Source organism: Lissotriton vulgaris, chromosome 2_1 (assembly GCF_964263255.1).
Source record: "Lissotriton vulgaris chromosome 2_1, aLisVul1.2, whole genome shotgun sequence".
NCBI lineage: Eukaryota > Metazoa > Chordata > Amphibia > Caudata > Salamandridae > Lissotriton > Lissotriton vulgaris.
In genome coordinates, this window is record NC_141687.1 from 158907661 (window position 1) to 159051839 (window position 144179).

The 144179-nt window shown below is 46.7% G+C and overlaps 1 protein-coding gene across 1 annotated transcript; it reads left to right on the forward strand.

Moving 5' to 3' along the window:
- The first annotated feature begins 15912 nt into the window (after nt 1–15912).
- On the forward strand, nt 15913–109391 carry TMEM248 (transmembrane protein 248). The gene is made up of 7 exons (XM_086954630.1): nt 15913–16255; nt 30701–30867; nt 38740–39022; nt 56034–56184; nt 56783–56966; nt 99058–99201; nt 108713–109391. Exons 2-7 carry the CDS (start codon nt 30718–30720, stop codon nt 108731–108733), a joined length of 933 nt encoding a protein of 310 aa, XP_086810756.1. The 5' UTR covers nt 15913–16255; nt 30701–30717; the 3' UTR covers nt 108734–109391.
- The last annotated feature ends 34788 nt before the right edge of the window (nt 109392–144179 follow it).

Consider the following 144179-nt stretch of genomic DNA (forward strand, 5'->3'; position numbering starts at 1 on the left):
CAAACGTACATAGCCTACCCTGAACGTGCCCCTTGACCATCAGCCACCGCCCTTCCCTATCGTTGCGGACCCCCATAGGTTGAAAATGCAACGCCGCCTTAAACATTAAAGCCACTCCCCGATGTTTCGTGATAGCTGAGGACCTGTACACAATGGGGTACGCCCTGTGGCGGAGCCGCAGTTCATCCTTCCGTGCCAAATGAGTTTCCTGCAGCCCCACAACATCAAGGTGATGGTCTACAACATATTTCAGGACCTTCTGCCTTTTCTGAGGGGAGTTCAAGCTCTTGACGTTCCATGTGCCTATACTAATTGGCATGATAAACACAAAACATGGATCCCGCTGTCAGTAATACAATTGGCGCCCATATCGCATTCCACCCCTCCCCCCGTCAACGTGCTCCCAAACGCTTCCAGAATAGTCGTTGGATCAACCCCACTACAGCATGGCACGCATTCCACCACTCACACTCCGCATTCATCCCCAAAGGCCACCTGTCACGGGTCCCCCCCCCCCCCCAGCCCCATGCTCCCTCAACCAAACCCCCCCCTAAACAATACAGAACATTGTACAGAATCAGAAAAAAAAGTGCAATAACTATGCTCATCGAGATCAGTAGGCCGAAGTCCGTAGAAAGCCCCCAATCAAGCAACAGGCCAGAGGAATGAAACCACTATTCCCCTTGGCCTCAATCGAGGTCGTCTCCCACCAGAGTACTTACAGAACCCTCGATCAGAAGGCCCGAGCCTCTCCGGCGCCGATCCGCCATTCCTCGGGGATTAGGCCGCCCCAGAGCTATGCTGTGAGTCGGCCAACGTGGCCGAGGCCACCGAGGCGACCGCTTCTCCTCGTTCCTGCAGGCTGGCAGAAAGGTCCGGATGCTGTCTAGCAGGGGAACTGACGGGGGAGCGCCCCACCCTGTGCCATGAGCTCGAACGGCGGCGCCGTCGAGACGAGGAGGCCTCCGCGGCCTGCGAGGACAGCACATCCTCCAGTCCCAAAAGCTCTTTTGCCGCCTGAAGCGTACGGATTTGGGCCAGGCGGTTCTGCCATCTGAAGATGATCCTGAAAGGGTGCCCCCAGGAATAGGCGATGCCCCTCTCTCTCAGAAATGATGTGACAGGACGGAATTCCCTCCGCTTTTGCAAGGTGGATGCAGCCAAGTCCTGGTACAGTTGTGGCCAATGACCCCGGAATTGCAGCGACTCGATGGTCCGGGCTTTCCGAAGAATCCTCTCCTTAAGCTGAAAATCGTGGACACACACCAAGATGTCAGGGGGGGGTCCCCCCCCGCGCCGTGGCAATCCCACCCGGTGCACTCTGTCCATCTGTATCTCCTTCGTGTCTGCGTCATCAAGGACCTGGAGAAACAGCTCCTGGACGTACCCCCGGAGGTCCCCCGCCTCACCGTCCCATGGCACCGCCCGTATTCGGATGTTGTTTCTACGGGAGCGGTTCTCAAGGTCCTCCGTATGTAGTTGTAGGTCCAGATTCTGCTCGATGAGGCGGATTATGTCTTGCTGGAGCATATGAACATCGGTGGCCACACTCAGATCCCTGTCTTCCAGGGTCGCCACCCTCTCTCCTATGCCGTCCACGTCCCTCCGCACCTCCCGCAGGTCGGAGGCGAGTTGCGCTCTGAGTTCGGATATGTCCTCCTTGATTGAGGCAAACAACTCTGACATGAAGGCCTTCGTCGCCGGGGCGTCTTCGTCCGAGTGCTTCGATGATCCACTCGCCCCAGGGGAGGCCGGTTGTTGGGAGGCCTTCGAGGCGTTGTCCTTCCCCTGGTTCCGTTTGCGCTGCACAGTAGACATGGCGGCTCCCCGCGCCCTGCGCCGGCTCCACGTGGCTATGGAGAGTAGTGGGGCCTGCAGGCAGACCAAGTGTTCGGCGCCCACCGTCGCCACCAAGGGGCCCTAGTCCCCCGCTCACACGCACTCAATCCGTGGGAACCTCCTGTACCCAAGGCGGGAACCCCCAAGAGCCGGTGTCCTTCTGCCTCTGCCCTCCGGGCCTCCGCCCAGCACGTGCCGCACCACCAACTAGCGGGGGAGCCGCTCCCTCGCCCCGGTGCAGTCACGGCTTTGCACAGCACCCAGGCCCCGGGCCTCGAAAGTTCGAACAGGCCGCTGGCGCCAGCCGCGAGGGGAGGGCTGGATGGCGTAGATAGTAGAGTGCTGCTGGCCGTCCGAGCGCCACTGCAGTGCCAGGGGGCCGGCGCTCCACCTCCCCCTGGTGTGGTGCGATCCGGGTCCGGTCGTCAGGACCTCCTTCGCCCAAGCGCAGTCCCGAACGGCCGTCCGTCTACTTCAGTGTCTGCATGCGGGTCTGGGGCCCCGCCCTTCGCCCACACCGGGCCTCGATGTCCGGAAAGCCCGGGGTCTCACAGGCCGCGGGTTACGTTCGATCTCTTAGGCGCTCCCGAGGTCACACCGCCTCGGCGACCCCACCAAAGTCTGCCGCTCCGCTAGGCGGTCGCCACCGCCGCTGTAGGGGCTCGTGGGCACCCCCAAGATCTAGCTTTTAGATGCTTTGTTGGATCAGCGCCGGAGCGGCACGGAAAGGCGTCCTACTCCGCCGCCATCTTGGCCACGCCTCGACTGACACTTTTTTAGCCATCTTAGACTAACAGTGAGTTTTTAAAGTCCTTTGTATATGTTTACTTTTCAATTGCACGTTTCAATTCCACGATTCTGGCAAAATAATATTCTGGTGCAATATCTTTAGGTGTATAGTGTACATTCTTAATTCATGACTACCTCTGGAGGAATTAAACCTGGGTTCCTTTATCCTGGCAGGCAACAGGAAGTGACGTACAAAGAATAACCACACAGTAACCACCGGCCCGGGTTGTATGAGGCTATACACATGAAGATTTCAGCGATATTTAACCAATGAAGGGTATCTTGAATAATGCAAAATAGGATACACCTTCAAACGTCATGTGTAATAAGTAGCCATTTTCCACCCCAGGAAACTAGACTCCTCCTATCTGATTGCTTCATAGATATCTGTTTCATTGTTGACTTTTAATTGTTTTTAAATGTCCTCTGTACAGGGCTGGCTGAAGATTTGATAGGGTCCATTTCAAAAAGGGAAGTGCCCGATTACTCACCCCCTCCTTTATAAAATCCAGGGTGAAGAATTACCCTTCCATATGTTTCCACTAACCTCAAACTCTAGTGCTCTTCATCAGGTTCAAAGCCGAAGGGTAAAGTTAGATTGGTGGGCTTCAAGCAATCTCAACATAATAATACTCAGTACCACATAATTACACGTCACATAATTACACTGTATTCAATGCAAAATAAATACTCTCCACATAATACCACTCCGCCGCATACCACCAATCAACATAAATGCACTCCACACCATTTCGCAATATCAGCAAGCATAAATTCACTCAACACCACAGTTCCAGGCTACACAATTCAATTCCACACATTTCCAATACACACCACATAATTACACACCAAACTGCATATTTCAAATCCACAATTTACCGCCATTCCACACCATATAGTGGCACCACCTGAGCACCAAACATCACTCACCACTACTATTTTGCATCAGCACACCACCTAAGCATCACCTAAGCATCACGTCAGTCTGCCCTTAGAATCTGGCATCTGTTGATTCTCCCCTAGTGTCCGTTCGCTGCTCGTGTTCTAAATAAATTACTGTTTTCCAACCTTCACTCACCCGTTATTTATGTCCGGCTCCCCCATAACAAAAAAAAATATAACAAACATGAGAACAGGCAGGAAGAAGTTGACAGCAGTGCAAGTACAAAACAACTAGAAGACGTTTCCATGGCTGGCTATGTGCCTCTCATAAAATTGTTGACCCTGCCCAGATTCGTGTATTTGTTCAACAGTATTCCCATATTCGTAAAAAAGAATCCTATTTGCTCAGTTGCGGTTGCTCCGGTCTAGATTAGCAAGGGATGGGAAGAAACCCAGATTGAAGTGGGACATTCTCACAGAGTCCTTTGAACATGGGTGTTTGCGGTCCTGGACTTGGAGCACTAATGTCATGTAGCTTAGGCCCACTATGCAACATACTGGTTTGACTCTCAGAGTAAAATGATGGCCACGCATCATCGCAGGTTCTACATGCGTTCAGCTGTGGTGGTGTCGGGGGAGAGGGGACGTTGATTCGTGAATCACAGCCTGTTAGATAAAAAGCAAGATAAGATTGTGTATCATGCGTCCATCAAAGGAGAGAGAAAGAGAAAGAGAGAGAGAGAAAGAAAGAGCGAGAGGAAGACAGAGAGAAAAGGAAAGAAAGAGTGAGAGGAAGACAGAGAGAAAGAGAGATACAGTGGGAGTGAGAGGAAGAGAAAGAATGAGAGACGAAGAGAGAGAGAAACAGTGAGAGAGAGAAAGAGAGAGAGAAAGAGTGAGAGAGGAAGAGTGAGAGAGAGGAAGAGAGAGAAAGTGAGGAAGAGAGAGAGAATGCGTGAGAGAGAGAAAGAGAGAAAGAGTGAGATACAAGGAAGAGAGAAACAGAAACAGTGTAATAGAGGAAGAGAGAGGAAACAGCGTGAGAGAGAGGAAGAGAGAGAGAGAGAAAGAGTGAGAGAAAGAAAAAATGAGAGATAGAGGAAGAGACAGAGAAAGAGAGAAAGTGTGAGAGAAAGGAAGAGATGGAGAGGGAAAGGAAGTGTTGACAATGTAGAAAATCTTCACAGCCCACCTTTCTGCCACCGATGTGTCTCCAACCACGTACCGGAACATTATGGACCCTCAAGTTTAGTAATTTAAAAGAAAGTATAGAATTAGTAATTGCAGAGTACAAACAACTGCAGATGCGTAATTCTCTGTTTTGCCGCTGCACACTCAGGCTGTGGCACCCCATCCACTCCCACTGGTCGGAGGTGTCTGTGTGCTCGTATGCGCCCAGGCTGCTGCACACTATCCACTCCCACCACCCAGAGGTGACTGCCCGCTGCTGCGGAAAGAAGCCTCTCTGCTCACCTTCCGCCACCGGCGTGTGTGTAAGAGGGTCCACCACATGCCAAAGCAACCTTGTCAGGAGTTGCGTACTCGCGGTAAAGCAGAGCGCACAATTCAAAGTGGGTGCTGATTGTCAGGATGGCCACACATCATCGCAGGTTCCACACGAGTTCAGCTCTGGTGGCACTGAGTGGCCAGAGTTCAGTGTTAGGGGCCGGGGGTCTCAATTTGTGAATCACAGCCTTTTAGCTAAAATGCTAAATAAGATTGTGCGTCATGCGTCCATCAAAGGAGAGAGAAAGAGAGAGAGAGAGAAAGAAAGAGGGTGAGGAAGACAGAGAGAAAGAAAGAGTGAGAGGAAGATAGAGAGAAAGAGAAAGAAAGAAAGAGTGAAAGAGAGACAGAGAGAAAGAGTGAGCAAGACGAAGAGAGAGAGAAACAGTGAGAAAGAGGAAGAGAGACAACGAGTGTGAGAGAGAGGAAGAGAGAGAGAAAGAGTGTGAGAAAGAGGAAGAGAGAGAGAGGAAGAGAGAAACAGTGTGAGAGGACGAGAGATAGAAAGAGTGTGAAGGAGAGAAAGGAAGAGATGAAGAGGGACAGCGAGTGCCCATACTGTGGAGTAAACCCTCACAGCTCACCTTTATGCCACCGCTGTGTCTCCAACCACGTGCTGGGACCTAGTGGAGCCCTCAAGCTCCCACATCTGAAACTTCCACCTCAGGAACCATACTCACGGACCCCCTCCTGATACAGGAAGAATTCCTGTCCTTTTTAAAATGATATACACTACTAAGCTGGGCCCCGACCGTACTGACCAGGAGGAATATCTTTCAGAAATTGCGTTAGTTTATTTAGAGAAATTTATGCAAGATTTCCCAGCGGAACCCATAACAGCTGACAGTATAAACGAGGCCAATGCCGCCCTAAACACACCACAGCCCCGGGATTGGAAGGATTCACAAGCAAATTTTATAAAGCTTACAGAGACCTTTTAACCCCGCACTTGTTGAACGTCTATGCTGAGGCCCTGGAGAGAAGCTGTTATTATATAGCTCCCGAAACCTGGCAAAGATCCCCTCCAATGTAGCTCGTATGGCCCACTATCACTGTTAAATTTAGACTATACAATTCTCGCGAAGGCCTTGGCATGTTGCCTCTCATTGCTTATGGAATCTATAATCTCCCCTGCCCAGTCAGGCTTCATTCCACACCGGTCCACTGCCTTCAATCTCCGTACCTTGTTTAATACCTTGTTTAATACCCTCCAAAGGCTAGGCCCCGAGGTACCAGCGGCAGCGATTCTGCTGGATGCCGAAAAAGCTTTCGACTCCCTAGAATGGCCCTTCTTTGTTTCTATAATGCAGCGTATGGGCATGACAAGGCTTCATCGCAACTACGGCCCTACTATACACACGACCCACAGCTAGACTCAGGCTAAACGGTACCCTCTCTTCTCCTTTTGCCTTAACACACGGCACGCGGCAGGGATGCCCCCTTTTACACTTATTGTTTATTTTGGCAATGGACTCCTTAGTTAGAAACCTCCAGGAAAAGCACCTCCACAGAGGTCTGGTGTTTAGAATGGGCCCATTATTGGTTTCCCTATATGCAGATGACACAATCCTATACGTGCATGACCTCAAACAAATCTTGACCCGTTACTCAGGGAGATCCTCCGTTTTGGTACCTTCTCCAGCCTGGGAATCAACGGGCGCAAGTCAGTTATTTTCCCTTTTACGGCGTGAACCAGACTGGTGCGTTGAATCAGTAAAATATTTGGGGATTCATATCCATCAAATCACGAGCAGATTGTACGCCGCAACTATGGGGTGGGAATCTCCCAATTAGAGTCACAAATTGACTCCTGGCTAAAACTCCTTCTTTCCATGGCGAGACACGTAGCCTTGATAAAAATGATAGTTCTCCCTAAATTTCTCCATTTGTTCCATAACAACCCAGTCCCCCTCACCAACAAGTTTTTCAATACTCTATGATAACTCTTAATCAAACTAGTCTGGGGTAACAAGACACCAAGGGTGAAATGGCAAGTAATGACCCTTCCTTATGACCGGGGTGGGTATAGGGTCCCTGATCTACAACTATACTATTTAGCTGCACAGTGCAGCTTTGCACACACTTGGTACCACCCCGATGCAAGGATCACCTACCTCCGTCCTGAATCCGATTTTGTCCTACTCGCCACACTTGCCTCAGTTCTACCCACCGGTATCCCTCAAGACCCTAAAGATATACAACCAGTTTCCACCACCAGCTGGGCATAGCTCAAACTGAGCAATTCCTCCTCTCTTCCCCTACTCAATGCTAACTTATTATCTATCACCGGTGAAAGGTTGGTGCAAAGAACTTGCGTCAAATTCAATATCCTCACGCTAGGAGATCTTTTTCCCGCGGCCATGTCTTTGACTTGGAGGATGTATCCATGTTTTCGGACGCTACGTTCATGGACAGGTTCATTCTGGCCAGGCTGCGCTATGAGACAGATTTCCAGTCTACCCGCTAGAACCCTGTTCATTTCCCCCCCTTACACTAGTGATAGACAGCAGCAAGGGGCCCATCTTATATCCCAGTTGTATAGGGCTAGTGCTGACCTGGTGCCGGGAGACGACGCAAGGGTACGCTCTGCATAGGAGTCGGACTTGGGCAACCCAGTCACGGACGAACAATGGCTAGCTTGCTGCAAGGTTACTAGAACAGTGTCATTGAACAGTAAACATAAACTGATACACTTTAAGTTCCTGCATAGAATTTATGTTACTCCTGCTCAAACACACAAGATAGACCCCTCCAGACCTCACTCCTGCCAACGATGCCAGGCCCCCCAAGCAGACTTTTCACATCTTGCCTGGAATTGCCTGCAAATTCATGATTTCTGGGTGGATGTCCACAAACTGCTAAGTAAAATGATTCAAATCCCGATGGAGCCTTTGCCTGAGATAGCGCTACTGGGGTACGTGGTGCAGATCCCTTTGAAAGTTCGCAGATTTGCTGCCATTTCATTACTCTTGGCAAAAAGAGAAGTCACCATTTTTGGGGGTAGCAGAAGAGCGCCACAGACGGCTGGGTGGATCCAAAGTTTAACGACCTGTTCAATGAGTAGTGATTTGTATGCCCGTACTGTTCCAACATCTTCTAGACCCAAAGACATTTGGGGGGCGCTCCGAGCCTTCCTTACATCGCAGCAGCAAGCCCCTCCTTCACAACAGGGGCAAGGTTTGGATCCGACAGGGGTGGGCTGAAGAAAGGACAATGTATTCATAAGATGATTGTGTATGTTCTATGTATTGGGATAAATGGAACTGAAGACACAATAGGGGCTAAGTGGACTAAGGGAGGGTCAGAGAGAGCTGCCCTTAACGGTGAGAAGGCCATGTCCATCGCTAGGGCTTTCAGAATACAACAGCTGTGCTGTGACTGTTATTGCGCTGTCCTACTGTGCCTTGATGATTATATTGGAATGGCTATGTTGAAATTCACTTTATATGTAAAAAAAGAAGAAAAAAGAAGCTCCCACATCTGAAACAAAGTACAGAATTAGCAATGGCAGAGTATATACGACTGCGTACACCTAAATCACTGTGCCGCCATTGTGCATCCATGCTGCTGCACCCCATCCACTCCCGCCACCCAGACGTATTTGCCCACCGCTGCACACCCAGGCCTCACTGCTCAACTTTCGCTGACAGGGCACCCTCCACATCATGCAGCCGCACTCCTCAAGCCAACAAGTCTTACATTTGGTGCGGAGTCTTGCTTTTTCCATGGGCGTGGCTCCATCGTGAGCTGTATGATGAATCAACTGATGTGGTGTTCTTGTTGTAGTGCTGGCGTCGCCCGGGTCGCAAGCGTCAATGTGTCACTCTGTGAGCCAAGTCCCACAACATGGCTAACATGGAAGGTACAGGGAATCACTGACCCTACATTCATCCATAGATCCACACAAGAAAGATGGTGGACATGACACATTTGTGTGAATGTTTATTACACATTCAGTGAAGTATTGCAGCTGTAGCAATACAGGGCCATGCAAAGCCCAAATTTCAGTTTTTGGCACATGGAGGGCAGCCACTTAGAAACAAGCTCATTGTCAGAGTCAGGCTGTGCTAACATATGTACTTATACAATCACTCTGCCAATCCCCACACACTTATAAATTCACTATACACTCTCCTTGCAGTACTCTAATCACCCAGTCTCTACGTACGTACTTGTACAATGACCGAGACAAAGTTACATAACCAGAGTTTTCTCCCACTATCAAAGGTAAGTTGGTTGCATACGCTGTCTAGAGCACAATGTAATGTGGTAGGGCCCAGGGGCAGCATGTTGCATACATAATGAACACACAGACACAGATAGATAGTGGAACTGGGTACGGGCACGTGCGCTCGACTACTTTTTATTACCAGGGTCACATGTCCGGTGACGTCTGAGCTGGATGCATGTGGGGTGAGTGTAAGCCAGCCCTCTGGGAATGGTTGGTGCTGGCAACAAGTACAACAGTAATCACTGGATCAGATAGAGATTGAATCATAAAGGGTCAATGATTTGTGCTGCACTAAGGTAAGGGCACCAGATGTGAAATAATACACAAAAGATTCTATCCTAAAGGGTCCAAGACTTGTGGTACACTGAGGTAGGGGCACCAGATATGAAATTATATACAAAATATTGTATTATATTATATATGTATAATGTGTTGTGCTGCACTGAGATAGGGGCATTAGAAGCATTCAGCGTGTGCGCAGTCAGCGATGATGCGTGGTCCGGGTGGGCAGCACTGGGAGCAATGTCTCTCGCCTACTGGACTGCGTCATCTGCAATTGCGACTCAATGTGAATTGTGAACCCTGCTATCTGAAGTATAGATCGAAGGCAGTAGTCGCATTAGACATCAAGGAATGCTTTTTGTGACTTCCTCTTGAGAAAATCCAACGACATAGAGTACTGTACACTCTGCAATAAATAAATCAGAACTGAATGCAAATTGTAAGCTCTTCTGTCCGCAGTGTAGACTGCCATTCAGTGTTCATTTGGAATTGCAAGATGAATTTGGTCAATGTAGTAAAGCTATAACTGATATAAAAAAAAGTTCTTGAAGCAAGGACACTGAAAGGATATTGTGTAGGTTTGAGGGACGTTATACTTAGTTGCCTACTGCACTCTGCAATTAATGAATGAAGACTCAATTTTCACTTCCATTAGGTAGAGGACAGCAAATCTGATATCCTTCGGGATCAGGTTTGCGCTATATAAAACTTTATAAATATATATATAATTTTTTGGGGGTTCTTTCTTTTTTTGGTTGCTGGGTTGTAGATCGGAAGTGTTGAGTGATGGCTATGTTTGGTGTGGTTTGGGTTGCTGGTGTCATCGCCATTGATTTCTATACCAATACTTTCTCTTATTCGACTAGGCTAGTTAATCTCTTCCTCAGTCAAGGACCCCTCCCAGCTGTCCTCAAAACAGGACAGGTTACCCCCCCCTTCTAAAAAAAACCTCCGCGGATGCGAACAACCTCAATGACTTACGCCCCATCACCAACCTCCCTTTTCTTTCAAAAATCACAGAAAAATGTGTTACAAAACAACTTTCCCCACACATTATGGACAATAATCTCCTTGATGTGTTCCAGTCTGCCTTTATTCAAAATTGCATCACTGAAACAGCCCTGCTACAAGTGATCGATGATGCGCTGCATATACTCAATTTGGGCGAATCGTGCCTTCTGATTCTTCTTGATCTCTTTGCAGCATTTGACACTGTTAATCACAACACCCTCCTTAACACTCTTCAACAGGGAATGGGCATGGAAGGCACAGTGCTTAAATGATTTGCCTCATTCTTCTCGGACAGATCCCAAATGATCAAGATTGTGAACAGTCTCTTGTCTCCACTGGTGGTTGGTCAAGGTGTCCCTCAAGGTTCTATCCTTGCACCCACTCGGTTTAATCTCTATCTGGAACCATTAGCGAACCTCCTAAGCAAATCTGGAATCCATTACCATCTCTATGCGGATGACATCTACCTCAAGGTGTCTTCCTCACAAGATCTCTCACTGCTCAACTCTACTCTCAGCTCTATTCACAACTGGATGTTAGTTCACCAACTCATTCTCAATAACTCCAAAACTGAATTCCTCCTCCTATCTACCTCTTTCTCCCCGGCTCCTGTTCAATCCTGGTTGGATCAGATGAATTTACTCAACAGTAAACCCATCATTGTCGACTACGCTAAATCCCTAGGTATCATACTTGACAAAAGACTCAACCTAATCTCACACATCAACTCCATTGCCAAGATCGCAGTTATCAGCTGCGCCTTCTGTGGGTGATTCCTCTGTACTTCCCGGAGAAAGACCTAAAACCCTTGGTCCAATCGCTAGTTCTCTCTAGACTGGATTATTGTAATTCTCAGGCCTGTCAAGTATCACTCAACAGGTGTGACTCGAACGCATTTCAGTGTGGTGTTCCGCAGCACCGCACTGAAATACAAAGTCACCATTATAGCTTTCCCTGAGCCTGACTTGTCAAGGCAAGCACTGCTTAGGCACCAAATACTGAAATCTGAGTGGCAGAGTGCGCGCCACACTCTGCCACTCAGATTTCAGTATTTCGCGCTGCTCCCAGCAGGCTTGGGGCTTGGCTCAGGCTGCTAGCATGCTCATGTAACTATGTAACAAGCTTTTTTCACCCTTGACGTACTGCGACTGACGTCAGGAGTCAGGTGTCCAAGGGTTAGGAGGAATCTTTGTCAGTAAGGGGGTGAGGTCAGAACTGTTTTATCAGACACACTCTTGTCTCTTTAATAAGCGGCATGACATCCTGCCACCGGCGTACATCACGTGCCGAGCTAGCGGCAGTTCAAGACCCTTAGTTGCTGGCAATATAGAGGCACAGGCAGCTTGCCGCTATTATTCAAAATATTTCATCCCGCCGGTACCAACCTGTTACTCCGCACCGGAGGCGGCCAGCTGAGAGAGTGATAAACCTACTGCGGCGCCGCCAGTCGGTGTGGTTCAAGGCTCAAAAGCCCACCACCAGCAGCACACCACAGTCCATGCTGTGCAGACCTGAGCCGCCCTTTGTAAATAACCCCGCCGGCGTTCTGCGGCCCGCTGTCAATCCGGATCCTTAAAGCAAAGAGTAAGTGGAGTGAGGTATTCTCTGCTTTTATTTTGTGAAAATGTGCTTTATAATAGCGCGCGCTGCATATTCCACTGAAGCCATTATTCATTCATCAGTCACACTCCTAACAAGTTCGGTAACCAAATGCCATTATATACATAACTGAAAACGTAGAGGCCTATTCCAACATTTCTCCCTCTAGGGGGATATATTCAGTAGTTTTTTGTCCTTTCTTTCAGATAGATTCATAGTATTGAACACCAATGACTCTCTATATTATAGACAAAGTTTTTGGTAACTGATAATGATATCGTACTGTGAGGAGTCTACTATGGGGTACTCGTAAACGTTCCGAGGAATTCATGGCCACCGTGGTCTGGGCGGTGGCTGACTCTGGTGCCCGCGACGCAGCCCGAGCAAGCCGGTCAGAGACCCCTGACTGCAGCTCAGCTCACAGTGAGCAGGCCTGAGCAAGCTCAGCCAGCCGGTCACCAGACAAGCGGAGGCCGCGTTAGGCCGACGGAAATACAGCAGCACTCTTGGGTGCATGAAGTAAGTATGTTTGCAAGGCAAGCCCTGGATGCTTACAATAATTCATTGATGTAGCACGTTGATTTAAAGTTCCTTTTGTTGTGCTTGCTGGAATTTGGAGCCTCTGCCTGCCAACAGTGTCCATTTTGGTGAGTATCAAACAAAACCAGCTTATTTACTGTGTTGGCAGCGCTACGTTACATGTCTGCACAAAGTGCAGCATTTTTAAACTCAAAATCATAACGCACAATGACAACACACCTCTCTTTTAATTTAATCTGTTTCAAACTAACTATACGTGTACAATGCCTCAGCCTCCCTCTCCCGAGGCTTGCCCAATGACAGTCTGTGGTGGCTCTGGCGACTCGAGTCAGCTGAGTGTTGTTGATTATTTATTGGGCAGCTGACGAGATGGGGTCTCTCACATCCTGGGAGACTCGGCCGGGGTGCACGTGAGACAGAGAAGCCATGGAGTAGACGGAGGCTACTTGATTAGTTGCTAGGGAGGAGCAAGGAGGCCCGACATATACACTATGTGCCTTATTTCTTACCTTTGATAGCCAGACACGCACCTCGACCTTCACTTCACTATTCATGCCCTGTGCTGAGTTAAGACACACACACAGCCTCATACACAGCACACTTTGTAGCATTCCGGAGTACAGGCATGAGGCAGACAAACAAACTAAACACAAGGCTATTTTCATGTTGTGCACAGTACAAACTAACGCAACAGGAGAGATTAATGTATGGAAATGTGCTCTCACCGGGATTGTATGCAGTTAACACTTGGTTATTTGTAGTATTTATTCAGTCTAGGTAAACTTGTCTTCATTGCTTGATTTTGTTCGCGAGTGTCACTCATAGTCGTTGAAATGTCACTCATAATTCCACTGAATTTATGAAAATGTCACACATAGCAATCTGAAACCTTGGCAGCTATGAATTCTCTTCTGACAGGCCTACCCAAATCTCATCTCTCCCCCCTCAAATTAGTCCTCCATTCAGCAGCTCGCTTCATTTCAGGGTCCAAACGAAGTGACCACGTAAGTCCTATCCTGTCTTATCTCCGATGGCTTCCCATTGAGGCAAGATCTATTGAAAAACACTGCCTACATCACCTACAAAGCCTTGCACACTTCCTCCCCTTGCTAGCTGGCGAATAAACTGAAATTGTCTGGAGGCTTGAGACCTTCTCGGAATGCGGAAAAGTTTCCCGTTAAGCCCCCTCTACTCCAAAAGGGAAAAATCAATGACTCAATCGTTCTCAGGTAATGCAGTGAGAATCTGGAACTCGCTTCCTTCATTGCTCCGTGACACCACCTCCATCCGGATCTTCAAAGCTGACCTCAAATCTCTACTATTCCAAAGACACTTTCAGAACTAATTCCTTCATTCTCAGACCCCGCCAGGATGTTCGATAGTCATTGTAAATTCGTAATATTTATTTATTTCTTTTTTTGAACATTCCTTGCTTGCTGTGTTCGATATTGTGTTCTTGCCTTCTATGTTTTTGCCTACTTCCTCTTGCATGCTGTGTTAGATACTGTGTCCTGCTATTTTAGTACGTTCTATTTTGTAACATTTCTTTCATGTAATGTAACTGGTTCTATTGTACAGCTCTCTGACACCTTCGGGCAAATTCGGCAATTTATAAAAATCCATTAAATAAATAAAAATAAATAAAATAAAATAAATAAAATCGAAGGGCACTCACCTTACTCTAACGAATTGGAAAAATTGAAATCATTAAGTCCTATCTTTACTGCGCATATTACCTTTGTATAAAACTGAATTCCTCCTCTTCTCCTCCTCACTCTCTCCTCCCCCGGTTCAATCATGGATGGATCAGATGAATCTACTAAACAATAAACCCATCATTGTCGACAGCGCCAAATCCCTTGGTGTCATACTAGACAAAAAACTCAATCTAATTCCCCACATCAATTCCATTGCAAAATCTGCTCGATACCAACTGCGCCTTCTTTGGGGCATCCGTCGCTTCTTCCCGGAGCGGGACCTTATAACCCTGGTGCAATCACTGGTCCTCTCCAGACTCGACTACTGCAATTCTCTTCTTACTGGCCTCCCCAAATCCCACTTGTCCCCACTTAAGTCTGTTTTCCACTCAGCAGCTCGTTTCATTTATGGGGCCAAAAGAAGCGATCACATCACACCGATGTTATCCACCCTCCGCTGGCTTCCCTTTGAGGCTAGAGCTATCTACAAGACCGCTTGTATCACCCACAAAGCCCTGCACTCCTCTTCTCCTCGCTACCTGGCGAATAAACTGAAACTCTCTGGAGGCTCTAGACCTTCACGCAATGCGGAGAATCTACTGCTTGAACCTCCCACTTTCAAGAAGGAACGATGGCCCAATCCTTTTCAGGCAACACAGTGAGAATCTGGAACTCATTCCCGCCTCAGCTCCGGACCACCGCCTCCTCCCAGGCCTTTAAAAGGGACCTCAAAGTTCTCCTCCTCCAGAGACACCTCCAAAAGTAATTCACGTCCTCTCTTTTATATGAAGGAAGACCTCCCACTACTGAAAATTTCTACTTTTCATGTCCATGGAAGTGCCTTCCCAGTGTGTTCTTGTGGTTAGAGTGTTTGCCTTTTATTGCAGTATTATCCATGTACTCGTTTTTGGTACCCTCTTGCAACTTGCACTCACCACTTTGCCCCTGTAACACACGGTTTGCTTCCTCTCACATGTTTTTTACCTTTGATACTTGCACAAGTGCCACCTACACCTACGTAACGTTTGTTCTTGTGCTTGAGTGTCTAGCATATATTGCAGTATTATGCCTCAAATTATACTCTATTTTCTCTTGTAGTCTGCACACTTGTCACTTTTTCCTCCTGTGCACTTTTTACTACCTCATGTATTTTTGGTAGCTCACATTTTTACTACCTCATGTATTTTGTTTGCTCAGAAGTGTCACTATTACCTTGTCTACCTCATGTATTTTTGGTTGCTCACAATTTTTACTACCTCGTGTATTTTTGTTTGCTCACAATGATCACTTTACCGTATGTAACGTAACGTATGCTTTTGCAATCTGCTGTTCGTGTAATGTTCTCAGTTTGTATCATTTCTGTTCCTATTGTAAAGCGCTCTGACGCCTTCGGGTAAAGTCCGCGCTATATAAAACTGCATAAATAAATAAATAAATAAATAACAAAATGGCACCTTCATTTAAGCTGTAAAACAATAGTATCCCAATCCAAGAAGGCCGCTAAATGTTTCTCTAGTTAGTCTTTCTTCTCTTTCTAGAACGGCACGTCACCCGGAAGTCGAAGTGCAGCAGTGTTTTGCAGAGTGTATGTGGTGTAGTTGCTTCTGAAGACCGTTGTCTTAAGATTCGCGCTCCGTGGCATTACAGGTCCTTGAAGCCACAAGGATGTTCTGATTGTGCCGCCAATGAGTCCCTCCGGGGCCCGGCAGTCGGAGGGACTCTGTGTAGACCTGCAGCCGGGCCTGTGGCCCTGGGGCTCGCGCTGAGGCCTGCAGCGTGAGCCTGGGAAACCTTTCATGACAGCAGCGTTATCCAGAGACCCGGAGTGTAGAGGCAGCAGCGCCAACATCGTGTACAGCACAGGCGTAGCCTGACGCAGGTATGGACAGAGAGCGCTGTCAGTCACCAATACGAACTGTGAGGGCAGAAACAGTCTGGCACATTACGCAGACGTTAGTATCTCGATGCGGCCGAAACAGACATGAACTGTTAATGCCTAACTAGAGCTTTTCAGAGAAATCAACCGAAAGGCAAGCCTTCAATATGAACAGGGTCCTATTCTGCCACGGGTATGAACACAGCACCTAGACTGACTTTAATGCACCTTGTTAGCAGAGATTTTGCTTCATATGTAGATCTGACCGGAAAAAAACGCAGCGATCGCTTGGTCATAGTGTGAATCGTGAACACTTGGAGTCTGACGTGTTTATAGAAAGACAGATTCAGGCGCGGACTAAAAGAAGAGTCCGAAAAAGATCCGCTAATGGATCCACACTAGAGGCAAAACTCGTTACAAATATAGCTACTAAAACAGAAACTACATTAGGGGTACATATAAACATGTAACAGTCAAAGCATAGACACAGAATTGCACCGGTACGACAACGGAGAAGGCAAGCTGAGACTGCCACAGGTAAACGACGAGAATATAGAACCCGGTATAGGTATAGACTCTGAAGGTGACGCCCAGGGTTTGCACCTTGACAACACATAATAGAGTTTGGCATACTTGTTAGGGGGAACCGAATCAGGTGATCTTGTCTAGTTATAAATGCAGACCATAGATCGTTCCGTCCTCTGAAAGCACAGGCTTTCAGAGGACGTGGCTTTCAGAGGAGTTTATGTTTTTTTTGTTTTTTTTAAACGAGAATATGGAAATGGCTGGATGCATGCGTGAACACAGTAAGATCGCGATGCAAATGTCAACATAGAGCTCAGACCGAGTTTGGCACAGGTGTGAACCCAGACAGTGTTTGTCCCCAGTAGTGCTGTGCCACATATATATTTATTCCAATACATAGAGACTGTCAGTTCGCTGGCCACAGAAACTGCGACAGAGGGCAGATTAGCCCATCGAGTTGAGTTGTACGTCTGCCTTTAATACTTCAAAGATTGCTCAGACGATGTTTTTTTCTTTCGAGTAAGTGAAGAAAGATTCAATATTTTTTTGTTACTCTAACAGAAATCATGTTTTCTATTTGAGCTGATGCTGCTTCTCATGCACGAGCTTTGATTGTGGTGTTCATACAGGGTTGACATTTAAATTCTCTAAATGCAAAATGTCATGGTAGAATTAAACAAGACACCTTTGCCACCTGTAAATAATCACCAACTCTGTCTTCCCTGGGTTAAGTTTAAGATGGTTCTGATCCATCCACAACTGGATGTGCAGCATGATGGCCTGAAATTCAGTAGCAGGGTCCGGGGAGTCCAATGTGAATATTAATTGCAAGTCGTCGGCGTAATTAAAGGTTGTGACTTTTCTGTTTTTTAGAGTGTAAAAGGGGTTTAAGATATAAGTTAAACGGCAGCGGAGACAGTGAAGAGCCTTGCGGGACACCGCAGGTAGTGACCAGCTTGGGCGCAGTAAAGTTCCCAAGCCTTGACCGCCTGAGTGCGGTCAGTCAGGAAGGAGTTCACCCAGCTGAGAGCGTAGCCCTGCAGGCCGGCCTGTTCGACACGGTGCAATAAGATGGTGTGATCAACCGTGTCGAACGCCGGTGACAAGTCCAGGAGCACTAGGGCCTGATGGACACCCCTATCAGCATTGAATCGCATAGTGTCCAGGACCGCAAGAATCACAGACTCAGTTGAATGCGCCGGGCGAAAGCCGGCTTGGTTTGGCTCCAAATAGTCTGAAGATTCAATGAAATTATAGAGACATCTGGCCACATGGGTTTCCAGAATTTCTGCTCCAAAAGGAAGGAGAGATATGGGCCGATAGAGAGATTGGCAAGATCTGCCCCTGGTACCAGTGTCACATTTTTAAAAGCACCAGGGACCCTACCCTGCGCAAGTGACTCGTTAAGGAGGGGAAGTACAGAGGAAGCGCCGAAAAAATGTCCTTTAGGACGTTAGGGGGGCAGCAGTCATTGGGTGAGCCTGATTTAACCCGGGTCATCAGTTCGACTAACATCGAGTGGTCGATGAGAAGGATAGTGTCCAGTTCTGCGGGTATCCTAGGCATATCCTCTGTGAGAACCATACTGAGACTTTTTGGTATGCTCTCTTTGATGGTGACTATTTTATCCATGAAGAAGTCATTTAGCGAGTTGCAGAGTTTTTGAGTCGGTACTTGGACGGAGGAAGTTCTATCGTCATTACAAAGGTCATTCACAACCTTAAAAATTTCCTTTGATTTATTTTGAGCATGTAAGATTCTCTCAGAGAAGAATGTTGCCTTGGTAATTAATGTAGCTTTCTTATATTTCCTGCGAGCAGCCATATATGACTCCCTATCTTCATCGGAGTAGCCGTGTCTCCGTTTCCTCTCATATTGGCGCAGTTCTAGTTTTTGTTTCCTTAAATCAGCCGAAAACCATCTATGAGCATCAGAGCGACGAGCGCAAGAGAATTTGGTGAGAGGTACATGTGCGTTGCATGCTGCCAGAAGCCAGTCAGAGAGATTTGTTTCCATAAGATTAAGATTGTGGCTAGGAGCAGGTATTGATTTCGTCAGGGAACTGAGAAAATCCTGGTTGTTCAAAGATCTCCATTTCCTGGCTACACCTCCCACAGGGATGGATACTTTTTTAAATGGCCATGCAAAGTGAGTGAGAACTGGATTAGATAATGATTTGACCAGATACATGGAGTTGCCACGGGAATGGACAGGGGTACATTATAGGTCCAGATTTGGTCCAAAATGTGTCCTTTATCATGGGTGGGAGTACGAACATGTTGAGTAAAATTCAAATGAGAAAGAAGCTCAAAGTTCATTGGCCTGAGGCCCTCCCGCAATATCACCAAACCAATAGTTTAGGTCCCCGACTAGCAGGACCTTAGCAAAGTTAACGACTAGGACTGCCAGTTGATCACTCAAAGATACCAGGAAGGTGGGCATTGCGTGAGGGGACGGTAAATAAGTACCAGCGCCATGGTCCTTATATCAGTATCGATTTTTAACAACGAGATTCTCTATATTCGGCAGTACCAAGGGGGGCAGAATAGTAAATTTATGATCCTTAGGGATAATGGCTGCAACACCACCCCCCAGCTTCCCAGGAGACCGGTTAGCTGACAGTATGTAATAGTCAGAGGGGAGGGCTGCGAGAACATCCGGCAGCGAGTCGTGGGTGAGCCACGTCTCGGTGATAAGTAAAATATCAGGCTTGTCAGTATCAAGGAGCAGGAAAATGTCCAGTTGGTGTTTTACAAAGGACCGCGTGTTCAAATAGAGACAGCGGAGGGTAGAATCCTTGATCGCTGAGACTTTTTGGGGGGAAGAATAACAGGGTTCGGGTGTGGGTGGAGGAGTAAAGCCCGCCCGGGGGAGGGAAATATTGTTAGTCCCTAAACAACTTAGTGTGACTAGGTCGAGGCATGGAAGACAAGCATACTTTAATGAGCGAAGCTCCATGGAAGAGTAACTGAGGATTTTACCATGATGCGTGGTCCCTGGGCCTGTGCTGGCGCGGATTATCATTGCCCCATAAATACTCCTCGGACCTGTCTCCGGACAGCTAGACCGCCGACCAAGATGGCGGCTAGCAGACGAGCCGGAAGTGAGTACTTCCCTCAGTGTTCGGGGCGCCCTCCACAACAATCAGCCAGATTGGCTGCGGTGGACCGGGGCAACTCGAACGGACACAAAGCAAGGTGGAAGTCATTCCCCAACCAGTAGTGTACCAGGAGGCATGTTTGCAGAGTTGTGGAGAAAGGGGTGTGGCCTTTGACGACCTCTCAGCAACTCCCTGTGTTTGACTTACTGGAGGTAACAGGGGGGCTTGTTGGCCCCCAAGGACCCTCTGGAACCTAGGGGACCTCATCCCCCATACAGCAGGGGCACAGGAAGCATGCTTGTAGAGTAGCGTGGCCTCCGCGGAGTTGCTGGGTTTAAAGTATATTCTTAATTTGGAAAGGGGAGATGTGTCCATTCCCCGGGGCCAGTTTTATATGAAATGTTGATGGGGGACGCTTGGGCCACCCCACCCGGGCAGATTACGGCCCAGGGACCCCATCCCAGGAGGCCCAGCTTTTCTTATATATATTTTTTTTAATAAAAGGAAGGGGGTCTGCCTGACCCCCCTCCCAGGCCAATTTTGTCCGTGGGGACTCCATCCTCCAGGGCCTGGTCTTTTTGAAAATTACAGCATTACTCTCCCTAGTCTGTGCTGTAAAAGGCACATGTGGATGTTGCTGCGTTTTGAAGTTAAATGGTAGGAGTTTCTCTAGTGTAGTTGAAGCAGTTTGATCTACAGGGACAGCAGTCTGTGGGACAAGTCCATCTTCCGATGCATTTGGACACCGAGCCTTTCCGCAGTTCATTCTAAACTATGTGAACTCTTCTTTAACTCACAGTAAATCAATGTTCAGTTCCTCCATCGTTTCATACATAGGAAACATCTCATTATCTTGTGATTAAATAATCTTTTTATATTGTGTACATGACAAAGTAGCTGCATCTGCCTTTGCCTGCAAATCTATGGCATCAACTAATACATGGCTTGCTATTAGTGCCAATTGTATTTCATCTTCTAGGTACTGGGCTAAATGTCTTAGCGACTGAATGTTCATTAGAATGCACTCTCTTCCCGGCGACTTGCAGACCAATCTCTATATATTACAATTTTTGCACAATCTTCCATTTGTACTGATCTAAGGGCATGGTGCCTGTTCCCGAAACGCCTGGCGAGAACTCATGGATATATTACATACTGCTCATCCAACTTTTAAAAAGACTAGGAGCCAATGATAATTTAGGCACTATGGAGTTTAGCCCAGTGCTTGGAAGATGGTAATGCGGCTTGAATGATCGTGTTTCAGGTTGAAAGATAGTCTGTGTTTTCTAAAGCACAGGGAAAAATCTTGTAACTTCTGAAAATTATTTAGGCTCTGTTTTTCGAAGAAATGGTTTGCGTCTTTCTTTTCTTGAATGATCTGATTTTGTCCATCTAAAAGAGATCTGATTCTCTCCCCTCACTCTGTGCAATGTAAAATGTCCACGAAGGTTGGTCATGCACTGATTTTGATCAGTTCAGTTTGTGTATGGTGTCACTGGGGGTCTCACCCACAAGTAAGCAGATGACATTCAACAAATAGAAGACGGTCAGTTCTCTGTAAAGAGTTAACTCCACCCTGCCTCATGTTCTGTGTACAGTTTGCAGACACATAATCTCGTGTGTTGCACTTTATAAAAATGAGAAATAAATTAAGTAATAAATTGTTTGCAGAATATGCTACTACAGGTGACAGACATCACATTTTCACGTAACTTACCAGCATACATAGTTTTGTGCTGTGACTGTGAATTTGAACATTTGTGCCACAAAATTTGTCAGTCTATGCCCCAATATTCGGGGGGGGGCCAGGGGGGAGAGGTTGGAGGAGTCTGAATAGGTAAGGTAAGGTAGGACATACTTGCCCGTGCCTATAGTGAAGGTTTGGAAAATAGAATGCAGCGGCCTAACTGTGGCACTTGAGGCCATATATAAAAAGAAAATCCATTTGCACCAGTTCGGACCAACATCCGTCTTGTTCAGGACCCCCAGCATGTAGTCCCAGCGGAGAGAGCCTAATTCCTTCTCCAAGTCTGAGGTAATGCAGGCAGCTTTTTGGAACTCATCTGATATGCTAGAAATTATATAGCAGATTATGAGAGGTGCCAGAATTAGGCCTGACTGGTTGGTGAAATCAGGAGCGGGAGCTTTAGTAGTAATCGATTAGCAATTTATAAAGGATTTTAAAATCCGGATTAAGGGTACATTTCTGTCGGTGGGGTGCTAGCCAGCCCGAATCAAGATGGCCGCACACTAGTGCAGCTCTTCTGGTCCGGGCCAAAATCCGTAAATTATCCTGCCTCTGTCTGAGTCATCCCTTGACTTGATATAGAAAGTTCGCTTCCCTGGACTGTAAGCAGCAGATTGATGTGCAAATGGAAGCCCGTGGTGCATATGTCGGAAGGAAATCTAGATCGAGAGGCTTGATCTCGATTCTCCGCGAGCAAATGGCGGCGCGGGCACATTGAGCGCCGGGGCTGCCTGCCTAGGTACGCCGCTATGGCACAGGAGCCGATAGCAGTCCGGGAGGCGGGCTGTCTGGAGTGCGAGGAACCTGCGGTGAAGCGCAACCTTGTAGTGCGAAGTGAGATTTGGCGGGAGCAGGGCATGGAGCACTGACAGTGGAGCCCAGAAACCAGAGACAGCCTACGCTTTACGTGTAAGTGCGTGATGGCCAGACCTGCGGGCTGAACTGCCCCGAGGCCCCAGCGGCGACATCGCAGTGCAGAGGATTAGCCTGACGGACGCAGCGGGTGTGTTGTGCTGCCAACAACGCTGAGGTCACACTGGGTAATTATTTTGATATCGCGCTGAATGGAAGTGCGCGTCTTGGCTGTGGCAGATTCCATTTTCGCTGGGCAGGAGTGCTGCATTGCTCTGGACCCGCCATTTTGATGACACGAGTGCCAACGGCTGTGAGGACTGGTACTAGGAGCAGGCTTCACACGTTGGCAAGCGAGATACTTCTGTGAGGCTTTACTACCCATGTTGTGAGACCAGGGCACGGAAGGAATTCAGCTGCTGAGATTGGAAATAAGTTGTCGGACATTTTTTCTCTAGTGGCATAATACCGTGGGTGCTGGTACTGAGCACTGTACGCAAAGGAGCTGGTGGCGTGGTCAGGGGACATAGTGGAAGAGAGCGCAGGCGCGCTTAGACAGTCCCGCGGGTCCCGGTGAAGTAGGCATCCACATCCTAAAAGACTGCCTTATCCCACTCTGTCTAAATAGCGCCAGTTGCAGTTCTACGTATTATTTGCCTGTAGGCATAGAAAGTGACGCAGAAAAGAAACTGGGACTCACTCTCTGCGAATCTGCGATTGTGCTATAAATAAACACAATAGCAGGTACACAATCAGAATGGGTACACCGGACAAGCAGTTGCAGCCTAGATTGTCTTTCGAATCAAAGCGTCTTAAGAAATCAACTCCACAGGCCACATCTGACAAAGAGACAAATATGGATACCGGTGGCACCAGCAAATTTGAACGGATGAGGCTTGCCATGCAGCAAAGTTTACACACCGTTGATAGTAAAATTGATACTCTCAACCTCCGCATGGACAGTATGGCGTCCAAACTAGACAAGCATAGCTTGCGTATCGCTGAGACGGAACAACACATCTCCAACGCAGAGGACTAAGTTGAGAGTATTACTAAATCCTGCACACAAATGGAGAAGTTGCTGTCGGTGAACGATGCGAAGTTGAGGACTTGGAAGCCAGGTCCAGGCGCAACAATCTGCGCATTACTGGGGTGCCTGAGTCCACAAATATAGGGAAAATGGAACTGTATGTCAAAGACCTGCTTAAGTCACTGTTTGTTGCGGAGAAGTTTTCCAACATGCTGGTGGTTTAGAGGACGCACCGTTCCCTTGCGTCGCGCCCGGTTCCGGGGGCTCCTCCCCGGACGATAATCGCCAAACTTCTAAACTATCGAGGTAGAGATGTGGCGCTCCGGATGGCGAGGGAAATGGGCACGACAAACTATCAAGGCACGGAGGTTCAATTGTTCCTGGATTACACGGCAGCGTTGCAGCAGGCTCGGCGGGAGTTCCAACCAGTTAAAAAGAGACTGCACGTACTGGAAATTCAGTACGCCATGCTTTACCAGGCTCGACTCAGGATTCATCATGGCAGCAAACCCAGGCTGTTCACGACGCCGAAGGATGCTCTGCAATTCGTCAAGCAGCTGGAACGCAAAGAAACAGCAAGAGCAGCCGGAGATGAAGCGGATAATGAAGACTGACAAACTCGGCGGCTGCCCTGTCCGGTCCGGTATTTAAGTTGGTAAATGAGCTTCACGTTACCCTCATATGAGGACTTTGTTCTGTTTTGATGCTTGTCTCGCACACTAACATTGGTGGGATATGTTACTGATAAGTTTAAGTTTATTCTATACAACATGGTAAATGTACCATGAATAAGATAAAATAAAGGTTTTTAGAGCGCAAACCTAATGAGGGACCCACAAGACTCAGAGAAGTGTAAGGCACAGGGGTGAGGTGTTCTGGACAGGCCCTCCGTGAGTAGTGAGTTCAGTGGTTGGGTAAAAGGTTTTACCCAACCACCTGCCTTACACTTCTGGGACCTTTATTTTATTTTATTCATTTTAACACTTGATCCCATCATTGCACCCTGATTCCCAAAATTAAATCGCATACAGGTGGCTTTACCAACCCGCGCCTCAGTGGCCTAATAAGACAGCGCTAATAACACAGCTCGACCAACCGATAGCATTTCCCAGTCTCTATGACTACCCCATACCCTAGGTGACGCACGTCATCAGGCCTCGTGAGTCTGTCGTCTGTGTCCAATGTTTCCTCACAGACGCTCCTGGCAACGATGCGGAACAGGTGCACTTACCGCGCTGGGTATTTAAACACGGCACACACAGAGGTTCCTTTCCTACGGAGAGCCGCCGCAGCCAAACAGGTTTCTAGAGGGTCATGACCACCATTAGCGTGAGTAACAAGCATGTGACCAGCACTACGGCTGGGTAAGACTTTCTCTCCCTACAGGTCTTAAAAAGCCAACGGGCCGCTACCTTTTTTCTTTCAGGGACCCTACCTCTGCGGGGCATCTCTATGGGGGCATTCGCTTCAAAACGACAGCGTAAATAAATACTACAGAGTATCCACTTTTTGTGTGTATGCATAACAACGTAGCCCACCACACTTATCAGCGCATACTCCAGTAATAATCACCAATCTGTACCACTAATACAGCCACACTTTTTACTGCCTATTACCGATATTTAGTTGCAAACCACTAGAAACAATATAATTTCTCTATTCATATGGCAAATTTACTAAAAACATTTTTCTATACGTTCTGTCTGTTATTTGTGTTGTGTGTACAGTTATGCTTAGAGAGGGAATCCCCCTCCCACATGTAAGGCACCTTAGCGCGTGCAATACATTTCAAACCACATACTCACCAGTAGTACAGCCATCACATTTTACTGGTCCGGAGGAAAGCAAGTTTAATAAAGGCCTTGCTAAAATATCACCACTCCACCTACATCAACAGCCTTGTTTTAATGCTACCAGAGGCCCAGATATTAAAGATAGCCCCTTGGGCACTGGGACCACTGGATAGCTTTTAACCTGTTCACTTATCACTTCACCTTCACTGCACTCTCAGTAATATACCAGTTCCGCTGTCACACAGGCGTTGAAACAAACCCGGGACACATTTGGTGTCACTGGGTGGGCCCGAAGATGAAGCATACCACCAACTAGGTTGGTGGGTGAGGGCTTCATGAAGGAACACAATCTGTTCCCTGATACATACAGTTCTGAGTCATTTATTTACAATAGACCAGCCCATTATTGATTACATATAATCTCCCAGGGGATACAGACTGGCTACCCAGTCCTCTCTCTCTCCTTAATAATCTATATCCCTAAATGTCTCCCACTCCAGTAAGAGGGAGAAGGTAGAACCTCTGAATCGAATCTATATGGTCACATAAGGATTGGCGAAGTACTATTGTCCAATACTGACAGTTGTAAACGCTAGGTCGGGATCAGCGTCCATTGCCTTAACCTAGCCAGCTCAACTTGCAGAGGGTTTATGGTTCGATTAAAAAACCGAACACAGTATGAAGTTGCCACTACTCAGAAGTGCATATATGTGGTATCCACAAATCTATCTATTCTAAAGTGACTGTGGTGTACTAAGGAGTTGTTCCTCTGAAACTGGAATTTCAAGCACCAAAGAGATCCAAACTGTCAACTTTCTAGCCAGACCCGGAGTTCTCTAGCTGCTGGAATGGCCAAAGATTGTGGGAGCGGAGATGTAGAATGATCCAAAGATGTATCAAGTACACAATCAAAATCATGGGGTTAGGGCGCAAACAATTGGTAAAGCAGGATGAAAAATTAGTTTGAGCCATTTGGGGTAGGAGGGTCGAGAAGGGAGCGTATATGCTTCCCAGTACTAAGGCCAAACCATCCTGCTGGCCAAACAGCGATATATATTGGCCAGCTGCATCAGTCGTAATTTCTGCAGCCTCAAAGGGTACTCTGGGCCTAATCAAGCTCACCGCTCCCCTTGCCTATGTAGAAAAACGAATCCCAAACACCATGTATTGCAGACTCTGGATACCCCTGGTCAATAAATGAGTCTTATGGAAAATAGCTAAATGTGTTTTTCCATCGAATAAGGGTAGAGCGAATTTGATGACATTTATGATGAGAATTCATTCCACTAACATTTCATGTCACTCATTTATATTGAGTTGCCAATGATTTAATGGAAGAGGCCTCTAGATGGTATTGTATTGTATTGTGGTATACATATAGAGCGCAGCCTGTCACCACCAAGGGCATCCTGGCGCTTTGAACCCTGATCCAGCAACTTCAGCAGCTAGCCTATCCTCGGGAAGAGGTAGGTTTTCAACGCCTTTCTAAAGGCTGAAAGAGCCTCAAGACTCCTAAGGGATAATGGCAGGGAGTTCCAGAGTTTGGCCGCCGCTACTCTGAACGATCGGCCACCCATCCTCACTCTCTGGAAGCGCGGGACTACTAACAGCTTGGATGACGAGGAGCGTAAGGCTCGAGATGGGAGATACCAAGCAAACATTCTCCGCAACGGGATTGGTCCCAAGCCATGAATAGCTCTAAACACAATACACGCTGCTTTGTAGCGAACGCGAAGGTGGACCGGCAGCCAGTGGAGTTCCTGAAGCGCTGCTGTAGATGAGCTGTAGTAGGGGCGGGAGAGGGCGAGTTTGGCCGCCAGATTTTGTACCCTTTGAAGCTTGCCCAGTAGTGTTGCAGGGGCATCCAATAGTAGTGCGTTGCAGTAGTCGAGTCGACTTAGGATGGTACTCCGCACTACTTCGGATCTGGCTTGCTCAGGGAGGAGAGGTAGGACCTTGCGCAGCATACGGATGAGCATCATGCACGTTGAGGTGGTCTTGTTTACGTGCAAATCCAGCTGCAAGTTAGGCCCAAAGATGACCCCCAGATTACGCGCCGAGTGTGAGTCTGACACTGTCTCTGAAAAGGACGGGGGCCAAAAGTCATTTGGGAGGTCCCTGGGGATTCGGTCGCTGGAGCAGTGCAGCACCTCAGTTTTAGTACCATTGAACTGTAACGAGTTCAAGCGGAGGCTGTCCGCTGTGGCCTGCATGCACCGATGAAAAGTCTCCAGTGGGACCGCATCCTGTCCCTCCAGTGAAAAGACCAGCTGGGTATCATCTGCATAATTAAATGCAGAGATCCCAAACGATTTGATAAGCTGGACTAGAGGGCGGAGGTAGATATTAAAGAGTATAGGGCTGATGGCTGAGCCCTGAGGTACTCCTTGTCCCACTCTCCACTCCTCTGAGCTGAAGGGAGGGAGCGACACCCGTTGTTGACGATTATCCAGATAGGAAATTAACCAGTCCCTCGCCTTGTCTTTGACCCCACACTCTTCCAGCCTCGCTATCAAGGTCGGATGGCTGACCGTGTCGAACGCGGCCGACATGTCGAGCAGCACCAAAAAGGCCGCCCGACCACTGTCGACTCGCGCCCGCAGATTGTCTAACACGGTCACTAACGCGGATTCCGTCCCATGAGCTGGGCGGAAGCGTGAGATGACTAGTCAACAAGCCCAGATGGGGTCAAACTGGGTGACCAAGTCGACCAGGAAATGATGATATGAATTGGCAGTGTGTTTAGTAAATGTGCCAAAGGAACGCCCCAAAAAAACAACTCTACTAACAAAACTGAGCGGCAAGGCTCAACAAAAACTCCACTGAGGTTAGTGTCTCGGCCAGAAGCAAGCAGAGGATTCTGGTAAGGAGGATAAGGCTGGGCAGCAAAACAGCCTGCTGGCTTGCACGTTAGCCAGAGTAGTTTGTGAAGGGATAGTCTTATTGCATCAGCAAGTGCTGGGAAGAGTCCAACCGCTGGAACAGACATGTCCGAAACCGAGGAGTGAGTGCACTGTCTGTGGGCCACTAAGCAGAAGGTTGGGCCCATATGGCCTAGCCATCTTGAGTGGAGTATGTGGTTCTGCATTTTCCTAAGTGCGGATATAAACCTGAAGAGGCAGGAAGATGCATGAATCTGGTCTTTCTTGCAGACTTTGTAGGTGGGGGCATTGTTGACAGTGGTACCCTGGGCTGTGATTGAGCACAGGAATGCCAATTGCCCCTTCATAAGATGCGCGTTCTACCCACATCAGAGGGAGCTTGACATGAAGTATCCACTATGCAGACCGCTGTTGCTCGGATATGAATTTACCTAAAAGACAAGAGGAATTTAGCTTAACAGGAACAGGTTGGTATAATTAAATGCAGCAACTGGGAGAGCTGTGACAGAGTGCGGCTGAAGAAAGTCTCTCATTTCACTGACAATATATAAATCTAGTGAGGTACAGTAAAACAATTCTGTATTCTTGAAAAAGCATCTTGGCCATCTGACAAGGACACAAATGGCTGTTGACTTCGGGGAGAGCTATTGTTGGCCAGTGTGTATGGGTCCAGATGTCTGGTATGAAGAACTCATTGTCACTATGTGTGGTGTGCATGTCGTAGTCCTGATTGGCTGAGTGTTTCTATCTATATGTATCATCTGGCTTTGTGGTATTTTTGGGAAACGTGCACCTTTGGCCAACCATGTTTTTTTGAGGCCAGTTTCCTCAGACCTGTTTGTGGTGCAGCTCTCTATCTGGGGGATTGATCAGGGTTTACCCTGGGTTCACGTTTGTCTTTGGGCTAAGTGAGACCCCACCTGTGACCAGTCACTCGATAAGCATGGGTTGTGAGGGCCTCTCTGACCACGTATCTCTGTCTTGGGGTTGATGGGGAATCCACCATGGGAGAATCAGAGAGCAATCATTCGAGTTCATTAGAAGTTCTGAAAATAATATGATGGCCATTGATATCAGTTTTTACTGGCATACATCAACATTGTCTTTGCTGATATTGACATAGTTATGCGTGCCTAGGTCATGGCGTACATTGTTTCTACTGATAACATTGTTATGCATGGATCATGGCATATATAGACCTTGTTACTTCCAGTGTCAACACTGTTGTGCGGGCAGAGATAGGGGGTGTCAGGAGGCCGTAATCAATTATAGGTAATACTGGCTGGGGAAAGGGACGAAAAATAACACTCACTCAGCCTTGAGGCTCTATTCATATATGTGGGCCCTTAATTCCCACACAGCACACTGGGCGGTTGAGGGAAAGAAAAGCTTAAGAAGGCCCACCGGCCACAGAGGAAAGAGGCCAAGCACGGCCACTGCACTCAGTGAAGCATTGCTGCTTGAAAGCCTAAGAGGAGTAGTGCACAGTCTCTCCGACCGATGCATCTGTGGGTCACTCCTGCAAAGTGTGACTGCGGGGACATCCCCGGACTCTGCCGCTCAAGACTGGGAACTCTGATGTGTCTCTGCAACGCCGGAATATCAAAATCCAGCAGTCCGTGCACGGCGCTCCCTCAAACTGTCTCCATGTTTGGCAGCTCAACCATGCCTCCTTGTCTTTAAAGATAACTTCCCATCCTGCTTTATTGTGGCTTTGAGTGACAAATGACTAGATGTTTTTTGTTAACCACATGCGCGCTAGAGCAATTTTGCTCCTACGCTGAGATTTTCGAAACCGCATGTTACGTGACGAGCTGGGCTCGTCATCAGCGTGCGAGCGGGCTACACCATGACGAGCCCAGCTCATCATCAGTGTCGAAGGGGTTAAAAATTGATTGGATAAGCCCTTGATGGTACATTACATCTGTAAATTCTGTAATGTGACAGTATGGAATTACATAATCCAGATGCAATCACCAATCTGTTTGGAGTATTTTATACTTTGTGCTGGTTTTTTTTTCTCTCTTTCTACCATCCAAGCCAAGGAGTTTTAATGTGCTTTGGAAGACAGTACAACCTACCAGTGTTATGTCTGATCTTTGGAAAATGAAAGCCCTTGTTCTTCAGAATTCTTGAGTTTGGCTGTACATTATAGGGCGAACTCGTTTCCTTCTTCACCTCCTGCCAAACTAAGACTTGGCATGACGAGACTTATGTGTGCATTAAATGATTCCTTGTTTTATTTGGCAAGAGCTAGCAGTCCTTTTCTCTGGGAGCACAAACCTGACTTATGAAAGGTATCTTCAATAGCGCAAAATTGGTCTTATGGAGCAATCATTGCTTGAGGAAGGTGTTTGGAGGTGAATGGCAATTTATGAACTGTTCTTTCTTAAATTAACAATTTTCACTCTGGAAGATTCGAGCATTTAGATGTGGGAAAGTTAGTTTTGAGAATTGTTATCCCGTATTTGCTTGTATATTGTATGTATTGATTGTGGTCCTGTGTTATTTACTTGCAGGTTAACTGGAGCTAGCCATGTTCAGCATACATCCCTTGGAGATCCTGAAGAGTTATGTTAGCAGCCGTCCTCCTCTTGTGGTTTTTATGATCAGTGTCAGCGCCATGGCGATCGCCTTCCTGACACTGGGATATTTCTTCAAACTCAAGACACCTGCGATGACTGAGGTACAGCAGCTACGTTTTATCAGTTATCTGCTTCATCATACTCTATCCTAAAATACTACAGCTTATTGTAGAATGTACTGTTGGTGAATGTTCGAGGTTAAGTACTTTAAGTGAAGCTTTCTCTTATTTATTGTCTTTGCTATTATTCTTAGTCATTGAATATGAAAGGCACAACCGGATGCTTAACCTGACCATAAACAATGAGGGGAAAAGGGAAGGGAGTGACAGGAAATAGTTGGAATCAGCCATTTAGATTGGCAAAAGACATTGAATATGGTTTGGTAAACCCTGCTTGGAGAGAGGGCGAGGTACACCAAGACTCTGTGGATAGATTCAAGTCTTTGAGGGCAAGGGCTGAGAATTCTTATGTGATTTTTACGAAATGATATGGAATCCAGATTAATTAGGATTGATCTTTGACGCGATTAGTGGAACACTCCAATGCCGGCAGTTCTCTGGTGTTAGAATTATTTTGACCCCCTTTGCTTCAGGATGTCATCTTCATATTTTGATCATCAGCTTTTAATAAGTTATTGTGGACAATGTAAATAAGTAATCTCACAAGTGTTCACTAATATTTAGAAAATCATGAAAAACAAAAGTAGGTATTAAGAACATCTAAAAAAATTAACAATCATCAACTCCTCTGAAAATCTTTGTGGGCTGCTACATGACTGTGCAACCAACCAATTAATCTTGCCCAAGTTGGCTTGTAGATGTAAGGTTTGTATACAGCTTCTTTTTGCATTTTCCTAAAGACAAAGGCTTAACCCTTTTGAATATTCAAGTTGGGGTGAATAAAGTGTACAAAACCAAAATCTACTTGAAACAATGAGTACAATTAAGAAATTGTGTTTTAACATTTGGAACAATAATTAGCAACCCCGTTTTACTTCCAAATCATTGTGGCCGACTACTAAGTTAACATTTCACAGGAATGTGATTTTAGGAAACTCCTAACTATGTTAGGCTATAAGAAAATATTTGTGCAACCTTCTCTCAAGCCTTCGGATTTAGGACCAGATTGGAGTCACCCTCTACATAGATGGCTGTCAAAATTTGACTCCCCTCAAAGATGCCCTACTGGCCTCCCATTTGGTCTGGCCATGTTTAATTAATTGCATTGTCTTAATGTAGTTAAAACTGAAATGTCCTCTTTAGAATTAGTAAAGTTTGTTGAAGTTGGTTGTGACAGAAAGCACCCCAAGAAATTGAACTCTCTGAAATATTAAGATATTCAAAGGTATCAAAAACATTATTGGTTTGGGCATAACCTGAGATCACCACAATATCAAAAAGACAATCCCTGTCAATAACGCTCAGAAAGTCAATGCAAAGTCAGAAACGTTTGTTAACTTAAAAATGCCCTAGCAAACATGTTCACTTATTGGATAGTGCAAAAATAAATTGCACGTGAACTTGAAGGATGAAAATTATATGTTAAAAGCCTACAACGTAAAAAGACTCTATGATGTGTTTCTAAAAGAAAGAAAAATGAAAACAATGTGATTAAAAGCCTGAATGCCACTTTTGCAAAGCTGGAAGATTCATTCTGCAAAAGGAGTGCTTGCCTGTGCGGCGTTATGGCACTTAATCAGAGACAATTACTTCTCAACAACCTAGTGTTCAAGTAATAACTCTAACTAAGTTAGCATTCTAATAAGTGTGGCCAATTTCACTTTCATTCCATTCATTTTTTAAAAATTTTATTTCGAGCAGTGTTCCCTACACATATCAAAGCTCACTTTAAGTATTGTATCTTAAAGCTTTTTTTGACTGGCTAAAAGGCTAGTCAGTCAGCCAATTCTTCGAAAAGACCACAGTGTAGTAGTACATGGGTCAGTATTTTTTTTTGTTTCTATGCGAGGAGTATGAATCCTGTTCCGCTCCACGATCTTGCTGCCAAAGCCTCCAGAGGGAGCCATTTTGGGATGTAACATTCAACGACTCCATCTTATCACCGCATCTAGAGCCATTGCGAAAGCACTCCACACACCCATCTTCAACGTTAAAGCTTGGCGTGGAGCAGAAAAGTGCTTACCCCACAGCGTGGGATTTTCGCCTGTAGTTTATTTTGATCACACCATAATGTGCGGGATATGTATTCAGTTGCCTGAAGTATCATACAGCGATCTTAATCTTGAAGATGGTAATTAGATGTTTAAAATGTGCCTCCTATGCCCAAGTCATAGTGCTTTTATCCCTTTGCTGAGTCCTGAGGTGTGTATTTAGGTAGGAGGAAATAATCCTCCCTAGATAAGGATATCCTTTTCTCCTGACCTAGTTTCCATGACATGATTGCTCTTGTAGGGAGATCATGCAAAGAGAATGTGAAGAGAATGACAGCAAATAGGTAGCCCTTAACCACAATTTGAGACTTGATCATCTCAGACTGTCCTCTTACACCAGGAGAAAGATGACCTTGAACAATCGATGTCAAGAGTCTCGGCAAAATCACCAAGGCTACTACCTTTCACCTCTGAAGGTCTACAAAGTCTATTGAGCACTGTTGAAATCTATGTACAGTGCTTAACAAGTAATCTTCTAACACCTGAATATCTTTCTAAGGTAGATTATACATCACAAAGCAGTTGGCTTTGAAGCCTGGCTGCTCATAAAGTATAATTGTGAATTCTGTAGCTCAGGCTGAAGGTGCTCAGCGATGCTTTCAGCAAAGAATCTTGCCTACCAAATCTAAGAGGACTGTTTGATTCGTTTCCTCTGGGAAGAATTTTGAATGCATGTGCAACAAATGACCAAATCCATAAATGTGTTTGAAAATATCAAATATAAAGGCCCAAACAGAGTCGGTTAAAAGATAACTAACTAAAATACCATAAATGATGTAAATGAGGCATTGATCAAAAGTTCTAGCCGTCATGAATTGGCGTTACTTGAGCAAAAACATCTTTCTTTATCCCCAGTGTTCATTTCTTGTCTTTAAAATAGTCATTGGGGACAAGAATGCAGTAGTTTGTGGGACTTGTTTCCTTCCATTTTGATCATAGATTTCTCTGTTACAGGACATTCTTCATAATCTTCAATGTGGTTAAAGGTCCAGAGGGACAAGCAGGCTTCATTAATGCGGCTGAAGGTTCAAAGGGACAAGCAGGCTTCATTTGCAAACTTTTGACTTTTCTCTTTGGGAGGTTACCACGACATAGTATCACTAACCCTCAAAGCATCATTCTGATCTCAGAAATTCAAACTACAGTGGGCCACAAATCTTTCTTGGTTCTTTGCAAGGTATACAGTGAATTATTGAATGCTTTGAAACAGAAGGGAATTTGTTGATCCGAGTATTTCAAGAGATAAAACCAACCACTGATACACAAGTGGATCCAATTAAAAGTTCCAGTCTTTCCCCTCCAACATTTTGTAGCAGTGTGATCCAGCGTTTTTTGAAGGAATATACTTTAAGACAAAAGCTATCCAAAAGTCTCTTCCAAACCTGAAATCCATCATGGTGAAGTCTTTGGGGCCGATTCCGATCCGGGTCGGAAGGGCACCGAACGCGAAACTACGAGCCGTACGAGTGTTCTGCGCCTGACTCGTACAGCTGTACGAGCGATCCAGTACAATGTGAGCTACGTGAAATTCACCGACCAAGTCTTTTCTGGGTCAGAACCACACCGTACGTCTCGGCATAAACTAACCGTGGCTTGCAATGGATGCGATTTACGACCGAGCCAGTACGATGCACGCGTCGGACAGCCGGTGCGAGCCGGAGTGTCCAGCTCGCAAAACGTCCGGGAAGTTGCCTTTGGGGGTCCGCTTCGGACCCCCTGTCATCCGCAGCCCTACGACTCTGACTCAGGGGGAGACCCAAGGGTCTCCCCAACACAGGCATGTACGGTGCGGATGGCACCGACGCGTACCCACTGTAGGGGGTGCCCTTGTGCGAGACGTACCCAATTAGTCAATGGGAGCCCATGTACGCGTCATACGACTGGCTTCCAATAACTTCTATGGGCGTCCGACGACCGAACAGAGTCCTGCAGCATACGGCCGCATCGTACTCGCTCGGTCGGAAAACACTCCGGATCCGGCTCGGTCGGAGAGCTTTCCGACCCAGAACGTAATCCGCCCCCAAGTTCCTCTGTACTCCTATTTTATATATTTTTTAAAACCTCCCAAGGGCAGCCCTGTTATGCCCACTGAAAAGCTTCACATCTGAGATAAAAAATTGCTTATGAGCCTATTTGAAGAAATTCAATTTCCTACCATGCTGAAGTAAGTTGTTGTGGCTCTGCTTGCACTAACAGCATGCACTCATAAACCTAGGCAGAGTGGTGTTGAACGATGTGAAATTGACTGACCTGTTTAACATGAGGCTATCCACATTCCTGGCTAATCTTCAAGGAGCATACATATTCAATAATTCAAACCTGGTTTAAGAATTATGGGAAATACGAATTTGGTGTGCTGGACTAACTGCACTGTAATTTGGGTTTTGCTAACATGTTCTTTTAAAATGTTAGCAAAAATTATTTTTAGCTTTGCTGCAAGAAACATGGTCATCAGCCCTCAGCTACTCGAGAGGTCAAAAATATAAAGAACTTGATTGAAAGGCAATTTGTGCTCCTTATTTTTAGCTTTGCTGCAAGAAACATGGTCATCAGCCCTCAGCTACTCGAGAGGTCAAAAATATAAAGAACTTGATTGAAAGGCAATTTGTGCTCCTTAATCAGTTTTTCGATAGCAAATGGCTGGATTTACCACTGCATGGAATTTACATAGGGTGCTCTTTCAATCGCAAACTTTTTTACTCCTGCAAAATTCTACTCCACACTCTTGTATTATTAATTTGGAGTAAATTCCACACAAGGAGCAGTAAGTGGTCGTTCCAATACTTGAGTAGCCATTGAAAGTTAAGAGGACTCACAAACAAGTGGGCTTGTATGCATTCAACAGCTTTTCAGTAATCCTGTCCAGCCCTGGAAATAACTGCAGATTTTCTCTACTTAAGGTGAGGAGTACATTTATTTCTCAAAAAACGTCGTAGGGCTATATTGGAATCTTCACAGCGGAAAATATATTCCCTCAGTAAAAAAAAAAGCAACCCAACTCTTTCAGATACTGAGATTGTATTATGGAGGTATATTTTGAAGTTTCCTGGAGACTGAAAGGAATAGGTAATGTGTGTAATACACATGCTCTTCCCTTGCCTGTCGATTGCCTGAATTATTACTCCCTTCTTTTAACCTGCCTTGCCAGATACAACTTCATGTGCCCAAAGCGTATAAAAGTTTATATATTTTATAAAAGTTTAGCATATGCTCAATGTCTCACGTTATTGCTTTGATCAAAGTTTAAAAGCGGACAGTAAAGCAAGACAATGTGTGGTTTGTGGTTAAGTAGTAGTTTGGGTTCTGCTTGCAACCATTCGCTTTCTCTTTGACAACATGAAGCTTGGCCTTGTTATGGAAATGTCTTTGCTATTGATTGCCAAGAAGCTTTGATAATCCCTTGATGTTTACTCTGAGAGGGAAAGCTGTGCTTTTAGCCTCGTGTCTCAATTCACAAACAGTATTTTGTTTGCTCGTAGGTTGAACCTTTACAAACTGAGCCATGTCTAGGCGCAGCCCTAAGAAGCACTGTGAGACATCTGAGTTCAGTGGAGAGCTCTTGATGTTTTTAGGTCTCGCCTAGACGAAGCAAAAGCGAAGCTTTTGCGTTTAGGGCGAGACAACTCATGCAATCACTTTCAGGGGAATGTAGACAGCAGACTGTCACGAGCTTCTCCTGCCGGAGATTGTAGCTCGTGAGCGCGCACGTCGCCGTCCCTGATATTCCCATGCACAGAAAGGCTCCTGCACGCATGCGCACATACACACACTGTATACACACACACACACACGCGCACCCCCCTTAAAGAAAGGCTCACGCACGCATGCGCACATACACACACTGCATACACACACACACACGCACCCCCCCCTTAAACAGACACACACGCAGACAGACACGCACGCACAGACACACTACAACAGACACACGCGCACACCTCACCCCCACTCACCCCTCCTCCTCCTCAACACACTCACCTGTTCTGGCGGTGCTCGGCGTGCCTCTCGGGCGGCGGTTGCGCTTTGCGGGGCTCTCTCACCACGAGCGCCCCGCCTTCTTCATGCGCCCGGCCGCTCTTCACCTGGTCCCCCATCTCGGGACCGGGACTCGATCAGGAGCCCTCGGGGCTCCTCGGACAGTGGCTTCTCTCTCGCGCCGCGATGGGGGCGGGACTTCCGGTTGGCCTGGCGGGAACTTGAAGAAACTCCTGGGCTGCGGTGGTGAATTAAAGGCACACGAGGGTCAGCCTGGAGTGCTGCATATTAAGTGTGTATACTGGTGTTCCAAGTTTGGTAAAGTAGTGAGCAGAGTCTGAGACGGGACAGCAGAGAGCACACTCTGACGGGCGGGAGATTCATAAAGACACCACCAGCATGAGGGCCGCAGAGAGCTGTAACCCGAGGCGCTATACTCTGCAGGCACCGCCCTGACGGAAGCCCGAGTAGCGCATTCCTGGCACGGGTGAGTTCACTCCAGCTCGGCTCGTGAAGCGCTGCGGGATTACAACGCGCCTGAGGCCACGGAGCGCAAAGTGTGGCCCGGGGCTGCATACAGAACACGATTGTGCGGCCGTTCTCACCGGCAGCAGTGCCTGGGCACTTCTATGGTGTGGGGTGAGATGTGTACATATCAGAGCAAACACCGTCTTCTTGCACAGCAGAGCCCAGCCGTGCTGCACAGGCTGAACTGCAGGGCCAACTCACTCCTTCAGCCTTCCTGAGTCTACACATGAAGAGCTGCAGTAATATTGTATCAGCAGCAAGACACAGCTCGGTCTGTGGCGTGCGTCCTATGAGGGGGGCTGTAACCGTGGACACAATGTCCAAGACGCCTGGACGGCCTGTGTGTGGCAAGCGCCAATAAGCACACCAGCCTCGCAAGGCACTATTGGGTGGCACGCACCTGGGCACGAATATTTCACTTCTGTTCTTGGATTTTCGTCACAATAAAATACACTAAACATAATGTTCACAAAAGTTATTTACAAAAGTTTAAGCTATTGCCATTATAAATTAGAATCACTTTTAAGTATTAATTATTCAAAAGAAATAAAAGCCATTTTTTTTTGTAATATCAACACATGTAAGTCACGTAAATATCCATTTTGCTGCCCTAAATGTTGAATGGTGTGTTTTGTGTCACACCAGCAGATCTTGTCTAGAAGTCCAGAACTGTGGTTGAGTGGTCCCAGAGTACTCTCACACTACCTGGGTACAATACTACTGAAATCCCCTTTCCTTAATTTGGTGGAGCAGACAACACTTTAACAAAATAAAGACAATCCTGCCTAGTGCTCCTATGGAGTGACTACTGTGTAGAACCTGCTGGACTGAAAAGCAGGCCCCATTTTCCACCCAACATATAGAATATTGAATATATGGAATTGTTTAATCAAACTTAGCCCTAAAGCAGCAGAGGTCTACTAGGTCAAAGACCAACTCCAAGATACAGCCAAAGAGTGATTGGAGGGTAGCGGGTATCTGGGAGCTGAAGTGGACTGTTGTTGCATTGTGATGTAATTCTCTTTATAGACATGTTTCTAAAGCTGTTTCGCTTTTTCCTGAATTGGAGGCGGGCTGGGGTATGGTCATGGGCACGAGTAGGTAATTTCCTTATCCTGATGCACAAATTGAGAAGTCATGTGGAATATTTTTCTATAATTGTTCAGGATTTTCTTGTAGGAGGTATGTGTTTTTGATTGTGTGCTACTAGTAACGTCGTACACTCGTTTAATAAAACATTGTTTTCCATTTTCAGTTTTTTTGTCTTTTGTCAAATTAATGTCTTTCTTTTTCCACTAAGGATTGGAACACGTTCCTTTTGAGTTTTAATGATTTGGACTTGTGCATATCTGAAAATGAAACGTTAAAACATTTAATTAATGATACAACAACTCCAGAAAGCACAGTGAGCAGTGGACAAGCAAGATCAACACAAACTCCACAGACTATTGAGGACTCTGGGCCTATAAATATATCTGTTTCTGTTACCTTAACTCTGGATCCTTTAAAACCATTTGGAGGATATTCACGTAATGTCACACATCTCAGTTCCTCGATATTTGGACACCAAATTGGACTTGCAGGTATGCGCTTTGTATTTTTTTGCAACAATAGTGTACACTATCCTTAACATATTTTTACCACGTAAAATTTTTTTTTTATAATAAATATGCCTTTGCTGTATCAACCAGTAATAACTAAAGAAATATTAAATATATTAACACATACATACATCCTGGTAAAGAGTGTTTTCATCTAGGCAAATTTAAGATAATGCTTAATTGTTTTTACGTAATATTTTGTTTTTCATTAATGACTTGGAACTAAAAATAACTATGAACCATTCAAAAGTACACATTAATCCACCCCATCCCTGACCAATACCTTTACAAGTGTCCATGCCACCCCTTCCCCCCACACCTAAAAACCTAATGAGTTCTAGTACTTTATATCGCTCCCTCTTGTCAATTCCAATTCAATTCAAAGAAAACTTTATTCGGATTGCAAAAAATCCATGAAAGTCACATATTACATAAAAATACATCTTTAAAAATAATTTACACAATTTCCATAAAATAGTTAAAAAACTGCAATTGGTTTTCAAATATAAATGTAAACTCTCAAAGTCAGGTTATTAAAGTGCGTTCCAATGTGCATTTCAATTAGGTAAAGTGCTATTGCAAGGGAGGCATTTTAGGCACGTGAGCATTTCAGGGAGATTCCATAGATTTCCGTGCATAAAAGATGACTTTCAAAAATGAGCTTGCACGAAAAATCAGTTCATCATTTTCTAATTTTAAAAGCATGAGATATGATTGAATTAGGGAAACTGGTCTTTGTTTTTCAAAATATGGGGCTAAAAACCACTTGATATATTTCATAAAAAATTTACAATGAAAGAAGAAATGTAGGTCATTTTGTCTGCTGTGTCCATTGCAAGGGCAGGGGCTTAGCTCGTGTCCAAAGTTCATCATGCTGTGGCCCAAGGGAAAGCAGAGTGAGTATTTTATAGATCCAGCTCTTAGGCGAAATAATAGCGACCTTTCCCAGTTGGTCATTGGGAGTCTTAGGTATAGAGGTATTTGTTGTGGAGATAAGTCATTGTTTATATTGATCACATATGATTTGACAGTTTGTTTTTGTAGTTCTATCTCCAACCTCTTTTCCCTGAAGAGGGCATAGAGTTCGATTTGTATGTCCTTTTTGTCCGTGCTCTTAATCTGGGAAGGATCGTTAAAAAGATGAGTTTTATCAATACTGTCTAGGCTTTCCTTTGTTGCCCGAAGCCACGGGATGCTCATACCTTTGTCACAGTTCAGACATTCGGACACAATTTCCTGTGTTAAGGTAGCACGTTCATTAGCCCAAATGGACAGCCAAAATATTGCAGGTCGCGTGGCAATGAAGTCGGTTATGTAGGGCAAGTTGAGCTCAGCATGGCAGATGTACCCGGAAGAGGAAATTGGAGCTCCTAGAAGTTTTCTACATAACCGGTTTTCTTCTGTCTGCAGGCTAGATGGGCTCACTATCCCCCAAATTTCTGCGTCATAGGTTGCAACCGGGACGCATTGCAATTTATAGATTTTCACAATTGCCTCAGTTGTTTCTGACCTTTTTGGCCGCGGCAGGGCAAGAATTGAGTTTATGGCCTTTGAGAACTTGCCTGTGGGTGGGCGAGATGCCCACTCCACAGGCCGTTCGCAGCAAAGACCATGCCTAAGTAGGGGAATGATTTGGTGGAGTGTAACTTCTCTTGTCCAATCGAGATGGAGTTGAGTTGTTTGGCCCCTGGCCCACATGTCATGATAAATGATTTTTTAAAATTCACCTTCAGGTCCAGATTCCCCATAAAATGTGCAAAGCTCTTGACCAGGGCACGGAGAGTATTCGGTGTTAGTCCCATGATCACCGCATCATCTGCGTAAAGGAGTGCGGGTAGCAGGTTCCCTTGGATTTTCGGGACATCCGTTGTCGTCTTTTTCAGGGAGTCACTCAGTCCATTTATGTAGATGATGAACAGCAGGGGTGCTAAAACGCACCCCTGTCGGACGCCTCTTTCTACCTTAATTGCCCCCGAGATTTCGCCCTCCATTCCGATTCGTACCTGGGCTTTAGTGTCCACGTGTAGGTAGGCTAAAAAGTGTACCAAGGGTTCATCAAGGCCATAGGAGAGAAGTGTCGCCCACAGTTTCGACCTATTCACTAGGTCGAATGCGGACGACAAGTCCATAAAGGCTAGGTAGATAGGAGAAGCCTTGGCTATGGTATATTTGCCTATTATGAGATTGAGATTCAGGCATTGTTCTGTTGTCCCGACCTTACTTCTAAAGCCCATCTGACATCTGTCCAGCACCCCTGTTTCTTCGGCCCAATCATTCACTCTGTTGTACAACACCCGGCCCAAAATTTTCAGGGTGTTGTCTAAGAGTGAGATGGGCCTATAATTTGCAGGGTCAGATCTTTCCCCTTTTTTGTAAATAGGCACTATTGTGCTTGTGGACCAGGTGGCAGGGATGGCGCCCATCGGTACACTATTGAAAACATTGACCAGAATAGGCCCCCAAAATTCTGGTTTGTGTTTGATTAAGTCAATTGGGAAGCCATCCGGCCCTGGCGCCTTGTTCCCCAGGCTTTGGTTGATGGCCAGAACGACCTCCCCCAGGGTTATATCAAGTGGGCTCAGTTTGTCGTAATTATGATCTTCTACGGGAGCAGCGGGATTAGCATATATTTTGGAGAAGTGTTGCTCCCAATGCTGACTTGAGATGGTGCAACTGATCGGTGACAACTGTTTCCCCATGTCCCGCATCTTCCTTACAGCGGGCCAAAAAGTTGCACTATTTCCCACAGCAGCGGAAACTGATAGTTCATTCCAATGTTCCTCTACCATGGTAGCCTTCCTTATCCCTATAGCTGTTTTGTAGGCTTGCCTGGCGGACCGTACATCTACTTGGTTCCTCGGTTTGGAGTTTAACGCCTTGCGAAGAGCCTTATTTGCCGCTGAACAACAACTGTCGAACCACCTAGGTTCGTTGTTATTTTTCCTGTGGGGGACTGTCAGAAGAGTCTTAATAACATGGCACAGATTTGCAAAGTCTTTGATTATCCTATGGTGGTTCCCATCGGTGAGTGAGCAGGAGGCAACTGTTGGTTGATGATGGTTTATAATTATGTCCATAATGGGTCCGCAGTTCACCCCTTTCCACTTTAGCCTGAGGTTGTCTGTTGATGTCATAATGTCTCTTGCTCCCAAGGTGCGGGGGGGTGCTTGGATCGGGCCCATTCTTAAGCTGAGTTCTAATGCATTATGGTCTCCAAAGGCTGTTTCTACTACTCCTGCTTGGATAACTTTATCTAATAGTTCCACAGACGTGAAGATGTAATCTACTGTGCTGGAGAAATCTCTCCCTCTGAAAGTTGGAATATAAGCAGTATCGCTATTTATAAATGTATCCATTATATTCGATAGGGTGTGGGTATTTATGAAGTTTTTCAGTTCATTCCCGCGTTTGGTAGCCCTATCTGGTTGGTTTGTACCTGCTTTGGTTTTCGATAGTTTGGCATTAAAGTCCCCAGCTAGGATGATCCCATTGTTTGCACAGTTGTTAGCTGATTCAGTTATTCCTGTAATGTTCTCGAATAGCTCTATATAGTTCTTATTAGGGGTCGAGTGAAAGTCGTTATTATAAAAGTTGATCAGGTGTAAGATGATCTACATGTAAACTCGATGATTTGGATATTTGGGCTCTTGGTTGGTATTGGTTTAATAGCCCCCCCTAGAGTTATTCTGAACCCAGTCAGCAAGCCTCCCACGGGGCGTCCAAAGGCTGGCTTTTGAGCGCAGATGCTATAACATTCAAAACCCTCTATGGCTATTTCAGAGGTGGCCCATGTCTCTTGTAACATTATGATGTCTTTGTTAGATATAAATTTTAACCATTCCTGGTCCGACACCCGTTGTTGGAGTCCGGCTACATTCCAGCTGACAATCGTTAGCACACTATTAGGGTTTTTATGAGTATATGGATCTGGAGGGTTGGATGTTTTACGTCCTGTAGTGTTATCCATTACTTGGTCTTTCCTTGCTATTGGCAGCCTCGGGTAGTTTTGGGCCAGTTGGGTGCTTGGTGTCTCCTTATCATGCATCTCTATGTTTTTAACGGACTCATCGGGGCAACCCTGTTTTGTTCCCTCCAGTTCAATGTTCAGCAGCCCGGGTGATGGAGGAAGTCAGTCAACCATCTCGAGGCTGCTGAATCTATTGAAGACTGGTATACCCCAGTAAGCATCTCTACTTAGTGTGTTCCTATGGGGATGTCTATGCTTATCTAGCCCCCACTCACCCCAGTTAATTCCCGCATCTTCTTGCCCCACCTGGCACCAGTTTCTCTCGAAGGCATGATGTTGCTGATGGGATCTCCTAGATGGATAGAAAAAGGAGAGGTGCCTTGTTTCTATACCTTCACTGTACCCCTCACTTCTCCATGAACAAATGTGTTCTACCGTGCGTGGGTCGTCAAAGTTAACAATCACACAGTCACCATGTGTTTTCTGTGTTTCGCGGCCCACCCACGGTACTCTTCTAACTGTTAGGATTTTGCTCCTGCAGTATGGGGGTAGGGGTCTGTTATTATTTAACCAAAAACTGACTTTATTTAGTAGAGACCAGGTTGGCTCTTCAGTATTGTCCGGTATCTCGGGGACTCCCGTCATTACCACTACATATGGACTAGATCCGGGGGGCAAGTTAGCATGAAATCTTCCATGGTTTCCTTTATTCCTATCCTTATGATTGCTAGTGGGGTCCCCCTTTGATTGTATTGGGTTAGGTTGTTTCCCCTGTGTGATTGTGTTTAAGGTGGGTGGGTTTGATTTTTTCATAGCTCCCTTTGGAGGTGGGGTTGGCTTATGTGTGTTACTAAGGTCTGTAGCTGGTTTTTCACAGCTTGCCCCGAAAGAGGTTGAGTATGTGGTTTTGCTGCCACTAAGACTGGTGTATCTTTAAGTAGTGGGCTTTTAACTAGGGCACTTAGTTCGTTAAGTTGTTTTTCCATATTCCCTAGTCTTTTTTCGATGGTGGCAAGATGGACAGATATAATTTCCCCAACCTTTGTTATAAGTTGATTTGTTGAGGAGCAATCTTTGCATGACCCCTCCTTAGGGGACGGGTCTCCTTTGTGACCTGACCCTACATTAGATTTCTTACTAGCCTTTTTTTGGTTATTGGGTAGGTTTTTCCCCTGCTTTCTCTGGGGAAGAGGGCTTCCATTGGATATAGATATATTTGAGCCTTGGGGCTGTTTCTGTTTCTGTATGGCTCCTTCCCTTAACCCTCGCAATGCTCTTGAGGTAGGGGTCGAATCCACGAGTATATGTGTGGTGACCAAATCTCGAGAAGGGGAAAAGTTTTTAGCCATCGGATCAAGGTCTGTGGACAGAATTGGGTCGATAGCATGATCACATGTAGTGTCTGTTAGTGAGGTAGAAGGTAATTGAGATTCTACAATAGGTATTATATCCGATCTCTCAGGGAAACTCATTGCTGGGATAGAGTTTGTGACGAGATCCAGTTGTGTATTAAAGTTATCAGAAACGTCTAGATTAGGCGATTTCTCCAGACTCCGTAATGAGTCTGAGAGAAGTTGTGTTACTGATAAATCCACTGTGTTAGGCATGGTGTGGATCTGTGCGCTGGCACTAATTACGGAGACGCCATCAGCAAGGTTATTCCTATTGGGTGTGTTTGCTGTGGCAAGGAGACCCAAGGAAGAACGTTTAGCTTGGGCCAGTTCCAGGGAGACTCTTTGCTCCAATAAAGAAATTCCATGGTCAATTGCTTCATTGGCCCTGAAGATGAAGTTATCAATTGGCCCGGTGACTTTCCCAGCTCCTGCAGCAGTCTTGCTGCGACTGCCCCTTGTGGACATTGCAAAGAAAATGGCAGCTTAAGTGGAGAACTTACTAGCAGAGTGTTCTGAATTGGTAGATGTCAGCGGGGTGGCCCGTCCCGTCCTCCGTCGTCCTCGGACGGCCTCAGACGGCCCGCCCTTTGCCCGGGCTTCGCCCCGGGCGTCCCGCTCGCGTCCCGCGACGCTGAGGGCTTCCTCGTTTATAGTGCCCCTCCCGGCGCGTATACCGCGTCGGGAAACGCGCCGCCGCTGAGCCTGATGGGATTTGTAGTCCCGAGGCGGCGGCGCGGCTGGTGGCGGGAAATGCAAGTCCTTGGCTGGTCCGCTGGTGATTCCCTGTGCGCTCTCCCAATCTGGCGCTGTCAGGTAGAGTGGTGTTTTGGTTTTTATTTGCTCCGAAAATCCGAGATTGCCTCCCCCCGCTCCACCGAGGGCTTCCTCGTTTATAGTGCCCCTCCCGGCGCGTATACCGCGTCGGGGAACGCGCCGCCGCTGAGCCTGATGGGATTTGTAGTCCCGAGGCGGCGGCCCGGCTGGTGGCGGGAAATGCAAGTCCTTGGCTGGTCCGCTGGTGATTCCCTGTGCGCTCTCCCAATCTGGCGCTGTCAGGTAGAGTGGTGTTTTGGTCTTTATTTGCTCCGAAAATCCGAGATTGCCTCCCCCCGCTCCACCGAGGGCTTCCTCGTTTATAGTGCCCCTCCCGGCGCGTATACCGCGTCGGGGAACGCGCCGCCGCTGAGCCTGATGGGATTTGTAGTCCCGAGGCGGCGGCGCGGCTGGTGGCGGGAAATGCAAGTCCTTGGCTGGTCCGCTGGTGATTCCCTGTGCGCTCTCCCAATCTGGCGCTGTCAGGTAGAGTGGTGTTTTGGTCTTTATTTGCTCCGAAAATCCGAGATTGCCTCCCCCCGCTCCACCGAGGGCTTCCTCGTTTATAGTGCCCCTCCCGGCGCGTATACCGCGTCGGGGAACGCGCCGCCGCTGAGCCTGATGGGATTTGTAGTCCCGAGGCGGCGGCGCGGCTGGTGGCGGGAAATGCAAGTCCTTGGCTGGTCCGCTGGTGATTCCCTGTGCGCTCTCCCAATCTGGCGCTGTCAGGTAGAGTGGTGTTTTGGTCTTTATTTGCTCCGAAAATCCGAGATTGCCTCCCCCCGCTCCACCGAGGGCTTCCTCGTTTATAGTGCCCCTCCCGGCGCGTATACCGCGTCGGGGAACGCGCCGCCGCTGAGCCTGATGAGATTTGTAGTCCCGAGGCGGCGGCGCGGCTGGTGGCGGGAAATGCAAGTCCTTGGTTGGTCCGCTGGTGATTCCCTGTGCGCTCTCCCAATCTGGCGCTGTCAGGTAGAGTGGTGTTTTGGTCTTTATTTGCTCCGAAAATCCGAGATTGCCTCCCCCCGCTCCACCGAGGGCTTCCTCGTTTATAGTGCCCCTCCCGGCGCGTATACCGCGTCGGGGAACGCGCCGCCGCTGAGCCTGATGGGATTTGTAGTCCCGAGGCGGCGGCGCGGCTGGTGGCGGGAAATGCAAGTCCTTGGCTGGTCCGCTGGTGATTCCCTGTGCGCTCTCCCAATCTGGCGCTGTCAGGTAGAGTGGTGTTTTGGTCTTTATTTGCTCCGAAAATCCGAGATTGCCTCCCCCCGCTCCACCGAGGGCTTCCTCGTTTATAGTGCCCCTCCCGGCGCGTATACCGCGCCGGGGAACGTGCCGCCGCTGAGCCTGATGGGATTTGTAGTCCCGAGGCGGCGGCGCGGCTGGTGGCGGGAAATGCAAGTCCTTGGCTGGTCCGCTGGTGATTCCCTGTGCGCTCTCCCAATCTGGCGCTGTCAGGTAGAGTGGTGTTTTGGTCTTTATTTGCTCCGAAAATCCAAGATTGCCTCAACTTTGGTCTCCTGAGGCTGAAAGGACGCGGTGTTCCCCTGCCCACTGCGGGTCAGTGAGGGCTCATGGGAGACGTTGGCTGTCGGCCATGTTGGGCTGTCAGTGCCTGCAAGCATGGTAGCTGCACTGCTCCTGCCTCTTGTCAGACAACTGTTGCTTCTCAACCTATTGGGAGCCTTTATTCGAGTCTGTGTGCAATAGAAGTATGCTGCAGGGGTGTGGAATTTTATAAAATATCTACTTGTCATAGGGCCGGTTGCTTCATAAATCTTCATGTCCTGTAACAAAATCCACTTGTGACATGTAGTGCAGCGATGAATTAAGGCCGCAATCTCATTATATATTAGCTCTAGTATAGCCTCTCTGAATATTTCAGCTCTCATACTATAGTAGTGTTTGAATACTTGCAATCCCCTTATGTTGCCTTGTTTCTGCAGAACTACATACTGGGGCTGACGGTAGTGGTAAGCAATAGTTCCAGGCTTAGAATGCTCTTTTGAGTCTCTGCAAAACTACTAACTTGCATTTTTTAAGGGTTTTCAACAACTTTTCTCTAATTTGTTGCCATACTGAGAAATGTTGGAAATTTACCCCTGAAATGGGCAGATGTAAATCTTCTTCCAGAGTTGGGGAAAAAAGTGGTTGGAGGAAAAGTGAACTTGCAAACACTCAGATTTTCCTATGAGCAAATCTAAATATGCAAATTGCTAATGCTAAAATCCGGTTCAGAAACATTTGTAGGAGTAGATTTCTTGTCCTACCTTTTGTAAATTCCTAGGAATTCACGAAAGCCGTATAGCTGCACTAAATGCAAAATCATATGGATGGGTGCACTTTTGAGACTTTCTTTCAATAATTGAACCCCTAATTTGGTCTGGCGTTGACCATGACCTTTTGCAGTTATTAAAATTCTGTCTCTCTCTTTGTATCGGCTGGCTTCACTGTGAGTGATAGCATTCTGCTCTTTCAAAAAGAGCATATCTGCACAAGTAGTTTTGTTCAGTGCCAGTGTGTGCTTTTTGAGACCAAAAACAATTTTTGCTTTTGCCAATGGTGAGGGCCAGGCATCTCCCACACTAATATGGTTTTACAAAAAACATCTTATTGAAACTAGGTACACTGATTTTCCTCTATGAATATTTTTGGGAAATACTAGCATGCATCAACACGTTACTAAATGATGCTGCAAATAAATGGTACCTTAAAGTTTACAGTAGTTTAGCAAAATGTTTTTTATTCCTGCTATTTTTTTAATGAATACTTATTTTATTTTATTGCTTTCAAGCTTCTTGAAATGTTTGCATCAAATCAGAGAACATTCTGGGAGCATTATACATAGCCTCATATTGCTAAACTTTGAAAACATGTGTACACATTTTTATACTGGAACCACTGTCAGTAGTGCAGTCATGGCTTACAACATTTACTTAGAGCGCTCATCCTAATAAGGGCTTTCAATTAATGAACCATAAATACAAGATTGAACAGCATAGACATATTGACAAAAATATTACCTTAACTGCTGAAAGTGCCCCTTCCTGATCCATAATGTGGTACTGCAAAGTGGCAGCCAAAGTCTTTGTGCTACAGGGGGTTAGGCCTACTTGTCCCTAGGACAAAATACACATGAAAACCTGTTGCCCTTGACCCCAAACAATATGTCCTGGGCATCGGGCTATAGGTATTCCACATTCCTGATGCTGTTTGCAGTCCTCATGTCTTCTTTAGGTGCTTATTGTGCGTCAGAATATCTGAGTTTCTCCAAGGCTGGTGTTTGCCACACCTGTGAATTAATTACGACAGACATGGATGATCCCACTTCTTCCAGTGCAGTGCAATAAGAGATTTAGCTACTTTGCACATTAGTATGACTAATGCTCGGTCTGCCCTGTTGATATTGTTTCCCCCCTTCTCCATCCCTTACTCCCCGCAAACTCAGTCCTGGGTCCTCTCCGTAGCACAGGATAGCTTTTCACACTCCTTCTCTTTGCTCTCCCTTTGTAGCATTGGTTCCCGTCTCTTCTAAAAGCATAACTTATTGTCATCCATGCCCTACCGCAAAACTGTGTAGCCCAACACCAGCTCTTTTGAACCCATATGTGATCTTACAAATATTTCTATATGTCTGCCTCTTTTTTTTTCTGGGCGTGAAGGGGTCAGTGCCTGAGCTGTATTATTGAAACCCCTTACAACCTGAACTGTTGCTTGCATTGTTCACATTATTTGATTTTCCTTCAGTGGATGAAGTCTGATCGTGTCCTGTACTTCGCCTTCCTCAAATCGCTCCATATTTGTCACCGGGGTGAGTTGAGAATTATCAAACCAACTGTAATTGAGAAAGGGAAGGTGGTAAGGCCCTCTCTATGCTAGACAAAGTAGCAATTGTGTAGCACTGTCTTAATTGAAACCACCAGGTAGGGATTTTGTTGCTGCTGTCTTTTGGCAAGCCATGACAAATCTCATAGTAACCCTGCCCCAGCCGCTGTATAAAGGAAGAAAGGAAGCCACTTTTTTCTCTCTCTTGTTCATTACTCCAGGATGTGAAGTTAGGCTACTTAAAACGAAAAGAGATATATAAAGACTTACTTGCCCCCCACAATCTATCGATACAGTTAATAACGTTTTACTTACTTAGGCACATACAAAGTTAATAGTTTCTCTCTGCATAACTTGTAGCTGCGTCTTAGAAATGGGTTTTAGGGGGGTTGACATGGATATAATGGCCTTGGTAGTAGATTAATTTTTAGAACATTAATTCTCTCTGGCAACGTTGGATATAAACTCCACCTCCTGAAGTCGTTAAGATTCTTTGAGTGCACAGTCTGACACTTGGCTGAATAGCAGCCCAAAAGATTATTTGTGAGGTCACAAATATTGTAGTCTTAACTGTGCAGCTAAAAAAGCATTCTTTGCTTATATAATGGCTCATCGCTTCCAACACATACAATTTCTTATATTATTTTTAATAGTATCCCTAAATCCTGAAACTGCTTCAAATCCTTGAACTTTTTCACTGCCTCTGGTATTCCTCAAAGAGGTATGCTTTATATACCTTTTGACCAAAGGGTATCCCAGTTATACCTGGGTGCTTCTTTATCAATTGAGCTAGGGGCTCCACACCAGGCAAATAGAAGCTGGCAAATGGAACATCGCTGTATTGTTCCTCTTTGAAGGCAAAACCTTGGAGTGCCTGCTGTTCACTATTATCCTTACTTCCAAAGCGTGTTACCCTGCTAATATCTAATTGGTCATGGTAGGACGCAGTCCTGTTCTCCTTACGAAATCCCAGCTTTTCTAGTGAAACACTTTTGATTGTCCAGACTTCACAGTACTGTTGGGACTCTTTTCTTTTCTTCTCTTTCTCGGCTAGGTGCGCTATTCATTGTAGAAAATTGTCATTAGAGTCTAACAGATGAGGCATTCCACTTTCAAGCTTTTTGTTTTAGATCTGGTTAAGATCTTGGAGTCCGTTTTTAGGATCTCTGTTTGCAATGTGCAGTCTTCTGGATTATTTCCAGGTTTTGGTATCAGGGTAATGTCTGCCTCTTCATGATGTGACTGCTCACTCCCCTGAGCTAAGGTAGACTACTGGCCTCTCCAACAGACCCTGTGATTACCCTGCGGAATTAAAGAATTTCTATGGGCTTGTTTCACTCCTGGTCCAGTTTAGATGGAATTGAGGGTTGGGTGCACGGACTGTACGTACTTTGATGTTGCCTCCGTATTCTCTCTACCATGCATGTAGACCACTGCATAGAAGTCTCAAGAGGTAGCCAGTTCCTTTTCCCTTCTACTTCCCTGTTGAAGTGCCATCCACTTAAATTCCCATGCAAGCTCTCGCTCACTCGGCTCTCATTCGCCTAGCCAGAAGTTTGCCCACTCTGTTTCCCCTTTATAGATTAGTCCCAATTGCAAGAGAGTAGCCTTTGCACTATTTGTTCTCCGTATGTTCAGCTGGCACACATTCTGGAAACTTAAGGCGCCATGCCAGGTACTCCTCCTTTTCTTCTTTCTCCAAATCTGGTCTCTGGTAGATTTTTTTTGTCTCTTCTCTTTGTAACCCGGCCTAGAATCGCCATTACTCAAGCTACCACCATAAATGCATCCCAGGTTCTCTGATGTGATGAGTCTTTGGCCTACTTGACCACAAATATTTTTTTTTTTATTCCTATGCTATTTATGCTTTATATGTTAGATGCGCTAATAATCCCACTCCTAGTTTCCAGCCCCACATTCCGATTTTTCTCTTCCTGTCCATATCAACATGTGCATGATCGAAGACAGAAAGGTCTGCAATTTCCACCCTGATCAAGGTGTTTAGTAGGGCATGTGTCATCTATACACAAATAGGAACAATGGGCATAGGTGTAAAAAGAAAAATCCCTGTTCTTGGTATACGCTGTGCCATGCATCTACAAGGCTCCTTTCCTTAAATTTCCTCTTTAGACCTTGCACAATGCCCCTGAACTTGTTACCGCCTTTCCATTTGTGGGTCCCAAATCGGTTTCTCAATTAAATCTTTTGTTAACCGTCCCTGTGCCACGTTAGGGACATAGAGGCTTCAGTCTTGGAGCACACTGTAGTTGCATATTTTTAAATCTCATCTTTGGTCTTTATGAATTCTTACCCCATCTCCTGATAGTTTTACCCTTGCATAGTATGGTTACTACTCCTGCAGTTTGTTAGTGTGCTCACGGCCAGTAATAAGAGTATACGATCTGGGCCTCATTCTAAATTGATCTGCCCTTAAACGATGAGTTTCCTGAATGTAGAATACTTATGGGTCATGCTGCTGCACTTATGGCTATACTTTTGTATCATACTGGGAAAGTTCAGGTCTTTTACATTGATAATTTAACTTAATTTGTTTTGTGTATCACCATGTAGCTTTCGAACAGCCTTGCTACTCACCCTATTCCGAAGTGTGTTGGTTCCAACTTTTGTAAAATCTGTTAAATAATATATAAGCACATTAGTGTTGCCCAGGTGTGTCTGTTGCTCCGTCCTGGTGCTCTGCCTGCTAAGCTGTTGGAACGTTTATGTAACATTTTTCCCACCCTCACCTCAAATTGCCGGCGTGCACACTTTAGGTGTCTGCAGAACCTGTAATTCCAAAGCATGATGACTTGCCACCAACTAGACTATCTCCCTGCCCCCCTCCGAGATTACCACCCCTGCTATGTTATGTTATATAGCTTATAGAGCACACCGCTGCCCCAGCAAAGGGGCGTCCCGGCGCTAAAACAGAAGGAGAGGATCACCAGAAGAGGTATAGGAACCTACAGTGAAGGGAAACGGTCTTAGTTGCCTTACAGAATGTCAAATATTGTTTAGGCTGCAAATAGACAGTGGGAGAGAGTTCCAAAGTTTGGCCGCCAGTGTGCAGAAGGCGCGTCCCCCAGCCTGTCCTCTCCTTACCCTAGTAGTCAAGTCAAGGATTCTTTATTCGATGATTAGAAATCACCATAAAACCACATACATATATACAATGATTAAACAATTTCATTAAATCATTATCAGAATCCTAATTATAATAGTTTCTTATACATGTAACAAAAAAGGAGAAGGGGAAATGACACTTTAAAAATATAATAACAGTTTTGGAAATCATTCCTCTCCTCTGGTTACCCTTAGTCGGACCGCCACTTTAATAAAATTCATTATACAGCACAATGTTAAAGGATCAGTTGCTTTCTGTAAATAGGTTAAGGCCTCTCGAGCATGTTTCAAATTGGCTTGTTTTAAAATGTTCACTAAAAATCTGCGCCTGGGCATTGAGTAAAAGGGACACAAGAGTACAAAGTGAAGGGAATCCTGCGGAGATCTATTGTCGCAGCCGCAGGTTCCCTTCTGCTCAATTGTAGTTAAAAACCCTGCTGGTGATGCCAATAAATACGGTAATAAATTAAGTCTAAAACGGCACATCAGAAATCTGTCCTGAGCGTTATGCATGAGCTACAAGTTGGCTCCATTCCCTCTGTGCTCTTAACCAGGTTATGAGCCCTCGCAGTCTTTTTAGACCCTTCAACCTCAGCTCTCTGTGATGCTTTTTGGGCTAAAAAAGCTTTTTTTACTATCGCTTTGTGCTGGGCTACAATTACTACCGGGTCAGTAAAGAGGTTCCTGTAGCCAAGAGCCTCTAAGGTACTCTTTACATAGTTGAGCCATGGGGATTCTCATACATTTGTCTCTTCCTAAGCAATCATTTAAAATTTCCCTGCTCAGACGCCTCTGGGTTAGCCCAAATTTTTAACTAGGCCACTATTGGTCTAAGTTTTACCAGATCTTCTAAATAAGGCCTCCCTAGTTCCCTGTGTGCTATGAAGCCAGCGGTGCTTTGGGGGACTTTTAAGAGGGTTCTTAAGTATTTATTTTCTTCCCGCTGTATTTTCGCAGTGTTGGCAAAGCCCCATACCTCTGCCCCATAGGCCACTTTGGAGCAGCATATGGAGCTATACAGGTTCATCACCTGTTCGGGACACCATCTACCTACCCTCCTACCATAACTTGCAATAGCACCATTAGTAGCAATTATTTTGCAACAACGCTCCTCAACCAGGGAGTTAAATTGTAAAGACCCATCAAAGATTAGACCTAGATAGGAAAATGTTTTGACCTCTTCTATTTTGTGGCTTCCTATCATATACGTGGATTTGGTGCATGGTTTGTTATGTAAGTCCATTCTTAAACATTGCAAGTGCAGTGCTGTCATTAAGAGTATGTGGTGCTGGGAGCTTGTCATTATGAACTCCACAGCACCATGATGGCTACACTGAAAACTGGGAAGTTTGGTATCAAACTTCTCAGCACAGTAAACCCACACTGATGCCAGTGTGAGATTTAATAAAAAATGCACACAGAGGGCATCTTAGAGATGCCGCCTGAAAAGCGACCAGCTTCTGGTGGGTTCTCTGACTGGTATACACCAGCCTGCCACCACAAGACCTGTTTCTGGACCCCTAGGATGGGAGCTTTTACTCCTTGAGGGCAGAAACAAAGCCTTTACTGGGTGGAGATGTACACTCCTCCCCCTGGCCAGGAAGAGCCATCTGTGGCAGGGGAGCTTCAAAGGCCTGGCGGCCTCTGAATGCGACCCCAGCCTCTCCTGCTAGCAGGAGCAGGCCCCCTTTCTGTCTCCCCTCCTTTCCGGTGGAAAGACAGGCGGGAAAAACTAGCCAGCCCGGAAGGTGTGCCCACCTCTGCCATCTCCACCCCTCAGGTGGTGGAGGCAGGGTGAAGCCCCCTCTTCAGTACCCGCCATCTTGCAGATGGCAGGCACTCCCCAATCAGTATTAGGTATTGTGCTCACTCTCCCACGGGGTGAGCACACCAAGGGTGTAGTCACCCTAAGGTCAGTAGCCCATTGTCTACTGACCTCAATTCCCCTAAAACGCCCCCTAAATACAATATTTAGAGGGCAGCCCTGAACAAAGAAAGCAGATACCCGCAACCTAAGAAGGAAAAGGACGAAAGCGGACGCCCAGCAGTGGAGACTGTAGAGAACAACTGACTTGGTCCCAGCCCTACCGGCCCGTCTGCAGTTTCCAGAGATCCTGCGCCAAAACTCGTCTTGTCCTGCAGTCAGCGACCTTCAGAATCCCTGGGAGGACTGACTGCCTTCGACAAAGACCGGATCTCCTGTGAACAGCAGCCCTGTTAAAAAGCCACCCTGAAAACACTCTGAGCCTGCTGTGGACAAAGAAACCCGATGCCTGGAACTACCACTGCACCCTTCGCCTACGGCCCAAGTTCGAATGAACCACCTGTCCCAGCGGGGTCCACTGTGAGTTGACCCCTCCAGAACTCCCTGACGTTGCCTGCAGCCTCTGCACAGAGAACCCCTCACCCCCAACCAACTACAAGTGGCCCGGTAAGGTGAAATCCGACCTCAAAAGACACCCCTGCAGCCAGCCGCCCTGCGCCCTGGAGGAAAGATCCCATGGTGCACCTACATCCCCGAGGCCTGCAACTTACCTGCCCAGCTGTTGGTTCCATACAACTCTGAGTAAGAAAAGTAATCCAAACAGTAATTTACCTGGTATTTTACTGAAAATCCCATTCAAGTCTATGCACTGTATTTACAAATCATTGCATTTCTCTGAACAATACTGTAAGTCAAATCAAAGTACATTTACTATTGCAATCCAAACTGTTTACAAACTGCATTACTACTGTAAAGTATGTATTGCTTATCTGTGCCAGACTTACTTGGTCCTAGAAAAAAAAAATACTAAAAGATTATTTTTATACAAAAACAATTGGTCTGAAGTTAAGTCTTTGAGTGTATGAATTCATTTGCTGACAGAGGGGGTCATTACGATCGCGGACGGACTTGAGTCCGTCCGCGACCACAGAGCATGAGGGAACGTCCGCATGGGCTGCGGCGTTCCCTCTGTGCAGATTAGGATGTGACCGCCTGGGTGGCGGTCACATCCTCTATTTTAACATTGCGGCGGGTGGAGCTTCAAGCTGCACCCGCAGCAATGTTAAAAAAGCATGCACAGCATTTGCGTGCACAAAGCGGCAGGCACAGCGCGGTGCCTGCTGCATTGTGCCCGCAAATGCAGGGGGGTACCATAGGTACCCCCCATGTGCACCCCCAACCCCCCACTACACCTAGGGGGCCCGCAACGGGCCCCCGCAGTGCAGTTACACATGCTTTTTCACGGCGGAAAAGCCGCCGCGGAAAAGCATGTTCAAAAGCACATCCTAATCTGGCTGACGGTGTCTGAGAGACACCGTCACCATTTTAGTGCTTTTCCGCCGCGGTTGTAAGCCAGCCGCGGCGGAAAAGCTGCGGACCTAAACCATGAACCGCCAGCCATCCTAATGTGGCGGTGGGTCCTGGTGGGTCCGCAGAGGATTTTCCGCATTCTCCGGGCCGGCGGTGGCTTCCGCCGGCCCGGAGGATGCGGAAAATCCTCCATCGTAATGACCCCCTTAGTGTGTACAACAAATGCTTAACACTCCTACTGCCTTACTGCTCGACCACACTACCACAAATAGAGAGTAAGGTTCGATCTTATTTTACCTCTGCCTACCTTTGGGGTTCTACTGGACTCTGTGCACACTATACCTCACTTTGGTATAGTATATACAGAGCCAGCTTCCGACAAGGGCTAACTAACAGATTACTTCTTCTTGTTGCCCTACAAGATCGAATTTTGTGATCCACATGCTCTGGATAAATCTAACTGTAGTTAAATAGAAAATGCTAAATAGATTGCACTGAAAATGTAAGTATCATTGCTATTTAACTGTAGTCTGCAGGGATCTCTTTCTAATCTTCTTTATAATTCGTATTTAAAAGGCAGAGAATCGCACGAAGAAATTAATATCACATTCACCTTGCCTGCCTCCTGGAACTCGGATGACTGCGTTCTCCATGGCCACTGTGAGCAGCTGGTGTACACCACATGTATGACTGTCACAGCTGCCTCCGAAGTGTTCCCAGTCACAGTGTAAGTAGAGGTGTTCTTGTCCACAGAATACTTGTATTCGTGTATCTGCCTACTTTGCTTTTGGTCTCTAGCACCGGATCAAATCGGTTAACACTCAGTGGATTGGGAAAATTCATTGGTATTGTAACCCATCAAAACCTACATTTAGCAGACCATTGCTATTGCATGTCTTCTGACTGTGCATGTCATTACAAAAACATTCTACTGCTGACATCCATGTGTAACTATCTTCTTCAGCTCTGGCCTTTGGGTATAACTGTGTGTTTGTAATGCGCTTTGTGTGCACAATGGCTGAAAGCAACTGTCAAGTTGGAGGTTGTCTTCAAGCAAACAAATAACCATTATCCTTTCAAACAAAACAGTTTCAGAAATAACATGTAAACTGTAATACTTTATACTTTTAGTTATTGTCCATATATAATTTCCAGCAAAGCATTTGTAAGAGGAGTACCAAAGCATGTGCAAGATTAGTACTGTCTGAAACATTAGAGCAGCTGTTACGAATGTCAAGAATTTATAATGGATAACCCATGCTGAAATATTGCACTGTGCATTTGAAGTTGATGGACCACTTTAATATTTTTACTTATTTTTCCAGTCAGCCACCTCATTGTGTCCCTGAAACGTACAACAACTCAACTACCTGGTACAAAATCTATACCACAGCCAGGGATGCAAATACTAAATATGCTCATGACTACAACCCATTTTGGTGTTACAAAGGAGCCATTGGAAAAGTCTACCATGCTTTAAATCCAAAGCTGACTGTTGTTGTTCCTGATGTAAGTGTACATATTCTTGCTCGAGATGTTAACTTTTATGCATGTTTTTCTGCCAAGATCAGTTGCCTATGGCAGTAGTGCTGTAATGTGAGCAATTACCTAGTTGAAATTGCCGTTAACCGTGTTATACTGTAGTCTATAATAGCAGCAGCAATCGATTGTGTTAAATCGTTAATTAACTGTTAGTTTTGTGCCTGGCATATCTTATTCCAGACTTGTGGGCTGTTCTGAATACAGGCATTTCATTTCCGTGACCCATTCCCATGCTGGTCAGCCTCCAACAGGCCAGTCCCTTTCATCAGCTGTTCAAGATGACAATTTGTGCACATTGAGTGCTCTTCACTGCTGAGATTCTTTTTTTACTAACATAAGTTCTGGGTAATGTGCTAGAAGATATCTCTCTCTTTCTTCACCTAAGATTTGTGTGATATGGCTGATCTGGGTCTTTAGAGCTTTGGCACAAGCTTGGGTTTCTATTCAATCGAGCGCTTTTAAGGTACTTACGGAGATCAAGTAGAATCTGTACTAGTGGAGACCTTACTGTTAGCGCTTGCTGGGACGCGCTCATTTCTGGCTGGACACCGTGTGAAGGACCTTTGCCCACACCTCGCAGCACCCGCTCCGCGGGTGCCGCTTCGCCGTCAAGGAAGGAGGAGGAGGCGTCTAACATCACCGGAGGGCTGCAGGGCTGCGAGCGTATCAGGGACTCCAAATCCCAGGAGTCCCTGAGAGACCGCTGACCACTTCCGGTCCGCTCTCCCTGCCGGCCCGCCCATCGCCCTCAGGCTCTGCTATATCTGGGGCCACTCCTCCCGCAGCGCGGGACGCAGCCCGGAGCAAAGACCGGGCTAAGAGCGGGCCGTTTGAGGCCGTTCGAGGACGGCAGCGGACGGCCCCGGCCCATCCCCCTTGCTACTCCTACCCCACCTGTCTATCTACCATTGTGGTAAGCTAGGTCAGCTAAATAGAGGCAACCTATCTAGCAGTGTGTGTGAGGGCCCTATTATAATATTATAGTAAGCATTATGAGCACTAGGATGACACGTAGCAAGGCCGCCAAAGGGGGTTCACAAGTCAGCGGTCCTATGGATGACTTCATCACTCGCACTAACATAGCTATTGATGAACAAATATCCAAACTCCAAACCCGGGTATCCCTAGAACTGGCAGCAGCACGTAGGCTGTCTGAGGTAATGGCCCACTCGAAAAAATCATCCCTAGGCCATATAGCCTCTGCTGTCACCCCTGCTCGCCCTGTTCGCCCAGATAGTATCATTATTCAGGCCGACCTTCACCATCCCCCGAGCACTCCTTCTCTCACCTCCCCCACAGAGCAAATACGCACCGTAGAAGAGCTAAGTTTCCCTGTACCTCCCTATGCTCAGTCCTTCACCCCTAACCCTCCTGCCCAAGTAAATCCAACTATCTCCTGTGCTACTAGAGCGCATCCCAAAAGGAAACGCCAATCGCGCTCAGCCTACTCCCGCAAAAAGGCTAAAGTGGCAGTTTCCCAACATCTTACAATGGCTAATACCCAGGCATGTACTGCCTTACCTGAGGGTCCATTAATATCACAGCCAGTATGCCAAACAACGGGAGATGGCCTAGCTACCATCACTCCAGAGGTTGAGGGGTCGCAGGCGCAGCACCAGGGACAAAGTGATAAGGAATTCATAGACCAAGTCTGGGAATCACTAAAAAAACTTCTCTCACCACTCGATTTAAGACTATCTAGGATAGAAAACAATCTACTCGAGATGGAAAAGAGCATTATTGCTCTGGCCACTCTTGGCCTGAGAAATCTTGAAATCCAGGGCGTGTCCTTATCTGACTCACAATTGCCAGCTCCTGCTGTACAAGCTGAGCAGCTCCCTGCTTTAGTACCTGCTGCTGCAAGGCCTGTTCCCAAGCCAAGGACGGTGGCTGTGGATCAAATCTCCACGACCGCTAAACCCCAGGCTTCCCAACCGCAGGCTCCTGCACGGAATCCTAAGCCGCAAAATACAATTCCAAACCTGGTACCACCTACTAGACCCCATCCTACTGAAACCCAGGGCCCTCGCCCAAAAGAAAATTTTAGAGGTGGCTATATAGATCTCCCTCCAGAGGCCAACGAGTATGTAGTTGTGTTGACAGGTGTTCCTGTTCTTGGCACTGACCAATACGAAAACCACTGGTCCTTGAAAAACAAAACAATGCACTGGCTTAACGTTAATAGACCAGCTTCTAATGGGAGGAGAAGTCGGGTAATGATGGTCCGTAGAATACCTTGGGTGGGCCCAACAAAGAAATCCAAGCAAGGGGACTGCGTAGTTGTAACTTTTGATGACCCACATACGGCACGCCATATTTGTTCTTGGCCAACCAGCGAAGAATCCCTTGTTATCCCGAGGCCGCTATCTTACTTTTACCCTCCACGCCAAGTATATACCCAAGCGGATAACTGGTCCTTGGTGCAGCACCCTCCACGGAACATCCATCCTACGAGGCCAATGGACACCCTCTTACATTGGAATGGCCTCTCAACCTACAACAGATTTGGAGGCCTGGAGGAGGTCGATTGACTTTTTGTGCCCCCTACTTTTCCACAAGTAGAAAAAGCTCTGTCTCCCATGGTCTCGGAATCACCTGGAAATCAAATTTACAGCCCACATAATAACGATGACGCACTCCTGATTCGCACGCCACGTGTCTTGGATCTGTCTAAAACGGCTACCTCAGACTGTATAGGGATGGATCTACGGCCAGTCACCCACTGCCTAACCCCACCTCCTCTTGCCCAACTTAATCTAATGGAGATCAAACAGCTTGGCAGTGCTGCCCCCATTGAACTATATCGGACCAAGATCCCCATAATACCAACTATCCTGGATGAAGAAAATTCTTTATTATCTTCTCATGTTCCTAAAATCCTTCCACCTGGCGATTCCTCACTGAAGATCTTAAACTGGAATGTGGCTGGCCTTGAACGTAACCTGGATAACCCAGAATGGAACACCTTCCTGGCACCCTACGACATCTGTTTGCTACAGGAAACATGGTGCCAGGAACCCAGACATAGAGTGGGTTTCTCGACCTTCTATGTCCCGGCTGTTCATCAACAAGGTTCCAAAGGACGCCCGTCAGGCGGTTTCCTTATTTGGATTAATATAGCTCTAGACCTCAGTGTTCTCCAAAGAACTACTGAATCTCCTGACCTCCAATGGCTAACACTCCAACACAAAGGGGGAAGGAAGCTAGAACTGTTTAATATCTATCTAAGGGACAGCAGGAACGGAGGATCTTCAACCTTACTAGGTCTAAACAACAACCTGGCTGCCTGCAACGCTGACTCTCTCGTCCTGCTGGCAGGCGATTTTAACTGCTGTTTTGAGCCTCTAGCTATAGAAGATATTCTGGACACCAACGAGGAGGATAACAGGAGGGGAATCCCCATCTTGAATCTCGACCCGATCCCGAAATGGTCACAACGGGTGATCGATATAAACGCTCTCTGTATGGAGCATAACTTGAGAGCAACGAATGGGCGTTCTAGGTCAGATCCCATGGGTGCCCACACATATAATAGGACGGGCCACTCTTCCAGAATTGACTTTGTCATGCTCAACTATACCCTCTGGTCATACCATCAAGATATGGAGGTTATAGAATCCTGTGATAGTGACCACAACCCTCTTGCTGTAACCATTTCTGATCCCTGGCACCAGGACTTCCAAGAAACCACGAACCAGATATGGAAATCGTCACGTGAGATCCTTCCCTCGAATTGTGGGAGACGTCTCAAATGGGCAAGAATCGCAGCAGATGAGGCACGGATGACGCAAGCTAAAACCATCCTACTACAGGCTGAATCTAAGTTTAGTTCCACAAATGGTGATAGTAAGAAGTTTTTAACACTATTTTTAGAGACAATATCAGCGCTAAGTGGGCTATTCACCATTTCAAAACCCAGTGCCAGAAGCGCTGCAAAAGGCGCCCCGAGAACAAATGGAAAGTGGTTTACAGCGAATTGCCGAAACGCTAAAAGTGAACTCGTGGCCGCAGTAAAAGGGAAAGACCAAACTGCTATCAGGTCTGCAAGGAAACTTTACAGGAAATCTGTGTCTGAGGCCAAACGGTCATATGATTCCAATTTCTGGCGTGATCTAACGGAGGCAAGCACAAAGAAAGATGCCAAGGGGTTTTGGGACTTGCTAAGGTCAAGAGACAAGCCCGTAGATCACCAATTGACCTGCAACATCCCTGGCGCTGTCTGGTTTGCCCATTTTTCGAACTTGTACACAGCACAAACAGGGCCCACCCAACCAGACCCGCTACTAGGATTTAGTTCCATAGCTCTCCCACCAAATGAAGTTACATTTACCGCCGTAGAAGTGGAGAAGGCAATTAGTTGTATTATTCCCAATAAAGCGGCAGGCCCGGATGGGATTCCGGGCGACCTGATAAAAAATAATCCCCCATTTTGGAGCAGACTAATTGCAGAATTACTCAATGAGGCTACACTGGGGGGATCCTTACCTGATTCCTGGAGGGGCGCTGAAGTCGTCCCTATTTTCAAGAAAGGCAACAGGGAGGACCCAGCAAACTACCGCCCCATTAGTTTGTTGGACACAACGCAAAAGGTGGCGGGGAAAGTAGTATTGGGCAGGATTCTGGAGTGGGTGGACGACAATCAGATATTATCCGATTTCCAAGCGGGGTTCAGATCAGGGACAGGTACCGTCGAGCAGACTTTCCGCCTTCTAATGCTCTATTGGAAGGTAGTGGTGCTAGGAGGAGGCAGTTTATATCTAGTCTTTATAGACTTGAAAACGGCCTTTGACCTAGTCCCACGAGCATTACTGTGGAAAGTCCTTGACGGTCTAGGTCTACCTCCCTACCTTCTGGCCTTATTGATAAAATTTCATGCAAACAACTTTGCTCAAATCAGATGGGGTGCCCAGGGAGAAAAAACACCGTGTATCCCAGTAGACAGGGGCGTCCGCCAGGGGTGCGTGCTTGCCCCCACTCTGTTTTCGTTATACGTGAATGGAGTGGTGGAGCATCTTTTACAACATCCTGCTGATGCACCATCCCTGGCTGGAAGGAAAATCCCGACACTCCTGTTTGCTGATGACACCCTCCTGATTTCGAAGACACCCATAGGCATACAGGCGCTACTTACTAGCTTTAAGGCCTTCTGCGATACCAAGGGCTTAGCAATAAATATTGGTAAGACCAAATTCCTTGTTCTAAATCCCCCGAAGAAATCTGTAAAACCCCCCACTCTAGACTCCGTTCCATTAGAGCGGGTCAAAGAATTTGACTATCTAGGCATACGCCTCTGTGACAGTATGAATTGGAAGGCCCATCACCAGAAAGTGTTTCTAACCCACAAGAGGGTTGTTGGCGCTCTACTCAAAGAACAACGTGCCTCTTCCACAAAACCGATCGGGGCACTGCTTGACATCTATAGGGCCAGGGTTGTGAGTGCAGCGTTGTATGGTGCAGAACTTTGGGGAACCCAGAGAGTGGACACTTTGGCCCACCTAGAAAATAAATTTCATAAAGACTTGATGAGGTTACCCCAAAGCACTCCCACAATTCCACTCTTGCTCGACGCAGGTACTCGCCCTATCTGCGACCAAGCTAAACTACGTCCCTTGTTGCTGTGGTCCAGAATTTGGAACGTTCCTGAACTCCATAGCTATGCGGATGCCTTAAAAGATGTCTTGTCCCTCCCTGGCTGGCACAAGATCGCCTGGCTTAGAGAGGTTAAGAAGGCGCTTACCTTGCTTGGTCTAGGATCTGCGTGGGAAAACAAAACTGCACCTCCCAAACAGGAATTGAAGAAGGCATATTGGTCCTGGGTCGATAGCGAGAGACTGGGCAAACCAAACCATCCAAAAACTGTTGCCAACTTCCTGATGGTTAAATGTAACCCCTCCAGAGAAGCTTATTTGGACCTGATACATAGCTCTCATGATAGGGCTTTATATTTTAAATTCAGGGCTGGGGTTTTACCTTTGTGCCAGTTCACTTCTACCTGGAAACCACCCTTGCAAACTGTTCCCGACTGTCCATTTTGTGAGCTGAAAACAGAATCCGTTGCTCATTTCTTATTTGAGTGCCGAGCCTATCTAGCTCCCAGACGGAGGTGGTTGAAGCCTCTTTTCAGGAGCCTAGGAACCCGTTCACACCTGGAAGCCTTGAGAATATTGCTCTCAGACACAAGACCCTTTTTTTCAATCTGTATGGCAAAATTCCTAGGATGGGCCTGGCGTATAAGAACCACTAAAAAACTGATGATACAATAATGTCTCCCCTTCTTTTTAATATGTTTTTAGTCCAATGGACAGATTCCTTTTATTGTATAATGAATTGTAAGTTGTTTGTTCGATTATTGCTATATTGTGATGTTTTGCTTTTATGATATGTTTTTATATATCGAAATAAAGCTTACTTACTTACTTACTTACTTACTAGTGGAGAACATATTATATACTGGCAAATATCTTGTGTGAGATTAAAATACAGGCAAGCAGATATGAGCCTAGAATCAGCCAGACTTGTAGAGAGAAAATGTTACTTTATTGGATACAGGAGCCAGGGAACATGGTAAGATGGAGAAGCAGTCAAAAGGGAAGGCACTGGCAGGTGCCCGTGGGAGACGGAGGGTTGAGTTGAAGCTCGTGGTGCTGCTTAGTGCGTCTGCGACACTTGTCTGTCAGGTCTGGTGAGCGCTGCTAGATGTGGATGCAGGTCCACGTACAGTAAGCCTAGTGGACCTTGCTTTGGTGGAGTGCCATACCCACGTTCCAATACCTATTTGTTGCAGCTGTCGTGACTGTGAGTTCGCACCTTCTGAATACAGACCCACAATGGCGCCACGGCCTGAGGGCGAGAGACATGCTCCTAGAATAACCAAGGGATCTCGAGCAGTACAATCTAACAAGTTGGACCATTACACGTTGCCCAAGGGCTCCCCATCTGGATCGGGTCAGATGTTGGAGGGAGGCAGAGAGTCGGCAGAATCTGCGTCTGAGCCTACACTGCAGGATGTAATGGTTGCCATTGATGGCCTTAAGACTTCCCTGGGGCAGATGTCGTCGCTGGACCACAAGCTAGATACTGTGACCATTTAAGTCAACCTGATTCGCGCTGAAGGTCAAATCGCTGGATATCAAAACCGCGAGCCTGACTGATGACGTTTCACATATTTACAACAAGGGGTGGTGAGGGACAGAGTCTCTGAATTAAACAGAATACTCTCACCCAGTCAAGAGATCAGGGCTAGATCCAACACCGTTTTTTAGCTCACTGCACCATCCCAGTTTCAGAACCTGGCTGTATGCAAATTAGTCTGTTCCTGTCCCAGTGCATGATGGGAACAGGGCAAACCAAACTACAAAAGCCAATTCTTACACTGGGAAGGAAACAAGCTACCGGGGACCGGTTTCTGGCATTTCAGCCGTCTTCGGCCCGGCTTGCTTGAATCCTGATGGTGCAATGAGCAAGGGACTCACATCTGAGTATACCCTTCCACGCTTAGGGTGGACAAAAATATTTACAACAAGGGGTGGTGAGGGACAGAGTCTCTGAATTAAACAGAATACTCTCACCCAGTCAAGAGATCATGGCTAGATCCAACACCGTTTTTTAGCTCACTGCACCATCCCAGTTTCAGAACCTGGCTGTATGCAAATTAGTCTGTTCCTGTCCCAGTGCATGATGGGAACAGGGCAAACCAAACTACAAAAGCCAATTCTTACACTGGGAAGGAAACAAGCTACTGGGGACCGGTTTCTGGCATTTCAGCCGTCTTCGGCCCGGCTTGCCTGAATCCTGATGGTGCAATGAGCAAGGGACTCACATCTGAGTATACCCTTCCACGCTTAGGGTGGACAAAAATATTTACAACAAGGGGTGGTGAGGGACAGAGTCTCTGAATTAAACAGAATACTCTCACCCAGTCAAGAGATCAGGGCTAGATCCAACACCGTTTTTTAGCTCACTGCACCATCCCAGTTTCAGAACCTGGCTGTATGCAAATTAGTCTGTTCCTGTCCCAGTGCATGATGGGAACAGGGCAAACCAAACTACAAAAGCCAATTCTTACACTGGGAAGGAAACAAGCTACCGGGGACCGGTTTCTGGCATTTCAGCCGTCTTCGGCCCGGCTTGCTTGAATCCTGATGGTGCAATGAGCAAGGGACTCACATCTGAGTATACCCTTCCACGCTTAGGGTGGACAAAAATATTTACAACAAGGGGTGGTGAGGGACAGAGTCTCTGAATTAAACAGAATACTCTCACCCAGTCAAGAGATCAGGGCTAGATCCAACACCGTTTTTTAGCTCACTGCACCATCCCAGTTTCAGAACCTGGCTGTATGCAAATTAGTCTGTTCCTGTCCCAGTGCATGATGGGAACAGGGCAAACCAAACTACAAAAGCCAATTCTTACACTGGGAAGGAAACAAGCTACCGGGGACCGGTTTCTGGCATTTCAGCCGTCTTCGGCCCGGCTTGCTTGAATCCTGATGGTGCAATGAGCAAGGGACTCACATCTGAGTATACCCTTCCACGCTTAGGGTGGACAAAAATATTTACAACAAGGGGTGGTGAGGGACAGAGTCTCTGAATTAAACAGAATACTCTCACCCAGTCAAGAGATCAGGGCTAGATCCAACACCGTTTTTTAGCTCACTGCACCATCCCAGTTTCAGAACCTGGCTGTATGCAAATTAGTCTGTTCCTGTCCCAGTGCATGATGGGAACAGGGCAAACCAAACTACAAAAGCCAATTCTTACACTGGGAAGGAAACAAGCTACCGGGGACCGGTTTCTGGCATTTCAGCCGTCTTCGGCCCGGCTTGCTTGAATCCTGATGGTGCAATGAGCAAGGGACTCACATCTGAGTATACCCTTCCACGCTTAGGGTGGACAAAAATATTTACAACAAGGGGTGGTGAGGGACAGAGTCTCTGAATTAAACAGAATACTCTCACCCAGTCAAGAGATCAGGGCTAGATCCAACACCGTTTTTTAGCTCACTGCACCATCCCAGTTTCAGAACCTGGCTGTATGCAAATTAGTCTGTTCCTGTCCCAGTGCATGATGGGAACAGGGCAAACCAAACTACAAAAGCCAATTCTTACACTGGGAAGGAAACAAGCTACCGGGGACCGGTTTCTGGCATTTCAGCCGTCTTCGGCCCGGCTTGCTTGAATCCTGATGGTGCAATGAGCAAGGGACTCACATCTGAGTATACCCTTCCACGCTTAGGGTGGACAAAAATATTTACAACAAGGGGTGGTGAGGGACAGAGTCTCTGAATTAAACAGAATACGTTTCACAGCTGCAACAGGATGTCTGGGATCTCAGGGCGTCCAGTGCCCTGTCGCATCGCAAATGGATGAGTACAAAGGACGGGCCCTAAGAAATAATTTACGCATAGTTGGAGTTTCGGAGAAGGCAGAAGCATTGACCCCGACCTCTTTGTGGAAGACATTATCCTTAAACATTTGAAACCGAAAGGGTTGGGGGAATTTCTTCATAGTAGAAAGTGCACACAGAGTTCTGGGAAGAAGACCGAAGCCTGGGGGCCCCGGCGCGTCCACTGATCGCAAGGGTGCTCAACTTTAGAGATAGGGACGCTATCCTGCAGGCCTCCAGATCTGGGGGCCCTCTGAGGTACGAGAACTCCACTATTAATTTCTTCCCAGACTTTACTCAGGCAGTTCAGAGGCAGAGACAGTTTTCTTGGAATCAAGAGGTGGCTTGGGGATAGAGGTTTGAAGTATGCTATGCTGTTCCCTGCTAAGCTGCGGGTTGAGACCGAGGAGAAAGTTTGTGTCCCAGGGGGGGCTGTGGGACTAGGATCGGCCCTTTAGAGACCGGAGGGCTAGGGGTGAACACAAAGACTGGATCCTTGATTAGTGATCTCAAAGATGGTTTTATTGGGATATAGGTCTTCCTTTGAATAGCCAAAAGGGCATTCGTAGCGGGGAAGTAGGGTATTAGGGGTGCTGGGGACCGTAGGTTCAAGGTTAATGAGTCTCTCTCTTGTACTCTCCACGGGGTCCGACAGGATAGTCTCAGTCTGGTTTGGAAGGGGGAGGGCCAGGGCTTCCTTTGCAGTCCCCGGGTTTTCCCTGGCTCGAGGGGGAGAGCCTTCTGTCTCTCAGGTCGGCAATCCCAGTCTGTAGCCGCTGTCTTCCGGTTCCTCCGAGGTATTCCCCAAGACCGAGAAATGAAAAGAAGATTGAGAACTGTTACTGGGGTGACCGGTACAAATCTCACAGGGTCCGGGGAGTGAGGGAAACCATGTGCAGGTGAATTATTCACAACGGAGAGTAGTGCTCAAAAGTGCTCGTGAAGGTAGGGGTACAGGGGATTCTAGGTGCACAAGGGCGTTACTCGGTAGGCAGACCTCGCCGTCCCACCCACCCCGCAACTCTGCCCGTACCTTAGAAAGCCACACTCCTCCCTCGGGAGCGTGGCGGGGCGATGCACCGAGACGTTGGCCTCCTGGCTTGATGGTCTCAGCGGGGCTCGTCTGGTCCTCGTCTCCTTCCTCCGGATTCTTCCTCACACGACTGCTTCTCCTCACCGCTCCGTCTTCTTCCTCCAGGGAAATGCCGTCCGTCGTCGTACCTTCACTTCCGCCTTTTGACGTCCTGCCGCCGAGGAGAGGCGGGGCCACTCCTTCGTCCTCATACCAGTTAAAGGAGCCATGTCCCAAATCCGATGTGGTCGCGTAGCCTTCCGGGTCTTCCATCCACGGGTCGTCGGGCAGCTGTGGGGACAACGGGCATGGTGAGAGGTGAGCGGCGGACCACCAATCTGGGGGGTCCTGCTGTACGGGGTCTCTTAGTCCCCTAGCCCCGTTACAGTTTGGCTGTTTGACCTGGCGATTGCCTCGGACTGGGTAGACTGTTTTCTTTCGGGGGGGGGGGCACCAGGGGGAGGTGGTGAAGATGGCTGCGATGCTCAGCAACAAGAATGATAAGTATCGAACTGTATGGTCAATGTTGAGTGGTTGGTGAGGAGCCATTTGCGAGACATTCCCACAAGACTACCCCTTTCAATTGTGTGTCGCACTAGGCGCAAGTTATGACTGATGGGCGGGGGCGGAGATCTGACGTCCTCCTCTAATCTATATTTAGATAGTTGGTTAGTTAGATTATGGGGCGACAGGCACACTGCGAGTTGGGGGTTGGCGGACGCCGAGAGCAGGGGTGCAGGGTGGAGGGATGAGACTGTTTGGGTGTGGTTGTGATTTTCTTTTATTTTTTTTTTATTTTTTCTTTTGGTGTCCGGTGATAACGATATTGTGAGGCGCTTATTATTCGGGTCAAATGGCGCAGAGTAGTAGAGGATCGGGGATGAGAGTGCTGAGCTGGAATGTGAATGGGTTGGGGGATAAGATTAAGAGAGGGATGGTCAGCCAGCTTATCAGGAGGCATTCCCCAGATGTAGTGTTGCTGCAGGAGACGCACCTGGTTGGTAACAAGTTTATGGCCCTCCATAAGGGAGGATATAACTTGGTGGCACACGCTGGGTTCCACTCCTGGTCCAGCGGGGTTGGGATTCTGGTCAAAAACACCTTTCCCCTGTCAGTACAGGCTACGTGGTTAGATCAGAGGGGCAGATATGCGGGTGTCTCTGGGCTTGTAGAGGGTAAGATTGTCACCTTCTTGTTGGTGTATGTGCCTCTGGGCCTTTTCGGGATCTGGGATCTGTTTTTCTTGCGTTACCCCTGGGTAGTCTAGTGTTAGGGGGCGACTTTAATGCTGTGCTTGACCGGGAAATTGACCGTAGCCCGCCACGTGTGCTCAGGCAGTCACAGAGATGGCTTCCAGACTTTTAGAAACGTTGGGATTAGTCGATAGCTGGCGCGTACGTAACCCAACGCTGACACATTTCACACCCATATCTGCAACACGTAGTAGCTTGTCGCGATTGGCTTATATCCTATTGCCGGCGGCGATGGCGCCTATGATTCAAGAGGTGAAATACCTAGGCAGAGGGATCTCTGACCATTCCCCACTGTGGATACAGCTTCTATCTGACAGACCCGCGGCGGAAAGGATTGCTCCACTTAGTGCTTGGCAGTTACAAGACCCGGCTATTAAAAAAGATGTGCTTCGAATGTCCGACTGCTACTTCCTGGAAAATGTAGGCTCCGTTGACTCGGCACAGTCTCTCTGGGAAGCATATAAAACGGTAGCGAGGGGCGAGGTTCTGTCCTTAGTTACAGGGTAAAAGAAGAGAAATCAGGCCGAGGTGGCTCGGAAGGAAGCAGAGGTTATACGATTGGAAGAGAGAGTGGCCGTCTCGCATGCAGCTGTGGAGCTCCATCTGAGACTTCGGCAGGAGGAATATAAAGGCCTGGTGCGGGATAGAGCAATTGCTCACATAGTGCCGTGCAGAGTCGTATATACGAGCATGGCATTAAAGCAGGTAAATTGATTGCATGGCTTGAGCACGGTGAAAGGGCCTCCAGGTTAGTTCCGGAATTAGAGGGACCGGAGTTGCGTAGTATTACAGATCCGCAGGCGGTGGCAGTCGAGTTTTCAGTGTATTATGAGAAGGTCTATGCTGCTGGTAGTGAGTATTCTGAGGCTGAGAATAGTGATAGGATTAGAGACCGTGTTATGCCGAGTCTGTCGGAGGAGGATAGAAGCTATCTTGACTCCCCTATCTCTGATGACGAAGTGGCGCAGGCTATAAAGCAAACAAAATCGGGTAACGCGGCGGGCCCTTACGGGATACCGGTTAAATTGTATAAATTAAATGCCAGCCTAATCGCCCCGCATATTCAAGCCATGTTTTTGGAGAGTAGGGAGAAGGGCCTGCTCCCTTATGACCAACGGGTGGCTAATATAGTGGTTATACATAAAGTGGGTAAGCCTAGGACACAATGTTCTTCGTATAGGCCTATCTCGCTCCTCAACCCGGAGCCCAAAATATTAGCGAAACTGCTCGCCACTCGACTGGTCAAGTTGATTACGTCTTTGATTTATCCGGATCAATCTGGCTTTATGCTGCGTCTTAACACGGCGCTGAATCTGCGGCGGCTGCAGGGTGTCCTTGGAGGTTCCTCGCAGATACCCGAACCGGAAGGGTTGGTGTCACTTGATGCCACCATGGCGTTCGACAGGGTAGAATGGCAATATTTGTCTGCAGTATTGGCAAAGCTGGGCTTCGGGCGGGAGTTTGTCAGTTGGGTACGACTGTTGTATGCTGAACCCCTGGCTAGAGTGGTGGTTAATAATTGCAGGTCCAATGACTTCTCCCTGAAGAGAGGCACGAGGCAGATGCTAGCACTATATTAGCAAAATGACTATTGAGCTAGACCGTCAGCAGTTCACCCTTACAGCCCTTTGAGTTAATTTGCATCTATCAGCAGAACTGGTTCCTCTCCCTATTACTTGATATTATATAATCCATGTTTGAGGCTTATGAGCTGCAGATTGTACACTGTGCATAGATCGCCACCTAGTGTTGGGCCTGGATGTTTGTAGTTGTTGTTCTGAAGAGTTCTTTGGAAGTCACGAGATAGGTGACTCCTCCTTTGGACCACATTGCGCATGGACATCGGCTCCAGCCCCAGATTGTTTTTTTCCGCCATCGGGCTCGGATGTGTTTCCTGCGCTCCGGTTTGAAACTGAATTTCCTCTGGCGCCCAATCCACACCCAGTTCGACGTTATTGTTTCGCGCTTCACATCAACGCAATTCTCTACAACTTCGAAGTCTTCGATTCCGGTCGTCGATGATGGCCTTCGGGCCTACCTAAGCCTCACTTTCTAGGTTATGGAAACGACGCCATTCAAAAAGTGTCCTCAATGTGGGCCGAAGTTTCCCCACACCGACCTACATGAGATGTGCAACCTTTGCCTCTCACCGGAGCACGAGTCCAAAGACTGTTCGGCGTGTACCTCATTCCTCTCCAAGGAGACTGTTCGGGACCGACTAGCTCGAAGAACTATGGCTTGCTCGTCAGCTTCGATCCTAGACATCTTCGAAGAAGGCGTCGACGCGTCAGAACACCAGCACGCCGAGGAGAGTATCGGATCCTCAGATGACGAAGACTCAGGCGTCGGAAGTCACTTCAGCTCAACCGGTCGTAAGTAAGACCGTCGACCCCACCCCTTCCTCGACACCCTCAAAAAAGGCTTTGGTCACAACCTCACCTTCGGGCTTGGGTGCACACCAGAGACTACTTCCAGCGCCCGGCCTTCGGGCCAGGCAAAGTAGCCTATGAAGCCTTCAGGCGGCTCGGGTCGAGCCAGCCTGTTTCTGGCACCGACCCAGTACAGACACCGAAGAAAAAGCCATCTTCCTCTTCCATGTCGACCGTTGCTTCACACCCAAGCACACAGCGCCGAAGACTGGCAGTGGTTCATCGATGCCGAAACCGAACTCGGAACGGAGTAAAAAATCAACCAAAGCTCTAGATTCACACGCATCGGAGCCGAAAAAACTCTCTGAATCGAAAAAACAGGTTCCGGTAAAAGACATTGAAGGGGCACACTCCTAAGCCAGCTACCGACTCTGTGCTTAAAAAACCTACGGAGCCGAAAATTCAGACGCCAAAGGATCTGCCTGGCTCACTGGAACTTTTTTCACCGGATCCACAGCAAAACACTCTTGTAAAGGATCATAAAACTGGACAATTGACTCTCTGCTCCAAGAAGAGACCACTTGAGGCGCCATCACCTCCTCCCCCTGCAAAGAAGAGACATTGCAACCTCCCCATTAAGGGTCCCACCTCCCCATACTGTTCCTCCTCCGACACCACCTCCAGCACGTCATTCACCTACACCATCTCCTAATACAAACGATGATGTACTCACAGATTCTGATTATGAAGGTGGGGGTGCACATTACCCAGCACAGACTAATAGTCCCCCCTCAGTCACTTGATCCATGGGATGATTACAACATCCCTGATGTGCCTTACGTCCCACAAGATGATGTATACCCTTCCAGACCTTCCCCACTAGAGGACACCATAGGTTTTAACCTACTAGTCCAAAGGGCTGCACAATATCATGGGGTGGACTTGCACACCGATGCAGTGGAGGAAGACTTCCTATTAGACACTTTTGACAACACACAAAGTTCTACCATTTTACCAATTCTTAAGGGCGTCATTAAGCTCGCAACAGGTTTTTAAAGACCCCGTCAGAGCTAGGGTCCTCAATCCTCACATTGAGAAAAAATATAAAGCTGCCCCTGAAGACCCAGTTTATATTAAAGGCCCAGCACAATTGGATTCTTTAGTGGTGTCCAATGCACGTAAACGTGCTAATTTCCAAACAGATGAAGCCTCACCACCAGACAAAGAATCTAAGCTCCTTGACGCCTCTGGCAAAAGAGCGGCGGCACAATCGGCTAACATCTGGTGCATTGCCAACACCCAAGCGTTGCTGGCAAGATATGACAGGGCACATTATGATAAACTAGAGTCCATAATGCAGCACCTACCAGACAAATATAAAAACAGAGCTAACGAACTTGTACAAGAAGGTAAAAATAGTACTAATACCTCCATTTGTTGTGCCCTGTACGGCGCAGATAATGCCTCAAGGGCAATCAATACCAGCACCTTACTACGTAGACATGCCAGGCTACGTATTTCAGGTTTTGAACATGAGGTACAAAACTCCATCCTTAATCAGCCATTTGATGAGACACATTTATTTGGCCCAAATGTTCACGTGTCTTTAGAAAAAATGAAAAAGACACTGACACAGCAAAATATATGGGGGCCTTGCAGCAGCAAGCTCCCAGACGTTCTTTTCGTCACTCATCATACAGAGGCAACACAAGAGACTACTGCTCAAAGTCCCTCCTCCTCCTACAAAACCCCTAGCCAATCCAAATTCACTAAGGGCTACCAGAGAGGGGGTTACAGGGATAACAACAACAAAGGTAGAGGCAAAAACAACACCTCCCGCTCTGCCTCCACCCCTACCCAATGACTTTCCTCCCCTTCCCCCCCAACATTCCACTCCTGTGGGGGGGAAGACTCCAACAATTGCTGCCTGCCTGGATCAACATCACATCAGACAGGTGGGTGCAACAAATTATTCAGTCCAGTTACTGTCTAGAACTAACATCTACCCCCCTAAAATACCACCCAAACAGCGTCCAATGTCACAAGAACATCTATTACTGTTAAAGCAAGAAGTAGTATCTCTGCTAGAAAAAAGTGCAATAGAACTAGTTCTTCTGCACCAGCAAAACAAGGAGGTTTACTCTCTATACTTTCTAATTTCCAAAGAAGGACGGCTCTCTAAGGCCTATTTTAGACCTCAGACCGCTAAACATATACATACAGTCAGACCATTTTCCCATGGTCACACTCCAGCAAGTCCTTACGACTTCCTGGCTACTCTAGACCTCAAGGACGCTTACTTCCACATTCCCATTCACAACGCTCACAGGAAGTATCTCAGATTTGTAATAGATGGGCAGCACTACCAATTCAAAGTACTCCCATTCGGAGTCACAACAGCACCAAGGGTGTTCACCAAGTGCTTGGCAGTGCATCTACGAAGACAGCACATCCATGTCTTCCCGTATCTCGACGACTGGCTCAAAAAAGCCAGCTCACACAATCAATGCGTAAAACACACTTATGCCACCATCCAGCTGCTCCACAACTTGGGGTTCACAATAAACCACACCAAGTCTCATATACAGCCATCCAAAGTACAACAGTACCTTGATGCCACAATAAACAACTCAACAGCACTAGCTTATCCCACTCCAGCAAGGATAGCCAGCAAGCAAACTCTCCTAACAAAGTGTTCGAGGCATGTGGGCTGCTAAATTCATATCTGTGCATATATCGCTGCCTAGTGTTGGTTCTGGATGATTGCACATTGTTGTCCTGGAAGAGTCTTCGAAGTATCACGAGATAGGTGGCTCCTCCCCTGGACTACAGTGCGCATGGGCATCCTCTCCATCCTCAGATTGTTTTTTTCCGCCATTGGGTTCGGATGTACTTTCTTGACTCAAGTTCGGAATCGATATAAAACTCTTTTTCAAGGCCAAAAGGCCTTCGGGGCGTCGGTATTATCTTTCGTTCGGTGCCACATACTTGATCCAGTTCTTCGAACAGGACGTCGAAGGCCCTTTGCCTTCAACACCAGAGGCCCCATCAACGATCGACGATGGAACGGAGCCCGATCAAAAGATGCCCCGTTTGCAACTCAAAATACCCTCACATTGATGTGCACCCATTGTGCAATAAATGTCTATCCCCGGACCACGACGAGGCCAGCTGCATGGCCTGCTCTAGGTTCAGGTCGAAGAAGACACTTCGGCTTCAACGCGCCGCAAGAAGACGGCACCCGACCCGGAGAACATCTTCGAGGCGGATGACGACGAGGGCGTCGAAGCGGATCCTGAACAACAGTCGGATCCTGCGTCAGAGCACGACTCTATCTATGATGAGGACGAAGAAGAAGTCTACGTCCATGAGGAAGACGTCGTCGAGGTAAGAGACGAAGCAGAGGTCATCGGAGCCGTCGATGACGACTCGAGCGATGAGCAAGGCCCAACCGCAGTTGCGGGGCCCAATACTGACACTGTACTTTCTAAGGCTCAGGTCGAGGCATCGCCGGAAGGCCTTAGCCAAGATCTTACTCCACATTCTATAGCCCCGTGTCAAGGCCCGGCTAAGAATATTCCTAAGGAGCCATCGGTCGATCAACCACAATCAGCGGTGAAATCGAAACCGAAACAGACAGATATTAAACCGAAACTGATTAAGACAGTGCTCGGATCGACGGCTTCAGAGTCATCGGCTCCAATCAGAACCAAAGGTGTCATCGACCCTTCGGAGTCACAAGGGGGTGTCGGCCCGTGGATTGGGGCGCCGAAGACTGTATCTGCGGTCAAGCACGTCGCGCTGATTCGGTCCACGTCCACGTCCAAAGATGGCGACACTGGCAAAGGGCTCAAGGCTAAGAAGACTCTCGATCCGAAGCTTCCAGCCTCCAAGCCAATAGTGGGCAAGACCTTCGAGTCGAAGAGCAAAATCGACCCGAAAGAGCATGCCACGTCAACGCAGAAGAGTGTGCCTGCTGCGCACCGGGAGCTCGAGGCGACGCAAGGCCGCAAGCAAACTAGTGATCAGACGAAGACGGTCGGATCGAAGACCGCGACGCCCTCGAAAAAGGTCGGTTTGTCTCCAAGGCTTACGCCACCAATAAAGTACGGACTACCGCCGACTGCTCGGCCCAAGACGTTCGAGCCACAAAAAAGCACCGACGCAACCAAAAAGGAGTCGGTTGTATCCAGAAATCAGCCCATTGAGGGGGACGTGGTGTTTCAAGCGCCCTCCTATGACAATCAGTCAAAACTATTCATCGACTCTGATTCTGGCAGACTCACTATCTACAAAAGAAAGATCTTTCCAGAAAATTCTTTGGAGTCTACAAGATCCCACTCAAAAAGAAAAGGGACTCTGCCACCTCACCTGTTCTTTTTGAACCTGTGGAGTCCTATGGACAGCAATATGTCTATTCTCCCACACGTACCAATGAGTATGTGGGGGAAGGTTACAATGAGGAGGAATTTAGTTATCCTATTGACACAGATCAAGAGGAACCTCAACCCTGGACTGACCTTGTTGACCCTGGCGAGCCACACACCACGCCTGACACTCAGTCCTATACCGTCAAAACCTCGCCTACTGAAGATACTGCTGCGTTTAACACATTGATTGAAAGGGCAGCCAATAACCAAGACGTGGAAATGCACGCTGACCCAGTGGAGGAAGACTTTTTGTTTGATACTTTCTCAACTTCAGAAAGATCGGTAAAGACATTGCCTATGCTAAAGGGTGTCCTTAAACACGCTGGTGACATTTTCAAAGGAGACCACAAGGGTAAGGGTTGTAAACCCAAGGATTGAAAGGAAATACCGGCCTGCGCCTGTAGACCCTACGTACATCAAGGGCCAGCTCCCTTTGGACTCCCTAGTGGTGGCTAATGCTCGTAAGAGAGCGAACTCTCAGAGAAGTGGTGATGCTCCTCCTCTGGACAAAGAATCCAAAATCTTGGAAGCTTCTGGCAAACAAGTGGCGGCTCAAGCGGCTAATATCTGGAGGATCTCAAATACACAGGCCCTATTAGCCAGATATGATAGGGCTCATTATGACACGTTGGAGCAGCTACTACAACACCTGCCTGATGCTTATAAGGAGGCAGCAGAAATGCTGATACAGGAGGGGAAGCTGATTTCAAATGCATCCATTAAATGTGCGCTGGATGCAGCAGACACAGCAGCTAGGGCCATCAACACAAGTGTGATGCTTAGAAGGCATGCCTGGCTACGTATCTCTGGTTTTAGGTCAGAGATCCAAACAAATTTGCTTAATCAACTGGTTAACCCTGACTTTCTATTTGGTCCTGGTGTAGACACAACCCTAGAAAAAATTAAGAAAGACACTGAGACAGCAAAATCCATGGGAGCTCTGCAGTCACAACAGTTCAGGGGCGGTTCCTTTCGTCGCTCCAGTAACAGGGGAGCCTCTAGAGGTCAAGCATCACAGCAAGCCCAATACAATAAAGGGAGCACACAGACCACCTATAACAAAAACAATAGGGGTGGATATCGTGGGAACAGCACCAAAGGCAGAGGACGAGGAAATAATAATGCCAGATCCTCCGCCACCAACAACCAGTAACGTCTTGTCACTGCCCCCAGACCATGTAACACCGGTCGGGGGAAGACTTCAGCAGTTCCTGCCAGTCTGGGAAGGCATTACCACAGACAGGTGGGTGAGACAACTTATCCAATACGGCTATTGTCTAGAACTAACCTCCACTCCACCCAACATACCCCCAAGGCACCGTCCTATGTCCGCAGAGCACATGCACTTATTGCAGCAAGAGGTCATCTGCATGCTGCAAAAAGGGGCCATAGAACTTGTGCCTTTAGAACAACAGGGTACAGGGGTGTACTCACTGTACTTCTTAATCCCAAAAAAGGACGGGTCTCTCCGGCCCATTCTAGACCTCAGACCCCTGAACCAGTACATCTTGTCAGACCATTTTCACATGCTGACTTTGCAGCAAGTTCTACCATTGCTCAGTCAGGGGGACTTCCTAGCAACCCTAGACCTAAAGGACGCATATTTCCACATTCCCATTCACCCAGGACACAGGAAATATCTCAGGTTCACAATAAACAACCAGCATTACCAGTTCAAGGTCCTGACTTTCGGGGTCACTACAGCCCCCAGAGTGTTTACCAAGTGCTTGGCGACATTGGCTGCGCACCTTCGGAGACAACACATCCATGTCCATCCTTATCTGGACGACTGGCTTGTCCAAGCAAAGTCAGCCCAGCAATGTGCCAGCCACATGTCCCGCACGATTCACCTCCTACACAGTCTAGGATTTTCACTAAATTACCCAAAATCTCATCTTCTACCCGCACATGTACAACAGTACCTATGAGCGACAATAAACACTCTGACAGCAACAGCGCAGCCAAACTCTGCCAGAGTCAACAGCATGCAATTGCTGATTCAGAAATGCAGGCCCCAACACTCATTCCCAGCCCAAGTATTTATGCAGCTGATAGGTATGATGGCATCCTGCATCTTCATAGTCCCTCACGCGAGACTACACATGCGTCCGCTTCAGGAGTGCTTGGCACGACAGTGGAACCAGGCTCAGGGACATCTCAAAGACCCAGTGTTGGTGACCGGTCATGCATACAACTCTCTGCATTGGTAGAACACACAAAACCTTTGCAGGGGACGACCGTTCCAAGAGCCTGTACCACAGGTAGTGCTGACAACGGACGCATCCCTCCAGGGCTGGGGAGCGCATGTCCTCCATTATACAGTGCAGGGTCTATGGACGACGCAGCAGCAGAGGATGCACATCAACATGTTGGAGCTGATCGCAATCTTCATGGCGATGAAGGCATTCACATTGCATTTGTGCAACAAAGTCGTGCTAATCCGGACGGACAACATGACTGCCATGTATTACATCCAGAAGCAGGGAGGCACACATTCTCCACAATTGTCACATCTAGCCCAGAGCATGTGGAAGTGGGCCATTCAAAGGAACATGTTCCTCATGGCAGAACATCTCCCAGGCAAGGACAACCAGATGGCGGACCTGCTCAGCAGGCACAGCCATCAGATGCACGAGTGGGAGATACATCCCTCGGTGCTTCAACCGTATTTCCAGCTTTGGGGTCATCCAGAGATAGACCTATTCACCACAAAGGAAAACGCAAAATGCCAAACCTTCGCCGCCAGGTTCCCACACCCGCAGTCTCAGGGCAATGCGATATGGATGAACTGGTCAGGCAGATTTGCGTACCCTTTTCCTCCAGCACCGCTCATACGCTAGTGGCACGCAAACTGCGGCAGCACTCCATGACGTTCATCCTAGTTGCTCCAACGTGGGCAAGGCAGGCGTGGTACACCACATTCCTAGAACTTTCCGTAGTGCCTCACCAACGACTGCGACTCACACCCAGTCTCCTCACTCAGAGCCGTGGAGACATTCAGCACCCAGACCCGCCACAGTAAATGTAAATTGTAAATTGATACTTGTATAGCGCACTACTCACCCGCAAGGGTCTTAAGGAGCTTGTACGAATACCGCTGTGGAACCCATCCTGGCTTTCCCTGTGAGGCGTCCACTCCTGGGCACCCCAAGGGTGGAGGCCAGGCATCCTTAGCGTTGGGGGGCCGTTGTGGAGATTAAGCAAGCAATTGCCCAAAGTTGCAGAGTGGGACTCCATGATTGGAATAGGCACCGAGGCGAGAATGATCAGGTCCGTGGAATTTTGAGCCTAAGACCCGCCGAGACGGGGAATTGAACCCTGGTCCCGGGCCAGACCTCTGCATCAGGGTCTGCTGCTCTAACCATTGAGCCACATTGAGCCTTGCAATATGGCTCCTGAGGTCATAGAGTTTGAATACCTAAACCTGCCCCCTGACTGTATGAACATCATCAAGGAGGCAAGAAGACCTACAACCAAGGCGTGCTATGCGGCTAAACGGAAGCGATTTGTCATTTATGGTTCCAATAATGACATAAATCCGCTGGATGCATCAACGCAAAACATTATATGTTATTTGTTACATCTATACAGATGCAATCTGGCATATAGTTCCATCAGGATACATTTAGCTGCAATGGCAGCTTATCTTCAGAACAGACAGCACCTTTCCCTTTTCAGGGTGCCGGCCATTAAAGCATTTATGGAGGGACTCAAAAGAGTGATTCCTCCCAGACACCCCCCTTCACCTGTCTGGAACCTGAACATAGTTCTCACCAGACTAATGGGACCACCTTTTGAACTTCTTCACTCTTGTGAAATACAGTTTCTGACGTGGAAGGTGGCCTTTCTAGTGGCAATCACATCGCTAAGAAGAGTTAGTGAGCTTCAAGCCCTAACTATTCAGGAGCCTTTCAAACAGATTCATGCTAATAGGGTAATGCTGTGTACCAACCCTAAATTTATGCCTAAGGTGGTGTCGCAGTTCCACATTAATCAAACCATAGAACTGCCCGTTTTCTTCCCAAATCCAGATTCAGTAGCAGACCGAGCACTGCACACACTGAATGTTAAACGGGCTCTCCTGTATTACGTAGACAGGACAAAGGATTTCAGGAAAACGAAGCAACTGTTTGTCGCCTTCTCCCCACAGCACAAAGGCAACCCCATTTTCAAATCCGGTATAGCCAGATGGATTGTTAAGTGCATACAGATCTGTTATCAAAAGGCTAAACGCACATTAACAGTTCCCCCAAGAGCGCATTCCACACGCAGATTAGGGGCATCCATGGCTTTCCTAGGTAACATTCCTCTAGAAGATATATGTAGAGCAGCCACATGGACCACCATACATACATTTACCAAACACTACTGCGTAGATGTACACTCCGAACTGCAAGCTGCTGTAGGACAGGCTGTTCTCAGAACTCTTTTTCAGACTGCTGCAGCTGGCACGGGCAACCACCACTAAGGAGGAAACTGCTATTTATTCTATGCACAGATATGAATTCAGCAGCCCACATGCCTCGAACGGAATATGCTACTTACCAGTATGCATCTGTTCTTGGCATGTAGGGCTGCTGACATTCATATCGCCTGCCCTCCTCCCCGGTGCCTGTCGCAGCTGTAGCACTCAGTCATTCTCAGGCATGGTCATCACTTACTGTACTATACTCCATCTGCCACAATGGCGAAAAACAATCTGAGGATGGAGAGGATGCCCATGCACACTGTAGTCCAGGGGAGGAGCCACCTATCTCGTGATACTTCGAAGACTCTTCCAGGACAACAATGTGCAATCATCCGGACCCAACACTAGGCGGCGATCTATGCACAGATATGAATGTCAGCAGCCCTACATGCCAAGAACAGATGCATACTGGTAAGTAGCATATTCCTTCAGCAACAACACTCCCTCCCAGCACGAGTGTTCATGCAACTCATAGGGATGATGGCCTCTTGCATCGTCATAGTACCCCATGCAAGACTTCAGATGCGTCCGCTACAAGAGTGCTTATCACGTCAATGGAACCAGGCTCAAGGTCACTTAACAGACCGAGTGTTGGTAAACGGTCGAACTCCTCGCTCTCTGCAATGGTGGAACACCAAAAACCTTTCCAAGGGAAAACCGTTCCTAGAGCCAGTTCCCCAGATAATCTTAACTGCGGACGCATCGCTCTCCGGCTGGGGAGCACACCTGCTGCAACACACCATGCAAGGCAGGTGGACACCACAACAAAAATGACTCCATATCAATCATCTGGAGTTACTAGCAGTATTCCTAGCACTAAAAGCTTTCCCGGAACAAGTAGCAAACAAAGCTGGGTTAGTCCGCACAGACAACATGACAGCAATGTATTGAATACAGAAGCAAGGAGGCACGCACTCCCTGCAACTATCTCAACTAGCACAGGATATATTGAGGTGGGCTATACCTCAGAACATATTCCTTCTAGCCCAACATGTCCCAGGAGTACAAAATACTATAGCGGATCTGTTAAGTCGTCAAACACAACAGACCCACGAGTGGGAACTTCATATGCAAGTTCTTCAGCCATTCTTTCAGATGTGGGGACAACCTCAGATAGACCTATTTGCCACCCACGAAAACGCAAAATCCCAAGCTTTGCCGCCAGATATCCACACCCACTGTCCAAAGGCAATGCGATATGGATGAATTGGTCAAACAGATTTGCATACGCTTTTCCACCACAACCACTCATGCCACTAGTAGTACGCAAACTACAGGAGCATTCTCTGACCCTCATCCTAGTTGCTCCAACGTGGGCCAGCTAACCGTGGTTCACCACACTGCTACAACTGTCTGTAATACCACACCAAAAATTGCACTTGTCTTCATACCTCTTAAAACAGAACCATGGAGAGATCAGACACCCGACCCGTCGCAGCTTAACCTTGTGATCTGGCTCCTGAAGTCCTAGAATTTGGGTATCTAAACCTTCCTTCAGACTGCATGAATGTCATTAAAGAAGCTAGACGTCCTACCACTAGGGCATGTTATGCAGCCAAGTGGAAACAATTTATAATATATTGTCATAACAACAATATCAATTCCTTAGATGTGGCTATTCAACTTATCATAGGTTACTTACTGCATCTTCAAAGATGTAACTTAGCCTATATGTCTATTAGACTACATCTTGCCGCAATAGCAACATATCTTCAAAACAGACATCTATCTCTGTTCAGAGTGCCTGCCATTAAAGCCTTTATGGAAGGCCTTAAGAGAATAATTCCACCCAGAGTACCACCTTCACCTGTATGGAATTTAAACGTTGTTCTCACACGGCTAATAGGGCTCCTTTCAAACCCCTACACAGATGTGAATTACAAGTTTTAACATGGAAAGTTGCGTTCCTAGTAGCTATTACTTCTCTGCGCAGAGTTAGTGAACTACAAGCACTAAGCATTCATGAACCCTTTTTGCAAATGCATCAAAATAAGGTTGTTCTGCATACTAATCCAAAATTCCTGCCTAAAGTCATTTCTCCATTCCATCTCAATCAATCTGTGAAACTGCCCGTTTTCTTCTCGCAACCACAGTCAGTAGCAGAAAGAGCTCGTCACACATTGGATGTCAAAAGAGCTTTGCTATACTACATAGTAAGGACACAACCCTTTCGTAAGACAAAACAACTTTTTGTGTCTTTCTCACCACCACACAATGGTAATCCCATTTCAAAATCTGGGATAGCTATATGGGATTGTTAAATGCATACAAATTTGCCACCAGAAAGCTAAACGTACGCTATCTGTTCCTCCTAAAGCCCACTCTACCAGAGGCTTCAATGGCCTTTTTAGGGAACATTCCCCTAGATGACATCTGCAGAGCAGCTACATGGTCTACACCGCACTCATTCACAAAACACTATTGTGTAGGTGTGCAAACAAAATAACAAGCTAATGTGGGCCAGGCTGTTCTCAAACATTATTCCAAACTACTGCAACAGATAGGGGTGGTCGCCGCTAAGAGTTGGTACTGCTATGTAATCTGTGCACAGTGTACAATCTGCAGCTCATATGCCTCGAACGGAAAATGCTACTTACCAGTATGCATCTGTTCTTGGCATGTAGAGCTGCAGAGTTGTGCACGCCCACCCGCCTCTCCGGCTACCCTTGTCTGTTCCAGTAATATCTTAATTAGATACAAATTACACGGGCATCCTTCCTGTACTTCCAAAGCTCCATCATTTCCCTAATGGCGAAAAACAATCTGGGGATGGATCCGATGCCATGCGCAATGTGGTCCAAAGGAGGTGTCACCTAACTCGTGACTTCCAAAGAACTTTTCAGGACAACAACAAACTGCAAACGTCCGGACCCAACACTAGGTGGCGATCTATGCACAGTGTACAACTCTGCAGCTCTACATGCCAAGAACAGATGCATACTGGTAAGTAGCATTTTCCTTTTGGGGTAATCTTTGTTTCTGGTAGTTAATAGTCATTCACGAAAAGTGATGGGTATTCTGACTTTTCAAACAATCAACTTTTTTTATTTTAATTAATATGTGGTAGAGGGTCACTGTTGCTTGTGGTGCAAGTAACCATTCTGTTTTGTAGGCTGAGTGGTGGTGTATATAATGTTTTCCTTCTAAAGAAGGAGAATTTTTATGTGAAGGTGGCTGAAGTGTGCACACTTTGACTTACTTAGGGAGGAGAAAATTAAAATGTTTGCCCTGCATCTGAACTTCTCATTTGAGAATGATGGGGAGCAAGGCTGCAGCTAGTCCGCTCCCATATGTCCAGGCTACCACTCAGCGCATCCCTTTGTGGCAGAGGAGAAATGCTACAACACCCTCTGTTCTCATTCGACCGAAGGTCCAAATCTGAGTCCGATTTCGTGCATTAGTGGAAGTGAAAAATGTGAGTAATCGTGTGGATGGAATTTTGGCAACTAATGTTGTTCTGGGCTCTTTTCACACATTTGAACCACCATTTTCATATGGTAAAACTCACGTTTGTAAGAGAAATATGTGAATTGGTGAGCTTCACAGACCTAAAATATACTGATTACTGTTGTGTTATCTAGGCTTTCAAGCCGTTCTGTATACATGCATACTGGCAGCTGTCATTTGATTCAGTCCATTGCTGACAACTCATTGTTACATGACAATGAGAAGTGTTCTGCCTATGGAGTTCTCTGTATCCTAGAATAGTCTGTATTCTAATTGGGTGCATGAGCATTGCATTAATTCCAAGTTTCCCATAATACTTCATCCATTGTTGTTTTTGCATTTGTCACCCCGAGTGGGATGGGTATGCTCAGACGTGAGTCCCATGCTCTCCACACCACTGGAGTCAAGCTATCCTGGCTGAAGACGGCTGATAGCTAGAAATCGGTCCTAGGATGCTTGATTCTGGTCCAGGAAAGACATGGCTTGGCAGTTCGGGCTGGACTGTTCCCATGAGGCACAGGGTCAAGGCTGATTTGCATATGGCCATGTCTGAACTGGGGTGGTGTGGAGTGCAAAAAAAACGACGGATTTAGGCCCAGATCTCTGTACTGGGGTGAATGTATGACATTGTTCTGCATTCTGTCCATCAATTGTTGTTTTTGCAAGCCCACTAGCAGCATTTGATCTACATGCCCTGTGCCCACATGGTGCACTGTACTAGGCAGACCCTCCAGGATTGTTGTAAAAATGCAGCGATTTTTACAGAAGTGCCTGTGAAATCTGCACTTTTGCTGCGATTTTTACAAAAGTGCCCACACAATCGGCACTTTTTAAAAACGATTTCAGAAGTTAATGTAAAAATTTTGCATATTTCCATATCCTAAAGGTGCTGTTTTCTCACAAAGAAAGGCAGTGCATTTTATTTGTAAGCACCACTCCCGTCTGGCTCTTCTGATAAGGAGAATGTTACACCTGTTTTAGTAGCAACTCTTCCTGAATACCTAGACAGTTGTAACTTGCAGCGATGCCCTTTTTGTATAGGTTGCACCTGCCATGAATTAGACTTTTATTTTGTAACTGGGTCTAAAGCCTTTTGATGTGAGTCTAGTCTAGACACGGGTTCTATTTCTAGAAAAACAAAGGGCCTGCGATTTTCACAACCTGTCTCTGATTCTTGGGAAATTATGCAGGGCTGTGGCTGAGTCAACTGTGCACAGGGCACTGAGCCTCTAATATGCATACTTAGGGAAGTTATACGTGGGTTTCGATGAACATCTGCCATGAACACACGTGTTGCGCCTCAGCACACATGCATACACGGTTTAGAATGGTTCTTTTTTACTTTGTTTATGCTTTGAAAAGTTATCATTGTTGTTTTTCTCCTTATTTCTCTTTTATGCCTACCAACTATGCTCGGTGCTTTATGTACTGACAGCGAGGCCTGAGCATATTCTGCTGTGTCTTATTTGCTGAGCATGAGGAGTACATGGTCGACTTTCCCTCTCTATTGGACTTGTAAGAGATGAGGATTTTGTATATGCAAATAAAATCAATAAACATATTTACAAAAAGAGGACCCTCACAGAAGCATTGACAGAATTGAAGGCGTTGGAAACAAACTACAGGTGTCTGGGCAGCAGTTGGGAAGGAATTTTCTGCTGTAGGTAGTTGACTTAGCATTACTAAAAGATGGATGACTAAATCTTTCTAATAAACCCTTACAGTTAGGCACCATCCTCTCTGTAGTTATTGCGGAACCAAATTGGTTTCACTGCGATTAAAATGTATTGTTGACACAAGGTTCTTTCATATGCTTTCAGTCAAAGGTCAATGTAAACTTTATTCGGATTTTAGCAAGTAATCCATAAAAGCACAGCAAACCAAATGCATACATTTAAGACTCTCACCCAAAGCCAGCGTAAAATGCTGCAAGTACACAAGATTGACATAAAATAATTCAGAACATACAATCACAATAAAACAATGACTTTAAACTTTCACTCATAGCCGGCATCTGTTGTTATGGGTGCAGTTTGCAGACATAAAATTAATATCCAAGATGCATTCTTGCAATTTAGGAAATGCACCATATACAATTCTAAACTTAATTAGTGCAAAACTTTCTATATACAATCTTAAATAGTAAAATAATCATTAGGATAGAAAAGAAAAGGTGGTAAAAAGCTTAATAAAACCAGTAAAAAATTTAAAACTGGGCAGAGGGCCTCGCATAATAATTAATCTAGGGTGATACTTTTGTCTAGACGTAAGAATCCAGGCCCTTATTTAATCTTCCTCATAACACAGCCTTTCAAGCTGACTCAAAGATTTACACCTCCTAATTGTGTTGGTGATATAAATTATAATAATGTGACATTTATAAACATCTGGCAATTCTCAGAAAAAATCAAAGGCCACCTGATGATAAATGAGACCTTGGGATACAAAATAAAGGATGGAATACTCTTGATCTGATCTCTTTATAACATTTGCCGAACAGCATAAAGTGCATTTTAGATTGCCTAGCGTTTCTATCACATGGGCACTTAGGTAAATTTGATGACCAAACCTTTGATTTGGGAAATGCAACAATGTGATGGATTATTTGGAAGAGTAGTCTAATAAAGTAAAATCTGTCCTGCTTTGTGAGTCATGCTTGATTGAGTAAAATAAAGTGCCGAAAAAATACTGCAAAATTTCCGTATTTGTGCCGCTAAATGTCAATTTTTGTGCCACTAAATTTACTAATCCATTCCGCTATATCCTGGGGGGGTCTTACTAGGGTCTTACAAGTAAATCAAATGAGCCAATCATGGAGTCACTAATCCATTACAATAATTTACAATAGAGAGCACTTGCACTGTTGCACTGAATAGCATTGGTGCAGTGCCCAAAGCATCTAAAACCAGCAAAACATATTAAAAGCAGAGGAGACAATGGCAAAAAATGGAAGGGAGACTCACGCCAATGGTACCAGGTCTCACAGGTGGCAAGACGAAACAAACTCTTTTTTAACATTTCCAAAGGCCAAAGGAGCAAGATTTGTTGCTCCCTTTATCCTTTGCTTTCTTTGGAATGGAGTCTGCTAGGAGTATTGGATGGATTTACATTTTCTATACAGAAGACTTGTAGTGCTGTCTGAACCTCGCTATTTGAACATCAAATCAGGCTTATTGACTTACGATAAATGGAAAAAGGTTTATGGCAGACCTTGAAAAATGTGACAAAATAAACAAAGAAAAATGTGCAGAAAAACTGCTAAGTGTTGATTCTTGTTATTTAAGAAGGAACCATGCCCCTATTTTGCAAACTATTTGCACATGTACCTCTTAAATAACTAACTCAAACAAGTTTACATATAGGTAAAGTGGCTTAGAGAAAACCATGTTCAAAACCGGTCTCCTCTGTAGCGATGTTATTCAGAATGTCAAACGAAATAATGCCTTTGGGTATTTCTCTGCTTGTCCCAATCCTGCATAAGCACTGAAAGGATATCTGATAACTGGTTTTGCATTGTTTTTGCTGTGGCCTTTTTGTAAGATCCTACAGAGTTGGCAGATATTGTTTAATAATGCGAATTGTCATTATTTGCCCCCACCCAGTGTGATTTTATTAAAAAATAAATAAAGACCCAAGTTTCAGACCAACGACAGACTATTAGCCAAGTTTAGCTTACTGAGCAAGGTTTGTGCGAAAATGTTATGCATTTTAGGGCTAAGTGCAAGAGCATGTTGGTTGCTTAACCCGTTCAGCGTGGCGCAAATTCCTGCGCTGTGCTGAACGTTCCATTGGGCCTATGGAACCATGACGGAACGGTTCCGTCATGAGCACAGGCCAACCGACGCTCATGGCTGAACCATTCCGTCATGAGCATGGAAGGGGTTAAATAGTGAAGTCAACAGCTTGCGTCCTTGAAGGTGACCCTGCTGAAGATCCTTCTATCTACTGCATAAGTACAATATTGACTACATTATGCCCAACACTGCTGCTATCATGTTGTTCGGTCTTGCTGGTAATCATGAATTGTGCTGCAAAAATCACTACGTTTGGTGTAAATAAGTTCAATAGATGCGTTGGCAGCCTTACTTTGCATCCTTTGTTATTGGCTTACAATTTGACATTATTCATTGTAGTCTGTTGGTCTTCTATTTGATGGTTGGCGCTTGAAAGGAACATGCAATGAGGACATGATCCTGAAAGATATCACTCGCTTAAGAAGTGCTCTAGTAGGTCAACCTTTTCACATTGTCTACCCAAGCCTTTTCATTTTTTTAGGGGCTTGTTCTTATATTTGGACTTCTGATGGTAGGAAGGCTGCTAAATATTTCCCAGTGCATGTGATCTGTCACTATAAGATAGGAAATGATTGACAGACACTACTTTGCTTGTGACCTTTAGCTAGCCACACACTCAGAATGCGTAAATGTGTACAGTTGCCATGCATACCAAATACCCCCACGTGAGAAGCAGTGTGGCTTTACACCACCCAAATGTGGGATTGGGTTTTAAGAAGATCACGGCTAGGCTATTGCTAATATGACAGACTGAAACTGTTTTCGTATGGTATTGATCTTCTCTAACATTTGAAAAGTCAATATTGTCTTAATGTCCCGAAGTCAGCGTTCATGCTTACTGTCCGGAGGTGAAACTTACAAGTTGTGCTAAACTTGCTTGTTTCAACAATGACCACACCCAAGTGCCTTTTTTTAAGTCTTGAAGACTTGTGGTCGATTTCCGTTAATATAGCTGCTAATGCATTTTTTAAATTGCTTAATTGTGTAGTGTGTCCTTGGAACCAAGTGACATTGTAATAAACAGTGCGCCTAACCCATTAGAATATTGAAATATGTGGGAGTATCTTACAAGCTGAAAGCACCCATTCCCCTCTCTCAGTTGGTCTTCAAACCCAAAGAGTGAAGAAAGCTCCACCACTTAAATCAGGATTCCATTAAAAAAGAGCAGACGAAACCTCAGTCAACAGGTGGGTAACCAGATTGAGGGTAGGGTGCGGTGAGAGACTGTATTGAACGCCGCTGAAATAACGAGGAGGATGAGGGCTGCTGTTTCTCCTTTGTCTAGTAGGATGCGGATGTCTGTTGCAGAGAGGAGGGCAGTTCCCGTACTGTGTTTTATTCCTGAAGCCGGATTGGGAGGAGTCGAGGATGGTGTGCTCTTCGATTAATGTGGCGAGTTGGCTGTTGATTGCTTTCTCAATGACTTTCGCTGGGAACGGGAGCAGGGAGATGGTTTCTGCGCCTTATGACCAGTCATGCCTCCTATGGCGAGCACGACCTTATTAACATTAAATGTAGGATTGATTTCATTGTCGCAGCTTTACATGAGACCCTCAAGAACCGCTTTGGCATCAATGGCACAGTCCTGAGATAGTTCACGTCTTATCTTCAACATATTTCCAAACAAATAAAAATTAACAGCTGTCTCTTGAATCCCGCTCCGGTACCATAGGGTGTACCTCAAGCCTCCATCCTTTTGCCAGCCCTATTTAGTATTTTTTAATGGAACCCTCACATTTATACTGAACTAAGTTGGTATCACGTATCACCTATATGCCAACAACACAACTTTTACTATAGAATAAAATCGCTCAGCAACATTTGACATCTTAATGCCACACTAATTAAGATACAAACTTGACTAAACACCAGCCACCTTCAGCTGAACCCCAACAAGACTGAAACACTTCTCCTCTCACCAGAAAACAAACCCACCGTCATCCAAGAATGGCTCAAAAATCTGGATGCACTATACTGCTCTTCAACCCTGTCTAACTCCTTTAAATCCTTGGATGTCACACTTGATATGATATAAACTTGTCAATGAAGGAACACATCAAAACAGCCAAAGGAGTTCACTTCAAACTGAAAAATCTCATTAAAATCAAAATGTTTTACTCCGGACTACCTTAACATGATGGTATAATCCCTAGTCCTCCTGAAACTTGACTACAGCGATGCTGTCTTGAGTGGCACCCCTAAAAGACCCCTTGAACTCCTTAGAACAATTCTCTGTGGCTGCCAGGCTCCACCCAGGAATCAAACAGTTGACCACATCGCACCAGCCCATAAAAGTGTCACTTGGCTTCCCATAAAAGGAAGATGCATCTGCAAGATAGCATGTATCACCCTGCATAAAACAGAAAATCTAGAAACTAAACTATTGAGAGGTGAAAAAAAACTGGGCTTTTGAGAAGCTCATCTCTCTTCTACTCTTAACTCTCAAACTTAAAAAGAAATTATCACATTCACGCTCCTTCTCCGGAAATCCCCCCACGATTTGGAACTCACTCCCTCCTTTTCTTGCTTCAAACGGGACCTCATAGCTCTACTACTCTTCAACTACTTCAACAAGAACGCAAGTTGATTTATGTCTCCCACAGACACAACCCTCTGACAATTAGTCCCCTGACTAATTGACTATGCAGACTCAAATTTGTCCCCATCCCCATTACCAATTTCTGGATTGTTTTATACTACTGTGTCCTTACTATGGACTACATTACTGCTCTTTTGTCCTATATTTTTCTATATGACTGTTTTTAACCCACTTGACTGACTTTCGTCCGGTACTTCCTGTAAATGTATTCTCAAAACATGTGAAGCACTCTGATACACTTGTTTCTATCTGTGTAAAACTCAAATACATTGATTCCAAGTTAACAAAGATGGCTCATCTTGAACACCACTGTCCAAAGTGTACTAGATAAACTCAAAATGCTCAATCCACTTCTACTGAAGCATATGTGAGGAAGTGGCTTGGGCCCCGTTACCATTAAATAAAGGATGATTAACAGCCTCCCATAATTTACTGCTATCAACTCTAAGAGAGGCCTCTGTGAGATTGGCCCAAGTTTCCTCTTTAATTGCTCTCTTCCTTGAGTGTAGCACCTTCTTGTAGGCAATGCGCCTACTGGCTACTTAACACTGATCTTTGGGCTGGGCTTAGAGTGTAGACATTATGTGTGAGGTTTCAAGCTATCTTTGTCAGACAACCGAGATTACTATTTGCTACAAGTTTAGCGGAGAGTGATAAACTGGCTTTAACATTTGCCCCAATCACTGAATAAGCATTCGGGAAAACGCTGTCTTCACATAAGTCCCTCAAACACAGATCCAATTCTCATCGCTTGGCATTCACAAGGGCTTTCAAAAAATCCCTTGGAACAATCTTAGACCACTCAGCCTTCATCCCTGATCAGTGGACACGCCCTTCACATGGTGAAAAACATCCTGAACTGTGCTCGGATGTTACAAGTTGGTAACACTAACCGAGCTACAATAGTGATCACTAAAACCACAGACTCTTCTATCAAAATGAACTAATGAATCCCACAAAGATGCAAAAGTAATATCTATTGTGGTGTACAAGCCTTGTCCACTAAAAGTAGTGGCAAAACTACCATCTGCGCTTTGGGACGTTTTGGTCATGGCACATTCTAAGTTAAATTCTAAAAGTAATTTATATTCATAAAGTTGCCCCCTTGACTATGTTCCAGGTGCAAGAAATCTTCATTATGCACTTGTTTACATGGAGCAAAGGAGTGAGGGCAGAGGTGAGTATTAAAATCTCCTACTAAAATAAATCCTGTTTGCATTACTACATATATCCTTGTTCAACTATTGATACCTAAGAGTGGAGAGTGTGTTGCAAAAGGAGGGACCAGTAGTTCCATAAAAAGTTTAACAAAACAAGATCACCTACCGCAGGGGAGCTTAGCACAAATACTTGCAAATCTGCTAAATTAACTGCCACGTGCTTAAGCCTACAGTTTAGGGAAAGAGAGACCAAAGTTAACACACTCCCCTTAGTGAAGGTACAGCATGATTGAAATATGATTTATACCCCTCCAGAAAAAAGGAGCCTTCCACATCCTACGGTTCCTGTAGGCATACTAGGGTGAATGAACTGAGAAATGCCAACCAATCGGGGGTGATTTCTTTTACTATATAATAGTAGTCCTACAACGATACTTCCGTACTGTGGTGAGATTTACACCATTTGATGGACTCCAACTAGCATCTCCACAATTGCAGCAGCAGGTACCTCAGCACAAACCCCCCTAGTGTGCAACTTACTGTCTGGCCACCAGGACCGTCCCCCTTGTTGAGGCGATCACCAGTGTTCTGATCAATCAGAATATTGAACCAGTTGTTCACTCCTACCCTCAGTGACCCAGCTTCATTGCAATCTAGGACCCCTGGTACTGATTGGTTGATCTTGGGCAAACATGGATCATGCGCATGTGCTAGGCCTAGGCGTGTCTCATGGCTAGCCTGTTAGACTGAAAAGTGTGCACCAAGCACTACTCTATTAGTAGTGAAGGGCTACTGCCTTTGCCAGGATTTAAATAACACAAGTGATGTGCTGGCAGCATACCTGTTTTGTGTTTGATAAGAGTTAGGAATGTGTACAGGCCTATTTACCTGTGTCACTGGAGTATTGCCTGCTGGCCCATGCCCACTCATGTAAAGTTCTCCTTCTTTGTACTTAACTCACCCGTGGCGTGCATGATGACTGTATGTTGCTCTGTGAAGCACCTGCTGCTTTTGTGTGCCTGCTGTGTTGTATGTGTGCCTGTACACCTTTACTTGGTACATAACATGTAGGACTGCAGGTTACATTTTGAAAGCTTAGGGCGTGGAAAATGTAGATGGAGGTGAGGACTGCAACCTCACACAGGAATTGTGGATTGCTGGCATTGGTGTGATTGGAACACACCCTGGAGGAACGGGAAACAGAGCCTTCTCTGTGATCATCAAAGGTCTCTGATCCCAGGAGAAGTTACTGGTCAGTGCTTCCTGAGCTTGTTGTCAGGCAAGGTGATATGTGTGTGTGTGTGTGTGTGTGTGAGAGAGAGAGATAAGCTTGGCATTGTAGGCCCAGGGAATCCTAATACAGGGGAAGGCTTAGGAACCTTTGTGAGACACATTTTAGTGCAGGCTCACAGTGTGATCCTTGGTAACTCCCTCGGCCTGTGTTGTGGATCAGTCAGAATTGCAGACACTTCTGTTGTGGCAGACTGTCTGTGAAAGGATAAAGGAGAGGGCAATTCAAAGGATTTGCCATCAACAACTCAAATTTCAATGGACCAGAATCTAAATCACATCTGTATCTGGAGATAACTATAAATGTAGGATTGAGTCCCACATGTTATTCATCAGTGTTGACAAGATCACCATGACTTTGAGCTGGTGCAATCAGGACTTTCGATCAAAGTCTTTTAGTCTTTCAGCTGTGGGAGGGGCCATCACCCAAGAAGCCAAGAACACTTGCTCTGCACCTGAAGCATCAACCTCTGCCTGCCCAGACTATTGTGCCCTTGGTTGAGGAGGAGAGAGTCTGAAGGGAGCGAGGCCAAGCAGATATCCTGGTGAGTGAAACTGGAGGAGAGTGGGCTGGACTGGACCGTTGTTGCCAGTGAGGGCCTGCAATTCTCCCGTTGGGAGGTGTGGGGGTGGAGGAATGGGGGTGTATTTACTTTTGAGTTATTACTCATTGTTGGAGCATGGGTAGATGTCTCCCCCAACCCCCCTCCTCCCACGGTTCCTGAACACTTCTTCGGCCTTGGGTTGGCAGGACTGGAGGAGGGCCAGAAGGACTTTTGAGTCTTACATGAGCTCATCATTTGCCATAGTGAGCTTAAAGTTCAGGGTCCTAGGGAGACTTTGTTTTACATTGCTAACGCGGGCAGCACTTGTGGTGGTCACCGTAAGTAAACTGCCAGGAAAACGTTTATTAGGATGGAGGAGGGAGGGGAAGGTCCCAGAGGACACTGCTTTGGAAAGTGCAAGATTGCTCACCCTGAGACTGTAGTATGTTATATAGTATATTAGATTCTACTTTATATATGTAATGGATACTTCTTTTCCTACTAAAAAATAAGTATTGTACTGGGCAATCTGGTTATTGGGGTTCACGGTTTGTATTTAAGTCTGGCGCCTTTGCTTACCTTGCATCTACCACACACTGAGAAGCATTGGACTGCTCAAACCGCACTACCACTGAAATTCAAGTGCTGAAGGATGTTTGATTGTCTCAGCCGTTGATGATCCATAGTAGGTCGTCCCCCAAACAGCAGGAGTTAAATGCTGCAACCGCCATGGTTTTTCCCAGTAGCTCCTGCCTGCCCAGTAGCCCTTTGAAATGGGTCCTGACATACCTCCTAACTGCTGAATCTTTTCCTACCCCAGCTCGGATTTTTCTTTTACATTTTATTTTTGGGGGAACTTCACACATTAACTTTTATAATGTTTTTCCCATAATAGTTATCTAGATCAAATTTGTGTCCCCCCTTTCCCCAAGCCCCCCGTGTGTTGGGTTGGGGACTCTAAAGGTACTCTGGGATTCACCTGAAGGAAAGTAGGAAAATAGCCAAAATATTTATGGGACATAGAGCTGCGGAAGAATGTCCGTTAAGAAAAAAAAAAATTATATGAACGTAGTGGTGCTAAGATCACCATCTTCCCAGCAATCAGTTGTAATAATTAAACATATTATGCCCCAGTTTTTGAATTTTTCTAAGTGGTAGCCTGTTTTTTGTTTCTGTTTTACCTACTTCAGGTTGTGGTAGAAACAGGTGTGAAACCCACTTGTAAACCTGGAAACTATACATATATGAAAAGTAGACACAATTGCAAATTCAGCAAGGAGCCATTTGTGTAGATTGCTCGTAGTTTTCCCACAGAAACTCATTGTTGAAACCAAAAGTAAAGAAAATGAGTAAGATGAAGAAAATAGTAACGTTTTCATCAGTAGTTTTTTTTTTTTGTCCCGATGGCTGTTGTACACAGGTAATGTACAGTTGCAACCCTCACACTTCTGGTCATATGGATAAATATATTGTTTTTTGGTTGTTGTTGGACTTGGCCCTTATGGCAGGTTCACCCCTAATCTTTTTGCTTTTATTTGTGACCCTGTGTTAGTGATTTTTGGGTCTCTGCGCACTTTTCCCTGGGTCCCAGAGTGAAAGTGCGTGCGTGTAGTATGGCTGGCCTGCCCTCCCATAGGAATGCATGGGGAATGTGTGTGTCCCTGGTAGTTCCTGATGCGTGGGGAGTGCAGGCTCGAATTTAGTATGTGTAAACTCATGAGAGTGAATGCTGCGAGATGGTGTATGCGGCATGTATGTGTCTAGAAGGGAAGTGCTACTTCTGGACATTGAGATATGTGTGCAGTGAGGGTGCTGGAGCGTGATTGGCTGGAGCTGGCTGGCATGCCAGGATCCAGGAAGTCTGGATGGGTCCGCCCGGTGGTGGGTGGGAGATTAGCATGACTGATGTGTGGGAGGAGTGTACCTGTGTCCTGGATGGGCTGGGTTTTCCCCACACAATGCTGGCTCCGCCCCCCTGTGGTGTGTCTAACGACCCTAGCCTCCCCAGTGAAAAAAAGGGGTGGTTGGGCCATCAAGAGTGCTCCAGAACCAGCTGTGACTGGTTTCTCCCCCACCCTGCACCTACAGACAAAGGATTTAGGTGTATAAAAATGGGGCTGTGTCCCCACAGAAGTGTTCTGCTTTTGGATCCTGCCAGAGGGGGCTGTTGCTGCTGCTGGGGCCAGGAGGACCGCCACTCTGAGTGTCTCCCTGCCTGGAGACCCAGTGAGCTGGCTCTGGGCCCAGCCTTGCCCCCCTGCCTGCCCCTCCAGCCCTTGCTGGAGCCTTGTCCTGTCCTCCAGTGCTGGGGAGCACTGAGGATCCCTTGCCTAGCGCTTGAGAACGCTTCATTTGGCTTCTAGCGCTGTGAGCGCTTGATCTTGTCCCCTGGCGCTTGGGAGCGCCTTTCCTTCGTGGCTAGCGCTGCTAGTGCTTTGAGTACCTTCGCCGGTGCCCACCAGGCATCTGATCGCCCCGTGAGGTGATCTAGCGGCGTGGGTGCCACCCCGCTCATTTGCCGCTTTACTTTGCCCGTTTTGGTGATTTAATCGCGGAGGGAGCCCACCCCTCGTGAATGCCCAGTGTGATCACCGCCGCAGCACCGGGCCGAGAAAGAGGAGCGGCCGCGTCATAGCCCGGCCACGCTGGGATTGGCCCAGGCGGCCGAGCCCCCGCCGCGTCATCGGGGGAGGAGAGAGAGAACCATGAAGCGAGGCTCCCGAGGAAAGAGGAGCCCGGCGGCGGAAGGTGCAGGCGGGGCTCGGTTGTGGCCGAGGAGCCCGCGCCGCCCACAAGAATAGAAGCCCAGCCAAGAGGAGCCGACGCCGCGAGGAGACGCCGCCTCCCGAAGTGCCTGGTGAGTGCGGGCGTGCCCCGGGTCGCGTCTCTGCCCGAGCGTTTCTGGGTCCCCGAGTCCCCCGAGAGGGACTCCCACCTGCCTGCCCTCGTGTTCACGAGACTCGAGGGGCCAGGTCTTTGTTCCTGGAGCCTGCGAGGCTCAGACCCGGCCCCAGCGTTCCTTGAGCCCAGAGAGGCTCGAGGCCAGTTCTTTGTGTAGAGCCGGTTGAGGCTCTTGGGGCTGTTTCCCCTGCTCTAAGTCCCCCGTGAGGGACTCCAACCAAGCCCCCACCAGTGTTGAGGAGCCCCGAGGCTCCTGGGGGCAATTCGTTCTGTGAGCCTGCGAGGCTCTTGGGGACATCTGTCTTTGTCCCGAGTCCCCCGAGAGGGACTCCAACGACGCCTCATTGTTCTTTGAGCCCCGAGTGGCTCTCCAGTTGTTCTGGGGTCCCCCGAGAGGGGCCCCCCTGCCCACAGTCATGACGAGCCCTGAGAGGCTCAGGGCATTTCCTGTTCTTTCGAGCCCAGAGAGGCTCTTGCGCCCACAGTCGTTCTGCGAGCCCAGAGAGGCTCTGAGGGTGCCATTTCCTTGCTTTGAGAGCCCCGAGAGGCTCGAGTGCCCAGTCCTGTTGAAGAGCCTGAGAGAGGCTCAGGAGGGCCAGGTCTTGTTTTAGAGCCCAGAGAGGCTCATCAGTGCCACAGTGGTGGTTCTTGAGCCAGAGAGGCTCCAACGTTGCCCAAACTTTCCCTGCACCAGTTGCCCAGCACTTTGTGGGCAACTGCCACGTTTAGGCCCCCTGACTTTGGGACACAGGGCGTCCTAGCCCTAGAGAGGCCAGTTGGCCTAGGGACAGTCACAGGTGGTGACTTCTGTGAGTTTGGCGCAATTGTTCATTTTCTGCACCTCTGAATGTGTTTTAATGCGTCATGTGCCTTGTTTTACACCTCTGAATGTATGTTATGCTTTGCATCATGTGTTATGTTCTTACACCCCTACAGGTATGGTGATATGTAGGTGGTTGTTTTCTACCTAGTACAGGTGGTGCTAGTGAGGTCCTGTTACCAGTGATTACTGGTTGTGTGCTCTATTTTTATATTATGTGCTACAGTGATTTTACATTCTAAAGTGCTACTTCTAAAAGTGCATACCCTTGACAGTGGTCCAGGTGGCCCTGTCCTGTACATTATCCCCTGTAAATTCTGCCCGTGCCTCTGGGACAATGTAAAGTGTGTGTTTTATCTAATGTATGTTTATTGGAATACAAAGGCTATTTTGTATATAACCTTGTGTGGAGTTTCCTTTGTGGTGGGTCTTGGGTGTTGTTGCTGGGGTGCGTGCGCAAATACTTAAATTACATCGCCTCCAAGTTTAGCCTTGCTGCTCGCGCCACGTTACCTAGAGGGTGAGCAGGGGTTATCTTGGCGTGTAACTCCCTTGCCCTGACTTAGGAGTGGTGGTCTCTGACTGACTTTGGCGTGAGCCCTGGCCAGCCAGGGATCCCGTTTCTAACAGTTGTCTACAAACATGTGAAACCCGGAGTCAACAATTGAACTGCAGCTTAAAATTATCTTTCATTGTGTATCAACTAGGCAGCAGATCTATTGGTAGAAGCTAATGAATGAAAATTAAGTAGGAAGGGAACCTGTTCATTTTTAAAATATACCCATGATACTGAGTTTAGAAGTAGTTATTTGTTCAACCTTGAACTTGGAGTTGCCCATACTCTTGTGGTTTAATTGGCATTTTTCAACATTTCTTCTGTCATCCCCACAAACATCTATTTACAAGCCTAAAATGGAAAGAAATTCAGTTGATAATAGCAATGAATGTTCTGTATTTCCACAGAGCAGTACTGTTTTTATCGGCAGAAGAGTTGGAATACTGGGTGTTAAGAAGTTTGTGGAGTCCTGCAGATTTTGGTATCTTTTAATCACAGAAATGTAGGAAAATGTGTGATTTTAGATACATTGCAATATTTGTAGGGCATTCTGGGTAGGAAAACTTAGTGGGACCCCATCACACCACCCTGGATTCACCTGAGTCTCTAAGTTTTAGAAAGGTCTTTAGTTGGTAGTGTTCCCTTGCTTTTGACTGAACCAGAGCCTGATTAGTGTGGCCATACACCATGGCAGGTGAGAGATAATTGAGATTTGGCCTCTTATTGCTGGCCGATATTTTAAAACTAAGACTAGGTGAATCCAAATTTCCTCACTTGCCATGAGGATAGGAATGCTCTTGACTACAGAGGGGAGGCAGGAGGCTGTTTCAGCTTTAGAGGTGATGTTGTGATCTGATGTCAGTATGGGCAGCCCATATTAAGTATATAGTTATTTGTAAATATCCCTGGCATACAGTGGGCTTTCTGTTAGGTCTTTTATGGAGTGGAGTATTGCCTGATACCTGGTTGTGCCCGCCCAACCTCTCCTTTTTTAAAAATTATTTTAGGATATAATATCACTGCTGTGCAGTGTGTTTTCTGCAGCATGGTGGAAAAACTGTCAAGCTTTTTTGGAGTTGGAGCATGGCCATATTCCAGGGTGGGTAGCCCCCTCCTATCTCCTCCTTTTTATTTTATTTTTGTAGTATTCTTTTTTTAGCTCCATTTTCTTGTTTGTTTAATAGGCTTTCTGAATGCTCACCTCACCCCTTCTCACCATCCCTTTTGCAAAAGTGCGTAGTAGGTTGATCCCTACTTGGGATTCATGGTCCTGGGGAGATCACCATGAGGCAACCCACTAGGGATTTTCGGCTTCGTGATCTCTTAGATCGGTGCATAGGGGCTTGCGTTGTGTGGGGGGGAGGGTGGAAGATGGGGGAGATGCAGGGGGAGTGACTGCCCCCGATTACTGAGCAAAGAGAAAGCAGTCGGCAGCTATCAGTGCCAACTAATTTCACTTTCAATCAATTTGATGCCAGTTTGCTGCGCGTCACAGTGACTAGAAACAAAAAGCTGAGACGCAAGGGTAGCTCTTCTTGCATCTCAACATTTTTTTTTAAAAACCTGCACTACAAGGATTTTCCTAAGTGCACTTCTTGACCCATTTCTGTCAATCACACTAGTGAAGCATTGCACTTGACATTAACTGTTCAACAAAGAGAGATTGATTCAGGCGTAAAGGTTATTTTATATGGTCTAAGCATGAATTTGCAGAATTGTGATGGTTCGTATTGCCAACATACCATGTGTGATTTCGGAAAAACAGCTCGGTGAGTGACATCTTTTTTTGTGCAACTGATGGGGTCATTTTGTTTCCTATAAATAATCAGTGTTCGTGTACTAACAAACGTACTTAGAGTGACTGTAAATTTGACTTTGGGTCATTTCATATTTTAGGGAGGTAAAAGTTGTGTAACGAAAGTCCTTTTCAGTGTATAGAACTTTAACCTCTGTGATTGTTACATTTTGCAGGATGACCGATCGCTAATCAACTTGCATCTGATGCACACTAGCTACTTCCTCTTCGTGATGGTGATTACGATGTTCTGCTATGCAGTTATTAAAGGTAGACCAAGCAAATTGAGGCAAAGTAACGCTGACTTCAGCCCTGAAAAGGTAACGTTTGTTGTATAAATCCTGTTGAATCAGCGGCAGGCAATTGGGGCAATATTTTATATTGTATTTAAATTTGTTCACTGGAATGATGGTCTAAATCTTTTGTATATTTTTGTTATTAAGTCATTTAGATTAATACTTATGTTTGAGAGAGGAAAATCGATTTTAAAACTAAATGAGCCAGTATGTACTCTTAAGCCCCTTGTTTTTCTAAGTGGCAGTTGTTTTTTGTTGTTGTTTTACCTACTTTAAGTTTCTGGTGGAAACTGGTGTGAAATCCACTAGTAAACCAGGAAGCTATACATTTATTTAACTTTGACAAGAACAAGAAATTACAAGAAATTCAGTTGATAATAGCACATTTTCTACTCTTATGTATTTCCATACAAGTGGGTTTCTGTTTTATTGGCAGAAGTGTTTTAATTCTATGTGTTTGGAATTTTGTGGCTACTTGCAGATTTTGGTAACTTTTCCTCACAGACATGTGGGAAAAATGCATGATTTTAGCAAATGTTTCCAGGACATTCTAGGTAGGAAAACGTAGTGGAATACATGTTGCACCTCCCTGGGTCTCTGTTTTAGAAATGTCCTGAGCTGGTACTGTTTCCTTGTTTCCAACTGAACCAGAGCCTAAATATTGTGGCATTTACCATGGCAGGTTAGAGGAAATTGGGATTGACCTCCCTTTTTTCAGCACCCACTTATCAATTATTATTTATTCATTTATTGTCTGTCCTCTCTGATTGAGGAGTTGTGACCGGTAACTTAGAAGAACGGGTCTGACTTCGGTGCACTGTTTTAACTGCTGGGATGTCCCTCCTAGTTTATGTCTGTGGCCAACACACTTGTGTGAAACATAGAGTATTGTATAATTAGAATCTCAGTGTCTCCCACACCCCTGTAATTGCACACAGGCCCTTCCACAACAGAGTTCCTAGATTCTGCTTTATTTCTTCCCACTTTGTCCGTATGACCACAGCCTCTTGCTTCTGGCAAGCAAATTGGGCTCAATTTTGCACAGAATGTCAAATTGCAGTCTGCCATTACTTCGTGGTTCTCCGGCTCCCACATATTTGAGAGGTTACTGTCTGTAGGAAATGTGGTTTAAAAAACAATATATATATCTCCCTCCATAAGTATTGCTTAAAGCTTGGTTCCTTAACACCCTTTACATTTATGTGTGACTATTTTTCAGTGAAACCGGTCAAGCCAATTGTTGCCAGGTACGATTTGATAGTATTTTTGCAGAGAATCGCTTCAACATAAAATTTGTGCCTTACAATTTAGCGGAAAATGCTATAGTACTGTGCTATCCTTACTCCAAGATGCATAACTAATGGTGCAGTTAGGCTGCATCCTGTGTATATATTTTGGTATCTGTTCTTACTAGTTGCGGAATTACTGCAGAAAAACTCACTGGACTCTTTGTGAACCCCTAAGTTTGTAGTGTGCCCATTGTAAGAAGCTTAAATGATGTAAAGTTTTAATAAGTACACTTACTGCTAAAGGTTATTAATACCAATTTAAACTCAGACCTATATTGTATCCGAAAGTGACTATTCTGTGCGAAAGTGCTATTTATCTCACCTGGTCCATAATGGTACCACAGGTATGTTATTTACCAACCGCAATAAATGGTACCTGTTACAGGTTTATGGGGAATAACACATAGATGTTGGTGTTTAACACACCAAAATATGCATGATATGGTAAAAACCAAATGCTTTTCCCTGTTAAATTTCAGCAGGGTTGACCTGCTGAAATTTCAAACCTGCTGAAATGTAACTTCTTTTAGTTTTTAAATGGTTTTTTATTGAGCCAAAAGAAAGCATAGTAAAGCATCGCAGTACAAAGTACATGTAACAGGTAGACCAGTCGCGGATGGTAAGCGCGTGTCCATGTAGCGCTGAGGAAAAAATGGCATAGGAAGTGGTCACTCGATAAGAGCGAGGTGATGCATAAGAGGCACGTGGCAGGCAATATTGGCCAACAAAGTTGAACAAACCAACCCCACAAAACCCCTCCGCCCCCCCAGTCAACCCCCCACCCTCCTCCCCAACCAGTGTGCCGTATGTTGGAGGTCCATTGTCTATGGATCAGAAAGAGATATGCTCTGAGCACCCTTGAAGTGATAAGGTTCCAGAAGCCGGTTTGGTAAGGCGTAGCAGTCGTAAGTATTTCGGACAGGTAATTTCGTTGAATTCTTTGGACAGTAGCGATATGAATGGTTGCCAGACCTTTTGAAATGTGTCTGTAGTTTGGGAGAGAGTAGCCTGAATACGTTCCATGCCCAAGGTGAACCAGAGTTTGTGTAACCACCCTGTGTGAGTGGGTTTGGACGTGGACCCCCAAAGCAAATGGATATGTTGCGTGGCAGCTTGCATGGCAATGCCCATCTGGCGGCCTCGGACAGATTTCAGGGGGAAGGTACGTGCGTTGGGTAGCCCCAGGATGGCGTATGCAGGAAATCGAGGGATCTCGCATCGCATCGATGTCGTCTAAAACTGTGTCCCAATAGCCCCGGACTTCCCTGCAGTCCCAAAGGATGTGTGTCAGAGTGCCCTGTTCCCCGCTCCGCCTCCAACACAGGTCACTCCTTGATGAGTTCCCCATGTGAAGCCTGACTGGCGTAAGGTGCCAGTAGGTCGCCAACTTCACGGCCGTTTCCCTGCCTGCTGTATTGCGTGTGGTGTGTGATGCTCTGTAGTACACTTGGCCCCATTCTTTAGGTGATAGTGTTCTGCCTAGTTCGGTTTCCCATCTTTTCTGACCAGCGGTTTTGTTTATCGCCGCCGGAGGTGTGAGCATTTTATATATATATAGCAGAGATTAGGTGGCGATCGGTGTCTCTGGTCAGGAGCCATTTCTCGAAAGAAGTCATGGGGCGCCCCACCAAGGTGACAGTCGCAGGGTCAGTAAGCCAATGTCGCAATTGAAAATATTGGAAAAGGTGAGGGTCAATGATGTCGTAGTTTTGTTTGATGGTTGAGAGAGTGAGGAAGCCTTGTAGATCAAAGAGATCCCCAGCGCACCTGCATGCTGTGCCCCGCCATTGTGTAAAGGCCCGGGGGTCGTTACCCGGAGGGAAGTCTGGGTTGTCTAGGAGTGGGGTAAATGGAGAAGGAAAGGTGGTGATGCCGCGTTTGACGGCCACCGCGTCCCATACTTTGGTGACCGTGCTAGTAATGGGAGAGCTGGTGAGGTAGGTTGGTCTATGCTTCTTGGGCAAAAAGGGGATCGCCCAAAGGGATCGTTGGGCCATGGCTCTGTCTTGGAATAGCCACCTCTTCTCTGACTCAGGTCTATACCATTCCACTAGGTATCTGAGCTGCGTGGCATGGAAGTACTGTAATAGGTTGGGGACCCCCAGGCCTCACCATCTATGCCCCTGTGGACCATTGTTTGTGAAGTCGCGCCCTTTTACCCTCCCAAACAAAGTGGTGCAGTGCTGCTTGAAAATCGGAGATGGTGCCTTTCGGGGGGTAATACTGGGAGGGTCTGAAAGACGTATAGGATTTTTGGCAGTGCCGACATCTTCACCGCCGCCACTCTGCCCAGGAGGGATAGAGGCTGTTTGGACCATCGTGTGAGATCCGCCTTAATCTGAGCGGTAAGAGTTTTGTAATTAAGAGCCACTGTCGATGCTGTCGAGTGGGTGAGGGTAATCCCTAAGTAAGGAAGTTCCGTGGTGATCTGGAGGTCACAGCCATAGGCGGAGGCCGGGGCGTGTGGGCGGGCATTACCCCCAGTGGCAATATTAGGGACTTTCCCCTGTTGATCTTGAAGCCTGCGACCGTACCGAATGTTTCCAGCTCCGTTAGGAAGGCGGGTATCGAGTGGGTGGGTCGGGCAAGAGCAACTATGATGTCATCTGCGTATAGACTGATGGTATGTGGTTCGTCCCCGCAGGTGACTCCAGTAATGTCAGGGTTGTCTCGAATTTTCTGCGCCAAGGGTTCGCTGTAGAGGGCAAACAAAAGGGGAGACAGTGGGCAGCCCTGTCTCGTCCCGCGTTGGATATCGAAGGGGTCTGAGCGTATCCAGCCTAGTCGGACTCGGGCCTGAGGCCGATGGTAACAGCTGGCTATCCAGGAACGGAAGCGGTTGCCGAGCCCGAAGCGGAACAGTCCCTGTTGTAAGTACGCCCAGTCAACGCGGTCGAAAGCTTTCTCCGCATCTATGGCCACGAGCGCCGCGTCGGAGTCCTGGAAGTGTGTTTTATCTATTAGATGTAACATTCTTTTAGTGTTGTCGCTACATTGGCGATTGGGCACGAAGCCCGATAGGTCAGGTTCCAGGATTCTGGGTAGGAGCGGGCCCAGGCGAGCTGCCAGAACTCCGGTGAAAAGCTTGAGATCTAAATCCAGCAAGGAGATCGGACGGAATGCCGAGCAGTGAGTCGGTTTTTTGCCCGGTTTGGGCAGGACGATCCCCCCGGCCGCCAACATATCAGGGGGAATAGAGCCCGGTCCCTCAAAAGAATTAAAGAGCCGGGTAAGGACAGGGGCCACTAGGTGGCTGAACGATTTGTAAAATCCCGCTGAGAAGCCGTCTGGGCCTGGAGACTTCAGTGGGCGAAGCCTGGATATAGCCGCCGTGACCTCCTCTAATCGAATGGGAGCATCCAGCGCATCCGCGCTGGACTGGGACATCTCCGTAATGGCCGCCGAAGAAAAGTATGTGTCCACATCCCTGAGAGGTGGTGCGTCAGCTCTATACAGTGAGGCATAGTAGGTCCGGAACTCGTTGGCTATCTGGGGTTCCTCGGTGAGGGTGTTCCCAGAGTTGTCTGTGAGGCCTGCAATTTTTGTGCGATGGGATTTAGCTTTGAGGGCGCTGGCCAGTAAGCGTCCAGTTTTGTTGCCCCCAACGTAGTATGTGCGTCGAAGGCGAAGTGCAGCAAATTCCGCCCTATCTGTGTCAAGGGAGGCCAGTTGGGCACTTGCAGCCTTCAGCTGTCGCCAGACACGCGGGCGCCAGTGCGACTGTGGACTCTCTCCAATTCCTCGACTTGGGTTGTGAGTTCGGACCTTTTCTCCCTGCGATCTCTAGCTTCCCCGGCCGCTATAGCAATTAGCTCCCCGCGGACCACCGATTTCAGGGCTCCCCATAGGGCCGACAACGACACTTCTGGCGTGTCATTATTAGTCAGGTAGTCGATGATACAGGTGTTCAGGCGCTCACGGATCGCTGGCCTTTGCAGCATGGTTTCGCGGACCACCATGTGCCACGAGGGCGGGAGGTAACAGGGGCACTGATGGTTAGTTCAATGGCATCATGATCCGAGAGTGCCGCGGGTACAATGTCAACGTCGACTACGTTAGGCAGTAACTCAGATGATCCTATGAAGTGTTCTAGCCTGGCGTAGGTGCGGTGGACATGGGAATAGAAGGTGAATTGTGTTGCGGTAGGGTGTACAGTGCGCCATAGGTCCACCAGGTCTCTCTCCCGCAGCTAGTCCGCCCCAGCGGCAGTAATAGCGCCTGTGTCCCCATAGCGGTGTCCTGACCTATCTTTGGTGGTGTCCATGACTAAGTTAAGGTCCTCCCGACAAGTAGGAGTGTGTTAGATAATTGAAGGGATTCAGAGAGCGCGTTTTTCAAAAAGGTTTCCTGGCCCATGTTGGGAGCGTAAACTGACCCAATCGTGAGGTTTAGGTCTCCAAGTTGAAAGGAGTGTGCGAGGAGACGGCCCCTAACCTCCCCTGATTTGGTCCCCACCTTTCCTCTAAAGTGTCTAGAAATCAGGATGGCCACCCCAGCTTTCTTGGTGGGAAGGGAAGAGAAAAATTGTTGGGGGAAGGCACGTGAGCGCATTCTGTGCCAGTCCTTGGGCAGTAGGTGGGTCTCTTGGAGTAGGCACAGGTCCGCCCCAGAGTGTTCCAGGTAAGAGAGTATCGCCCGCCTCTTAATAGGGTTGTTCAGGCCTTTGACGTTAAGTGTCAATATCTTCAGTGTGGGGCTAGCCATTGTTGTAGAGGAGGGGTTGAAGTGCGCTATAACGTGTGCGTGTTCCGGGCCTAGATGTGCAACGTTGTAGAAACATCTGTGGTCTGAGGTCTGGCAGTAAGGCAAAGAAATAGAGTCCCACAAGTCCGTTAATAGCAAATCCCCCCGGCACACTGGTTCCCCCCCAACTCTCCCCTTGTACCCACAACTATTCTCCAGGAGACAAGGATACTGTCAACAATCACCCCCGCTCCCGCCCTGAGCCCCAACTCCCACGTATGAGTGGGTATAGTCCCAGTCCTGTCAGGTCGCACAGGGCTGTGGTGAAGTCTTCCTGTCGGGTCATTTACCATGGCGGACACTTCGGCTCCCCGCCCGAAACCCATCCCCCTCTCAGGGAGAAGGCAAGCTAAGAGTGATCTCCCAATTAGTGCAACCGTCATCCTGAGGAGGATGTCTCTTTGGCCACCTCCGCGACTGCCGTGGCACGTTCCTGAGTGATAATAGAGGCGTCTGGCCTCAGGTGGTGTGAGGGTGAACGTCTGCGGTGCACAGTTTGCCAGCCACTGTCCCGGGGCCCTCTGGATGGACTTAAGGGCTGGTTCATCCACATCATGCTCAAGGCCCAGGAGGGCACACGTGTCCTTGAGCGAACGCAGTTGGTGTAGTTTTCCTTCCCACTTGAAGATGAGTCGAAACGGGTGACCCCAAGAATACGGAGTTTCATGCTGCCGCAGGAAATCCGTCACCTTACGGAATTCCTTGCGTTTCTGCAGGGTGATGGCGGACAGGTCCTGATAGAGGGCTATGGAGTGGCCCTGGAACTGTAGAGGCTGGGCTCGTCGCGCTTCCCTGAGGATCCGTTCCTTTAAGGGGAAGTCAGGCAGAAAGGCTAGTATGTCCGGTGGTGGCGCCGAGGACCGTCTGGGCAGTCCCACTCTGTGAGCCCTGTCAATGCGTATCTCGAAGTCCGCCGATTCCTCCAGAACGGACCGGAATAGAGTCTGCAGGTAGCCCGTGACATCGGATCCCTCCGATTTTTGAGGGACCCCCCGGACCCGTATGTTGTTCCGGCGGGAACGGTTCTCGAGGTCTTCTGTATGGGCCTGGAGGTCCATCTGCTGGTCAGTGAGACGCACAATTTCCTGTTCGAGGTGTGTTATTTCCATGCTCCTGGACTGATCCGCCTCCTCGACCGCTGCTACTCGCTCCCCCAGGCCCTCCACGTCTCGCCGGAACTCCCGGACCTCACCCGCCACTTCTTGCTTCAGGGACCGGAAGTCGTCCCTTAGGGAGTTAAAGTGTTTCCAAGAAAGTTCGAGTGATGGGTGATTGGTCCTCCGTTGGTGCAGGCGTCTGCTTTGCAGTCGGGAGGGGGGGAAGGAGGGTCCTTACTGGGCTTGGACTGTGTTTTGGCCTGGAGCTCCGGGAGTGTTTGTGAACCTTTCTTGGACTACTGCCCCGCCATCTTGTCTCTAGGGTCGTACCTGTCTCTGGCGTCGGAGTGCGGGTGGTGGAGCGTGGGTGTGCGATCTGCAGGCCCCGGTGGTTTGGCCTCGTGATTGTATCGGGTGGCGTGGTGGTGTCTACTCTGCCGCAGCGAGCAAGGCGGTCACCCAAAGGACTTGTTTAGGAAGGCACCTGGCTGTGGGACTATGTGGGTGGCGGCTATCAAAATGTGCGCTGGAGGGGCTAAGTGCCGAACCCTGCAGTGGCGCCCGTCGGCGGAGACCAATGTAATTGTGGATCCGTTCCACTCGTGGCGAGCAGTCCGTGGCGAGGCGGACGGAAATGGCAGACCACATGAACCAATCGCCGGGGGCTCGCGCGTGCCCCCCTAGGTCCGTTTCGATGCCCCCACCGCGCTCCTCACCTGTGCGTAGCAGTGTCGTGTGGTGATACAGGCGTGGAGTGTCAGCTCAGCTCCGGTCTGATGGCTCTCCCTGGCCTCCTAGCCCACCTTGGCAGGAAGTGTTATCACAATGCCCCCCGCTGACCAAGGTATTGCGCTGCCAGTTCAGCAATGTCACAGTGGTTGCCTCGCCAGGGATTCCCCAGCCTCCCGTAGCTCGCCCCCCGAACAGCGCCGGTAGGCCCAAAGCCGGGGGGTCGATTTTGAAGATGCCTGGCCGGCACACACCGCACCGCCGGCCAGGCCGTAGGATCGGATACGCTCCGCAGGTGATGGGGCTGGGCCTCGGGAGCCCGCTGGGGCCGCACCTGTGGGTGCTTCGGCGGGCCGTAGGAGCTGTGTGGGATTGCGGGGTTAGAGCGCGCCGGCTCTCACAGGACCAAGGCAGCCGCCATGGTCCGGCCGCAGTGCAGTGTCCTCGTTGGCTCCGGGCGCTCACCCGGCAGAGGCGACGATGGTCAGGGCCTCGAGAGGGCCGGCAGGGTGCAGACCGGGGGAATCGCTGCTGTGTTCGGCCGCGCCTCTGTCTGGCGGCGCGCGGCCCCTGGTGAACAGTCCTCAGAAGGTGCGTGCAGGCTCAAAAGCCGGGGAGTCGATTTTCGTGACTCCCGGCTGACACACGCTGCTCCACCGGGCGTGCAGCTGGATCGGGGGTGCCCCGCAGGTGGGAGCAGGGATCTCACAGGTGTGCACGGGCGTGCCGGGATCTCGCCAGCCAGAGCCCCAACGGGCCGCAGGATTCCCGCAGCGCTTCAGGGATAGAGCCCGCCGGCTCTCACAGGGCCGCGGCGGTCGCCATGTTGTGGCCGCGGCAATTGGTCATCGGCGTCTCCAAGCTCCGGCACGGCACCAGCGGCAGTCAACAGGGCACCAGATAGCTCAGCAAGAGATCGGAACAAGATCAGCCGATCTGAGTGTGACAGGGAGATCAGGCTATGCAACAGGGCGCAATCGGGTGGGATCGGGCAGGGAGCCTCCGGGACCTGCGACCGATCACACCGCCATCTTAGCCACGCCCCCCGAAATGTAACTTATTTTGAGGTATTTAATGCATCTGATAATTATTGGCTGCATTAAATACCTTCTGACTCGTAATTCCGACCCATGCAAAAACAGTGGTTTGCACATGTGTTGGAATTTAATGAGCAACTTGTAATCAGGACCCTATTAGTTTCATTTATAGCTACTAAGGTGTGTAAAATGTTGTGTGACTGTGAACGTCTTGTGTTTACTTGGTTATTTCATTTGACAGCAGTCACTTAAATCCTGAAGATAATCAGAGCCAGAAGAAAGGGTATATGGGAGTGGAAAATAAAATCTACGTATTGTATTTTTTGCCTCCGAGGGTCTGCTGTTTGTTTTTCATCATCCTTCTCCTCGGCAGCTTTCTTTAGACTAGCAATAAGCATTTGTACATTTTTTTTGATCAGCCTACACTGTGTGTGTGTGTGTGTGTGTGTGTGTGTGTGTGTGTGTGTATATATAGACACACACAGTACTGTATGTATGTGTGTGTATAGGCACACACACACACTATTGTGTGTGTGTGTGTGTAGACATACACACACACACACACCGCCCCCCACCCAACAATAATAATGTAAAGTATTTCAGTGCCGTAAGGCGGTAACTGTATTCTCCTTTCTTGCAGGTTGTGCTATCTGAAGCCTGATCCTTCTTTTACAATGGATGGAGAACCATCATCGTTGCCTGCTGAACCCAGAATGGGTCTAAACACTACTTCATCCCGCAATGTTGGTTTATTCCAACCAAAGACATTTCAAGTGCCTGTAATTGATTTGTACATATTTCTTATAGTATATAGAGTTTGTCCAAAAATGCACTTGTTCCGCAATAAATTGCGGCTGGAATATTTTGATTTTTACCTGTGGACATTGAGGAATGTTTGTGTCGATCTGTATAGTGACTTGGCGACCGTAGTCGAACCAATATATTTTTGTCTAGCAGCATCTGGGCAGATGAAGATGCCTTTTTGCAAGTGTCTCAAAAGGTCGGAAAGGACTTATTGTTTTCTCAGTGACATGTACAGTGTTTGGAAAAAGTTTGCACCTTTGATATACTGCTACATTTAAAAAAGTGACACTGGTTTACCACATGGGTCTAATGTTTAGATGTGGCCAACTATCTTTGCAGTTTATTCTTTGCTTGAAGGAAGAAGAGCTGATCTTAATACTTTTTTTGAAGGAAAAATAGGTGCATATTATTTACATTGTTAAACCGCTGTATCTAGAACAAATTTGTGCTGCCATGAGCAGTTGTAAACCTGTTAATCCCTTTTAAATTAATTTCACTGAAATATTTTACATTCATATTTGTTGTCGTCTTTTTTCAATTTGAGCTGTCATTCCTTCCACAATGTTATTCTGAGCCCTGAAAATATTTCTGAGATATCATGTAAAGTTGAGTTTAAAGGTAAATACCCTTTTACAATACATGGATTGCATTCCAACGTTTATTAGGCAGATTAAACAGATATTCCGATACGCAATAATTACTGTTTGCTTCAGTGGTGGAGGCATTCAAACCAAACACTAGTTTAAAGTAATTTGTGGCCAATAATGTAGTTAGCTAAAACTCTATCATCTTCCACAGTCCAACGAGTGGAAACTCCATCACCATAAAGAAACCTAGCTGCTTAGTGAGCTACAGTCTGATGCCTCTTAATTATCAGGGTTGTTGTATTCTATGTATTTCTTTTAATGTTGATTTTCTAAAAAGGGTGCAAAATATTTACACACTAGTGGTGTACAGTTTATTTAGGAAAACTTAAGAGTACAGCATAGGAAAATAAATCTGAGTATGCTTGCTGGACATTCTTATTGTTCAATATGGCAGCATTTTTGCTTTATTGCTGCAAAACTGCACATCATTCTGATCTACAATAGTTTTCATAATACCTGTGTTTCTGTTACAGCTCTTACTTCCTGACATAGTGTGTTCAACCATAATTACAGTTAGTCAAAACATGGGTCTGCCTCTGTAGTGTTCTGTTATTTTTTTATTATGTTATTGTAAATGAAATTTTGATAACGATTGCCGTAGTGTCAGTAATCTGTGTCATCACTTAATTCTTACTTATCGAATAACTATTTTCTTTCCTGTGCAAGTGTGTGCTGGTTGAATCCTCATGCAAATTGAAATGTGTTTCTAGGCATGGCAGACATGTCTTACCAGACGGTTCTCTATGATGGAGGGATAATTTGGGAGCCATATGCAATCTATTTGAGGTTACTTGTGACTTAATCTTCTCTACACTGAGCTCTACTATTCTTGCTGTCATTTCATTGTAAGGGCAGAATACAGAGGGTATCATATTGATAGAATATAGGCTGCAGAAGAGGGGGAGGTTTTGGAATTCTGAGAGAGAGAATTTTAGAATTCCGTGTTATGAAGAGTACCCTTGAGCATTATCAACATTACCACTTTGGGCCTATTCCTTGCCAAAATCATTTCTTCGTGAAGGTGTATTGAGTGTTTCTGAGCTTTTGTATCTGCCCGTGTATTGTGAACAATCAAGACGTGCAAAGACTGAAAAGAAAACCTCTGAATTGAAATGGAAGGAAAAAAGATGAGATCCACTCAGTGTTCCAATACACTGATAGGTGAACATCAGATCATACCTGGAGTATCTTAATCAACCACTGGTTACAAAAAAGCAGTATGAATGGTAATGTATTTAAAGAACCTCAGACATGGTTAAGAGATTGCATTTTTCCTAGTAAGAATAAATGGACTGGGGCTACCCAGACAATCACTTGCCAGCTACCATAGCAGCTTATGATGCCCCAAACAAAACTACCAGCTACACCCTACTTGGCAAAGAAATCCGACCAATTGATGGGCTACATCTGCATTCATAAAAATTGCCCAAAATATATTTCCAGCTGCACCTACGAGTGTCCAAATGTGCAAAAAGTGAAAATAAAATAATAGTGAAAAGCATGCTCTAATGGGACTTTAATACCAAGGTAGTAGCATACCATTTATGGTACCTCAAGTACAATTTATGACTGTGTGGGAAAACATCCCCCTTATAGAAAGAGGTATTTTTCAGGCACCTAACACATACTAAATGAAGCAGTTAAAATGCTTATTAAAAAACATGACAACATCTATTATATCTCACCTGTGTCTGTCTTAAAAATTAGAGACTAACTTAACTGTTGATGGAAAAGCTAATCAAAGAGAAAAGGTAATCAATGGAGACAGACCAAGGAATGGAACTAGACATTGACTGCCACCCTCTGACGCAGCACCTATGGAGAACCAAATCTACCACTGTCTGGCATACTGGGCTATTTTAAATACTTAGTACATGCATTCTCTGAGGTACACATACATATCTGATAGAGATTTCTATTTGCAGATTCTTTACCATAGAATAATCCCAGTAAGTCTGGACATAGTTCACGTTACAGCGCTATGCGGGACTCTGCGAGGGGGCGGAGTTGCTTGTTCCACCCAATCTGAAAGAAACAGGTTAGTATTAGATTCCTTACCTTAGAATATCCCCAGGCGTCAGACTAGATCCGCAAATTTTTGCGTAGCAGTACCCTTGCGCGTCGGTAGGCATTGTCTGCGGCTCCGCGTCAGTCGTGGGCGCCGTGATGACGTCGTCGGAGTACTTAGACGCCACCTCCGCGTGCTGACGTCAGTTCTTCTTCTTTTTTCCGCGCCAGCAGCGCAGATCGGGAAAAAGTGGTACCTTAGTCACTTTTTGACTAACTTTTTTGAGATCTTTTTGATCATTTCTTCGAGTCTTCGACTCCGAACGGTCCCAATAGGGATGCCAGGTTTTAAGCCTTGTGGGGACTGCGACCGACTGATGTCTGTCACCGACCCTCACCATTGGTGCCTCCACTGTCTCGGCATCGATCATGACCACAAGACTTGCTCCGACTGTCGGGCCTTAGCCTCGAAGGCTAGGCGGAGCAGTCCCGCAAGCGGCTCAAGCTCCGGCAGTCGGCCACGCGCCGTGAGAGGTCCCGGTCCGGACTGAGGTCGAGGGACCGGTCGCGGGGGCGGAGCCATCATAGCTCAGGGAGTCGACATCACTCCTCAGGGTCGAAGTCGTCGTCAGGTAAGCACAAGATGTCGAAGAGACTTCATTGCTCTTCCGACTCCCCCCTGACACTCGGCGATGCGGCCGGGGGTTCGGGTGACACCCCCGACGCGGCTCCATCGGAGTCGCGGGCGTCGCGGCCTGCCCCATACCCTCCGGTCCCTGGGCAGCAAGCGACGCTATGGCCATGAGGTCCCTCACTCCTCCGGCGGGTTCCGCGTCGCCTTCGGGCCCAGCGGACCCGTCTGGGGGCCCTAGCGGGTCGGCTGCTTCGGCCCCGACACCGGCGGGTGCTTCGGCCCAGACACCGCCGGCGCCGCAGGGCCCCACTGCATCAGCTACTGGATCCGGATTCTCGCCGGTCGACCTGACGACCTCACCGGCGTCAGAGCGGCGCCGCTGGGCGCCGCTTGGGGAGTTCTACTTCAATGAACCGGCCCCATCCTTTGACAACCCTGATTATCAGGCGATGGGTGATGAGGAGTATTGGGAGGGGTCTGAGGGCCCTCTGACACGTGAGTGTCAGTCCCAGGAGGACTGGACAGGTGGACTTGGGGATGCCAGTGATCTTGACACTTTGCCAGACACTGGTTTTGTCTCACCTCCTACCGTGGCTTCGGAGGAGGGGGCAACCTTCAGTGAGGTGTTGACGCGGGCAGCCAAGGCTTCGGGCCTTGAGCTCCCCGTCGCGGCCGTGAGGACTAACCTCCTCACTGAGGTCCTTAAACCGCAGTCAAGCTCAACTGAGCCTCTGCTGCTTTTTAATGAGGCCTAGACTGACGTTCTTTTGGGCACTTGGTCCAGGCACACTACAGGTAAGCCTGTAGATAGGAACGGGCCAGACGCCACCGCCCAGCCCCGGGCGACCCTTGTTTCCTGTCCACCCATCCCACCCCCGAGAGCCTGGTCATCCAGGCCTCTAATTCCCAGACCGCATTCCGCCTGATCGGGAATCCAAGAGGTATGAGAATTATGGAAAGAAAATATTCTCCTCCCTTAGTTTGGGACTGCGGTCTTCCAACACCGCATGCCTACACCCACTCCCTGTGGGACTCTGTGTGCTGCCACAATGCCCGGCGGAGGTCCAGGCAAAACTCGCCCAAGCCCTTGCGGAGGGTCGAGATGCGGCACGTTTCTCCATCCGGTGTGGGCTGGATACCACCGACTCACTGGGCAGAGCGATGGCAACGACAGTGGCGATCCGTCGCCACGCCTGGTTGAGGTCTGCCAATTTTTCAACAGATGTCCAGAATACTCTCATGGACATGCCGTTTGATGGCCGTCGCCTCTTTGGCGACTAGGCAGACCATGCGCTTGAGCGCTTTAAGGACTCCAGGGCTACGGCCAAGTCCTTGGGCCTCTCGGCCCGCACCAGCAAACGGGTGCCTTTCGCTCCTTTCGTGGCCAAGGAAGGGGCACCCCCACACGTGCTGGCAGCCACGCACCGCAGACTAACATCGAACGCGGTGGCGGCCGTGGAAATCGCTGTGGTGGCGGTCTGGGACAACGGCGAGGCCAGTCCACACCTTCCCCCGCAGCATCCGCCTCAGAAGCTCCTCTTCATCGGCGCAGTTCGGGATATACAGGCTCTGATTCTGATATTTCAGCCTTTATCCCGAGTCTCGGTCAGGTTGACGCTGCAGCTTCTGGGGCTGATGACTTCCTGCATCCTTCTGGTGCATCACGCCCGTTGGCGGATGCGGGCTCTGCAGTGGGACCTGAAGTTTCAGTAGGCCCAGCATCAGGGCAACCTGTCCGACCATGTCCTGATCTTAGAGGGCACTGCAAGACAGCTGCAGTGTTGGCTCACGGACCGCGGTTGGGTCGGTGGCAGATCCCCCTCCCTTCCCCAACTGGAGCACGTAGTTGTGACTGATGCGTCCCTCCAGGGCTGGGGAGGCCACATGGGAGAGGCGGAGATCAGAGGCCTCTGGTCTCCGGCGGAGTCCCGGCTCCATATCAACCTTTTGGAGCTGCGGGCGATTCCTAGCACTGAAGGCATTCCTCCGTTCTGTCCGGGGGAGTGTAGTGCAAGTGTTCACAGACAACACCACCGCCATGTGGTACTGCAACAAGCAGGGCCGGGTGGGGTCGTGGACCCTCTGCCAGGAGGCTCTGCGCCCTCTGGCAGTGGCTGGAACATCAGGGTGTGACCCTGGTGGTTCAACACCTGGCAGGTTCTCTGAACGCCAGGGCGGACAAACTCAGCCGCTGGTGCATGATGGATCACGAATGGCGTCTGAACTCTAACGTGGAGCAAGGCCTCTTTCAGCAGTGGGGAGAGCCTTGGTTAGATCTATTCGCCACCGAAGACAACGTGCAATGTCATCAGTTCTGCGCGTTGGAATTTCCAAGGCGGCACTTGCTCGGAGACTCTTTTCGTCGTGAGTGGAGTTGTGGTCAGTTGTACGCCTTTCCGCCTATACCACTTCTGCCCAGAGTGCTGAAGAAGATCAAACGCGACCGGGCCCAAGTCATCCTTGTGGCTCCGGACTGGGCACAAAGGTACTGGTATCCTGAGCTACTCAGTATGTCAGTTGATCCCCCGGTTCGTCTGCCTCTTCAGGAATACCTTCTGTCGCAGCAACAGGGGACGGTCCTCCACCCGAACCTGTCCAGTCTCCACCTCCATGCTTAGAGATTGAGCGGCGACATTTGAGGCCATTTGACTTGCCTCCTGAAGTTCATTCTGCTAGCCAGGCGTCCCTCCACTAAGTCGGTATACTCCTGCAGGTGGAACAAATTTGTGGCATGGTGCACAGAAAAGGCTGTGGATCCTCTCTCTGCCCCTCTTTCTTAGGTTCTTCTCTTCCTTGTTTCTCTTGCCCAGCAGGACTCTGCTCTGGGCACTATTAAGGGCTACCTTTCTGCCCTTTCGGCCTTTCTGAGGCTGCCTGATCAACCATCTTTGTTCAAGTCCCCTATTGTAACTCGTTTTCTGAAATTCATCATGCATACGTTTCCACCTGTTCCATTCGTGATGCCTCAGTGGGACTTTAACCTGGTTCTTACTTAACTGATGTGCGCTCCCTTTGAGCCACTTCACAACTGTCCTATCCGCCTTGTTACTTTGAAGACTGCTTTCCTGGTTGCCATCACCTCTGTCAGGAGAGTGAGTGAGCTCCAGGCTCTTTCCTCTAAACCTCCTTTCCTTTATGTCCATCCGGACAAGGTTGTGTTGCGGACTAGGCCCTCTTTCCTGCCCAAGGTTGTCACGGCCTTCCACATCAGGCAGTCTATCACCTTGCCCACCTTCTTTCTGCCTCCGCATCCCTCAAAGGAGGAAGAGCGGCTCCACCGTCTGGACCCCTAACGTGTGCTCTCATTCTATTTGGATCGCACACGCCAGTTCCGGGTGGATGACCAACTCTTTGTTGGTTACGTGGGCGCTAAAAAGGGACGGGCGGTACACAAGCGGACCATCTCTCGGTGGATCGTCTTGTGTATCAAGGCTTGTTACTCCTTGGCAAGGAAGGATCCTCCTGTTGGGCTGAGGGCCCATTCCACTCGGGCCACGACGGCTACCACTGCCCTGGGTCGGGGAGTCCCCTTGCAGGACATTTGTCAGGCAGCTACGTGGGCCTCGCTGCACACGTTCGCAAGACACTACTGCCTGGACAGTCAAGTCCGGAGGGATGGCTTCTTTGGCCGTTCCGTCCTCCAGGACTTTCTGGTGTGATTATTGGTTCGCAGACCCACCACCGTGGTTGGTATTGCTGGGGTATCTATTCTAAGGTAAGGAATCTAATACTAACCTGTTTCTTTCAGATGAACAAGTTACTTACCTTTGGTAACGATATATCTGTAAGAAACAGTAGTTAGTATTAGATTCCTTACCGCCCCACCCATCCTCCCCGTTCTGCGAACAGATATCTAGGGTTAAGGTCATCACCTTTCAGGGCCCTAGTTTCAATGGCACCAGTGTTGGTTTTTGACATTGCTCTGCGTTTTTGGCGCGGAAAAGCGGTGTCTAAGAATTGACGTCAGCATGTGGAGGCGGCGTCTAAGTACTCCAACGACGTCATCACGGTGCCCACGACACCGACGACTGACGCGGAGTCGCAGACGACGGCTACCGACGCGCAAGGGTACTGCTATGCAAAAATTTCCGGATCCAGTCTGACGCCTGGGGATATTTTAAGGTAAGGAATCTAATACTGACTACTGTTTCTTACAGATATATCGTTACCGAAGGTAAGTAACCTGTTCTTTGTGTGACATTTCTGCCAAATGGCAACGCAGATTGCGTGTTTGTTCGGAAATATAACGCAAACTGCATCCCTCTGTTGTACATGACCGCAGCCATCTTGTTTCTTTCTGTTATGGTACTGGGGCCTACTTTTGGAATCCTTAATCCTTTCAATCCTTGTTTTCCAAAACTTTTTTTTCTGATATTCATTTATTTAAATGTTTATTTATTATTGTTCCCTCAGTCCTTCTAAGTTTGTATTTTGTTTTCTTATCCACCTTTTTGTGTTTTATTGAATTTTTGTCCTGTTTTCCTCTCAACTTCCTTCCTGATTTTTATTGCCCCCTTCCTAATATATTTTGCATATTTCCTACATTGTATTCCCCCTTTCTCACACCCCCTCCCAGCATCATGGCAGAGGAGTGTGCCCCGAAAAAGGCGGCAACCAAGAGCCACTTTCCTTGCCGAAGGCTGTGCCAAAAAGGGGTGCAGCCTGGGCCTTGTTTTCAGAGGTGGAGGTGGAAGCACTTGTGGTTTTTTTTGTGTTTTTTTTTTTTTTGCTTGTGTGCAGCACCACCTTCCCTCCACCCTGGCAGCAGACAGCAGGCCTGGGTCCTGTTACAGGCTCCAGGAGTTCCAGCAGTAGTGGGCGAGCGTGTGCTGGGCAGTGGGTATGGCGCACCCACAATCAGCTGACTCACTGGTGGTCCAACATCCTTAACCGAGAGCAGGACCTGCTATTGGTGGAGGTCGCAGGGCTCGGTGCGTAGCTAATTATTTTTATTACTTGTGTGTTCTATGCTATTCCTAATATTTTTTTTTCCCTGAAATAGCAAGCCTGCTGCTCACATGCAGGTAAGTTAAGTTTGCAAATCTTATAGTATGTGATGGTTATTTTAGACAGGTTCTCAGTGCTACCTATCGTACTTGTTTGCGATTTTGCGCTCACGTGGACTTATTATTTAAGAACTGAAATAATGCACACTAGAGAGAGACTACTTTTCTTTGTCCTGTCACTAAGTTAGTGATAGTTAGTATTAGTAATTTAGCAGCGTGCATTTTCACTAAAGTTCTTTGAACCTTTTTTTTGTAGCTCGTACAATGACAAGCCACCAACCCAATTTGGTGTATGCATGCAACCGTCTATGCATTCAAAGATGAAATGCAAATGTAGTTAATTGGCCGTCAAAGGGGGTTGAGAATGATTGTGAATGAGTTTGGAACTTGGAAGCAAATATCATTCATTGCAATTTATTAGTAATTCCAAAGTCTTTGGAATTGGTTTGCTAGGTGGCTTTAGGAAATGTGGAATAAATAGATAGGACGGACCACAATACTAGTCTTCTACTAGTCGATCCAATTTATGAAGGTTCAATGTTCTTGCAATTGCGTTTCCTGTATAAATCTTTTTGGAGAGATTATTTACCAACAATTATGGTTTGTCTCTTTAATTATGTCTTACATCAGCATCTAGAGGCCAAGAGGGCGTCCGAGGCGAGAGCTGGAGGTTTCTTCCAAGAAGAACACTCTTTGGCCGATGGCTCTACTGGCCCCAGTAAGTCCTCATATTGTTAATAGTAATCTATATGTTCGAGGCAGATTGTACACTTCGGATTAGATCGCAACCTGGTGTTGGGCTCGGATGATTGCATGTTGTTGTCATCTTGGCAGAAGTCTTTGTAGTCACGAGATAGGTGACTCCTCCCTTGGACGACCGCGCGCATGGGCATCGGCTCCATCCTTAGATTGTTTTTTTCCGCCACTGGGTTCGGATGCAACTTTTCCGCTCCGGTTTGAAAATCTAATTTTCAAAGACTTCGATGTTCAAAACTTTCTGAAAACACACATTAACTTCAATATACATAGACTCGACCTCATCACTTCGATTCCGGTTGTCGACGCGGGCCGTTGGGCCTACCCACGTGGTGAGGCCTACACCTCATGGAAAGGACACCATTCAAGAAATGCCCCGCACAGTGACCATCACTAGTTGTGTAACCTGTGTTTATCACCTGAACAAGACGAGTCAAGCTGCACAGCTTGTGGGTCCTTTCGATCCAAGAAGACCATTCGAGATCGGAGGGCCCGTCGACCCGACATGCAGAGATCAGCTCCGGAACCTGTGGATATCTTCAACAAAGGTCCATGTGTCCCCGAGGATGATTCCGATTATCTCCAGGTCGTATCTGAGGCAGACGACTCCGATGACTCCATACCATGAGGTCAAGGCATGAGTACGACTGCCCCTACCCCAGCCCCAACACCTAAACCAAAGGCTAAGGTCAAAACTCCGCCTTAGGGGCCCAGTCGAGACCAAGACATTGCTTCAAAAGCCCCGCCATCGAGCCCGGCTCCGAAGAAAATATTAAAGCCTTCCGGTAGCTCCATACCGAGCAAAGTGCACGTGCTGATACGACCAGCTGCCTCAGCACCGAAACCGAAAGAAGTCCCTGTTCCGAAAAAGACCCAGAAACTGTTGACTCCTAAAGACAATACTGCACCGAAACCAATGAAACCTGCTTCCACCCCAAAATCTTCAGTGCCGAAACCCACAAAACCTGTTTCCGATGCCTCCAAGCCCTCGAACCAGGCCTCGACTCTGAAAACAATACCTTTGGTGCCGAAAACTACGCTACAGGACTGTACAACAACTCCTAAGGCTAAAGACAAGCAGAAACCAGGCATGGAGCCAAACAAATCAGCGCCGAAAGCTATTTCTCAAGAAGAAGAGCTTTTTTAGACCTGAACCTTTGCAAAAGAGGATATACATAGACCCAGAAACAGGACATGTTTCCACCACACCACACAGGAAGAGAAAGTCAGATACAGCACCTACACCTCCAGTGCCTGTCAAGAAGAAGGACTCTGCCACATCTCCTATGCACCCTTCTTCTCCTGTATCTTCTTCTCTTGCTCTCCCTTTAAACATTTCACCTCAAAATTCTCCTTTTCATTCTCCACAACATACACCTTCTCAGGATGATGATGATCAGTATAGCATGGGGGGGAGGGGGTGGGGGGGGAGTGGGTTGGGGGGGGGGGGGAGAAGACCTGGATGACCCTTTTCCCTACCCAAGAGGTTCACCAGACTGGGAGTATCCAAACCCACAGGATATACCAGATATTCCTGACCCATGTATATATCCATCTAAACCTCCTCCTCCAGAAGACAATATTGGGTTTGGACACTTAATTAATAGGGCTGCCATCTATCACAATGTTACCATGCATTCAGATGAGGCAGAAGAGTACTTCTTACTAGACACTTTTGCACAGTCCCAAAAATCTGTGCAAATACTGCCAATGATTAAAAGGGTCATTAAACATGCACCAGAAGTGTTTAAAGATCCTGTACGGGCTCGAATCATAAACCCAAGGATAGAGAAAAAGTACAGAGCAGCTCCTGGGGATCCTGCTCACATTAAAGGGCAGTTACCCTTTGACTCCCTAGTAGTTTCAAACGCTAGGAAAAGAGCAAATTCACAAACATCAGGCGAAGCACCACCTCCTGATAAAGAATCAAAGATCATAGATGCTTCAGGGGAAAGAATAGCTGCCCAAGCTAGTAATGCATGGCACATTGCTAACACACAGGCCCTCCTTGCAAGATACGACATGGCTTACTATGATCAGCTATAGAAGCTCTTACAACATCTACCTGATCAATATAAGGCACAAGCAGATGACCTCATACAAGAGGTAAAGCTTTTATCTAATGCCTCCATTATATGTGCACTAGATGTCGAAGAGACTGCATCCAAGGCAATAAACAAGAGGTACAGACTTCTATCCTGTATCAACCATTCAACCCACAACAATTGTTTGGTCCAGAAGTAGACACGGCTCTTGAAAAAATGAAAAAAGACACTGACTCAGCCAAGTCTATGGGAGCTCTGCAGTCCACCCAAGCAAGAGGCTCCTTTTGTCGCTCCTTCTACAGAGGAGGCTCCAAACAAGCTGGAGCAGACAATTCAGCTTCCTTTAAAACAAATACACAAGCATCCTCTAATAAAGGATACTTTAGAGGGGGCTACAGAGGTAATAACAATAAGGGAAGAGGTTGAGGTAACAACAACAATCAATCCTCTTCCACCACTAAACAGTGACTTCCTTCAGCTCCACCAACAGCATACCACTCCTGTAGGGGGGAGATTAGCACAGTTTCTACTTGTCTGGAATTCCATCACAACAGACTAGTGGGTAAGACAGATTATCCAGTATGCTTACTGCCTAGAGCTTACAGCTACCCCTCCAAATATACCACCCAGACAGCGTCCAATGTCCACAGAACATCTAACGCTGCTCAAACAAGAGGTTCTCTCATTGGTACAAAAAGATGCAATAGAGCTAGTTCCATTGTAACATCAAGGAACAGGGGTCTACTCACTCCCACTTCCTAAAACCCAAAAAGGATGGGACACAGAGACCAATTCTAGATGTAAGGCCTCTCAATCTGTATATGCACTCAGATCATTTTCACATGGTCACTTTACAACAAGTGCTCCCATTATTGCAGCAAGGCGATTTCCTCACTACACTAGACCTCAAAGATGCCTACTTTCACGTTCCCATACATCTTTCTCACAGGAAGTATCTCAGGTTTGTGCTAGAAGGACAACACTATCAATTCAAAGTCCTTCCATTCGGGGTCACAACTGCACCAAGAGTGTTCACAAAGTGCCTAGCAGTAGTAGCAGCACATCTCAGAAGACAACATATCCATGTATTCCCATACTTAGACAATTGGCTCATAAAGGCCAAGTCATTCAACCAGTGTGTTTAGCACACGTCTCACACAATTCAGACACTGCACAACTTGGGGTTTACAATAAACCACACCAAGTCACATCTTCAGCTCTCTCATGTACATCAATGTAAATGTAAATGTAAATGTAGTATACTTGTAAAGCGCACAGCTGCCCCAGCAACGGGGCGTCCCGGCGCTGTATACCGCTGTGGAACCCTTCCTGGCTCTCCCTGTGAGATGCCCCTCCTGGGCACCCCCAAGGTGAAGCCAGGCATCCCACCGCTGTTGGGGCCGTTGTGGAGATTAAGCAAGCTATTGCCCAGAGTTGCAGCGTGGGACCCATGATTAGAGTAGGCGCCGAGGCGAGTATTATCGAGTCCGCGGACATTGAGCCCAAGACCCGGCCGCGTCGGGAATTGAACCCTGGTCCCGGGCCTGATCTCTGCTTCAGGGTCTGCCGCTTCTAACCAGTGAGCCACACTTCTCCACTACCAATATCTAGGGGCTACCATAAACACCAATTCAGCTCTAGCTTATCCCAGTCCAGCCAGGATAGAGAGCATTCAAGCCTTAGTTACAAGGTTTCAAAACCAACACTCTCCCAGCCAGAGTGTTCATGCAACTAATAGGCATGATGCCATCTTGCATTTTTGTTGTACCTTATACAAGACTGCAAATTTTCCCATTGCAGGAATGTCTAGCACATCAATGGAATCAGGCACAAGGACAACTGACAGACCTGGTGTTGGTGGACAGCCGCACACATTGCTCTCTGCAGTGGTGAAACACCAAAAACTTGTCCAGAGGGTGGTCGTTCCTCGAGCCTGTTCCACAAATAGTACTGTCAACAGACGCATCCCTTACAGGATGGGGAGCACATCCGCTCCACCACACAACTCGGGGAAGATGGACCGCTCAACCAGTTGCTTCACATCAACCACCTAGAGTTGCTAGCGATTTTCCTGGCACTAAAGTCCTTCCAAGTACACATACAGAACAAAGCTGTCTTAATCCGGACGGACAACATGACAACCATGTACTACATACAAAAACAAGGAGGCACACATTCTCTGCAACTGTCCCAGCTTGCACAAAACATTTGGAGATGGGCCATTCCACAAAATATATATCTGCTTGCAGAACACCTTCCAGGAGTTCACAATCAGATAGCCGATCTGTTAAGTCGACAGACACAACAGATTCATGAATGGGAAATACATCTGCAAGTTCTTCAACCATTCTTTCACAAGTGGGGTCATCCAGACATAGACCTGTTTGCCTCACACGAAAATGCAAAATTAACAATTATCGCCGCCAGGTTTCAACACCCGTGTCCAAGAGCAATGTGATATGGATGAACTGGTCAGGCAGATTTGCGTACGCTTTTCCTCCAACCCCACTAATACCACTAGTGGTACGAAAGCTCAGACAACAGTCGCTCAAAATGATCCTGGTAGCTCCCACATGGGCACGCCAACCGTGGTTCACCACACTGCTGGGACTCTCTCTCTCTAGTTCCACACCAAAAACTGTCTCTAACACCATCCATGCTAACGCAGAACCATTGAGACATCAGGCATCCAGATCCAAGTCAACTGAATCTGGGGATCTGGCTCCTGAAGTCTTAGAGTTTGGTTACCCTAACCTGCCACCAGACTATATGAATATCATTAAAGAAGCCAGAAGACCAACTACTAGAGCTTGTTATGCTGCTAAATGGAAAAGATTTGCCATTTACCGCAATAATAATCAAATTGATCCTTTAGATGCTTCCATCCAAAATATTATCTGTTACCTTCTCCATTTACAAAGATGTAATCTAGCTTATTCATCTATACGTTTACATCTTGCAGCCATTGCCGCATATCTGCAAAACAGACAACATATGTCTCTGTTTAGAGTACCAGCAATAAAAGCTTTTATGGAAGGACTAAAACAAATTATTCCTCCTAGGTTACCACCCTCTCCAGTGTGAAACCTAAACATTGTTCTTACCAGGCTCATGGTACCCACTTTTGAACCTTTACACAAATGTGGACTACAATTTCTCACATGGAAAACCGCTTTCCTCGTTGCTATTACCTCTCTTAGGAGAGTTAGGTAGATTCAAGCTTTAACTATACAAGAACCTTTCTTACAATTACACTGTAACAAAGTGGTTCTAAGAACTAATCCTAGATTCCTTCCTAAAGTAATTTCTCCTTTTCACTTAAACCAATCTGTCGAGTTACCAGTGTTTTTTCAAAACCCAGACTCGGTAGCAGAAAGAGCATTACACACACTAGATTCCAAAAGAGCTCTTTCTATTACATAGATAGGACCCAGTCCTTTCGCAAAACAAACCAACTATTTGTAGCCTTCTCTCCACCACATAAAGGCAATCCCATTTCTAAATCAGGAATTGCACGGTGGATTGTTAAATGTATACAAATATGCTTTCACAAAGCAAAATGCACATTAATAGGTTCTCCTAGAGCGCACTCCACATGCAAACTAGGAGCCTCCATTGCTTTCTTAGTAAACATTCTCCTAGAAGACATATGCAAGGCAGCAACATGGTCTACAACACACACATTCACTAAACACTATTGTATTGATGTGCAAGCAAAGCAGCAAGCTGTCCTTAAAACTCTCTTTCAAACTACTGCAACAGACACAGGTGACCACGGCTAGGGGAGACACTGCTGCACAATCGATGCTAAGTGTACAATCTGTAGCTCATATGCCTCGAACGGAAAATGCTACTTACCAGTATGCATCTGTTCTTGGCATGTAGAGCTGCAGATTTGTACACGCCCTCCCCGGGACCTGTATCTGTTCCAGTTTTATCTTCATTAGATATACACAATGGACATCCTTTCTTCTTTCTACTGACTTCATCATTTCCCATCATGGCAAAAAACAATCTAAGGATGGAGCCGATGCCCATGCGCACTGTCGTCCAAGGGAGGAGTCACCTATCTCGTGACTACAAAGACTTCTTCCAAGACGACAACAACATATAATCATCTGAGCCCAACACCAGGTGGCGATCTAATTCTAAGTGTACAAATATGCAGCTCTACATGCCAAGAACAGATGCATACTGGTAAGTAGCATTTTCCTTCCATAACTTTTCCTGCTCCTTATTCTAAACTAATTATTTCTACCCGTTTTCTAATTTAACTTTTTGCCCAAATTCTCTTCGATTTATCCGTTTCTAAAGTCTTGTTATCTCTGCATTATCCTATTTACTGAGTTATTTTATATTTCTAGTGGCTGTATTTTACTTTAAACAGTCTGTCTGTACTAGTATGTCTGAATCTTCCTTTCTTCTGGTTTTTCAGTCTGCTTTCCCTCTCCCGTTATTTTGTGGACTGCCTAATGGTGGTACTGTAAGACTCAGAACTCCTTGCTTGTGGTCACTTACTACTAGTACTACTACTCCAGTTTGCAAGTAAGGTACTCTACACATGCTTGTTGAAATGAGAAAGCTTTATTTTCTCATGTTATCATTGCTCAATCAGTAAAATGAGATTGTGGCCATGGTCACGTTGAACACCCCACAATTGTCTCTTCTTTTTATCTAGGCCTAGTGTTATTGGCTGCATATGATGGTGAACTGATAACCCTGCACCATGGCTGGAAGGAAGTATGAGGAGGAGCTCCTCCTCATTGCATGTGCCAACCAAGAAGACCGTGTATCTGTCCAGTTGGCCACTCATTCCTTTTCAAAAACTCAGATTCATCAATAGCTCTAGCCACTTAGTCTGGTCCTTTACAGGTTGAGAGGCTTTTAAAAAATTGCAACCAACAAATGACCAACTGGATATTTTTGAACATAATGTCTGCATCCAAATTATAGTATGTGTGATGTATGTATTTTAAATTTTGTTACAAAAAAAGCCCATATGGCATCTAAAAAGTGCAAGATTTTTTTCCTGCCGCACCGACCGCTGGGGCCAGCGGTGAAGCTATCCTGGAAGCAGATGCAGCAGCTGCAGGAGTGAGCCAGTGGCAGTGCCGGGCGGTGGTAAGTTGGCAGTAGTAAGCCATATTTCTTGCCTATTTACAATTTAGATATTCTCTGCAAGGATATACACTGTACTGTTGAGACTTGTGAACAGTTGACCACAACACTCTTTACTTAGCATACGCGTTCGGGGTTGAGTAACTAATGGCCTTTTCTATCTTCAACTCAGCAGAGAAAGTTTCATGGAGAGGCAGACCTTGATGGGAAAGGAGAAGGAAGGACCGGTCAAATGTAATATAACTGGCAGAGAAGGATGCGTGGGTTAAAGGATGCATATACTATAGGGGGCTGATAGGAGGATGCCTGAATGGGTGAAGGATGGATGAAAGGTGAAAGGATGCATGTCTGCCTGCCTGCCTGGGTGGGTGAAAGTATTTAGGTGAAAGGAATCCTCATGGGAGTTTGATGGGTCAAAGCAAGGACGCTTGGGTGGTTAAATGACAAATGTAAGTGAGTTTGCTGAAAAAGGGAGCCTTGTATGGATGGAGGGATAGATGGATAGTATTCATAGGAGAAGACTGGATGAAGCAAATGTAACACTTAAATAGTGACATATTAGCGAAGCCAAGGGTGAAGAATAGAAAATGTTAGAAGAACAATGCAAGGATGATTAGAAAAATCCCTGGGAAGAAGAATAACCCAGGATTTTTTTTATCACTGTTTTTGATTCAAATGTTTGAGGTGGTATTTCAGACTACTCCTTTGACTCTATGTAGTTTTCAAGCGCAACCTATATCATGTACCCACTCATCATCATCAATTGCCTCCCTCCGAATCCCAACCCTTGGCATTTCGTCCGTGACTGCCATGGGCACCCTATCAGCTGCATGGATACAATAGTAGTACCTCACGTGACGTATATCTTTAATATATTAGCAACCATTTGTCTGCCTTGTTGTAGTGAGGGTGAAATTTAGGCTTTTTTTAAATTATAAAACATGGCCATGATAGAAAAAGAGATAATTGTCTAGTACAGCTGCCCCACGTGTAGACTAGCAAAGTAATGCAACACAAGTATGTCTGTCTAGGGCGCAAGCTGAGCTGGCATGCCTGCATTAATTTAGCTAAACAAAAGATAAGAAGAATACTTGTATACTCCATAGTACCTAATGTTTGATACTCTAATCGCAGCAAAATCAAACGGACAGAGGAATCAAGAATACCAGCAAATGTTATGTACTGCTAATGCTACTGTGCCACAATATAATTTTCTGTTACTTGTATTGGTTACAATTTGTCTTTTTTTTCCTTTCTTGAGATAGCTACTCCTGCCAATCTATTGTAATCTTCTTCACAACAACCCAGCAGGCAAGAGATAGCTGCCCGGACCCATCAAAGGAAGTTGGAGGCCATTAGGACTTAACATTGGTGGGAGGAGGAAGAGCTCAGCAACCACCGCGGTCTGGCAGCTTCCGCTTGCCATTTAACTACTGCTGCTACACTCTGTAGAGCCTTTCAGTGCCTCATGCTCCAGAGGATGGTGCCCTTGGAAGGAAGGAGTGTTTTGCCCGATTAGAGAGCAGGCTCATGACCGTCCGCTAGGCCTGTCTTGCCCCATTTTAATCTTTTGTTTATTTGGTGGGACTTGTTGGGGTTAGGGTGGGAGTTGGGGCATTCTTGGGGTTTTTCGCTTAGTTATTTATGGATAATTACGTTTTTGCACCTTCTGTCTAAGCTTACTTTGGGCATTGGTTGGAGTTAGGGTGAGGGGTGTACCAGGTGTTGTGGATTTTCTACTTTATATTTGTTAGGGAAATGTATATTTTTTTACCTGCATATATGATTTAAATCTTTTTTGGGTGTGGGGGTTACTCTTTGACTTTGCATTGCTTCCTTTGCTACAAGCCACCATCCCAGTTTTTAAAATCTGCTGATCGTGTAACTCCAACAAATAGTTATGCGGTACCCTCACTTGTCATCTCTCCAGTCTGCAACTATATTAACACCTAAGGACTCTGAGGGAGTGTGCTTGTGTCTTTTTCCATTATATATAGGTTATTGCCGCTCAACAATGATACTCCCACAGTTCCACTCATACCGTTGATTAGACAAAGCAATGGCTGCATGGTTTCCAAGGTGCTGTGGTGGTAGTAGACAGTACCAGCATGCTAGTGCACTAGCTGAATAGTGAAAGCACCAGATACAGAAGCGAGGGCCCACTCCCACCTAGCCTAATTCAAACTGTAGGAGGAGAAATATTCATCACAGGGAACTAATTTAATTGAAATAAAAACAGTTAATGCTGTTGTATATGCAAACTTTACACATAAAATGACAGCCACCAGAAGGAGACTAGCCTACTAGGTCACAAGAAGAAGAGCGACATTAGAGAAAACATAAGCATTGCTAAATTAAAATAGTTAGAATGGTGAGCTAGTAAAAGTTACAACATGAAGTTGACTCTAGCTAGCAAGTTGACAAGTATAACCTTTGACGTACACCATACAGTGCTTGAAGTATGAAGATGCTGGTAATTATGAATTATGTTCCTCAGATAATAAATGAAATATTGAATACTGTGCATGGGTGGGTATATATATATATATATATATATATATATATATATATATATATATATATATATATATATATATATATATATATATATATATATTATTGCCAGTGAGGGCTATACTTGGAGCTGAAGAAGATCCTTGCCCTGTCTTGAGTTGGTGTTGCTTTTACCACATCTGCCCCACCAAGTGTGTGATCAATTAATAGTGTAAATTTAATTTAGTCACACCAAGATAAATCACACCGCCCTGGTGAAGCGGGTTAAGGGTCCGATGAATACATTGGAAGGAGGATTTGAGGGATAGGTTTGACAAAGACAAGTACTATACAAGAAGAACATTAATCTTGGCCGCCGACCATCTTAAATCTGTTAAGGGAGAAAAAGGAAATGGAGGAATGATGAGTAGTACAGGTAAACCAAATCAAATTGTCCATCTGCCCTTAGAGAGATTCAAGTTACATTATTTTCTGTTGTACCGAGCTTTGACAGATAGCAAACACAATAAAAATTTCTGTAGGAGTCAATATAAACAAACATAAACAATACACACTGTTCTAATGATTAAAGAGAACAAAATGATACTGTATTGCCAAATTTGGAGTTGCATCTGCATTCCTCTTGGACTGGCTGTCAATTTTGGGTGCCTGGTGGATGGGGTTCGGTAAGGTAAGTGTAAATGTGTTATGTTGTTTTTCCAGTAGGGCACTAGGTAAAGGGCCTGTAAATTGAAAAAGAAAAATGATAAGGAAGAATCAAGGAGAAAAGTTAAGGAGTGCAACAAGATAACTCATAGGCACCTTTCAAAAACAGACCCACCACCCAACCACTACTTAGCTTCGAGTTTGAGCCAGACAGCACTGAGCACATCCCCAGCAACATAGCATTTTCCCAATTCAGTAAAAATCAATGCAGCGCTGTCCATCATCGTTCACCACCACCTACACATATTTGTGTAGGTCTGTTGTTTACCTTTAGGCCACTTCAAAGTCATCACCTAATCTGTTGGAGTCAGTGAATTTTAAAACATCATCTTTTTTTGGTGTCAGTTTCAAAGTAGTCATGCCAGAGTCATTCCTTCATCTCTGATCCTCCTGAGTCTGAGTATGGTGTCCAACTCTGTTCCAACTGTGTCCTGACACAAATGCAATAGATTGGTCTGTAGTACAATGTAGTTGTTTCAAAACAAAAAGAAAAAGATGGAGTCACTCTCTGTGTAGACTAGATTTGTGTTTGAATTATTGAAGGGACTGGTTGGATCCTACTCTTTGAGGAGTTCAAAGCAGAAAACAATAGTCACAAAGCAGTGTGGACTATGGAGAAGGAATCCCACTATCTCTCAAAGGGGAAGAAAAAAAAATAACCTTCTGGTGAAAATTATTGATCAGTTGCTGGTAGACCACCAACATTTTGAATCATCACTAACACATTAAGTGTAATAGTTACAGTTAATCACTCAGGGTCACACTGCCTTCTACCACATGAATCATCTTTTCTCAACACGACACATCACAATAAACAACAATCACCTCAAAAGGAAGCCACATCTCTGTCAGGCATTTGACTAGGCCCCATTGGTCCATCTCAATGATCATGCCTTTCACAGTCGCATCATGCCTTTCACAGTCGCATCATGCCTTTCACAGTTTCATCCCCTCTGTGCAAAACATGTTCATTGATAGGTTTGTACTGCTCAAACAGGTGTTCAAGCATTTAATAAGTGGAGTTGGCAACTCCTGTATGAGTACTTTAACTGGCATTCTATTTTCACCCTGATTGACACTCAGCTGTTTTTGGGCTTTAAATGAATGGCTGAAATGAGTAGATTCTTCTGCAGATGGACAGTAAGTTACTTACTTGGACTTCTTTTTTTGAGAAAGTCCTGTACAATCATGTTGATGCAGTGTGCCAAACACAGGACCCTGAAATAACCACCATCAGCTTAAGTATATTACTTCCATTGTAACAAATTCAATCCTAAGCCGTCTTGATCACAGTCATTCAAAGACCTTGTTAAAGTCTTCCAAAATGTTGGCAGCTGTATGAGATTTTTCATTGGCGAACATGGCACTGTTGCATAATTCTGAGCAGTAATATAAATCTCAGCATTGTCAACACTTTGAGATTTTCTCTCTCTAGCCCCCACAAAAGACATCCAGTGTGCTGTGATGCACATGTAACGATTCAGAAAAGGGGGTGGTGATGAACAGAGTGTCTGAATTAAGCAGACCACTCTTACCCAGTCCAAAGATCAGGGCTTGATCCATCACCGTTATTTATCTCACTGCACCATCCCAGCTCAGAACCTGGCTATATGCAAATCAGTCTGTCCCTGGCCCAGTGCATCATGGGAACAGGGCAGACTAAACTACCAAGCCAATTCTTCACCAGAAAGGAGACAAGCTACCGGGGACCGGTTTCTGGCATTTCAGCCGTCTTCGGCCCGGCTTGCTTGAATCCTGATGGTGCAGTGAGAAAGGGACTCATGTCTGAGTATACCCTGCCACACCTATAGTGGCCAAAAACGATTCAGAAAAGGGGGTGGTGATGAACAGAGTGTCTGAATTAAGCAGACCACTCTTACCCAGTCCAAAGATCAGGGCTTGATCCATCACCGTTATTTATCTCACTGCACCATCCCAGCTCAGAACCTGGCTATATGCAAATCAATCTGTCCCAGGCCCAGTGCATCATGGGAACAGGGCAGACTAAACTACCAAGCCAATTCTTCACCAGAAAGGAGACAAGCTACCGGGGACCGGTTTCTGGCATTTCAGCCGTCTTCGGCCCGGCTTGCTTGAATCCTGATGGTGCAGTGAGAAAGGGACTCATGTCTGAGTATACCCTGCCACACCTATAGTGGCCAAAAACGATTCAGAAAAGGGGGTGGTGATGAACAGAGTGTCTGAATTAAGCAGACCACTCTTACCCAGTCCAAAGATCAGGGCTTGATCCATCACCGTTATTTATCTCACTGCACCATCCCAGCTCAGAACCTGGCTATATGCAAATCAGTCTGTCCCTGGCCCAGTGCATCATGGGAACAGGGCAGACTAAACTACCAAGCCAATTCTTCACCAGAAAGGAGACAAGCTACCGGGGACCGGTTTCTGGCATTTCAGCCGTCTTCGGCCCGGCTTGCTTGAATCCTGATGGTGCAGTGAGAAAGGGACTCATGTCTGAGTATACCCTGCCACACCTATAGTGGCCAAAAATGATTCAGAAAAGGGGGTGGTGATGAACAGAGTGTCTGAATTAAGCAGACCACTCTTACCCAGTCCAAAGATCAGGGCTTGATCCATCACCGTTATTTATCTCACTGCACCATCCCAGCTCAGAACCTGGCTATATGCAAATCAGTCTGTCCCTGGCCCAGTGCATCATGGGAACAGGGCAGACTAAACTACCAAGCCAATTCTTCACCAGAAAGGAGACAAGCTACCGGGGACCGGTTTCTGGCATTTCAGCCGTCTTCGGCCCGGCTTGCTTGAATCCTGATGGTGCCGTGAGAAAGGGACTCATATCAGTCGCTTGGCAACCAGTCCACATGTCTTTTGTCAGGTGGATATTGTGAACAGCACTCTGCTGCAAAGATTGTCCACGCAATTCCAGCACATCGTGATGTATCGCTGCAACATCAACTCTGGCAAAATAGTACCAGCTGGGAACCTTTTCGAGCAGATGGCTGCCAAAAACTCAAGAAAACCCACCCCTTCCACAAAAGAAAAAGGTGGTAACTTTTCTGACAGCTTTGGGTTGTACAAATGTGCCGTTACGTGCTTACCGCCGCTCTGTCCTAAACATAGCAGTAAAAGTAGCCAGAAGTTTTTTTTCTTCCCTGATGCCACTGATGCAGGTGACTTCTTGAGACCAGGCAGTGGTAGTCTCAATTGACTTTTTCAGCTGAGCAGTCACTGCCCTCTGTTGCTTTGGTGTCTCTACAACAATCTTGTGTCATTGCAATGTTGCTGATGTGGGCGATACTGCACTGCTGGGGAGAGGCTGCTTTACGTAATGAAGATGTCGTCCTCTTTTTCACCTTTCACTGTGATTGGATCGGATTTGGATTCCCTGCTCAGTCAGCTTTCACCTGCTTCACCAACAACCCTTGCAGTTTTTTGGCCGCTAAGGTTCACCTCCCAAAGGATTGTATGGTGCTTTCTCAAATAGGTTGTTTGGCCCCTGGTACCATAGTTTGTACCAAGTTTACCCCACTAAAACTTACTCCGCAAAGGGAGCATATGGCAAGCTCTGCTTCTATCTGGCTAACAGAAAAGAAGTCCCACACTGGGGAGCTCAGCTTTCTGACTCTGGTGCCACTACCTATGTTGGATGAGTTGGCGATTTGACGTTTGACACTCTGCAGTAGCTACTTCTACTGAGGTAGTTGTGGATGCAGGTCGTTGCTGGGACTTTACAAATACGGCAGCTGGTGGTGATGGGATCTGTGGTGCCACTGCCATAACCCTCCCTTCCCCCTCCTCCTCGGTCAGTTAAGATGGAGTAAGGCTGGCCTTCATTGGGGCTGGGCTACATCCATGATGTATGGCTCATCGTCCTCCTCATCTTCTACATCTGCCTCCATAACGCTAAGGCTTTCTGGAACCTTCCTTTTCCATAGCCTCGTGGCACGTCTCACTCTCAACAGGCAGGATCAAGTGGTGTCTAAATGATCAGAAGGGGGGCTTGAAGAAGAACCCTCCTTTTTCTAGCTGGAGATCTAGAAGACAATGGATCTTCTGAAAGAGAAGATTGCTCTGCTTAGCATGAAGCTCAATCTCTTGAACTGCTACTTCGGGAAAAACTCCTATTGGCAGTTGTGGCTGTGTCGTCGTGGTCGCCCCCTTCTCTGAGTTTCCTGCAATGAAGTTAAATCTATTTCAACATCACTAGTCAGTGTTGACATGATTAGACTGGCTGCCTCTGTGAGCAAAATAACGATGAATTACACCCAGATCTGTGACTGGGGGTGAATGTTTTGCCATTGTGCAACATGCAGTCCATCATCTTGTGTGTTTTGCTGTTCACCCTATGTGGGAAGGGTATGCCCAGACGTGGTTCCCTTGCTCACTAAGCCAATGGAGTCAAGCTATCCTGGCTGAAGACGGCTGATAGCCAGAAACCGGTCCTAGGATGCTTGATTCCAGTCCAGGAAAGACATGGCTTGGCATTTCGGGCTGGACTGTTCCCATGAGGCACATGGTCAAGACTGATGTGCATATGGCCATGTCTGAACTGGGGTGGCTTGGTGAGCAAAATAACGATGGATTAAACCCAGATCTGTGACTGGTGGTGAATGTTTTGCCATTGGGCAACATTCCGGCCATCATCTTGTGTGTTTTGCTGTTCACCCTATGTGGGAAGGGTATGCCCAGATGTGGGTCCCTTGCTCACTAAGCCACTGGAGTCAAGCTATCCTGGCTGAAGACGGTTGTTAGCCAGAAACCGGTCCTAGAATGCTTGATTCCCGTTCAGGAAAGACATGGCTTGGCAGTTCGGGCTGGACTGTTCCCATGAGGCACAGGGTCAGGACTGATTTGCATATGGCCATGTCTGAACTGGGGTGGTTTGGTGAGCAAAATAACGATGGATTAAACCATGACTGGGGTGAATGTTTTGCCATTGTACAACATTCCGTCCATCATCTTGTGTGTTTTGCCTCTGTGACAGTCATGAGCTTGGGCCTAGATTTGGGTGGGTCCACTGATTTGAGAGTGGTGCTCCCAGCTTGCTCCCCAGAGGCTGGTGCGGCAGGCACAGTTTTTTATTTTCCAAGAAAGATCTGGGGCAATATAGTGGTGGTGGTGGTATTCGTAAGCAAGCAATAAGTTCCTTCTCACTAGCCCCTTTCTTGGCAGCAGTTTTAGCAATTGTTTGGGGGCCATCTTTAAGCTTTCAGTTAGCAGTGGCACTTAGCTTCACAAGTTGAAGAGATGTCTGTGATGTGTGGGTCACTCACGTGTCACACAGTGCACAGGTTTTCTTTCTGGCTGTACTGTTGGTGATGTTGTCTCTTGTGCACCTAATAGAAAAGAAGCAAGGACATCCGTGAAATGTGGCATTGTTGATGTTCAATTAGTAGTACAAACAAACACAATATCATTTAGTTTGGTCACTCCCTATTATAAATAATGAACAATACTGTAAATGTATATGGAAAATCACACCATCCTAAACTTTCGTGGTGACTAACTGTATACTCAGGATAAGAGAGAGCAAAAATAACAACATACAGATGAAACTGTTTGCTTTATGTGCGTCATGTGAGAGACATCACGCACGTGTGATGTGGCACTCGGAGGTGCAGCTGACAAATGACAATGGAAGGAATAATCCCTAGACAATGAAGGCTGTTCGATGCCAGATGTAGTAGAAAAGTGATAACCATGAACCAAAAAAGAAAATAAAACAATATACAAATAAAGAAAAAACACATTGAAATGATAAAAAATAAAAGCAAATGGAAACAATTAAACAAGTGAAGTTGTCCTCAAAGATATAATAATGTTATTAAACTGCTATCTCATTGTTCAACAATCCATGCAGCTTATGCAAAGGGCTGAATTTGGGTGGATGCACAACATGGCTGCCAGCCAGTGACAAATTGTCATCAAGAACAACACGGAGAAGGAAGGCATTTGGAACAAGAAGACATGCAGGCCTACAGGGGAAGCACATTGACTGCCTAGCCTGTTCACAATAATGGCCAGGCACCGACCACATGATCACAACATGAAAGCACAGGTAGTCCTATGCGGAAAACACACTGGCTGGCTAGTGGTAACACAAAATGGCTGTCAGAAGCAGGAGGCCTAGAAAAAAGAACGCATGCCGGCCTATGGCAAAAGTACACTGGCTGCCTACAAAAAATGGCCGCCAGCCACATGGTCACAACCAGCAAGAACTTGGCCGCAACAAAGAAGACATGTAGGCCTTTAGCAATAGCACACGTGCTGGATGCACAAGATGGCAGGCCAGCCACATGGTCACAACAACCAGAAAGAAGGCATGGCCACAGCAGAGAAGACGTGCAGCCCTATGGCAAAAGGACACTGGCGGTATACACAAACTGTCCGTCAGCCACATGGTCACTCACAACAAGAGGCAGACTGCTTGTAAAATAAAGAGCACATGCAGGCCTGTGGGCAGTCTACTGACTATACAAAATAGCCAATGGCCACATGGCATCTTTAACAAAGGCAAAGGTGGCCTATGGGAAACACACACACACTGGCCAGACAAAGGAGGCGTGGTAAAACAGAACACAACATTAATTCAGCAATGCCAAACACAAAAAATAACAGGGCTAAAAAACTAATGTTGAAAACACACATCTTTTAAAGACATTAACCCACCTTGTCCTATACACTGTTGGCAGAACAAAAATGTGTGAAATACCATAAAAAAAACTTTTGTATTCAATCTATATCATTCCATTGCCCAAATGCTGTTTCAAATTCAACAGACACCACAGAAACAGTTGTTTCGTGCACCGATGACTAGCACTGGACCTACTGCCTGGAAGGCCAATTAGCAGACTAGGCCACATAGTGAATCAAATCAGTATTGCAAATGTATTTTAAAAAATGGAGAAAATATAGTAAACTGTGAAACATTTTTCCTTAACAAAATACTGAAAATAAAATGCTAACAAATCAGTGGTCAATAGGCCCCTACTACAGCAAGGGGCCACCCACCACAATAATTTTTAAAAATCCATTAAAAGTATAGATACATCCAGGTGCATGGCCCCAATCAAACAACGAAAATAATGGTGGAGAGATGCACACCTTATTTCTCTCATGTTTGTCCAACATTCCTTTTTGCTACCATTTGGCTCGTCGGCGTGCTCGCTCTTCGTGCTCCGCCCACCTGCACTGCAAATGAATGAAAGAACGTAAAGGAGACACAGCTTTGTCTCCATCTAGCTGCACAACCTATTTTAATGAATTTAATTAATTAAATTCGTAATCCATAAGTTTCAATTTTCCAAATTTTCACCATTTTATTCATCATTTCTTTACTGTTTTATCTTCAATCCATTATATCCATCTCTTCAATCCTTAAGCTTTTGCAAAAAACACAGGAGAATCCTTGTTTCCTTATGCCACGTTTTATTTTCAGTGACCCAATGCATTTCGGGAAAAATCCCTTCTTCGGGGGTTTCTAAAGTATAAAAAATATATTCCAATCAATTGAATGGCACTCATGTTGTGCGCAAACACACACTATAAACACAGGCATTTTGTGGATAAAACAAACTAGCTTCTGCCTCATTTCCTGTGAACACTGTAAGTTGCTAACATTATATATAACCATAAAAGTACTTCAAACGCTCCCTGTACTGAACTGCTTCTCCACCCAATCATTTTAACATTCTATCATCACTATGATTAACCGGTTTCTGAAATAATGTGTACTCCCCTGCCACCTTCAAAATTACAAATCACAGTTATATTTAGATAAACGCTTACCGTGGCACTGTTTATTTCAATCGTGTGACTACATCTAGGCAGTGTATTAGTCCCACAGCTACACTGTCTTCAGCTCCCAGTGAAAGCTTTGCTCTGCTATCTGCTCACCTAAATTACTGTTTCAAGCTCAGCTGCATATCCATGTGACCTCTTAATTAACCGTGAGCTCTTTGCCACTCTGCTGGGGCCTTCCTACCTCTCATGCTCACACTTCTCTGTGGAACAACATTTCCCAGAACCCCTCTGTATTTCAATCATTAATACTGCAGTCCTATTTTAAACTTTGCCATAGCGGCATGTAAGTAGGACCAGTTTACTCTATCGAATGCTTTTGTTGCATCGAGAGTCATGATTGCAAGAGGTAAAGCAAATGTTGAGGCAATGTCTATGGCTCCAACTAGATCGTATGTTAAGTCGGCAAGTTGTCGGCCTCTTATAAACCCCTTTTGGTCCTGATGTATGATACCTCCAATCTCGCTACCTAAACGAGCGGCCAAAATTGACGAAAAGATCTTATAGTCATTGTTTAGGAGCGAGATTGGACGATATGAACCACAATCTGTTGGGTCTTTATCTGGTTTTAGGATTAAGGCAATGTTTGCTTCTCCCCAGGATCTAGGTGGTGTCTCTCCTTTTAATAGTATATCATTAAATAGCTTTGTCATTATCGGGGTAAGTGTGGAATTAAGGACCCGATATACTTCACCCGGAATCCCATCCGGTCCTGTGGCTTTTCCCTGTTTTAACTTCTTAATGGTATTTTCAACTTCCCCCTGGGTTATTTCCCTGTCTAGATTCTCGCTCTGTTGCTCTTTTAGCTCGGGAAGATCTAACTTTTCCAGCCAATTGTTTCTTTCCTCGATGTTATCAGTATTCTCAATTATTTCGTCAGTATAAGTTTTTTGAAAGAAGGTGCTAAAGGCTTCACCAATCGCTGTATCAGTTTTCCTGGTATTTAATTCTCCAACCACTCTAATTTCTTTTATGTGTTTCCTAACCTGATCAGCTTTTATTTTCCAGGATAATATCTTTCCTGCTGACTCACCATATTCAAAGTGGGAGAGTTTACTAGCCTGCCAACGTTTATTAATTCTCTCCTGTAATAATGTGTCTAATTTGTCCTTTAGCTCTTTTTTCTTATCTAAGTCGGTGGAAGGTACTTGATCTATTAAATCCAGTTTTGCCAGATCTTGCTCTATCGACCGTAATTCCTCTCTATACTTCTTTTTCCTGTAAGATGCTCTATTAGTGATGCATCCCCTTATATACGGTTCCACGTCTCCCACACACTAACCAATGGGGCCGAGTCTAAGTTCAACTCTAAGAAGGCAGTGGTCTCGGATGTAAGATAAACCTTTCCGGTTCCTCTAATAAAAGAGTACGGTCGAAGGACCATGAGGCAAGGCTGTGTTCCCGGTCTACTGTTAGCGAGAAAATGATAGCAGAGTGATCTGATAAGTGCGATGGTAGATATGTGATATTCCTTATCATGTCTTTTAGAGAGAAGCTAAATAAGGCATAATCAATTCGGGATTTATGCCTATACTTATGGTTATGATAAGAGAACCCCAATGTTTTCCCAGCTCTCTGTCTCCAGAAGTCTTCAACTCCCAAATTAGACATACAGTGCAATAATGTTTCTCTTGATTTGTTATGACTTATTGCCCTAGAACTGTGGGATTTATCCAACTTAGGATCTAATATCAAGTTAAAATCACCCAACCATATTATAGGATTAGTGATGTTTATCAGATTGATTTTGTATTGTGTTTATATAAGTGGGGTCATCTTGGTTAGGTCCGTAGTAAACTACCAGGGTAAATCTCCTAAGATCTAACTGGACATTGGCTATTATCCATCTCCCGTTTGGATCTGCCTTAAAATCTTCAATCTGGGCTCTAGCGCCTTTTTTAAAGATGATAGCTAAACCACGGATGCTGGCATTGTGATCCGTGGTAACGAATTTATCGACCCATCTTAATTTTTTAAAAATATCTGAAATTTCTTTTTTATTTAAGTGTGTCTCCTGGATCATTATAATCTGCGCGGGCGAATCTCTGAGGTACTGCATGATTATATGTCTTCTCCCTCGTACGCGCAGACCGTTTACGTTCCAGGAGAGGAACTCAATGTCTCTCATTTCTCTCTAACGTTCCCTTGCCTCTCTTTACCCATTCCCCCTTTAATAGTTTTTGGTTTTCTCTTTGCTCGACCTTCTAGTATCTCTCCTTCATTGGTTTGAATCTTGACCATTCTTATACTGTATTCCCTATAGACCCTGGAGTCGACAGATGTCCGATTTTTGAAGTTTTGGTTCTGAGGACTTTTTTGTGCTTTTACCCCCACTACCTCCCCCCTCCCTCCCCTGGAAAACCCCTCCCTACTTACTCTGGCCTGATGGCTGGCCAGATTTTCGCCCCCGACTTACTCCTACCTGGAGCCCCATTTGTCAAGAGTATCAGTCAGTCGATCCTTTGATCATATTGGAAGATATGCAAGAGCATGCCGCTATGGCAAAGTTTAAAATAGGACCTAAATTCCGTAGAACGATTGGCCTATTGTACAAAAACCCTAAGGCAAGTTTGATAATAAACGGAACATGCACAAATCCCTTCCAAATTTCAAGAGGAACGAGACAGGGGTGCCCTCTTTCCCCCCTATTATTTAACATTTATCTGGAACCTTTTGCTCACTCCATACGAGAAAATCCTAACATCCCTCCCTTTTCATTCTCAGGGTGGGAAAAGAAAGTCGGGATGTACGCTGATGACATTCTTATTTACATTACAGACCCGACACGGGCCTTCCCTAGGGTAATCAATAGCGCGGAGGAATTTGGGAAGCACTCAGGCTATGAAATTAACGCAGGGAAGACGGAGATAATGGCTTGGAACATCGCCAATATTCAGCTTCCCTTAAAATCTTCAATGCGCTACCTGGGTATAAGAATCACCAAAGATCCTAACCTGTTGGCTCAGAACAATCTAGACCGCGTTTCACACGAAGCGAAAATATTAATGAAGTCCTGGTCATTTTTACCTCTCACCATCTATGGAAGGACTAGCTTAGTAAAAATGTCCATTCTCCCGAAATACACTTTTCTCTTCAATACAATTCCTTTATTATTTGACACGAACCAATTAAAAACATCCCAACAAAACATAAATTCATTTGTTTGGTGTTACAAATCATCCAGGCTGGCGTGGAAGAAACTGAGAAGGAGAAGGGAAAAAGGAGGCCTTGCTCTGCCAGACCTGGAATACTATGCGTGGGCCTTTCACCTGACCCACTCCAGGATGCTATTAAAGTCCCCATTAGACAACTCTAACGGTTACTTGTTCAAAGCTATGCTATTGGGTTCAGACCTTCCATCGGACGGATTTCTATTTAAATTCGGGCATCAGAGGTTTTTAAAAAAAGTCAGACTGAAGACATTATACTGCCCCATAAAGGAATGGTCTCAAATTAAATCGAAGGCGGGGATTGCATATTTTTTTGACTATGCACCGATATGGGACTTTCCTGGGCTTTCATCGAATTCCACACAGACAATAAAAACAGTCCTATAAGAAGCAGGAATTACAAGATGGGGAGAATTAATAGAAGATGGCTCTCTTATTGATTGGGAAATATTCTCAGACAAGGCAACCTCACCATTAGCTTGGTTTGTCTATAGTCAGCTTTTAAGCTGGCTTCGTTTTCAAACAACTAAAAATACCAAATTTGGAGGAGGCAGTTTATTAGAGAAGAATCTAATGGAAAAATCACACAAGGGAAAGGAGGTTGCTGCACATTATTGGAGCATCTTGGAAGAAAGAGAGGACAAGCTTAATCTTCCGACAAAGCTATGGGGTGGAGAGGGTGAACCCCAAGCAGAAGGGAAATGGATTGAGTCCTTTACGCTTCTTTATAAGATCATAAAACCAGCCTGGCTGAGGCGTAATCAATTGTTTACATTACATCGGGCGTACTATTCCCCCAAAAGGCTTTCTAAGTTTCAACCGGGGAAATGCTGCAGTAAATGTTCCCTGCCAGCTGCCTCAGATCTACATATGTTCTGGGAATGCCCGAATGTTACTAATTTCTGGCAGGAAGTAAAGACATCGCTGGATTCAATCCTCAAAATCTCTGTCCCCCTCTCTTGGTCCTTGGTAATATTTGGACTTAGTGACAATATCAAAGGATTAGAAAGAGAGTTCCTATACTATGCCATATTATTAGCTAGAAGACAAATATGCAAAAATTGGGTTAACATCAACCCACCAACTCATGCAGAGTGGTTGTCTTCACTTTACCACGGAGGCCACGGACGGAGGAGGAAGCACATAGAGGCTGGGAGTTGACTGGACCCCCCCAATACCCCTCCATCTACTGTTGGCCCATGAGGCACTGTTCCTCATCATAATAAGCATACTACATAAGTATCTTGTTAGTAAGGGTTGTGTGTTAGAATATTAACTATATATCCATACACATAGTTCCCTTAACCTTCACTTTTTTGTAAATACACCGATTGTGGCGACTTTCTAGTGAGTGACAGGGGGATCATTAACCCCGGTCCTGACGAAGGGGCATGGAGCCCCGAAACATGTCGACCCACATAGGAAAGTAAGCACATAACCCCGCTTATCCTTTCCGACTTCACTTTTTTTTTAATAATACCAGCCAGTGTTTATTAAATAATTTTTGTATCACTAGGCCATGTATTTTTTAACATCACCTCCCTATCACTCCTGACCTCACTGACACTCACTCCATTTCACTCACATAGCACCCACATTAAAAAGGTGCTCCAGCGTAGTCGCTTGTTGCAGCACTGCCCCGTCCGGCAGCCGGGCGGGAAGACCCCGATGATGAAGCATGACACCAAGGGCCCTTTTGGTGTGTGAGGGGTATTTTAAACAAATGTGTGTATTCCAGAAACACCAGGATACATACAAACAGCCCCCCTTTTGAGGTGGACCTCTTTGATTATAGTTATGTGTCTTCACTTTACATCACATCAAAAGCAGATTTGGCCAGAACATGTAGTCCCCGTACAGTGAGATTTTGGAATTTCTTAATTGAGTGGAGTCGGAACAGTTAGGACCCCGGGTTTTTTTTTTTTTTTCTCCCCGGGTCCGATGATTAAGCCTCTGTCTCCATGTCCAACGGGAGGCGCCCCATGCCATAGCTAAATTGGACGTTCAGCCCATTTTAGGTGCATATTGGAGCTAGATCGTGTGGGGCTATATTTCTCAGCTTCGACACCAGACCGCCTTCCAGGGAAAATTGACAGTACCTTAAAAAGGCTACTGGGTCCCGCGGAGGAAGGCCCCTGGATCGATTAGGTGGCAAATGAGGACAAAAGGAAAAAAAAAAAATACTGCAGTCCATAATTCCTTCCTTGCGATTTATATACTACTCTTTGAAGCCCTGAATCATTTAAAAAATGCCATTACTGCAATAAAAACATTTAAACAAACTTTAACATGCTGCGTTATTGCCATCGATATTCGTAGTTTCAACCATAGCGTTCTTGTGAAAGTTTAAATTAGATGTTTCAAAACACTCTAGAGTGTGGCAGGCATATGAGAACTGCTGTGCCATGCACCCCAAGGTGCTGAGGGAGCGATCTCTCAAGCTCCTAGCCGAACAACGTCTTTTGACTCCACGATCTTTGAGGTCCAGTGTGCATGAGATGTCCCGGGACTGTTCGTGGAGTCCCTTCCAAAGTTCACCGTTCCATTCAAAGTAAAAGAGGTGGTTGAGGAAGTCCCACAAACACAAGAATTCAAAGTCCAAATGCTATTTTACTTCACTGCATCTGTCGTGGTTATACAACAAGATAAGTGAGCGTCAGTACTCCAAGCTCCAAGTTCAGGAACTAGTCTATTTGGCCACTCTCTCTTGTCCAACCAGGCCAAGAGTTTCTCGGCCTTATCCCCCATCTCATACACTCGTCCCTGAACTGTTCTGCCTATGGCCCTTGCCTGGTCCGCCGCTAGCGTCCTGAATTCCTGTTGTTTGAGATTGAGAAAATGGAGTTTGTCGGGTGTGACGGACATTTCCAAATCTGCCTCCATCCGCCCCACCGCTGCCTCCAATGCTACCAACTCTGCCAGCTATTCCTACTTCTTCCCTGAGATCAAAGAAAGGCCTTGACCCCCTATCACTGTCTTAAATGCCTCCCAAAGCACCTGAGGGGACTCAACCGAGCCCTCATTTTCATGGAAGTAATTCTCAATGGCCTTAAGGAGCTCCCGCTGGACATGGGGATCGCGCAGATACCATGGATTGATGGGGCCACACGTCCCACCTGTTGGAATCCGAACATCAACTGGAGCCAAACCGGCGAGTGATCTAAAATACCTCTGGCAAGGTGCTTTATCTCCCGGATAAGGGAGATTTGGAACACGGGTAAAAGAAATTAGTCATTTCTGGATAGGCTCCTGTGGGCCCCTGAGTGAAAAGTATACTGAGCGGTGTCAGGATGAAAAGCTCTCCAACCATATGCCAACCCCATGGAGTCTAAAAATTCAGGCAGCCAGCTATGTGAGCAGAGGAGATCATGCGGAGGGTGCCGGTCCAGACCCCCAGAGACCACCGAATAAAAGTCTCCTCCCAGTACTAAGAGACCTTCCGGGATTTCCAAATGCAGCATACCCAGGTCCCTAAATGTGGTGGCCTGTAAGCCAGGGGAGACATAAATTGAAAGGAAGGTGACAGGACGGCCCTCCCATGTGCTTGAGACACAAGCATAGCGTCCTCTCGCATCTGACCAGGTATCCTGCACTACAAAGGGAAAGGATTTTCTCATCCGTATGCCAACATCCCTGGTGCCCGTGGTGAAACCTGCGTGCGCCAGAAAGACATAGCCCCCTCTATGCAGCACTTTACATGTACTTCTGATCAAATGGGTTTCCTGCAGTAGGACGATGTCAGGTGCCTGGCGCTTAATGTTCTGAAGAACAACACCACGCCTAATCTTATCCCCCAACCCATTGACATTCCAACTCATCAGTTTAACCCCACTGTCCCTGATCAAAGCCATCGCTAAGCATACTAAAAATCACACAATGCAATGTTACTCCCCCAATCAGTATATCCCCAAACACCGCTGATGTAATCAAAATTGCAACCAAAAAAAATATACAAACCACCCCAACATCCCCCCACCCTGCTGCCCTGCCCTATGGGATTAGAACTGCCCATGAAAGACTTTGCAGAGTGCCCGTCGCCCCAGAAACGAAAGAAAAGACCCTATAAGGTGGGGGTGAGGCAGGGTCCGTCCCACCTAAGCCCAATAGATCTACTTCGTCCCCACCCAAAACAAACACCACAGTCATTTCAAAATCACTTACTAATTGACCATAGAACTTAAAGGAGCCCCCCAATGATTCCATCGCCCACACCACACTGCAAACAGTACATTTCTGACCACTGGTAGTATGTCAAGTCAAGCCGGTTGGCTGTTGGCACCACCCCCAGCCTGATCGGCCAGGCTCCTTGCACCCCTGCTTTCAATCCAATCTGCTTCTGCCTAGGGATGCTCAAAGAACCACGCAGGCCAATCAGCCTCGATCCGAAGACTGGCAGGGAACAGCATAGAGTATTTAATGCCCTGGTCCCTGAGGATGCATTTAACCAACATAAACAATTGCCTTTGTTGCTGTACCTGTTGGGTAAAATCCGGAAAGAAGGAGACATCTGAGTTCTCATATCGCAGAGGAGCACCAGCTCTGGAGTTCTGAAGAATAACGTCTCTGTCACGGAAATTTAGGACCCTGGCCAACATGGGCCGCGGGGAAGCGCCCGGCTTGGGACGGCCGTCCGGGATCTTGTGGGCACTTACTTACTGAGGCATTTAGGTTGCAGATGCTTAAGGATGAGGTCCTCCACAAATAAGTCGGGCTCTTGCCCCTCCGCTTTCTCTAGAACCCCAAGGATACGCAGGTTGTTCCGACGGAGGCGGCCTTCGTAATCGTCTAGTTTGAGGTCAGTAATTTGCGGAAATCCTAGAGTTCCCCAATCGCTCCCTGAAGCTGCGAGACATCATCCACCAGGCTGGCCATCGTGAGCTCTACTTGTTTAACCTTCTCGTTGAGTTTGCCCATGTCTG

Coding starts and splice junctions, on each gene's coding strand:
- TMEM248 (XM_086954630.1), top strand. CDS start 30,718: ATGTTCAGCATACATCCCTTGGAGATCCTGAAGAGTTATGTTAGCAGC. Junction 30,868..38,739: donor AGACACCTGCGATGACTGAG/GTACAGCAGCTA, acceptor TTTTCCACTAAG/GATTGGAACACGTTCCTTTT. Junction 39,023..56,033: donor ACACCAAATTGGACTTGCAG/GTATGCGCTTTG, acceptor CGTATTTAAAAG/GCAGAGAATCGCACGAAGAA.